The 118687-nt window shown below is 43.8% G+C and overlaps 2 protein-coding genes and 1 pseudogene across 7 annotated transcripts; 1 reads left to right on the forward strand and 2 right to left on the reverse strand.

The window, feature by feature from the left end:
- Nucleotides 1-1643: 1643 nt before the first annotated feature.
- il16 (interleukin 16) lies at nt 1644-96538 on the forward strand. Of its 6 annotated transcripts, XM_069910961.1 has the most exons (24): nt 1644-1889; nt 13711-13915; nt 14673-15095; nt 21292-21403; nt 24760-24902; nt 30484-30594; nt 32511-32625; nt 40205-40278; nt 40376-40586; nt 42951-43068; nt 44487-44619; nt 45631-45718; nt 54044-54495; nt 57015-57098; nt 61834-61975; nt 62503-63472; nt 77496-77697; nt 78489-78630; nt 79185-80601; nt 82899-83097; nt 84869-84970; nt 87107-87347; nt 89629-89754; nt 94888-96538. In XM_069910961.1, exons 3-24 carry the CDS (start codon nt 14790-14792, stop codon nt 95061-95063), a joined length of 5664 nt encoding a protein of 1887 aa, XP_069767062.1. In that variant the 5' UTR covers nt 1644-1889; nt 13711-13915; nt 14673-14789; the 3' UTR covers nt 95064-96538. The 6 variants fall into 6 exon arrangements, 4 of the variants coding, with proteins under 4 accessions (XP_069767062.1, XP_069767064.1, XP_069767063.1 ...); XM_069910963.1 differs by lacking the exon at nt 84869-84970; XM_069910962.1 differs by lacking the exon at nt 13711-13915.
- LOC138749901 (adenylyl cyclase-associated protein 2 pseudogene) lies at nt 28522-30179 on the reverse strand (annotated as a pseudogene).
- A 4521-nt stretch (nt 96539-101059) lies between the features above and the next one.
- Nucleotides 101060-116726, reverse strand: stard5 (StAR related lipid transfer domain containing 5). The gene is made up of 6 exons (XM_069910965.1): nt 116487-116726; nt 110348-110397; nt 107758-107890; nt 104085-104202; nt 103062-103155; nt 101060-101439 (listed from the first exon to the last, which is right to left on the reverse strand). The coding sequence occupies exons 1-6, from the start codon at nt 116703-116705 to the stop codon at nt 101292-101294; spliced, it is 762 nt and encodes a 253-aa protein (XP_069767066.1). The 5' UTR covers nt 116706-116726; the 3' UTR covers nt 101060-101291.
- Nucleotides 116727-118687: the final 1961 nt, after the last annotated feature.

The raw sequence follows: 118687 nt of genomic DNA on the forward strand, positions 1-118687 counted from the left end.
ACAAGTATAAAGCAACTACAACGTGAATATAAAAATACATTTAATTTTTATTTTTCAAATAATAATTCAGATATAAGATTCCAGAAGTTATGGGGGTTAGTTGCTGAACAGCAGAAAATTTCAGGAAAATTTTCTGCACCGCTGGCTGTGTAAAAATGTCGGGATAGAATTTTTTATGCCAATTCCATCCCGTAATTTTTCCACTCGTACCCCTACACAGTTTTATGGAGCAGCTGCAGTGTAAATTGACCGCAGCCACGCCATAAGAAACAGGCTTAATGAATATGACGTTTCCCCCCCCCCCCCCCACTTCTGACAAACTCTGCAACACAGGAAGGCTGTGTAGTAGAAGCGCCCCTGTGTAAACGACCACCTCGGGACACACTGGAGGTAAGTACGCTAATTTTTTTCAGAATAATTCCAAAGTTTCTGTGTGTAAAAAAAAAAATGCCCTAAGACTCACTATCTCACTTTATACTTTTACTCCAATGTAATTAAATCGGCTGGCATCTTTTCCACATTCTTTATATTAATTTTTTTAATTTTCATTTTTTCTTTTAATACCAGTCATTTATATGGCAATGCATTTAGGTGGGGGGGGGGGGGGGGTTGAATTTTTCTCCTCTACTATTTACTTTTTCCTTTTTTTAATATTATTAGTTGTTTTTCCCCAAAAAGTATATACTATTTAGAATATGAATATGATTTACAGTTTATGTATACTAATGATGTACACACTTATTTAGTTTATGTAACTGTCCATATGATCTCATTGAATTGCACTCTTTGTTTGAATAAGTTCTCTATTAAAACCAATAAAAATATTTTAAAAAGAAAAGAGCATTGTAAAGCCTGGCCAACTCTGAATACATTCCTATTCAAGCTGTGGAGTACACTGGTAAAGCCTATGGTTGAGGCTGGCAATGGGGCGGGATTTCATCTTGACTCGAATTGTTCATGAGCCCAGAATGAATCACAATGTTTTAAGCCACTTATGAGTTCAATTCGTTGTTGTGCCAAACTCCAATTGCACCCAGACTGCAGATTGATGAACACCAGCACAGCACAGGCCTCGATGTATATTCTTACCAAAAGAAAAGGAAAACACCCTTAATGTTTCAGCTTCCACCACCACTCATGGCAGGGCATTTCAGACCCACCCACAACTCTGTGTTTCAAAGAAAAACCTTACCCCTATCACAACACAGAGAATGAGATTGCATCAAGGGGATATGTTCACGTGATTGGGGTAAGTGTCTTAATCATTTCTGCCTTCTGTAAGCTAAATATGATGATGTTAATTTTGTAATTGATGAACAATTCCTGTCCAAGTTGTATTTTGTAGATGACATCATTTTCTTGTTTCTTTTCATTGTGTGATGGGTTTAATGTTGAGTGGGTGGGTGGAAAGAAGGGAGGGGGGAAAAATGACACTGTGTATATTCAAGAGGGAAATGTTTATGTGTACTTTGGTCAATATGGTTCATAGTGTGAAAATTTTTTAAAAAAGAATGGGTTTATCCTGGATGCATTGATATAAGGTGGTTTTGACCCTAATTCATATTAAATAGTTTTTAAAGTATGCAAAGAGAATACATTTTACCGGCTTCATTTGACTGCTTTTTCTTTTCCCCCAGCCTGGATACACGTTACCCTTCTGCATGCGGCCAGCGGACTGAATCACACCTCTGTGTGGGCTCTTGTTTGTTTTGGGCAACCCCCTTCTCCGCTGCGAGCAGGTCCACCGTCACACAAGGGCTGATTCAGAACCCTCTGCCCAGAAGTGCGCAGGCAAACGCAATGAAAGGCGTTATTTGCTTCTGTCAAGCCTGGAAGGTTGGGGTGTCTGAGAATCCCAGATGAATGACTCGCATTGATCCAGAAACGGGGTGAGTTACTGTTTAAAAAAACATAAACCACTTTTATTTTCACAGCAAGACCCGCTGGAGAGAAAAAAATGTCTTGACAAACTTTTCTCAACTTGACAACAGGACGCAGCCCAGTGAAAGTCCGAGGGTGGGGTGCCGGGGTCTCCCGCTCATTGTCTTGCAGTAGAAGAGTAAACTCAGCCAGTTAGATGGGGAGGGTGGAACAGCCCCCATCTAAATCAAACGGAACCTCTGACAAGCCTCAATGTCTATCCAGACATGAGACTGGCTTTCTGTGACCAATCAGTGTGAACCAGGACACGGGCCGTGACGGGGTATAAACAGAAGGTCTCCAGCCCAGGGGAGAGCAGGGCGCTGGTTAAATGTTGCTTCTTAATGTCCTTCTTGCTTGGGTATTCCCGCCGAACCCCGACTCTATCTTGAGACCCGGGCTCCTGGCTCGATCCCTTTCCCTGTTAGATTTGATTAACACTGGAGAACCAGGGGTCAGGGACTCGGCTGCTGCGATTCTGGGGACGAATGAGCTGCGATATTTGCTGGTGTCCAAATAAATGAGATTTGTAGAGTGCAACTACCAGAACTCTGAAATTAATCTAAATACCACTCAGAGGGTCAGGAGGCGACTGTGGAGAGAGAGAGACAGGTCTTTCTCAGTGTGTAATAATATGGTTGTATGTACAGGCTGGCCCGCCTCGACTCCTTCCTGGTGACCCAGGCCATAAAGGTGGAGTCCCCTCTTCCTCTCCTCATTTTCCCTAGCCTCAACCCGGGTGTGTAATAAAGCCTATCGTTCCCCTCAGTCTTTGCCTCTGTGATTATTGGGGCAACTGGTAGCACCCAACAATTTATTACACGAGATTTTTGAAGGTCTCCGGTAATGGAGAAGTTGCTGCACCCCCAAGTCCCAGATGTATCTGAACTCTTCGAACTGTTTCAATAATTTCCTTGACGCCGCCGCTGAAGAGGTCGATTCCGACGAGAAGAAGCTGAAGGTCCTACAGGCGCGAGTCGGCCAGAGGGCTTTCCAGGCCATCTGAAGCAGTGCGACCTTCGTTGAGGTGATGGCTGAACTACGGATGCTATACAAGCCAAAGGTGAACGGAGTCTATTCCCATTACTTGTTGGCGTCCAGAAAGCAACAGCCTGGTGAGTCCGCTGAAGAGTTCATTCGATTCTTGGTCACACTGGGAAAAGACTGCTTGGGGAACACCTCGGACACAATATTGTTGACCCAGAGCGTGGAAGATCAGGTCCGAGATGCCTGTATGTTGGGACTGAGGTTGGACTATATCGACAGCGACTACTCGAGTAGGATCAACCCCCGCTGAAAAGGGCGATCCGCCTGATCAGAACTCTAGATTCGGCCCAGCACCAGGCGGAGTTGATCACAGGCAGAAGCGGGCCTACCATGTTCATTCCACTACGAGGGCTGCCATCCTGGGACTCAGCATTAGGGGTTACTGACCTGAACACTGCTGCGGTGACGCCGACATCGTCAAGATGCAACTTCTGTGGGAAGGCTAAGTACTCGAGATGCCTCTGCCCCACGAAAGGAGCCACATGCTTGGGCTATGGGAAGAAGGGCCATTACCAGAAGATCTGTAGGTCCAGAACCCTGTCCAGGAGCAGCATGGCTTGTGTGCCCGAGGAATTTCTAGTACCAACCGTGTGTGTGGTAAGGGGGGGGGGGGGCGCCATCTTACCTGCTACCGCTCCCAACCTCTATGCCGTGGCCTACCACATCGATGACATCACTTCTGCTTGCCACGTCTCCACTTCCCCCTTCTCCGACGAGGGCAGCGTGGCCAATATGGAGGTCGCCATCTTGGGCAGGCCTCCCCACCAATGACGATGGAGAGATGCCTGTCCTGGCATCAATCACCCTGAATCAAGCCAGCCCTCACCCGTTCACGAACACCGTAATGCAGATCGAGGTGAATGGACACAAGACGAACTGCCTCTTTGACAGCAGCACTGAAAGTTTTGTCTATCCTGACGTGGTCCGCAGACTCTCCCTTCCCATCAGGCCGATTACTGGATTGGTATCGATGGCGGCGAAGGACCGACAAACTTGTATCCAGCTATGTCCGGTACTGTGTAGCATCTCTAATGGGGGGGGGGGGGGTAATGTTACAGTGATTTTGTATTGTTCATCATGCCCCAGCTCTGCGCACCGATCCTCCTGGACTTCAACTTCCAGAGTCAGTTCAGGAGTGTGACGATGGCGTTCGGGGGCCCCCGACCGATGCTGACCATTCACAACCCCCAGCTCTCGGACCCCACTCCCCAACCAAGCACTCCATCTCTGGCACTGTCCTGTAGTCTCACCACCCTGCGGGTGGCCCCTCCGTCATTATTCGCAAACCTCACCCCGGACTGTAAACCGATCGCCACCAAGAGTAGGCGCTATAGCACAGAGGATATGCAGTTCATCCGGGCTGAGGTTCAGTGACTCCTGGCAGAGGGATCATAGTCCCTAGCTCCAGTCACTGGAGGGCACAGGTCCTTGTGGTCAGAAGGGCGGGCAAGCCCCGGATGGTGATCGACTATAGTCAAACCATCAACCGCTTCACCCAATTGGACGCATACCCGCTACCCCGGATGGCCGACCTGGTCAATAAGATCACGCAATATATTTTATTGACCACTGACCTCAAGTCGGCTTACCATCAACTCTCCCTCCATCCAAGCGATTGAATCTACACGGGATTCGAGGCCGACGGAAAACTATTCCACTTACTGTGGGTGCCTTTTGGTGTGATTAATGGTGTCTCTGCTTTTCAGAGGGTTATGGATCAGATGGTGGAGGAGCACAAGCTGACAGGAATGTTCCCATATCTTGATAATGTCATCATCTGCGGCCATGACCAGCAGGACCACGACGCTAACCTCTCCAAGTTCTTACATACGGCCAAGTCCCTCAACTTGACGTACAACAAGGACAAGTGTGTGTTTAATACAGATCGCCTGGCTCTCCATGGATGAGTCATGGCGCATGGCGTCTCCTCATGGAGCTCCCTGTCCCAAACTCCCTGAAGGCGCTGAAGAGGTGCTTGGGGCTGTTTTCTTACTATGCACAATGGGTGCCCAATTACGCTGATAAAGCCCACCCCCTGATTAAGTCCTCAACCTTCCCATTTTCGGAGGAAGCACAGGCTGCATTTCCCCAGATCCGAGGAGACATCGTAAAGGCCATGATGCCTGCCGTGGTTGAATCCATTCCCTTCCAGGTGAAGAGCGATGCCTCTGACTTTGCACTGGCACCACATTAAACCAGGCAAGCAGGCCGGTAGCATTTTTCTCCCATACCCTGCATGGTCCCGAAGTACGACACTCCTCCATTGAGAAGTGGGCACAAGCGATCGTTGAGGCGGTGCGCCATTGGTGACATTACCTGACCAGTAAAAGGTTTACCCTGCTGACAGACCAGAGGGCTGTGGCCTTCATGTTCAATATAAAACAACGTGGTAAAATCAAAAATGACAAGATTCTTAGGTGGAGGATCGAGTTATCCACCTATAATTATGATATTTTGTACTGGCTGGGTAAAGTTAACGATCCCCCTGATGCCTTATCCCGGGGGACGTGCCCCAGCGCATATCTCAACGGTCTCCAGGCCCTTCACGATAATCTGTGCTACCCTGAAGTCATGAGGCTGTACCACTTCGTCAAGAATCGGAACCGCCCGTACTCCATAGAGGACGTCCGGTCCACGACCACACGCTGCCAGATCTACGCCAAGTGTAAGCCGCAGTTCTACTGGCCAGAAAAAGCACACCTCATTAAGGCCACACGCCCCTTTGAATGACTCAGTGTTGATTTCAAGGGCCCCCTCCCAACCTCCATAGGAACGCCTACTTTCTGACGGTGGTGGATGAATTCTCCAGGTTCCCCTTTGCTATTCCCTGCCCAGATATAACCTCGATGATGGTTATTAAGCCGCTGCGCAACATTTTCACCCTGACTATATTCATAGCGACCAGGGGTCCTCGTTCATGAGTGAGGAGCTGCGACAGTACTTCCAAGCCAGAGGCATAGCCACCAGCAGGACCACCAGCTATAACCCCAGGGGTAATGGCCAGGTGGAAGGGGAGAATGCCACTGTCTGGAAGGCAGTGCTCCTGGCCCTCAGGTCTAAGAACATGCCAGTGTCCCGCTGGCAGGACGTTTTGCCCGAGGCTCTCCACGCCATCGGGTAGTTGCTATGCACCGCTACTAGCACCACCCAGCATGAACACCACTTTGCTTTCCCTAGGAGATCAGCATATAGTTCATCCATCTCTCCTTGGTTGACAACCCCAGGGCCAGTCCTGCTACGGAAGCATGTCGGGCCATAAGATGGACCCACTGGTGGAAGCAGTGCACCTCATTCATGCCAACCCCCAGTACGTGTTCGTGAGGTATCCTGATGTCCACGAGGACACTGTGCCAATCTGAGACCTGGCAAGGGCTGGAGACCCCAAAACAGCCCTGCCGGCCACTGACCAGACTGCAGATCTGATCGCACTGCACAGGAGCACAAATTTGGAGTCTGAGCCGCATGTTTCTCTGCCAGACTTCCAGGAGTCTACCCACCATGAGGCATTGGACCACCCATTCCTCTGGGAGTCCCCTGCCAGCACCCCAACCTCAACGTGATGGCCTCCTCTCTGGAGGAGCTACTTACGGACACTTTGGCCCCTCGGTGGTCTGGTAGAAGAAGGAAGTCGGCCGTGCAACTAAACTTCTAGTCTGAGGGAGCATCCACCTTCCCGTCTGTTTCCCCCCCCACTTTTTTCTCTTCGTAGTGATTGTTCCCGGTGGTCTCTATTTTAAAAAGAGGGGGTGAATGTAATGATATGGCTTTATGTACAGGCTGGCCCTTCCTCCTGATGACATCCTCTCCTAGACTCCCCCCTGGAGATATGGTTGTATGTACAGGCTGGCCCGCCCTCCTGATGACATCCTCTCCTAGACTCCTCCCTGGACTCCTCCCCTTTGACTCAGGCCATAACGGTCGAGTCACCTCTTCCTTCCCTGCACTTCCCTAGCTTGGACCTGGGCCAGCAGTCTCGTGTGTAATAAGGCCTATCGTTCCCCTCAGTCTTTATCTCTATGATTATTGGGGCAACTGGTAGCGCCCAACACTGTGCTCAACACCCACCCACCTTTTTATTCAGCGCAGGCTCCCCCCCAAGGGGAATTGCCTTATTACTTCCTGTGGATGCTGCGTGACCAGAACTCTTGTGGACTGCCCACAGGAGTTTGTGTTTCAGGGGGAAGACTTTTCCTCCCTTCCAGCATTTTTCAGATTTTATTTCTGAATTTCATTTGCTCTGACTTCTGGTTTTCATGGGAACTCGTGCCAACCCACACTGAATGCAGCCTGGTAGGATTGTGACCATGACCTTGTATCTCAGCTCAGTCCTTTGATTGTTGGCGGTGCAGAGGGTCATTGCAGAATGCCAAACATGGCCTGGCTAGCCCGATGATGAAACCACTTTCTTGTCCAGGACCTTTCCTGGGACTCCTGGTCCTTCTCAGAGTGGGCTGGGGCATCCGAAGCCTTGATTATAAAAACCTCTCCTTCTTTTCAATCTGCTTGATTGGTGGCTTCATTGTTTTTCCCTGATCCATGGTGCATTGGCCTCTTGACCTCATGAGTAGCCGACCAAAGGAACCCTTCACACTAACCACTTGAGACTCACACATTTATGAAACAATATTTATTCGTTTAGATGAATGAGTCCTGCACGTGTGTTATGTCTGGTTGAATGTCTGCGTGTTTTGTACTGAAGAACGCTGTTTTGTCAGGTTGTCGTTGTACAATCAGATGAGAAAAAACAGTCTTGATGACATGAAGTAACTGGGATTTTCATGACCAAGGAGGCAGCTCCATTCACCTGTTAGATCCTGGCAGATCGCATTGATGGGGGGTGGTGGGGGGGAGAGGAAGACTCCGGTGATTCTCACTAATTCTCTCTCATTTCTCTGCAGTAACTGTGCCACACTGTTACCCAGGTTGCTCTCGATAGAACTCCTGTAGAAGGCTGATGTGATCGTGGCCAGCAGCCTTGCCTGCTTCAGTCATCTCAGGAAGTGGTCACTGTTGATGTTGTACATCCACGCTAGGTCACGAGTTTAGTTGTCTCCTCCTCGGAGTTATTGATGTGTAGGGGGCCTGGTCCTCCTTTTAGAAAAGTCAGCCCATGTTTGCCCAGCTTCTTCACATGGGCAAATACTGAAGCTACCTTCTTCTGCACTTTATCCAAAGTCTCAGCATCATTGAGAGGTGCTGCCGTTGATTTGTTCCTAGGCGCCCCGGTCGTGCTGGGGACCGTGGCCTCCACTGATGGACGTGGGACTCCCCGGGGACCGGCATTACCTGGTGGGCATCCGCTGAGGGTCTGGCGTCCTCGCCCTCTTCCCCGCGTCCTCGCCAGTCTCCACCAGGTTTGCGGTGGCTCGCACATGTCTCAACCATGAAGGGTTTGTCCCTCTCCTCGATCTCCTCCTCATGGTTGGGTGGGATCGCCCACATTTTATGTGAGTGGAATAAATTGTGGCAGGCTGCACCAAAGGAAAACTCAGACACAATACTGTTTGGGGCAACACAGCTTTATTCCACTCACATAAGGATAGCTGCTTGCAGCAGTGATCTCAGGGAGAGAGAGAGGGAGCACACGGCCGGGCCTCAGCTTTAGACTATGGGCCCTCTCGGCCCACCTGGTGGTTGGATGTCATTAGGCCAGGTTCCGTGTTTCTAGGTCACCTGGTGGCCGAGTGATGTACTGCAACGTTTCATCACAACTCCAAGCGGGATCTTAGACCTACTATGGAAGGGTTGGATGGGTAGACCTCCTCACCGGGTACTCCCGTTTCAGACGGCCACAATACAGCTGCACAAGAGCACAATGTGCGACTTTACAGTCGGGTATTGTGGCCATTTGAAAATGCCTTGTGGAAAGTCACTGACTGAAATGCTTGAAGAAGCAGCATTGATTCAATGGGCTGAATGGTCTGTCTTTTTTTTTAAACAAAGGGAAAATATATGGGAAGTAAATCTACTGATCTCACCCCTTCTGGAGTGTTAAGGACCTGAAAAATGGAAAGCCCTGAATAAAGTTGTTGTAACAGCCCAGGACATCAAAGGCAAACCACCCTCTTTCTTTCCCACCACCCCCCCCCACCACCCCCACCCCCCCCACAACCACCATCAAGAACATCTACAGCAGTGGTTCTCAACATTTTTCTTTCCACTCACATCCCACTTTAAGTAATCCCTATGCCACCGGTGCTCTGTGATTAGTAAGGGTTTGCTTAAGGTGGGATGTGGGTGGGAAGGGAATCACTGCTCTAGACCCAATTGTTACTGAAATATTTGGCTTGAGAAAAATTGTCCTTGGCCCATTTCCTTTGGAGTTATGGAATCGTGAACATGACGAGTCAATTAGGTACAATTAAAACAGAGAATTTCAAACTTTTTCTTTCCACCTTAAGTAATCCCTAACTAATCACAGAGCTCCTATGGCATAGGGAATACTTAAAGTGGTATGTGATTGGAAAGAAAAAGGTTGAGAACCACTGATCTACAGGGAACGCTGCCATTGGAGAGCAGAAGCAATCATCAAGGATCCACACCAGCCAGCACATGCTGCCATCAGGAAAGTGGTAGAGGTGCCACAAGACTCAGAAACAATTGATACCCCTCCACCATCATATTTCTCAACAACAAGCTCAATCAGCTTGGACTCTTATTTTTGCACTTCATAGAATTTTGTCCTCCCTGTATTGTTCACATTTCTTCATTTATTTACATTTTTTGTACTACCAATAAGTTGTATTTCTGCCTCGCCCACAGAAATAAGAATCTATTATGTGTGAGCAGAACTGCGCGCAATACTCCAAATGTGGCCCAATAAGGATTTATGCAGACACAACATGATTTCCCAACTTTTAAACTCAAAGAACTCAATGAAGCAATTCTCTTCTACTTTCTTACCCATCTATCTACTTGTATGGTCACTTTCAGGGAACTCTGAAATTGCAACCCAAGAAACCTCTGTACCTCAATGTCGGGAAGGGTCCTCCCATTAAATGTATTCTTTACCCTTACATTTGACCTCCCAAAGTGCAACTTGTCCAGATTAAACTCCATCTGCCACCTCATCCTTTGGGAACCTTCTTCACTATACAATCTGAAAGGAAAGAATTTTCAGGATGAGAATTTGGGGAGAGAGCCAGTACGGGTTGGATGTCGCCATTCTGCAGTGTGTGTTTCCTTAAATAAATTGAACTCAGCATTTTCAGGATATTTGTTTTCTGACGGAGACAAAGACTGTTACTAAGTCACAATGGGAACGTGGCCCAGATGAATCCTCAGTAGTTTTATGAGTTTCTGCTACAGTTGCTGTAAATTAATGGCTTCAAATTTCACACAGGGAAAAGATGCAAGATGTGAATATTTATGAATTGGTTGTTTTTTTCAGCATGTTGAAGACTGGAACTTGTGAACTTATAAAATAAGAAATTCTGTAGCATCTTTCACATGTCCAAAACCACCGCAGCAAATCAAATACATTTTGCACGCCAGAGCCTTGAGGTTCTAGTGCACACGGGGGAGGGGGCAGGAGACTGTGGTGACAAGGAGATAATGTCATTTCAGTTGTTTGAACTCCGCTTGGGATGTGGAAGAAGGGTGCTGACCGCCCACTCTATCTAAGCCCCTTATAATCCTTTATGAAGTCATCTCTTATCCTTTATTGCTCCAAAGGCAAAGTAGCTTGTGCCCATGACTTGAAACTGGAGAAAGAGTCAAACACAAGAACTCCAGGCCAACAAAAAAAAACAAGCTAGTGGAGGAACTCAATAGGTTGAGCAGCATCTGAGGATAGAAATAGTCAGTCAGCATTTTGGGACCATTTATCCGGACTAAAGGAACTGCAGATGTGGGAATCTGGAGTGAAAAAAAGGAGCTGGAGGGATTTGATGGTCAGGCAGCATCTGTGGAGAGACATGGTCAGTGTTTCCTTTCAGTATTGATGGAGGGCTCCGACCCAAAACATTGACTGACCATGTCTCTCCATGACTTGAGTCTCTGTACCCCCTTTTTGCTCACTCAGAGACAGTGTTTTGCAGTTAAATTTCCAGACTATTATGTAGGAAATGCAGCAACTAAATTTGTATAGCGCCATGTCACAAACAGCAGTGATTTTGTTTATAGTGTATAGTTACCAAATGGAAGTTTTTGCCTCTAACGTTGAATCTATTTTGTTAGTTAAGGTGTGGAAGTGTCTGCATGAATGAACAAGGGTCACTGACCCAGCAATAGGGGTTGTGCGAACTGCAATGCAAACAGTGCTGCCCACTAGTGTGAGGTTCATTCGAGAGTCTGATAACAGTAGGAAAGAATGTATCCTTCCAACTGGTACTGCATATTCTCACACTTGTACCTTCTTCCCAACAGTAAGATTTATCATTGCTGACTGCCTTAGCCTGCCAAGTTTTTCCACCACCTGATGAAGATGGGAAAAGGATCTTGTTTGCAACTGGGTTCTATAAGAGCACCCTGGGGCCATAGTCTGTAGCTACCTCAGCCACTAATAAAAATTACAGCTCAGTACAGGCCCTTCAGCCCATGATGTTGTGTTGACCTATATAAACCTGGGTGGCACGGTTAGTGTAGTGGTTAGCACAATGCCTTTACAGAGCCAATGGTCGGGACCGGGGTTTGAATCCCATGGTGGCTGTAAAGAGTTTGTATGTTCTCCCCGTGTCTGTGTGGGGTTTCCCCTGGGTTTCCTCCCACCATACGAAACATAACAGGAGACTAGGTTAATTGGGTGTAAATTGGGCAGCATGGATTTGTGGGCCAAGATGGCCTGTTACCATGCTATATTTTTAAAATAAAAATATACCTATTCCACAACAATCTAATTTTTCACTATCTCACACTCATAACCCTCTATTTTTTCTTGTATCCATGAGCCTAAGAGTCTCTTGAATGTCCCTATTGAACTAGCCTCCATCACCATCCCCAGCCTCCATCACCATCCCCAGCAATGCATTCCAGGTACCTACCACTCTGTGTGTCAAATTTAAAAAATCTGGTATTTACAATTGTAACCTAGAAAAAAGGTGCTGGCTGTCAACCTTCTCTCATAATCTTGTAGACCTTCCATGAAGTCACCTTTCATCCTACATTGCTCCAAAGAGAAATGCCCTAGTTCCAGGCCACATGACTCGTCTGTACCTAGATCTCCAGCTTTTCTACAATGAACTGAATGCAAGATTCCAAGTGTGGTTTAACCCAAGTTTCACAGAGCTGCTCTAACAATACCTCAACCCCCCCTCCCCCAACTAATGAAGGCTAGCACCCCACACGCCTTCTTCATCACCCTATCAACGTGTAGCAACCTCGAGGGATCTGTGGACATGGACCCCAAGGTCTCTCTATTCCTCCACACTTCCATTATCTACGTACTCCATTTTCAATTTTGATCTTCCAAAGAGCAACATCTGGATTGAATTCCATCTGGCTCTTCTCTGTCCAACTCTGTATCCTGTCCATATCCTGTTGTAACCTGTGACAACCTTCTACACTATCTCCAACACCTTGAACCTTTGTATCATCTGCAAGCTTACTGACCCACCCTGCCACTTCTTCATCCAAGTTAGGTTGATACCTCTTTGCTAGGTGTTCTGTAATATTGGAACATCTTATTTTCAGGCCACGAAAAATGAGGTGACTTGATAAAGGTCTACAACAGGGGTGTCAAACTCAAATTCACGGAGGGCCAAAATTAAAAACTTGGACTAAGACGAGGGCCGAACTAAATATTTATTGAAAATTTTCAACAACTTCTGCATGTTTTCTCTTCTTTCAACATATGTAATGTTAAACTTTAGGATATAACTTTAGGAGGATAATGTTACAGGTCAGGAGTAGGTAGCTCAAGTTCACCCTTTGCTTGACCTGAGGGAAACATATTTGGTCCCTGTGGAGATGTAGTCAGCATTCACAGGCTGTGTCCATTTGGCCTGCATCAGGACTCAGCATTTCCTGCTCACTCAGGCTCTAGGCCTCTATTCACCCTCGACCCACCATCCCTCTACCTGACCAGTCCTTTACCCAACCTCTACTCACCCCTCACTCCACTTGCTCTGCCTCTACCCACCCCATCCTATACACGCCTCTCTACTGCCTCTCCCCTCAACCTGTTCCTCCCTCTATCCGTCTCTCACCCTCTAATCACCCCTCCCCTACTCGCCCTGCCCCTCCCCTTTTACCTCTTCCCTATTGTAAGGTAAAACATCATGAGATGGGAATGTGTAAGGAGTTACCCTGTGCAGGGCTGTAACAAGATGTGAATGCATCCTTGTACTTACAAGATAAGAGAGACATTGATGGATTGAGAGGCAGGAAGCTAGCAGGGAAAGGATAGCAACAGTTTTAGTCATTGGACAAGTAATGATATGATGATGTTCTAAGCACGTATCCAAGGGTATAAAAAATCACCATTTTGCTGATAACGGCAGAATGCATTCTCCGACTAACATTGTTAGTTGCAAGTGTTACAATCTGGTAATAAAGAACAAAGAACCCTGATTTCGACTCAGTCTGGTGTTTGTCTCACTCATTCATGAACAAAGCAGACCTAACACTATCCACCCCTCCTTCTACTCATCCTTCCCTCTAACTGCCCCTCGCACCACCATAACTTCCCCTGCCCATTACTCCTCACCTACAACCTCTGCCCACCCCTGCTTACCCACCCACTCAGGCCCAGCGCGCTGCCGATCAGCCTTTGCGGACAGCCACCATCTCTCTCTTTACGTGCAGGGCCGAACCAGCCGTCCCTGGGGTCTGCGCGGGTGCAAGCGCTGAAGGCTGTGGCAACTGGGAGAAGTGAGCTCGCACTGTGGAAGGGCCGTCCGGTGCCAGTCGCCCGGGGCTCGCGCTGCCCGGGGGCTGTGTGCAGCCTGCCATGCCCGTCGTGCCGACAGGAAATCACAGGCGTTCGCCAATCCGCCGCACCGCTCGACAGGTGGGAGAAGTGACTGGTTGTGCAGGGAGCCTTCCAACTGGCTTGCCGGCTGATGACATCGACAGACTTCTCGTGTTACAATTTCTCATGTTACAATGGGAAGGATGTCCAATGAAGGGGGAGGATGGTGGGGGTGACATTACCAAAAAACAGCATCGGCGGGCCACCTCTAATACATTTTTGAAATGATCTTGCGGGCCAAATATAATTATATCGTGGGCCAAACTTGGCCCGCGGGCCAGAGTTTGACATGTGTGGTCTACAAGATTATGAGAGGCAAAAAGAAGGTAGACAATCAGCACCCAGGGTGGGTGTAGCAAACACCAGAGCACATCTGTATAAAGTGAAGGGAGGAAAGTTTAGGGGAGACATCAAGGGTCTGTTTATTTTACAGTGAAAGTTGTGAGTGCCTGGAATGCATTACTAGGGGTGGTGGTGGAGGATGGAATAATGGGGGCATTTAAGAGACACTTAGGCACATGAATGAAATAAAAATAGAGGGGTATGGAGTAGAGGGTTTTCATTTTGTTTGGTAAATATACAAGGGTCGGCACAACATTGTTCTATGTTCAAGACCTGGTGCTTTTCCCAGTGTATTCTGCTTTATTTCAGAGTTTTAGCATGTGCAGTTATTTGAGTTACCCAATCTTTAGTCCCTTCGTCACGGAGCCACCCATGTACTCTTAGAGGACAGAGACCATGTCTTATTTTTCTGTTTGAATCCTTCCCTTAATCATCAATTTCCTTCCACTTACAGAAACTGTGCATCGGCTGTTAAAAGCAATAAAGCTTTTTCTTCCTGCTGGCAAAAATAAATAAAAAGAATTCAAAAGAAATGCTGTATTCCTGTAGCAACAGATAGAAAATAAAGGACATGACCTCCTCCCAGAGGAGTCAGAAAAGCAACAAGAAGTCCAAAAGGTTTGGAGTTATTTCCAGAACATTCTTATTGTGTAATTCAAAGAGGAGTGAAGAGAGAACAAGCGCAGAGGAAAACGATTCTACATCAAGGGACAGCAGAGTGTCTGGAGGTCCCAGTGAATCATCTGAAAATGGCTCTGTGTCTCAAGTCATGTCACAAACCCAGAAGAAGGCCTTGATCTCCCACATTCAGAGTGAATTGAAACCGAGTGGAGTTTGTGAGCCTGGACATGAGACAGGGAAAGAACATCCTAGCAAGGTAAGAGCGCTGTAGAAAAAGAAGTTGAAATAGCAGCGACTGTAGAGAGGTTTGAATATGGTTGCCCTGTCACGTTGTAAGAGGGGAACCAACTTAGTGCACTTTTCCTGAATTTCTGATGTTGGTTCATCAACCTGAAACATTAACTTTTTTTATTATTTCCCTTGAACACGTTCTTTTGGACCTGTTATGAGTTTCTAGCATTATGTTTTAAAAAAAAGATTTTTAGCTTTGCTTTATAATTTCTCATTTATAAGTAGATAAGTCCATCTTCCGAAATTGCATGATCGAGATGCTCAGTGTCGAAGCTTTGAATATGTAGAAGCTTAGTTGATAAAATTGCACCTCATAGCAATATATAACAGGATAGGTCACAGTAGGAGATTTGCATGACCAGCTGAGTTTCTCCAGCTCTTTTGTGTATTGCACTACAATCCTGTCATCTGCAGACTCTCCTGTTTAATTCCAAGTAGAATTAGTTTCAACATCATTAGTTTCAACCTCAAACAACTTTTGCATTTGCTGAAGCACCGTGAAGTCTCTTCAAGGGATACCTATCCTTTTTTTTTAAATTTTTTATTTTTCACACCATAAATCACATTAGCCATGATATACACTATTTCTTTTTCACACATATACAGTGACTTTTTCTCTCCCCCCCACCCTTTCCTCCCAAACCACCCCCCACCCCCCCCCCCCCCCTCATCCATTTTAGGTATACAATCTAGGTTGCATTAAGCCAGTCAGACAATGTTGTCATTCAACAAAATTACACCAGAAATTCTACTGAGTCCATTCTTTTCTTTCCTTCTCCTTCCATCAACTTAGGTAATGTTTGTCCCCGGTAGGTTTTCGCTATTGCATTTAATGTAAGGCTCCTATACTTGTTCGAATATTTCAATATTATTTCTTAACCTATATGTTATTTTTTCTAATGGAATACATTTATTCATTTAAATTTAGTAGTTTCTTCCTTTTAATTTGGTTATGTATTCCATTAATATTTAAAGACATATAGTTCAGCGTAGCCCTTTTATATTTTGTTTATCTTCTCTTTCCGTTTTTCCATCATTACCTTTCCTCCTTTTCCATTTCTGTTTTCTTATTTTCAACTCTTTATAAGACAACATTCCTACAACATCCAACATTTTCCTTATTCTCCTATTTCTATCTTATTTATCCCCAATCTCCCCTTCACCTCCTGAGTTGTCCTTTATCCCTTGTCGGACAACCACATCTCCCCTCTCCATTTGGATTTGCGAATCCACTCGCAAGCGTCAAATGATTTTGCAGTGACCGCTATTTCCCCCCACCCTGCCTCCCCCAGAAAAGATTTCACTTTTCATATGTCACAAAGGTCACTCTTTTAATTCCCTCCTTATTCTCTCTATTCCATTACCTTCCCTTATTAATTCTTGTCTATACTATCTATATTTTCCTCTAAGTACAGATACATTCATGTATGCTCATTGTCTCTATTCACTCTTATACCTCTTTACCCGCATACATATCAATCGTGATCATTTTTACTCTCATTACCCGTCTTCATCCCTCAGTCTATTTTTGTCTTTACCCACATACATATCAATCATGATCATTTTAACTCTCATTACCCGTCTTCCTCCCTCAGTCTATTTTTGTAATTGTTCTGCAAATTTTCGTGCTTCTTCTGGATCCGAGAATAGTCTGTTTTGTTGTCCTGGAATAAATATTTTCAATACCGCTGGATGCTTTAGTATAAATTTATACCCTTTCTTCCATAAAATCGCCTTTGCTGTATTGAACTCTTTTCTCTTCTTTAGGAGTTCAAAACTTATATCTGGATAAATGAAGATTTTTTGCCCTTTATACTCCAGTGGTTTGTTGCCCTCTCTTACTTTTTCCATTGTCTTCTCCAGTACCTTTTCTCTTGTAGTATATCTTAGGAATTTTACTACAATAGATCTTGGTTTTTGTTGTGGTTGTGGTTTAGAGGCCAATACTCTATGTGCCCTTTCTATTTCCATTTCTTGCTGTAGTTCTGGACATCCTAGGGTCTTAGGGATCCACTCTTTTATAAACTCCCTCATATTCTTGCCTTCTTCATCTTCCTTAAGGCCCACTATCTTTATGTTATTTCTTCTGTTATAATTTTCCATTATATCTATTTTTTGAGCTAGTAGTTCTTGTGTCTCTTTAGTTTTTTTTATTAGATTCCTCCAATTTGTTTTTTAAGTCTTCTACCTCCATTTCTGCTGCTACTGCCCGCTCTTCCATCTTGTCCATTTTCTTTCCCATTTCTGTTAAGGTCATCTCTATTTTATTCATTTTCTCTTCTGTGTTGTTTATTCTTTTTCTTAAATCCTTAAATTCCTGTGTTTGCCATTCTTTAAATGACTCCATGTATCCTTTAATAAGAGAAAGTATATCCTTTATCTTGCCTTTCTTTTCTTCTTCTATTTCACTGTACTCTTCCTCTTCCTCTTCTTCTTCCTCTGGGTTGACCATCTGTTGTTTCTTTGTTGCCCTTTCCTTCTCTTCTTTCTTGTTTCTATTGTCTTCTGTGGTCTCTTCTTGCTGCAGGTGTTCTGCAGCTGTCGTTGCCGGCTGTGGAGATCGACTCCCCAGCTGGTCCCCCCTCCCGTCGGTGTGTTTTTTTTCATTCGCATCGCGCATGCGCACTTTTACTCGGCTCTGCGAGCCATTTTTGTAGTCCATTATTTACCGACCTGAGGGAGCGGGTTTCTCTCTCCGCAGCGGGCCTCTTCGGACAGGTAAGGCCTTCACCTTTTTCCTCCTTTGTCTTCTCTTCCTCTCTTCTTACCGTTGCTTTCGATTTTTCTTTTTTGTCGCCATCTTCTTTCCACCTTTATACTCACTTTTCTGTAACTTTTATTTCTGTGCCTTTGTGTTTTCCTTTGTTTTTCCCGACTTTTCTGGAGAGGGCTGGAGTTCACCATCCGGCCACTACTCCATCACGTGACTCCTCAAGGGATACCTATCCTGAAGAAGTTCTCTCTCCAAGGGGAGTTCTGTCAGTTTCTCTCACCACTCCCCATCTGCCACCCCTGCCGCCCCTCTCTCTATGACCATGTACGTGCCCAAACTTGCTTCCACAGTCACGCATCCTTCAGCCTAGGCCTGAAACCCTGGCTGTCCTTTACTTCTCACAGATGCTGAGTTTCTCCAGCACTTTTGTTTATGGCCCTCCAATCCCAATGTCTGCAGAATTTCCTGTTTAACTGTACAGCCAGAGATGTCAGCTGTGATTTAAAAGAGGAGAGTGAGAAGGAAGGAAGAGTTGTTGGATCGAAACGTTGAGTTGAAAGCGTGGCTGGCAATGAAAGTGGAGGCCACAACGGGAGGAACCCAAATGTATTATGGCGGCAGGACTAAAAGTGGTTACTGAGATCTGGGGCTACTGGGACATTGAAACAAAGGGCTCAGAGTTTTAAATTTGAGGGATAGTTGGATGAGCAGTGTAGAATGTTTATTTATTTTGTCACAGGGAACAGCGTATGTAGCTCACATCTATTACCCATCCTCATCTGCTCCTCAACCATAGGGTCAACTGCTAGACAACCCCATTGGGTCAGGAGGCACATGTGGGCCAGAGTAAGGAGCTAAAGGGAGAGGTTGAGGAGTGGGTTCCACATATCAATAATTCTTTTATGTTAAAAAAAAAACTTTACTTCAAATTCCCTTTTTAAAATTCCTTCCACTCTGCCCTCTTCTTTCTGTGACCCCTCCTCAGGGGTAAGAATTCGGTCCATCTGACCTATCTATGCCTCTACTAAATTAACATTTTTTATACGTACAGCATGGCCCTTTCAGCCCACAAGCCCGTGCCCTCCAATTAACCTACAACTCCCAGTATGTCTTGAACGGTGGGATGAAGCCAGAGCCCTCGGGGTAAACCCACGTAGACACTGGGAGAAAGTACAAACTTCTTATAGGCAGCGCGGGATTTGAACCTTGGTTCTGGTCACTGGTGCTGTAACAGTGTTGTGCTTCATGAACCTACAATCCCAACGTTTTTGTATGCTGCTATGTGCCTGTTTAGTGGGTGGGTTGTGAAATGGGCTGAATTTATGAATGACCCACTATAGGACAGGGTGGGTGTGTATTGATTGTTGTTTATACTTTGGGGAAGCACATTAGCCAGATAGACAGACAGCTTCTCTAGTGTAGGATCTGTGGTCAACCATCACATTCCTGACTTGCGCCATGTATGTGCACTGACTACCTGACACGAATTCCATTTTATTTTCCTAACATCCTATCAACTCCCCCTCAGATCCTACACACCACTACTAAATTTAACCAATCAATTCGTGAATTTAATGTGGGAAGAAACTCAAGCACCTGAAGGTAACCATGTGGTCAAAGGGAGAACTTGCAAACTCCACACAGACAGGACTGGGGGTCTGGGTAGCTCAGATTGTGAGACGATGTCTCTATTAACTGCATGCTTGTCAATTTAATATTGGAAACGCACTTTACTGCTCAAATATTTTCAAATTGCATTATGCAAAGGCTCATTGGTGAATCTTTTGACAGTCATGTGAAATTACTTCAACTGTCTTTAAAAGCCATGTGTTCTTTTGCCAGTGATGAATAGAATTTGGTCAAAGAACTGTAGTTCTTTGCACTAGTGATCATTAGTTTCAACCTCAAACAACTTTTGCATTTGCTGAGAATCTAATGGTTTACTCTCTGAAACTCGAGTGGCTCGGTTTATACTGAGTATTTCCGGCAGGTTGCACTTGCGTTAGGATGTTTAGTGGATGATGGCATTTATCTACTTGAGTGCACGTTGATAAGGATATATGTTAGGCCGGGTGTACATCAGGTGTGTACTGTATACTGGGTGCATTGGGGATTGTGGTATAATGGAAAATATGTACAGTAAAACCCCTGGTATCCGGCACCTATGGGGATTGATAGATGCTGGATAAATGTAGTTTCCAGTTACTTGAAACTTGCATTACAATGCCTAGCTAATACACCTGCATTAAGAATAAGCAATTTAAAAAACAAAAATACTATACTCTACTTACACTGAACAAACTTCGCTTGCAGTCAAATTTTTTGAAAATATTTAACCGTCGCTACATCTGCAGGTTCATCCCCCTTCATGGAGCTGCCCGAAAGACGAACAACCACTTTAAAGATAATTAATTCCCCTTCCCACCAAGTTTACAGGTAAAGCCTCTGACTGGAGAGACTCTTACTAAGCAGGGATAAGGAGACACTTTAAGAGAGTCATCCCAATGGCGAGTGGCATCCACCAGGTCTTCATCCTGGGCAACGCCATTGCTGTTTCACACAATTTTATTCAAACAGTTGCTATGATCAAAGCCCGATTTATTATCAGAGAACGTACATGACGAACATGACATCACACAACCTGAGATTCTCTTTCCTACGAGAGAGGCAGAAAATTACCACTTATTACTAGTGCAAAAAAAAACTGTACACAACGTACACATGTAAATAAATAAATAAATGTAAACAAATTGCAAATACAGGGAGAAAAAAAGAAAAACAATAGTGCAAAAGTAAGAGTCCCTGATTGAGTTTGACATTGAGGAGTCTGGTGGTGGAGGGGCAGCAGCTGTTCCTGAACCTGGTGGAGCAAGTCATTGGCACCGATACCTCTTTCCTGATGGTGGCAGCGAGAACAGAGCATGTGCTGGGCGGTGTGGGTCCTTAATGATCGCTGCTGCGCTCCGACGGCAGCGTTCCCTGTCGACGTTCTCGATGGTGGTTAGGGTTTTGCCTGTGATGTCCTGGGCCGTGCCCACTACCTCTTGCAGGGCTTTACACTCAATTACCTTACAGACAACATCAGATCCGAACCTGAGTCACTGGCATTGTCACACTGTTGCGCTCACCGTGCCGCCCACACAGATAGTCCAGAGAGGCCATGGATGCTTTGATTGATATGAGTACCAAATAAGTGGGCTCCTTTCTTCTGAACGTTGTTGTGCATTGGTGTCATTAGAGCTGCAATGATGCTGGCAAGTAGAGAATAGTTCGTTATACTCTTGGCTGATTTTGGAGTAATCAGTTGTGAAAGGCTTTGGCTACTCAAGCCACTTGGCACTGAATATCCAGTCTCTGGCTCTACAGTATATATGTAGCAGGTCCAATAAAACTTCTGTTCAGTCTATGGTTGATTGTTATTTCATGTTTTGCTTCTAATTTTCTGCAGGAATGCAATGGCAATGGAACCGTTGAAGCAGAGTTTGCAAAAGGAGACGTCCTTCAATCACTGGATGCACCGTCTGAATTTTCAGGCCAAAGGTCTCGCTGTAACTCCACAGGTAAATGACCACCATCTGCAGGAGCAGGAAACGCAGGTTGAAACAGCTTGGTGCACTTGCTCATCTCAGCATCTCAGTGTTGGGCTAACACTCTAAATTAAAACATGAACGCCTGCGGACACTGTGGTTGAAGTAAAAACACAATGTTGGAGAAACTCAACAGGTCAAACAGCGTGCTTTATGAGGCAAGGATAAAGATGCTGAGCCGTCCCTCCTCCCCTCGTTTGCTTCTGTTCCCCCTTCCCTTATCCACCTATTACTTCCTGCCTTTGGGACTGTGCTCCTCCTCCCACCCCCCCCCACCTATTTGTTCGGCCGCCTGCCGACACTTTGGCAGACCTTGATGAAAGGCTCAAGCCCAAAATATTGGTCATGTACCTTTATCTTTGCTACGTAAAGGACACTGTAAGACCTGCTGAGTTTCTCCAGCATTGTGCTTTTACGACACTCTAAACTGCTTGCAACTGTTCAGTAACAACTAAACGTTATGTCTTAATGAGAGAGAATGTATATGAATGCCTTCGAGATTTTTATAAATGTGTTCAGGAAGACAATGGGAGCAATTGATCACGACTGACATTTCAGTGGAACTATAGAGGCCACTCTTTCTGTTACAGCCAGGGGACAGATTTTAATAGCGTGAAACCAGCCGTGGGAACAGTGATCTACATCTCTCTGATTCTTATGTTCATTGAAGTCACAGGATTGTCGAATCACTGAAACATACTATTATGGAAGGAGGGCAAGCTGCCCTTTGTACCTTTGCCCCACACAAACATGCTGGAGAAACTCAGCAAGCCACGCAGCATCCGCAGGAAGATAAAGGCAAACAGTGTTGTGGGGGGGAGCCCATCGTCAGGAATCCGGAAAAACGGGGAGACGCCTGATTAGAAAGGGTTGGTAGTGTCTACATTTAACTACAACATTCTAGTGACCTAGCGGTGTAATTACATATCACCACAGGTAGGAGAAAATTGATAGAAGGGTAGAAGAGAAAGCGAAGTGATTGGGAGAGAGGGCAGAAGGCTGTGAAGGGTAGCTCTCTGATTGGAGAAGGAAGGGAAGGAGTGGGGAGATGGGAGGAGTAGGGAAAGAGAGAGGTCATGGGAGCAGGTTAATGGAAATTGGAGGTTGATATTAATGTTGTCTAGTTGGAGTCTGCAGAGACATTATATATGGTATTCCTCCGATTTGCAGATGGCCTTGTTAGCAGTACACGAGGCCGTGGAGACCTTTGCTGTCCATGTTTAATCCCATATATCCGCTATTCAAAATCCTGTACATTTCACATCCTCAAGCGTCTTCCCAGCTCTGTTTTGGCTTGTGTTGGTACATTCCCGATCCCAAACAGTGAGCGAGAGAAATTCTTCTCATCTCCCTCTGAATTTGTTCATAATGATTTAAAACTTGCAGCCTCCAGATGGTCACCAGGATGTGAAAGGAAATAATTATTCTTTAGTTCATCCACTGACAAGATCACTAACTGTTCTGAAAGAATATATCGGGATTTCTCTGCTGTTCCAAGAAAAATTATACTGACTCTGTGGCGGCGCACATCCTCATGGCGAACCGGCCCCGCTTGTATTGCCACATGATGGGGCAGCCATGGGGAAATGGCATCGTCAGAGGTTTCTCTCTGACTCCAGCATCCCATCCAGCGTGCGCCCTGGCCAGCGATTATGACGTCACCATGCACCAGGTGACTGAGCTCATGCTGCCCTTAAAGGGGTGCACTGAATTTGAATAAGAACAGTCGTTAACGACCCTCAACATGGTGGCTGTGTTTCTTCCACTGCTCACACCGCCACAACTCCGCCACGGTCCCTCTTGATTGAATGATGGTGCGGACTCAATAGGCCAAGGGGCCTACTTCTATACCTTTATCTTATGGTCTTTATACCTGGAAATCCTTCATCCGATGTAACATCCTAATAAAGAGCAAAAAAACAAACCACTAGAAAACAACTGCCCGTATGCAGGGTCTCCAATAGAAAGGCTATCCATCCCATTGCCTCCAAAGATACTCTGAGTTCCTCCAGCAGTTTGTCTTTAACTCCAGGTTCCAGCATCTACGGTCTCTAATGTCCCTAACAGCTAAATAAAGTTCCTCTGCACCCATCAGGTTTATTGTCATGTGTATCGGGGTACCACGGGAAAGTTTATTTGACAAGCTGTTCAGCTCATTATCCCCTACATAAATTTCAGATCAGATTTCAGATTTATTGTCAGAGTACATACATGACATCACATACAACCCTGAGATCCTTTTACCTGAGAGCGAGGCAGAATTACCACTTAATGGTAGTGCTAACAAAAACTGTACACGATGTACATGTAAACAAATAAAAAACTATAAACTGACGACGAATGTAAACTGACTGCAATACACAGAGCATAAAAACGGATCAAAGTGCAAAAATAAAGATTCAAATGAGTCTCTGATTGAATTTTTCATTGAGGAGTCTGATAGTGGAGGGGTAGCAGCTGTTCCTGATCTTGGTAGTGCAAGTCTTATGGCTCCTATACCTCTTTCCTGATAGTAGCAGCAAGAACAGAGTGTGTGCTGGGAGGTGTGGATCCTTGGTGATTGCTGCTGCCCTCCGACAGCAACGTTCCTCATAGATGTTCTCAGTTGTGGGAAGGGTTTGGCCTGTGACATCTTGGGCTGCACCCACTACCTTTTGGAGGGCTTTACACTCAGGGGTATTGGTACCTCCATTCTGGACTGTGATGCAGTCGGAAATTTGCCAGGGTTTAGAGTTGCAGGGAGCAATCCTGTTCAGAGGCCTTTGCATTTCACCTGATGGGCTCATAATTCCAGTTCAATTGTTTATAAAATAGCAGCAATAGTGGAAATGAAAACAGAGAGTGATGTTGAATCGACTGTGCCTGACTTGATGGGTGGCATGGTTAATGTAGAGGTTAGCTTGATACTATTACAGCAGCAGCGAATCGGGTTTGAATCTGGTATTGTCTGTACGTTCTCCTTGTGTCTGCATTGGTTTCCTCCGGTTTTACCCCCACCCTTCAAAACATACAGGGATTGTATGTCATTTGGGTGTAATTTGACGGCACGGGCTTGGGGGGCAGAAGGGCCTGTTACCATGCTGGATGTCTAAATTTGTTATTTTTCATTTCACACCATTATACTCAACTCTGTTGTGTTTTCTGTGTGTACTTAATGAGTAACTCAACTGCCAAAAGGCAATAGAATCTATAAATTCCATGTTATAAAAGATAATCTAATGGCCCATCACTCCAGATGCACTGGATCATGGGCTCAAAGGTCTCCACCTGTTATTAATTATCAGATCATTCACCACTTTCTAATGAATTGCAACTTGTATTTTTGGCAGGAGTGAATTCCTATTGGTTGGACAGAAATGTTGATACTTTGGCTGTCACGAAACAAGTTCTCTGTCGAAATCCTGCAACGTACACACTCTGTGGCAACAGGAAGTCTCTCTCACAGCAGCTGGAAACTTCAGAAAGTGTCCATGTAAGCTATTCCACAGGAAGCGTGTGAGCAGGAGTTGCACAACTCTTAAACTACGGATTGTGCCTGGTTAATAGAGAATATAGCACTCTTATTGTTTTATCCTGCGCGTGTTTTGTTATTTAGTTGCTGTCCAACTAATTCAGTTTATCAAGCTCATGAGGAAGGTTTTGGATCCATTGCCTATCCCAGTGTACTGAGCTCAAAATCCAGGTTATAGTGAAAGAACGTTTCCCTCGCAAAGGTCCCACTTTAAGACAGTTCAAGATTCCTTTATTCTTAAGTAATAATAGAGGACATGTAGTATTACATGAAATTGCCTTCTGTCTGCTGTAAGCCAGATAAAAAGAGTAATCATTACTGTTATCTAGTGCCCCTTACAGTAAGAGAAGCAAAAAAGTGTCCCTTTAGAGTCATTGGGAGTCCATGGATTCACCTCCAGCGCTCCTGCAGGCTCTTCAGCCATCCAGATTCCTTTTCGATCCATTGCAGCCTAAGCTCCAGATCCGAACCTCCGACACAGTCAGCACCTGAGGCCCTTTGGGAGCCCTCCTCGCCCTGAGCACCCTCTTGTATCTCTGGTTCCCATGAGGCAGTGTCCAGCAGCACGCAGCCTGTGTGGGCCCTCGCTTCATGGCCAAGTGCCTGACAGAAGCCCAATTGGGACAACTTCAAAGGATTGACGGGAGGAAACTCTCTGGGATGTTCTGCAGTTGTGGTGAGCGCTGTATAAATCCACCACCGCCTTAGCAAGTCCAACCAAGTCCTTTTAGAATCAGGATTATTGTCATGAACACATGTCACAAAATCTGCTGTTTTGAGGCGTAGAGGGGCAAAATTCCTAAATACAAGATATTAAAAAAAAAAATAATTTGTGCAAAAAAGAGAAAAGAAAGATCGCTTCAATAGGTTTATTGTCCATTCAGAAATCTGATGATGGAGGGGATCAGATTTCTGAATGGGGATGCTTTTGTAACATTGGGTTTGTGTCTTTAGGCTCCTATACCTCCTTGCTGATGGTAGCAGTGAGAAAAGTGCATGGTATGGGTGGTGGGGGTCCTTGATGATAGAGGACACTTTCTTGAGACACCGCTTCTTAAAGATGTCCTTAATGGAGTGAAGACTAATGCGCATGATGGTCCTGGCTGAGTTTACAACCCTCTGTAGCCTTTTTCTGTCATGTGCATTGGCAGCTCCATACCAGGTAGTAATGCAGCCAGTCAGAAAGCTCTCCACGGTAAGCCCATAGTCTCTGCAAGAGTCTTTGGTGACATCTCAAATCTCCTCACAAAATATAGCCACTGGTGTGCCTTCCACATGATCCCATCAACATAATGGTCCCAGGATTGGTCCTCATAGATGTTGACACCCAGGAACTTGAAGTTCTTTACCCTCTCACTGCTGACCCCTCGATGTGGACAGTCGGAGTCATTGGCAAATTTGTAGATGGTTTTTGAATTTCTTTACAAAACCATGCCAATTCATTCTCAATTCCTAATGAAAGTCTATCTTGCCTCCTTCAAACTATTCAACAAATCTGAAATTTAACAAACTGCCCTTTCAAGGCTTGCTTTATCCCTTTGTCTATTTTTTTTAAACAATGTTTTGAAAGATGACTTCCTTCTCTTCTATCAACCCACTTTTGCTCTAAATTCCTTTGCTAGCTGTGAACTTTTCTGGAGAACATGTCCCAGATGTTGAAAATATGTCTTCTTATTTCACTTTCAAAAGGCTACCACTTTGGAGGTCACAGTGGATTGAAAAATGATACTTGGAACTGTTTCCCCATTTTGCTTTTTATTAAACAGTTCTGGGATATAGTTCATCCAAGATGCCAAAAGCCCTTAATACTTCGTTTATCGTGCTTATATTCCACTCGCTTCCTCCTTGATGACAACACTGGCATCGTTCCCCTCTTTAGTGCAACGCATACAGCAAGAACCCTGTCTCGTCTTCTGCCTTCACACAGGTTATTTTTAACTCCCTGAGGAGCTTCTCTTTCCTCAGATCTTGCGCATTATGTACACATAAAAGATAATCCGATTTGTAAAAAAAAAATTTGCCAGTATTTATATATTTTTTTGGTTTCTTCATTTTCTTTTTCAATGTTCTTCTACTCTTTCTGCACTCTCCTGCGTGCTCTGCTGCTACATTAAACTCGGACCCAGGCTTCCTGTAACTCCACCTGACCAACAGGGAGAGTAGATTTGGGAGGTAAGAACCTTATTCAGACCCATCTGGCGATCTCTGTTCAGTTTTTGGCACGGTATCTCAGGAAGGATGCACCACATTTTGAAAGTGAAATAAGAAGACATGTTTTTGACATCTGGCACATGTTTCTCCAGACAGCTAACAAAGGAATTTAGAGTAAACGTGGGTCAATGGAACAGGGGGAAGTCCTCCCAATGCCCTCCTTGAAAGGAACTTGTCCAAATGGGGTCATTTAAAGTATTACAGTGCATGTCTTGAATGAATTGTTGTTGTTTGTCCCTTCAGCTACTAAGAACAAAGTCCCGGAACTTCTTTTCTTCCTTATCCTTCTCTCATCAGTTTTGGTTGCTTGTGACTTCATGTTTAGTAATTTTTTTGGTGAAGCATCTTGAGATGCTTGACTTCATTAAAGGAGCTGTAAAAATCAATCTTGTTGACCAATCTCTCTTTTTTTTTGGCAACACTTTCACCTTTATTTTCAGGACATCCTCTGTGTCACATGACAAGAAAGTCTTGAACCCATTTAGTGATATTATAAATTACAATAACTAATACCTAAATAACAAGATTAAAGGAACAAGTGCAATACTACATTGCAAACAGATTATTTCTTCTCTACATGAAGATAATGTCCAAGACATTAAACTCTGAACTTGTTGCTGTGAACACATTGTGGTCCTACTTAACATAGGATTAAGTAATTACATTGTAATATCACTGTGAGGACCCAACCACTGCATATATAAAACATTGAACAATACAGATCTACATCTTTGAACTATGCTCCAGCTGTCATAACAAATTTTGGCCTACAACCCCGTTATGTTTTGAAAATGGCAAGGATATTTCAAAGTAAAACTTGGAGAATGGAAAGGGAAAGATTCAATCTTAAAGGCAAATGTTAACTCTGTTATAGAAAGAGTCCTGCCTGATACAAATTGGCGTTTGCTATTGTTGGACAAACAACCAACCAATAGATGAAAGAACCAAAAATATTTAAAAAAAACACAATTTATGTCCAATTTTTTTTTAAAAAGGGGACATGTATCCTAACCAAGAAAATAAGGCAAACTATTATTGTAGTAATGGCACAATTTTACTCAAATGTAGACGAATAGAACTTTGTGTGATTGCTGTGCAACAGTTTAAGTCAGAGTTCTTGTTGATGTTGGAATAAACTTTGATTGAAATTTAAAAAAAAGAACAGAAGCAAATAAGATGCACAATTAGCTACCGGCCAAAACTAAAAATTGCAATGACTATTTCATAAAGAATTGAAATACTGCTATTAAAACTAATTAAAAGATTTTGTCAAATTATGCACAGTAAGTACAAAGGTGCCAATTATACCCAAAATATGTACATGTTGTAAATTTTAAGTTAAAGACACAGAGCCAGAAAGACTGCCAATCATTGCACCCGTACTTGTAAAGCAGTTACTGTGAGGTGTCTGACTACTGTGGTTTTGTATGCTAGGTAGGTTTGCACAAAGTGTAAAACTGCATTATGGTGAATTATAACTAGAATATGACTCTATATTGTGGAACATCTCACAAAATGAACAGTTAGCCAACATTCTCTGCTGCTTCGGTACACAGCTTTGTCCCATCCCATGTGGTCTTGAACTGTTCAGGAACTGGATGCTCTTTATAATCTTCGCCGTGGGGAATTAGGATGTTCATTTCAGAAGACTTGGCACTGATGATCTCACACCCTAATGACTCTACACTGAGGTATATATGGCAGCCCTCTGTTTTATTGATGGATACAGTCGGTACTTTGCCCATGACCTGAACTTCCACATTCCGCGAATTGATGATTTCAACTATTCCCACCACATTTTCGAACACGAGGCCAAGTTTTTTACAGGAATCAATTGTTATAGAATTGATTTTGCCCTGAATTTTCAGCATGGAATTGTTACACTTGTAGACATAGGTCACATGTTTCAATTCTGCCTCAGAAATGACTAGGTTTTTTTCATTCTCTTGATATTCCACTCTCCACTTCTTTCCTTCTAACTCCAGCACAGGTGTCTTTGGCTGCTGCGGAGGAGGAGACACGGGAGATGTCGGACTAGCCAAGTCTTTGCTGGTGAATTGACAGGCCCACTCTGTGAACGAAGATTTGGATTCTTGTGGGTCTTCTGGTCATCAGCAATGTGGCGAAGACCTTTAGTAATGCCTTCCCCCTGGTTAAGCTGGGCAAAGAGTTTTGAACGAGCTTCATCCTTTGGTGTTTCCGATGATAAGAAGGGAAGGGGTCCTGGTGGGGGCAGTGGGGGAGCCAGTGGACAAGCACCGGAAGATGACCCAGATATTGCAAGGCCAGCCTTATTCCATGAGAGCCCAGTGGTGTGATACTCCTTAATGTAGACCTGAAGTTCTGTCCAGATGCTGAGGAATGATTTGACCCATTCTACATGTTTCCTGTCAACATCCTTAAATTCCTTCAATACTCTGTTAGTGTAGAAGGTCGCAGCATCGTTCATCTCCTTAACAAAAGGACCAGGCTTAGGGGTCACTGCCACCCAGCCCAGAGCTGCGATGCTCTCACTAACAGCCGACAGGTGGTTGAACAGCCTGCTACCACGGTTCTTCTCCCGGAAGTTCTGAATCTCCTGCATTCTATCAGACATGGGCTTGAGCAGTGTACTCATCTCACTCTCCAGGGGCTGCTGGCGCTTACAGGCCATCAACAGGAAGTCTCTCTGGGCTTCGAAAGCTGCCTTAAACATCTCTGCATGCTTCTCCACATCTTCCCCAAGGATCTTGCTGTGCTTCATATAATCTGCAACCACCTTCATCAGCATCACATCGAAAGCTTCCATGTAGGGTGCCACATCTCCATTGTCTCCATTCATTGCATCAGTTCCCCAGTTCAGTGCAACTGGTACTTTTAAAGGCACCAATTCCAATCTTTCGACAGACTTCTCTAAACGCCCCACCAAATCCTCCAAATCTGCCATCATGGATATTCTGCAATGTGGTCCTCCTGCCCAAGCTCTCCCTCTCCCTCCGCAGCCGCAGCCCCGCTCGCGCTCCGGGCTCTGCGATTGAGAACGCGTGACGAAACAATCCTCGGAGAACGCTCTTTGTTGACCAGTCTCAATGTGGAAATAGCTTCACATGCACCTGGTGATGGATGAACCAGTGCCCTGAGCTCCATACAAGTGAATCATGCAACTGGGATGTGTACAGCAAGCTGGAAAGGAGGTAGATCTGCTTTGCTTTACTCCGAGTTCTTAAAGACTATATCCTTCTTCATTGAGAAACCAACAGGTTGAGGTTTTGGCAAGGATTTCGGGTCGGGGGGGGGGACGTGGAAAGAAAATGGGCTTTTCCTTTTCCAATCCATGTTTCCTTTCCTGCAGACAATCACCCGAGCTGCTCGATCCTTAAGTTCGGCTCAAATATTCCATGTGGGCTGCAGTGCACCACCCTCCGTCATTTCAAACATTATTTTGATGAAAGGCCAAGGGAAGGTAAGACATGGATTCTGTTCTGTTTCTACCCATGGGAGATGCAAAGCCTCTTTGTGGCTTGAAAGATGCTGAGTGGGCACATCCATGAAGGCTCAAACAGAGCTTGACATTAGCCACAATTCGCTTGTCCACCTCTGGACCTTTTGAGTTATTTCCATCACAGCTGAGTGTCAGAGAGAACATTAAACACAGCTGGAAGCTCCAGTGGCCAAGAGGTTAGGGAAGTCACTCACTCAATAGGAGCAGGAGTTGGCCATCTGGCCTGTCAAACCTGCTCCACCTTGGCTGAACTGATGTTTGGCTCATCTCCACCTACCTGTCTTTTCCCCATATCCCTTAATTCCCCTCCTATGTAATAATCTATCCAACCTTGTCTTAAATATGTTTACTGAGGTAGACTCCATTGCTTCAATGGGCAGCGAATTCCATAGATTCACCATCCTCTGGGGAAAAAACTGTCGACTTATAATAAATAAATCTACAGGAAAATCCCTGTTATCTGGAATTCAAGCAACCGGCCCCCTCAAGAAACTAGCAAAACAAATCGGAATATAACAAGGTAAAACAATACAAAACTTTTAAATTGGCGCCCCCTAGTGGTTAGTTCAGCAATCACATCATATGCAATGTCAAGCAACCGGCAAATATACTTATCCGGCATTTACCAATCCCCATACTGGAGGTTTTTACTATATTTACATGTTAAGGTGGAGGTTCACCTGTATCTGGGAAAGTCTGAGAGTAGGCCCAAATGCACTTCTTCCCTGTTCTCTCCAGTGTGGCTGAGTCGACAGCGCTCTTACCTCTGAAGTGGGACTCTCTCCAGCAACGTGAGCAGAAAAAGTTGCATAGCGTCACACAGTTAGTGCCATCATTTGGACGGGATGTTAAATCAAAGTCCCAGGGTGAACTGAAAAGATTCTGTGGTGCATTTCAGGGATGAGCAGGGGAATTGTTCTTCAGATTTTAGATTTAGAATTTAGTCATACAGCACAGTAACAGGCCATTTTGGCCCATGATTCCATGCCACCAAGTTTACACGCATTAACCTACACCCTTGCTACACTTCAAACAGTGGGAGGAAACCAAAGCCCCCGGGGAAAACCCACGCAAAGAACGTTCGAACTCCTTACAGACAGCGCCAGATTTGAATCCCGGTCCTGATCGCTTGCGCTCATCATTATTTCATCTATTCTCTGCTGATATTTCCCGCTCAATCATTTTTACTATAACAGATTATTTGATTATGATTGCAGTGCATTATGTGTAATCTTGCTTTGCATAAATGTGCTACCATTTTTTTAATATTAGAACTGCAGTGAAGTGCTTTGCTCTACTGTAATGAGGGTGATACAGGTACAAGACTTATTCTTTATCTCTGTTGTCACTCAGAAGCGTCAGCCCCTTGTTTGCAAGTGTGATTGATCTATTGCCTGTTTTAAGAGATCAAACTCATGCCTGTTTTCAGTAGTTAATTTTGTGTTGGATAATTTTCAGATATTCATGGGTGTAGGATATTGAAGCTTATAAATAGGCTCATTGAGAACCAATGACTTATTGAAGTCACTTATTGAATGACTTATTGAAGGTATTTATAACTTTCAATTTCTACAAATTGCCAATGCTTTGGATAAGGCAGGAATGCTACTTTATTGGATACAATTTCCAAGGGCCAAAGGTTTGATGAACCAATTTTGCTCCAGTAAACTGGACTCTTTGGGGTACACACCACAGACAATTCTGTATCACTCTTCCCTAGACAAATCCATTGCACCAAAATTCCCCATTAAGCATTTAAACCAAGGATTTTAACTTGCAGAATCTCTTGTTTTCCAGGTTGGCTTTGTTCGTGCTGATCGAGAGGTGGTGGTTGGGCTGCCTTTTAACTGAGGAATGTGAACATTTTTTTCTCACAGGGACTGGGTTTCAGTGTGGTGGGAGGAAGAGACAGTGTGCATGGACCCATGGGGATCTTTGTGAAGACAATATACCCAGAGGGAGCAGCTGCCTTGGATGGGCGACTGAGAGAAGGTGCGTTAACCTGGGTGTATTCTCATTGTTCACTTGCTTCTGCTGTAATGAGGAAAACCTTTGGAAGCCAATTAATTGAATTGATTTGTCTATTGTTGCATCTATTCTTCTTTGACTTGGCTTCGCGGACGAAGATTTATGGAGGGGGTAAATGTCCACGTCAGCTGCAGGCTCGTTTGTGGCTGACAAGTCCGATGCGGGACAGGCAGACACGGTTGCAGCGGTTGCAGGGGAAAATTTGTTGGTTGGGGTTGGGTGTTGGGTTTTTCCTCCTTTGTCTTTTGTCAGTGAGGTGGGCTCTGCGGTCTTCTTCAAAGGAGGTTGCTGCCCGCCGAACTGTGAGGCGCCAAGATGCACGGTTTGAGGCGAGATCAGCCCACTGGCGGTGGTCAATGTGGCAGGCACCAAGAGATTTCTTTAGGCAGTCCTTGTACCTCTTCTTTGGTGCACCTCTGAGACGATGGCCAGTGGAGAGCTCGCCATATAACACGATCTTGGGAAGGCGATGGTCCTCCATTATGGAGACGTGACCTACCCAGCGCAGTTGGATCTTCAACAGCGTGGATTCGATGCTGTCGGCCTCTGCCATCTCGAGTACTTCGATGTTAGGGATGAAGTCGCTCCAATGGATGTTGAGGATGGAGCGGAGACAACGCTGGTGGAAGCGTTCTAGGAGCCGTAGGTGATGCCGGTAGAGGACCCAAGATTCGGAGCCGAACAGGAGTGTGGGTATGACAACGGCTCTGTATACGCTTATCTTTGTGAGGTTTTTCAGTTGGTTGTTTTTCCAGACTCTTTTGTGTAGTCTTCCAAAGGCGCTATTTGCCTTGGCGAGTCTGTTGTCTATCTCGTTGTCGATCCTTGCATCTGATGAAATGGTGCAGCCGAGATAGGTAAACTGGTTGACCGTTTTGAGTTTTGTGTGCCCGATGGAGATGTTGGGGGGCTGGTAGTCATGGTGGGGAGCTGGCTGATGGAGGACCTCAGTTTTCTTCAGGCTGACTTCCAGGCCAAACATTTTGGCTTTTTCCGCAAAACAGGAAAGATACAGTAAAAAGCTTTGTTTTGCCTGCTGCCTAGGCAAGTCAACTCATTCTTAAATGCAGCAGATAGTGTGACCATGAGACAGAGGTGTTGTGTTTCTCAGTCCAAGTACAAGGTAGAGAGAACAGTTCAGTTCAACAGAGCAGAGTCGTTATCTTTCACCTTGATTCTGTTGAATTCTAGCATGTATAGTCCCAGGTAATTCAATATCTCCTCATAATCCCACACTATCTGTTTGTACATTCTCCGTGTCTGCGTGGGTTTTCCCCGGGAACTCCAGTTTCCCGCCACTGTTGTAAATTGGGTAGCACGGACACATGGGCTGAACTGGCCTGTACGTCGAAATTAAAAAAAAAATTTAAAGCAAGCCAACCCTACATCTCAATCAACTCAATCAACCAGAATCAACTAGGTGAATCTCCTTTGCACTCCCTCTAAAGCCAGTACAGTGGAATTCCCATTATCTGGAATTCAATTAACAAGAAACCCAAACAACTGGGACAAAAAAAAATCGAGCCAATAAATAAATAACATTTAAAATAAATCAGAATAAACAAAATTTTAAAATAAAAGTTTAAAATGGTAAAAGAAAATGTTCTCCGAAGCAACACACAACCCCTTGGTGAAGAAGGGAGCAAACCTTCAGCCAGTGGACCTCCCTGGCCACAGCAGCTGTTTGAACAAAGTTTCAATAAAGTTATATTTGAATAAAATGGCGGCACCCAGGATGAAGAGTCGTCTGATGCTGCTCGCCGTTGGGGTGACTCTTCCAAAGTGTCTCCCTATCCCTGCCTAGTAAAAGTCTTTATCTTTAGTCGTATTAAGAATATTAGTAAGGGTTTATCTGTAAACTTGGGGGAGGGGGCTAATTGTGATGGCAACATGGTTAGCATAGCGGCTACTGCAATGCTGTTACAGCATCTCAGACCGGGGTTCGAATTTAAATTTTTTTAAGTTACGGGAATTACCTGATTAAAGTGAACTTTAAAAAATACAATACTGATTTTTTTTTTTACAAATTACATTTTGCACTATCGTTTCTCTTTTAAACTGTGTATTCTTAATGCAGATGTATTAATTTGGCATTGTAAGAGAGAGTCTCAATCAACTAGAAAATTTACATGTGCGGCATCCACGATCCTCGTAGGTGCCAGATAGTGGGGATTCTACCACATATCCATCTCAAGTGAGGAGACCAGAACTGTACATTGTACTCCAGGTGTGGATTGTGGTATACTTTTCTGTGTTTAAACTTAAGATCAAGACTCTTATAACTGGGAATTAAAACATTTTAGAACTTTGAGAGAATGGATGTAGCAGGCCATCGTGGTGGGAGTCTTGTGATGTGGTGGCCAGAGTTCCTGTGTTGCCACCTCCAGTACATCGCTAATGATAAATGGCATCTGAAGCAGACTGCAAGGTTCCAGCTAGAGATGTATTCTATTGTGGAAGAGATAACAGACCGAGTAAATGATGATAAAGGGAGATGTTATTTATCTAGATTTTCAAAAAGTTTTGAAGATCAGAGAATGTGGAAATCTTGGTTCAAGTAGCAGATTAGATTGTTGTGGGTTTCAGGAGACAGCAGATCATGGAACTAAAGTGCTCTCAGATCCGGGAGAATCACTGCTTACACTTTGCAGAGATGTTTAGAACTTTATAGCACAGTACAAGGCCTTCAGCCCTCAACCTATACTGACCACAATCATCTAATCCAGTGGTTCTCAACCTGTTTTGTTCCACTCACATCCCACTCTAAGTAATCCCTATGCCATTGGGGCTCTGTGATTAGTAAGAGATTGCTAAAGGTGAATGAGTGGGAAGGGATGGATAAGAATCATTACTCTCGACCTAATTGTTACTGAAATATTTTGCTGGAGTAAAATTGTAATTGGCTCATTTCCTTTGGAGATATGAAACCGTGCATATACTGAGTCAATTAGGGACGATTAAAAACAGTGGCTTTCAAACTTTTTCTTTCCACCCACATACCACCTTCAGCAATCCCTTACTAATCACAGAACACCGATACCATAGGGATTACTTTAAATGGTATGTGAGTGGAAAGAAAAAGATTGAGAACCACTGGTCTACCTTAACCCATTTAGTTTGCATGTGGAGTAATGGGGATTGTCCTTAGCAGGGATCAACCTGCTAACGGGTTAATATTTGGCAATTGAGAAGTGTGAGGTTATGCTAGGATGAATGGGGAGATCACTCATTGGGATAAAGTAATGGAGGGATCTCAGAATACACACACCCCAATCACTGATAGTGTGCCACAGGTTAGCAAAGACCTAAATAAAGAAAACAATGCCCATGGATTGATTTCTGAAGAGGTAGAATTAAAAAGAATGGAAATAATGCATAACGTTCTTCAAATCATGAACTGTACTTGGAGCGTAGCACAAGGTCTAGTTTCCAGATTATAAAATAAATCTTAAGGATCCCATAGGTGCTCTGTGGTTAGTAAGGGACTATCGAATTTAATGTGGTATGTGAATGGAAAGAAAAAGGTTAAGAACCACTGGTTTATGAGGTTAATGGATGAAGGAGGTCCTTAAAATGGGGAAAGAAAGAGATTGTTTTAAACAGACTGAGCAATAACGTTCCCACTTATCAGCAGCGACCGTCGATGGTTACCAAGAAGTTCAAGTTAGAAGCATCTTCCTTACCCAAAGAGTGTGGAACTTGCTCATGCTTAAAGTGAATAATATTGATGAGTATTTAAGAGGAAGTTGAGCAAGCATCTAAGGGAAGAGGAAATGGCGAATAATTTTTGTGTCATGAACCTAACGCTATCTTCGGCATCCCTGTCCACAGCCATAGCTTTGTCTCTCCCTACTGGTCTCTGCTCCTTTAGGACACTATTTTCTTTAAAGCTTCCGAATTAAGCTGTGAGACATGAAAGAATGCAGACGTTGCAATTGTGGTAAAAGTGTTGAGATGCCGGAGTGACTCAGCAGGTCTTGCCATGTCCTTAGGAGGTAAAGGTGTATTGCCAATGTTTCGGGCCTGAGCCCTTCTTCAAGGTACAGAAAAAGCAGGCAGGCGTCTGAATAAAAGTGCTTTTTCCACACCTTGAAGAAGGGCCTGAAACGTCAGCGATATATCTTTACCTCCTATGGACATGGCGTGACCTGCTGAATTCCTCTAGTGTATGTGTTTTTGTTTCTTGATTAAGCTTACCTGGTAACTTTCGTGGTGAGCTGACGGTTTGGATCCTTTCACGTCACAAGTAGAGCAGCATCAAAGTCTGTGGTGTATGTATGGGTGAGATCAGGCCTCATGACCCAGAGTTGCCTGGAATTAGGTACAAAGTCATACCATCTGTGGCCAGTTAGATTGGCAAGTTGATAAGTATCCTCACATCATTGTTGACTTTTGGATTACGTTTCTTTGAAGCACTTTGGAACCCTTCTCTCTTTTAAAGGTATTTAGTATAGGTTGTGGAAAATTATTGTGATGTACCTGATCTCTATTGCTTCCTAGTCTTAGGACTAGGATTTATACATGAGGGTTAAACTGAAAACACACAGGAGATCACAGATGCTGGAATCTGAAGTTGAACGCAAAATGTTGAAAGAACTCATTGAGTCGAGTAGCATCAGTGGGATGTTGGCCATTCTCCTACCGCCCCCCCCCCACCGCTGATACTGTTGACCTGCTTGATTCCTTCAGCAAAGTGTGTTTAGCTGAAAGTCAAGTTCATTGTCATCTGATTGCACAAGTACAACCTGATGTAACAGAGTTCTCCAGTCCTCAATGCAAAACACACAGACACACAACCAGACATAACACACGTAGAGATAAACTGTTCATGCCAATAAAAGTTGTTTTGTAAATATGAGTATCTTGGAAAGGGTGTTGTCTGATTTATTTCAGGTTCTCTGTCTGAAATATGCACAAGATTAAATACATAATTTGGTGATGTCAAATGTACAATTATTATACTTCATAGAACATTACAGCATAGAAAACACACTCTTCGGCCCTTCTAGTCTAGGCAGAACTAAAATTCTGCCTACTTCCACTGACCTGCAACCAGTCCATAGGCATTCATACCTCTCCCATTCATGTACCAGTCCAAATTCTTCTTTAAAGTTAAAACTGAGCCTTCATTCACCACTTAAAATGGCAGCTTGTTCCACACTCCCACCGCTCTCCATGTTAAGAAATTTCCCCTGGATATTCCTCGTAAACTTCTCTCCTTTCACCCTTAACCCATATTCTCTGGTTTGCCTCTCACCTAACTTCAGTGCCCATCATAATTCTGTACACCTCTATCTAATCTCCCCTCATTCTTCTATGCTCCAGGGAATAGTTTTAATCTGTTTAATCTTTCCCTGAAACTTGGTTCCTCAAGTCCCACCAAATCTTCTCTGCATTCTTTCAATTTTAGTGATTTCTTTCCTGTAGTCAAGTGATCAAAACTGCACACAAAACTTGAAACTTGGCCTCACCAATGACCTCTATGACTTTACAATTTCATTGTATTTAGAGTCATAAAATTAAACAGCATAGAAACTGAGTTAAACACAGAAGTCTGCAGATGCTGGGGTCGAATGGAGAACAGAAATGTGTTGGAGAAACTCAGCAGGCCATGCAGCAGCCAAAGGAAGTAAAGGGTAACCAAAGTTTTGAGGCCCAGGATTGCCCATGTTTTCCTGTGGATGTTGGATGACCTGCTGTGTTTCTCCAGCACGATTGTGTATTGCAGCATGGAAATGGACCATTTGGCCCACCTGAGCAGTGATCACCCATCTAAATCATGTCATCCTCCAGCGCTTGGGTCCAGTGCCCCAGATGCTTTGTTAGAAGTACTTGTCCTGGAATTTCTTAAATGCTGTCAGTGACTCTCTTCCCCTGTGCTCTCAGGCAGTGCATTCCAGATATGGATTGGGATACAACTTTTGTAAAATGCAAAACAATAGTCAGAATATGTTGGCTAAAATGCTGCTGAACCATCTGATAACTGAATGGCCGAATCTCGCAGTCATGCTCCGCTGCAAATTCTGCATCATCAAAGTGGCAGATAGTGCCTTGCTGAATCTTGATGAATGCATCCCTAAAACTGCAAACCAATCTGGATTCAAGATTAGAGGAAGAAAGACATCTATGGGGGTCTGTGACTGCCTACACCTGTCTGCATTCCTGCCTGCCTACTGCAGGGGGCGACCCACTGTACCCGCAGGGAGGTAACCCGGCTCCACCTACTCCCTGCCAATTACCGGCCCCGTATAAAGGCCCACGCCGGCCCTTGTAGAGGAGGTAGTGTACATGGAGCTGGAAGAGATACTGAGCCTTGTGTGCCTGTTTTAAGCTAATTAAAGCCTGTAGTACAGGCTTTGTCATTTGAATTTGTTTGTGCTGCAGCGCATCACATTGGGGAAATAAATTATTGTCGTTTTTGCATAATTTTGGGTTGGTGGCATGTCTGTGATATCTCAACTGCTTTGGGTACTGCAGGGGCGGCCAACCTTTTAATTTTGAATTTAGACATACAGCACAGTAACAGGCCCATGAGGTGTTGGTTAAATGAGCGGTACAGACTCGTGGGCCAAAATGGCCTGCTACTGTGCTATGTCTAAATTAAAGTTGGTCACCCCTTTAACCTGTCCTCTTTCTTCAAGATCATTGGACAGGGAACAATGGTACTATTCCAGAACTTTACACTTTCAGTATCAATCATAGAAGATTTGTTGAAGCAGTCGATCGGCAGCTGCTTTGTAGATCAATAGATCTCTTATTGAGAGAGATCAGATTAAACAGAGCAGAAAGATTTGCACCAAGTTCTGGTGCTTGCGCTAACACCTCAACACCTGCTCCAACACCACAAAAAGGAGTGTCTCCCCTGTTGTAATCCCCACTTTTCCTTTCTTGCATGAAGGAAACTGTATATTTATTATCAATCTTTTATCTCTTTTTAATTTAATGCATACAATTGTAATTGCTTTATTAATGGTACGATAAAATCCCTATTATCTGGAATTTGAGTAAAGGCAGCCTCAAGCAACCGGCAAAAAAAATCTGGAAAAATAAATAGAAGAATTTGGACAGGTACATGGATGGGAGGGGTTATGGAAGTCTATGGACTGTGTGCAGGTCAGTGGGACTAGGCTGAAAAATAGTTCAGCACAGAATAGAAGGGCCTGTTTTCTGGTGGTGTAATGTTCTATGGAAGTTTAAAATTGGTGTCTCCCTTGCAATCAGCTCGCCATCCAGGCAACACCCAATCTCAAGTAACTAGAAAATTCCCTTATCCGGCATCTACCAATCTCCATAGATGCCAGATACCCAGGGTTTTATTGTACTTGCTTGGATTCAGCAGGTAAACATTTTGTTGCACACATACATTGTCCAATGGATACGACAATAAAGTCATGATAATTTTTCTCATGATACTGACAGTTTGAAATGTGTGTCTTGGTTTGATGTGTGTAACAATTAAATTGTAAGATTTTACATGTGAGTGAGATGCATGATGCTGTATAAATAGATGGAGCGTCCACGCTCTCAATCTTCCACTATGCAGGTGATGAAATACTCGAAGTGAATCGAACATCTATGAGTGAATTAACCCATGAAGAAGCTGTACAAATATTTAAGGTCAGTCTGTCGGTCGGAGAGTTGCCCATTTTAAGTTTCTTCGTTAAGACGTGTATGGAAGCAATTCCTCAATGTGCTTTTCTCTTGTTGAATGCAGCAAGTAAGGAAAGGAGTTCTCACACTCACGGTCAGGACATGTCTCACTCAGCGTCAATCGTCAGCGTACCTGAGCCGCTCGTGGTCAACCAGCTCGAATGCCCACGTCACCAGGGGAAGCTGTTCTAGCTTGGAGCTGGATAATGTGCTCTTCCTGAGAAAGGTATCGAATCCCGACGACCGAATAATTATGGAAGTCACTTTGTACAAAGGTAAGCAAACGATCATTCTCGAAGCAAATTCCCACCCTGGACTGAGTTTACCCTTAGTTTGGACTTGATAGTGGGTCAGTAACAATATGATCGCCACTAGCTCTGATGTTAATTCGGGAGAAGCACCAGAGTATTACCATGGGCATCCCATCAGGGGCACCAATGGCTTTTGTGGAAACCAGTCTGAATCTGAGCCACTCTGTTTTGTTCTGCGTGAGTTAAGACAAAGAGAGACTCTGATAGCTTAGTGGTTAGAGCACTGGCCTTATAAACCAGGGGTTGTGAGTTTGTTCCTCTCTGGGGCCTCATTTCTGTGAGGGGCGGTGGACAAAGTGGTGACTCTCTGTCTTCCTGTCAGTAGACAAAGTTAAAGAATTTCACGTACGTTACATTCTTCATGACAATAATGGAACCTTGACCTTTTACAAACGCAGTTCCCCAGATACACACCCCAGTTCTGTTGTCTCACAAGGCTCGATAAATGATTTGGACAAAGAGGTGCAGGTTAGCATCAAACAGTTTGCAGATGATATGAAGGTTGGAGGTGTTGTGGATAATGTAGAAGGTTGTCGTGAATTACAAGGGAATACAGACAGGATGTAGAGAAAGAGCAGATGGAGTTCATTCTGGATAAGTGTGAAGTGATGCACTTTGGAAGATTGAAATTGAAGATGGAGTATATGGTGAATGGCAGGATTTTTAACAATGTGAGAGATCTTGGGATCCAGGTCCATAGATCTGTCCAGGTTGCCTTGCACGTTGATAGAGTAGCTAAGAAGTCTAATGGTGTGCTAGCCTTTATTAGTCAGGGGATTGCGTTCAAAAGCCATGAGGAAACATTGCAGTTCTTTTCAACTCTGTTGACATTCGAGGGTCATAGATATGGTGGACAGCCAGCATAGCAACACCTTTGCAATAGCAAATACCAGAGGACGTCTGTTTAAGGTGTTAAAGTGAGTGGAGGAAAGTTTAGGGAGATGGCAGAAGAGAGGGGAGGGTGTCTGGAATGCATTGCCGGGAGTGTGGTGGAGGCTAGTGCAATAGGGACACTTAAAACATTCTTAGATAGGCAGAGGGATGTAAGAAAAATAACTTGTGGATGTAAGGTAGGGAAAGGTTAGATTATTGTGGAGTAGATTGGCACAACATTGTGGGCTGAAGGGCCTATACTGTGCTGGAATGTTCCATGTTTGAACTAAGAGAACATGTGCTTTGGTTTATTGGTCTCCTTGGCCTTGATTCTTATTCCAGAGGATTGAGCAGAAACCTCACTGCAGTCTCAGTGGGGTTACTATCATTCAGATAAATTGCTAAACTGTCCTCTGGGATAAAGGATTAAAGCACGGAAATCCGCAGACATGTGGTTGAAGTAGAAACACATTTGCTGGAGAAACTCAGGAGGTCAAACTGTGTACTTTATGTAGCAAAGATAAAGATCCATAACCAACATTTCGGGCTTGAGCCTTTGTCAAGGTATGAACAGAATGTAGGCGGGCGCCCGAACGAAATGGTGGTGGGGGGCAGGCAGAGGACCACAGAACAGGCAGTTCTGCCAGTGTGCTGGGCATCATCCCCTGCCACTTACTCCAACAGATGGCTTCATGTAGGAATTGACTGCTATTTCTACTACATTACGCACTAAACATACATAAGTGGCTGTGAAGCCGAATGGGGGGAGAGAAACACGATAGGGTGCAGACGCTGTGTTTGTAGTAAAAACACTGAAATGCTGGGGGAACTCAGCCGGTCTTTTCAGCATCCATAGGAGACAAAGATATATTGCTGACGTTTCGGGCCTGAGCCCTTCTGCAAGGAAATATCAGAAAGGGCAGAAGCAGGAAAGATCAGAGTGTCTCAGAATTCACTCAATGATGGAGGAATCCAGACCAACAAGAGGTGTTAATTGAATGTGATAAGGGACTAGGTAGAATTTATCATGTCTGTGCAAAAGGAGACAGGGAATGGAGAGACGATGGGGAAGAAGGGGGTGGGGTTTAATGAAATCCAGAGGTCGATATTAATGGCATCCGGTTGGAGGGTGACCAGTTGGAAGATGAGGTGTTGTTTCTCCAATTTACGGGTGGTCTCAGTCTGGCAATACATGAGACTGTGGACAGCTCAATGGAACAGCACCAAACCAAAAAGGGGGCTTTTGTCATAGGCCACAGACTAGGTGGAAAAGTAGTTGCTCAATCTGTAACGTATCACAGGAAAAGCTTGTGCAAGTCAGACTCTTGCTTCTTGTTAGCTGAAATCTGACCCTCTTCATGGGACAGAAACCAGAGGGCCTGGTGAACAAAGAGTCTCTAAAGTCACTTCTGTTTCCTTACACCCCCCCCCCCCCCCCCCACCTGCCCCCACCAGAAGAAGGTGTTGGTTTGGGAATTGGATTGTGCAGCATGCCCACATACCTGCAGGCATCCGTCATTTACATCTACACACTTTCTCCAGGATCAGTGGCTCATCTGGATGGAAGGCTCCGGTAAGAGTTTAATGTGGAGTAAGGTAGTATGTGAGCGGAAAGAAAAAGTTTTAATGCCACTGTTTTAATTGTACCTAATTGACTCGTTATGTGCACAGTTTGATAACTCCAAAGGAAATGGGGCAATGACAATTTTTCACAAGCCAAATATTTCAGTAACAATTGGGTCTAGAGCAGTGATTCTCAACCTTCCCTTCCCACGCACATCCCACCTTATGTAATCCCTTACTAATCACGGAGCAATAGGGAATAGGAATAGGCGGAACGCGAGTTTTTTAAAAAAGGTTGTCCCCGCACCCCACCCCCCCCCGGTCTAGGGTCCTCCCATCACTGGGCACTGAGGGGCTGAGACCTAGAGGAAGTCCCTCAAACAACAGGGGGAGGGGGAGAAGCGACAGGGTGCCTCAGGGGTGGTTAATAGTGTAAATAGAAATGAATGTTACAATGGGAATGTTTGGGTATAAATCTAAAGATGGGAACAGACTTTGAATGGTTTTCCTTTTGAAAATAATTTATTGGTTTAAAGAAAAGACAAGGTAAAATTTCCTGGCTCACAAATGCAATAGTGCACTTCCAAAGTTGAATCTGGGGTCCATCACCAGGTGGGATGTGGTCGTTCTCCAGCTCCTTCCAGAACTGAAGAGTCTCAACAGGACAAAGGCAGCACATTGTTCATGAAACGTATTCGGCCCCACACAAAAAAAAGATATTGGAGAATAGGGGTTTACAAATTGGATTGTAATTTGAGTTTAATCTGCTATGTAGCGTGGCCGCCTGGGTAGAAAATGACATTAGCGCTTGCGTGCAATGGCTGTCTTCCTTATCCATAATCCCCCACACTGCTGGAACACCATTGCTCCTGTCCCAAATCTGTTCCCCGCCGGCCCACTCCACTCCCCTGACAGCTCACTCTGCTCCCCGCTGACCCCGACAGCATTTCCCCCTCCCCCAGGCCTGACAGCAATTCCCCCCCCCCAACTCTACAATGTTCCGATTCCATGCTCGCCCTGGCCCCAACAGGGCCCCGCCCTCTCCCCACCCACTTACCTTTTGGAGGCCAAAACAGGGAACAGGGGATTCCCAGTGGGGCCTCCGGTGACGCAGTGAGTGCATGACATACCACTCACCATGTCACTGAAGGGGCGGGAGTGCCCTTAAATTGCCTGGTCGCCATTCAACCGGGCAATTTAGGGCCCAGTGAATAAGGGGCTGCTATACGGGTGGGATACACAGGTCCTGGACAGACCCTGTAATGATCAGGTTTCTCTCCCTCCCTCCCTTATCTCAATACCACCATCTACTGCTGCCTGCCACTGACTACTGATCTCTTGGATTCAGGGAGGTGTTGTGAAGCCTGGTGAATACACAAACGTCTAGTTCAGGAACAATTCTTCACTGTGTTTTCTTTTTTGCTGCAGGTGCGGTGACCGTCTTTTAAAAATTAATACCATGAACATCCACAACTTGACTTTGACAGAAGCTTATACTCTTCTCCAGCACTGCAGGTCCGGACCAAATGTTCTAGTGATTAGCCGGCATCCAGATCCCTTGGTAAGAAGGTCAGATGACGACAGATGGATGTAACTCACCAGTTGTGAATCTCGCAAAATTGGGAGCAATTTGGATTGAAATGACTTTCTTCTGCTTTCTACCCTTGACCAGGGGAGTGTGATTGTTGAGAGGCATGGACAGAGTAAATGTAGAAAAGTTGTTTCCCATGGTGGGAGACCCTAGGACAAGAGGGCTCAACTTCAGGAGATCCCTATGCCATAAGGGCGTCCACTTAGAATAGATGCAGAGGAATTTCTTCAACCAGAGTTGGTAAATCTGTGTGGCCACAGGCCAGGTCACTGGGTATATTAATGACAGAGATTGATAGGTTCTTGATTAGCCAGGGGATCAAAGGTTATGGGGAGAAGGCTGGGCAGTGGGGCTGAGTGGGGAAATGGATTGAATGGTGAGGCAGACTCGATGGGCTGGACAGCCTATTTCTGCTCCTGTGTCTTATGCTCGAAGTCAGGGGTGTGATTTTGAAACATTAACTAGCATTCCACTCAGTCTCATAGAATTTCTATTTGGTGATTTGGATTCAAGTTTAACTCCAAAAATTTTCTTGACCTCGTAACTTTCATTTGCCTGTGGCTTCAGGGTATCCAAATGTTGCGAGCTTTTTTTTTAACATGTAGGGAGGGAGTGGGGAAAATAAATGCTGAGCCAAGAGGGAAATATTCGGAAGTGAAGATTGGAATTGTGGGTTACAAACTGAGTTTGTGCCAATGCAATATTGGTGAAACTCAGCAGGTCACGCAGCGTCTATAGAAAGTACAAGGCAGTCGACATTTTGGTTAAAAACACATAGAAATGCTCGAGGAACTCAGCCAGCCTCTCATAGGAGATAAAGAGATATTACTGACATTTCTGGCTTGAGCCCTTCAATGTATAAGCAAAAAGCAGTAGGCATCTGAATTAAAGGCTAATCAACTGCACCCTCCGGATTTATCTGCACGTTCTTTGGCCCTCAGCATTGAAACAATAACCTTTTAGTTGGTTTTGTAATTACAGATCTCTGAGCAGCAGTTTAATGACGCAATTCTGCAAACAGTTGAAAATTCGAGGCTTAATAAGGACAGTTACCAGTGGAATGTTCAAGGTAAAGGTTTCTTGTTATTGGACAATCCTTAAAATCTCTGCAGTGGTTTACAGTGAACGTTAGGGCCTAGAAACTCTACTGCATCCAAATGGGTGTCGTGATTTGGGCATTGAAGTGGGGCAAGAAAATTAAACTTCATTTAATGGAGTGCAAGGGTGCCCAAGTCTCTGCACATCAACAGTTCCTAATCTTAAAAATACAACAATAGTACATAGAAATGAACAAGTATATTCCATTAGAAAAAAATACCTACAATCTAAAAGACAAATATGCTTTATTTGAACAAATTTGGAAACCATACATACTAGAAACCATCGATTTCAGACGTCCACCTCTTCAAATGATAAATGACAGGTCAGGAGTGTGGGTATGACAACGGCTCTGTATACGCTAATCTTTGTGAGGTTTTTCACATATACGAAAATATTTAAATATAGAATTTAAGATGACACAACTTTTTTCTTTTTCTTTTGTATTCTTTTTTTTAATTTTTCTTATTTTTCTTCTTTCTTTTACTTTTGCTTTATGTTATAGGGGTGGGGAGGGTGGGGGGGAAATGGGAAAAAATGTCACTGTCTATATCTTAATGATGAATGTTTGTATATGTTGTTATTGTAGTAGTTCACAGTGAAATATTAAACAACTAAAAAAAAGTTCCTAATCTGATGTTAGTTAATAATATATATGCCTCCTTTCCATTTTTACAATCATGTGAACAACTTCACATTTATCTATGTTATAACACATCTGCCAAAACTTTGCCTAATTCCTCCATCTAATTAACCCTGAAACCTCCCAATCTTCCGCTCACTATTCAGTTTAGTTCAAACACAGAAATAAATGCTGGAGGAACTCAGCAGATCTCGCAGTGTCCATAGGAGGTAAAGATACATAACCAACGTTTCGGACCTGAGCCCTTGTGAAGGTACAAGTGAAAAGTAGGCAGGCAGCTGAATGAAAAGGCTAGGGGGAAGGGAAGAAAGGGCAGGAGGAGGAGCACAGACAAAAGGTGATCATCGAACAAGGAGAGGAGGACAGGAGAGGAAAGGTGAGAATTGAGAGCAGCAGTAGATGTAGCACCTTGTGGGGGCCAAACTGGGAGGCCCGCAACTGGAGTAAGATGGCGGTGGCGGCAAGTAGCCAGGAAGGATATGTGGCTGTGGATGGGAGCACGTGGTTGCAGAGGTTGAAGAGAGGCAGGGAGTGCAGGCGCAGGGCAGTGAGCAAGGCTCTTGCCAAACTCCCTTCGAAGAGAGGAGGGGGAAAGGAGTCACGTGATGGAGTAGTGGCCGGACGGAGAACTCCAGCCCTCTCCAGAAAAGTCGGGAAAAACAAGAGAAAATACAAAGGCACAGAAATAAAAGTTAAAGAAAAGTGAGTATAAAGGTGGAAAGAAGATGGAGACAAAAAAAGAAAAATCAAAATCAACGGAAAGAAGAGAGGAAGAGAAGGCAACGGAGGAAAAAGGTGAAGGCCTTACCTGTCCGAAGAGGCCCGCTGTGGAGAGAGGAGCCCGCATCCTCAGGTCGGTAGAAAAAGAACTACAAAAATGGCTCGCAGAGCCGAGTAAAAGTGCGCAACCGCGATGCGCATGAAAAAAAACACACCGACGGGAGGGGGGACCAGCTGGGGAGTCGATCTCCACAGCCGGCAACGACAGCTGCAGAACACCTGCAGCAAGAAGAGACCACAGAAAACAATGAAAACAAGAAAGAAGAGAAGGAAAGGGCAACAAAGAAACAACAGATGGCCAACCCAGAGGAAGAAGAAGAGGAAGAGTACAGTGAAATAGAAGAAGGGAAAGGCAAGGTAAAGGATATACTTTCTCTTGTTAGAGGATACATGGAATCATTTAAAGAATGGCAAACACAGGAATTCAATGATTTAAGAAGAAGAATAAACAACACAGAAGAGAAAGTGAATAAAATAGATATGACCTTAACAGAAATGGGGAAAAAAATGGACAAGATGGAAGAGCGGGCAGTAGCAGCAGAAATGGAGGTAGAAGACTTAAAAAAGAAATTGGAGGAATCTAATAAAAAAACTAAAGAGACACAAGAACTACTAGCTCAAAAAATAGATATAATGAAAAATTATAACAGAAGAAATAACATAAAGATAGTGGGCCTTAAGGAAGATGAAGAAGGCAAGAATATGAGGGAGTTTATAAAAGAGTGGATCCCTAAGACCCTAGGATGTCCAGAACTACAGCAAGAAATGGAAATAGAAAGGGCACATAGAGCATTGGCCTCTAAACCACAAACACAACAAAAACCAAGATCTATTGTAGTAAAATTCCTAAGATATACTACAAGAGAAAAGGTACTGGAGAAGGCAATGGAAAAAGTAAGAGAGGGCAACAAACCACTGGAATATAAAGGGCAAAAAATCTTCATTTATCCAGATATAAGTTTTGAACTCCTAAAGAAGAGAAAGGAGTTCATTACAGCAAAGGTGATTTTATGGAAGAAAGGGTATAAATTTATACTGAAGCATCCTGCGGTATTGAAAATATTTATTCCAGGACAACAAAACAGACTATTCTCGGATCCAGAAGCACGAAAATTTGCAGAACAATTACAAAAATAGACTGAGGGATGAAGACGGGTAATGAGGGTAAAAATGACCAAGATTGATATGTATGCGGGTAAAGAGGTATAAGAGTGAATAGAGACAATGTGCATACGTGAATGTATCTGTAATTAGAGGAAAATATAGATAGTATAGACAAGAATTAATAAGGGAAGGTAATGGAATAGAGAGAATAAGGAGGGAATTAAAAGAGTGACCTTTGTGACATATGAAAAGTGAAATCTTTTCTGGGGGGGGCTGGGTGGGGGAAAATAGCGGTCACTGCAAAATCAGTTGACGCTTGCGAGTGGATTCGCAAATCCAAATGGAGAGGGGAGATTTGGTTGTCCGACAAGGGATAAAGGACAACTCAGGAGGGGAAGGGGAGATTGGGGATAAAGAAGATAGAAATAGGAGAATAAGGAAAATGTTGGATGTTGTAGAAATGTTGTCTTGTAAAGAGTTGAAAATAAGAAAACAGAAATGGAAAAGGAGGAAAGGTAATGATGGAAAAACGGAAAGAGAAGATAAACAAAATATAAAATGGCTACGCTGAACTATATGACTTTAAATATTAATGGAATACATAACCAAATTAAAAGGAAGAAACTACTAAATTTACTGAAAAAGGAAAAAATAGATATAGCATTTGTCCAAGAAACACACTTAACTGAATTGGAGCACAAGAAATTAAAGAGAGATTGGGTAGGACATGTAACAGCAGCATCGTATAATTCAAAAGCAAGAGGAGTGGCTATATTAATTAGCAAAAATGTGCCATTTAAAATAGAAGAGGAAATAATAGATCCAGCAGGGAGATATGTTATGATAAAATGTCAGATATATTCGGAGCATTGGAATCTACTTAATATATATTCACCTAACGAAGAAGATCAAAAGTTTATGCAAGATATCTTTTTGAAGGTAGCTAATACGCAAGGGAACATACTAATAGGAGGGGATTTCAATCTGAATTTGGATCCAAATATGGATAAAACGGGGAAAAAAATTAACAGGAAGAACAAAGTAACCAAATTTATAATTAAATCAATGCAAGAAATGAAACTTGTGGACATATGGAGGAAACAAAACCCAAAAGAAAAGGAATACTCATACTACTCGACTAGACATAAAACATACTCTAGAATAGACCTATTCTTGTTATCAGCTAGTATGCAGGATAGAGTAAGAAAAACAAAATATAAAGCGAGAATGCTATCGGACCATTCACCCTTAATACTGACAGTAAAGCTAGAGGACATCCCTCCAAGAATGTATAGATGGAGATTAAACCCCATGCTACTTAAAAGACAGGATTTTAGAGAATTTATTGAAAAACAATTAAAAATGTATTTTGAAGTAAATACGGAATCAATGGAAGATAAGTTTATACTATGGGACGCAATGAAAGCATTCATTAGAGGGCAAATAATAAGTTATGTAACCAAGATGAAGAAGGACTACAATCAGGAAACAGAGCAGTTGGAAAGGGAAATAGTAAACATAGAAAAAAAATGAGCAATGAAGGAAGATACAACTAAAAGAAGAGAATTGGCGGATAAAAAAATAAAATATGAAACATTACAAACATATAAGGTGGAGAAGAATATAATGAAGACAAAACAGAAATATTATGAACTAGGTGAAAAAACACACAAAATCTTAGCATGGCAGCTTAAGACAGAGCAAACTAAGAAAATGGTATTGGCAATAAGGAAAAAAGACAAACAAGTTACATATAATCCGAAAGAAATTAAGGAAAACTTCAGAGAATTCTATGAACAATTATACCGAACTGAAAACGAAGGGAAAGAAGGGAAAATAGATGAATTTTTGACTAAAATTGAACTACCAAAACTACAAATAGAGGAACAAAATAAATTAACAGAACCATTTGGAACAGTAGAAATACAAGAGATAATAAAAAAATTACCAAATAATAAGACACCAGGAGAGGATGGACTCCCAATAGAATTCTACAAAACATTTAAAGACCTATTAATACCGCCCCTCCTGGATGTAATCAACCAGATTGATGAGACACAAAACTTAACAGATTCATGTAAAACAGCAATAATTACAGTGATACTAAAACAAGGGAAAGATCCACTCTAACCAGCGTCATATAGACCAATATCTTTGCTAAACACAGATTATAAGATAATAGCTAAACTATTAGCAAACAGATTAGCAGAACAGGCACCGAAAATGGTAAATTTAGACCAAACTGGATTTATCAAAAAAAGACGCACAACAGACAATATTTGTAAATTTATTAACTTAATTCATGCAGTAGAAGGAAATAAAGCACCTGCAGTAGCAGTTGCTTTAGACGCAGAGAAGGCCTTCAACAGAGTAGAATGGAATTATTTGTTCAAAGTATTGCAAAAATTCAGTTTACCGGAGAAGTATATTAATTGGATTAAAGCATTATATAAGGGACCGTTAGCGAAAGTGACAGTAAATGGACATGTATCAAAGCAATTTAACTTAAGCAGGTCAACGCGGCAGGGATGCCCACTATCACCGTTATTGTTTGCGCTAGCTATAGAACCACTAGCAGAATTGATAAGAATAGATAATAATATAAAAGGAATAAAAATAAAAGACAGGGAATATAAAATCAGTCTATTTGCGGATGATGTGATAGTGTACTTAACAGAACCAGAATTATCAATAAAAGAATTATATAAGAAATTGAAGGAATATGGAGAAGTGTCGGGATACAAGATAAACGTAAATAAAAGTGAAGCAATGCCTATGAATAACGCGGATTTCTCAAAATTTAAAAAGGAATCCCCATTCAGATGGCAAATGCAGGCAATAAGATACCTAGGTGTACAAATAAACAAAAATCTAGGCCAATTATATAAACTCAATTACAATCCACTAATGAAAAAATTACAGGACGATTTAGAGCATGGGAAAGAGCTACCACTAACACTGATAGGAAGGATAAACTGTATTAAAATGAACATTTTTCCAAGGATACTATACTTATTTCAGGCATTGCCAATACAACTGACAGAAAAATTCTTCAGAGTTAAAGAAAATAATAAGGAAATTTTTATGGAGGGGGGGAAACCGAGGATAGCACTAGATAAATTAACAGAATTGTATAAACAAGGAGGCTTACAACTGCCAAACTTCAAAAATTATTATAGAGCCGCACAATTAAGATACCTATCAGATTTTTATCAAACAAGGGAAAAACCAGACTGGACGAGATTAGAATTAGATAAAATAGGGGAAAAGATACCTGAACACATATTATATAAATGGGACGAAAAATTGGTACAACATAGAACTTCTCCAGTATTACACCATCTCCTCAATATTTGGAAAAAGATTCATGTAGAAAGAAATAAAACAAATTATCAATTACCAAAACTAATATTGACGCAAAATAAGCTACTCCCTTTTACAATAGACAACCTTTCCTTTAGAAAATTGGAAAAAAAAGGGATTAAAAGAATAGAAAATTGTTTTTCAGGAAGTAGATTCTTATCCTTTGAACAAATGAGAGATAAGTACAATATAACTGGAGATACAGCGCTGGCATATTACCAACTGAGATCCTACTTGAAAGATAAATTAGGAAGCAATTTGAGTTTACCAGAGGGAAGTAACCTTGAATATGTGATTACAGATACAATGTTAATCAAAAGATTTATAACAAATATGTATATTAAACTGCAAGAAAAGGAGAATAAGGAAACAAATGGTAAAACTAAACAAAAATGGGAACAAGATTTAAATATAAAGATAAAAAAGGAAACATGGGAGAAATTATGTTCTGGAACGATGAGAAATACAATAAATACGAGGCTACGTATGATACAATATAATTGGTTACACAGACTATACATTACACCGCAAAAGTTAAATAAATGGGACCCAACAGTATCTGATAGATGTTTTCGATGTAAAAAAAGAAAGGGGAACAACAATTCATGCAATCTGGACATGTGAGAAAGTAGAAAAATTTTGGGATGATCTCAATCAGATATTAAATAAAATAACAGAAAACAATATACCAAAGAATCCAGAGATCTTTCTCCTAAGTAACATAAAAAATAAAGAATTTGGAATTGACTTGGAGGATGCACAAAAAAGATTTGTTAAGATAGCCCTAGCCGTAGCAAAAAAATGTATTATGTCAACCTGGAAATTGGAAGATAATTTGAAAATACAACAATGGTATATAGAAATGAATAAATGTATTCCATTAGAAAAAATAACATATAGTTTCAGAAATAATATTGAAATATTCGAACAAGTATGGGAGCCTTACATTAAATACAATAGCGAAAACCTACCGGGAACAAACATTACCTAAGTTGATGGAAGGAGAAGAGAAGAAAAGAATGGACTCAGTAGAATTTCTGGTGTATTTTTGTTGAATGGCAACATTGTCTGACTGGCTTAATGCAACCTAGATTGTATACCTAAAATGGATGAGAGGGGGTGGTGGGGGGGTGGCTTGGGAGGGCGGGGGGGGGAGAAAAAGTCACTGTATATGTGTGAAAAAGAAAAAGTGTATATCATGGCTAACGTGATTTATGGTGTGAAAAATAAAAAATTTTAAAAAAAAAAGAGAGGAGGGGAACTTCTTCAGGGCAGGCATCCCTTGAAGAGATTCCAGGGGAGCTCCACTGTGACTTCTCTTTGACGGATGCCTTCCCTGAAGAGTTCTTCCTCTCTCTTTGCTCACTTCCTTCAGTTTAGTTCAGTGGCATTGGCAAACATCAAGATATCACAGTTTATTCCCCATTTAAATCATTTATATATATATATCTATATAGATATATATAGATATATATATATATTTATATATTTAGAATAATTTAGGCCTATGTACTGATGCTTGAAGTATTACATTTATTCCAAATTTCTGTTTCTGTCAATCTATTCTACCAGTTTCAACCTCAAAAAAAGCACTCCAGGTTTGTTAAACATGATTTCACTTTGATTTATTATGGTGTCTAGCATTTAACATACAAAAGTCGAGACTCTTGGTCACATAAAAACTAGAGGACACAGGTTAAGGGTGAAAGCAGAAAAGTTTAAAGGGAACATTTGGAGGAACTTCCTAACGCAGAGAGTGGCAGGATTGTAGAATGAGCCACCAGGTGAATTGGTAAATCCAGGCTCAATTTTGACGTACAAGAAATATTTGGACAGGTACATGGATGGGAGGGGTAAGGAGGGATATGGTCTTGATGCAGGTCAGTGAAAATAGTTCGGCACAGACTAGAAGGGCTAAAGGTGCTGTTTCTGTGCTGTAACATTCTGGCCCCTGGTTCACTGATTTCTTTGGCTGACTTTTTAAAAATAATGTACTTACTTTTGCCGCCCTCCAATTTGCAAGGACGTTTTCCACAACCTGTAGGATTCTGGAAATAGGCCATCCATGCATCCACTATTTTCAAACCCACTTTCTTCAGTCCTCTGGCATGAAAGGTCAGGGCTTTCATGCCTGATGGGAAGTCAGGGCTTCACTAAGTTTCTAACTAGGACCATGCTCTTCTCCCCTCCCCTCGCCTCCCCCTTCTACTTTTATTCGGACGTCTGCCGACATTTTTCCATTCCTTGAGGGACGACTCAAGCCCGAAACGTCGATTCTGTATCTTTATCTTTGCTGCATAACGTATACACTGTTTGACCTGCTGAGTTTCTCCAGCATTGTGTTTTTACTTCAACCACAGTGCCTGTAGACTTTTGTACTTTACATCTAACTCTTTTCTTTGAAAGGCTTAAGGAAACCAGAAGCAAGCTGGCATGGAAAGAAAATGGGGGAAAGGTGCCACTCTAGGAAAGCCCTGAAGCCAATGACCCGCTCCAGCAGTGATAGCAGCTATTTTAACAGCGCAGCCGCTAATTCTGGCTCCCTGTTCTATGTCAACAAGGACTCTCAAGGTGACATACCTGCTTCTGATGGGCCACAGACGGACTCGGTTGGCTTGCCCTCCGAGAATGACCATGAGCAGCTCGGTGGTCTCCATAAGGAGTTGTATTTGGTCAAAGTTGCACCAGAAATGACCGACGGAGACAATAATGATTTGAAGAGGATTCGCTGGCCAACTCCACCACCAAAGGACACAAGCAGCAAGAGCTATCAGCAGAAAGATCACGTTATTGCCGAGGGATTTGGCAAGGCACGTGTGAGACGGCGAGACGGACACTCTCAAACGTCCCACTGTCAGGTGAGATGAGCTCCGAGCAGTTGCAGTATTGACTCGCGGACTGCACCTAGTGCTAGAGGTTGTCACACAGCTAGTCAGAAGGAAGCTTCCCCAATTTAGACGTGAGCATCCCGAAGTTTGTGGGAAAGACTTTGCGTAGCCAGCGAGGTAGACATACCTCTGGCCCATGAGCCCGTAGTGCCCAAATACCTCATTTAACCTACCACGTTTGTACATTATTGAAAGGTGGGAGGAAACTGGAGCATCCAGAGGAAACCCATGCAGACGCAGGGAGAACGTATAAACATCTTACAGACAGCGCGGGATTCAAACCCTGGCCGCTGGTGCTGTATCAGTGTTACACTGACTACTGTGCTAAGCACGCCACCCCTTTCCGCTGTCTCTAAATCAAAGGCAGGTAGCCTTACTTTCTAGACTAGTGGTTCTCAACCTTTTTCTTTCCACTCACATCCCACTTTAAGAAATCCCGATGCCATCGGGGCTCGGTGATTAGTCAGGGATTGCTTCAGCTGGGATGTGGGTGGGAAGGGAAGGTTGAGAATCACTGCTCTAGACCCAATTGTTACTGAAATATTTGGCTCGAGAAAAATTGACATTGGCCCATTTCCTTTGGAGTTCTGAAACCGTGCACATAATGAGTCAATAGGTACAATGGCATTAAAACTTTTTCTTTCCACCCACATACCACCTGAAGCAATCCCTTACTAATCACCAAGCACCTATGGCCTAGGGAATTCTTAAAGTGGGATGTGAGTAGAAAGATAAAGGTTGAGAACCACTGGTCTAGAGTATTATGTGATCCAATTTCAAGAAGAAATAAAATCTCATCTGATTTTCATTGCTTGATGGGTTATGCTGGACTAGGACACTGACGAAGGGCAGGCAACACATGTCAGCAAATGTTTTCCAAGATTTTCATTCTTTGAGGGAACAGTGCCCATCGTTGGAAGTTTGCTTCTACAGTAAGGGGTCAGCAAAAAAAATGCCTGATGCATACATCTGCATTGCCTAAAGGGTAGTTCCCCAAGAAGGTCGCATCCTGACATTGGAACCCTTTAAATGATTTATTTTCCAGCTCTACTTGTCGTCCCCGTCACCCACAATTCTCTTGGTCATACTGATCTCATACGGGCTCATAACCCTCCCCTGACCCAATTCCCCCCCCCCCCCACATTGATCGACATTTCAATCGGCAATCAAGCTACTCTCTTTATCAATCCCTTGGCCTGAGAGCAACTCAGTCTTCTCACGGCCCTTGCCATACAACCTCTTGATCTGCAGACCTCCGCCCCATCAGAAATATCCCTCCCCAGGAAGCGTCTAGACTTAAAAATACAATGCTGGTGTAGTGGTTAGTGCTGTGCCTTTACAGTGCCAGCAATCGGGACTGGGGTTCAAATCCCGCGCTGTCTATAAGGAGTTTGTATGTGTCTCTCTGTATCCGAGTAGGTTTTCTCCCCGGAGGCTCCGGCTTCCTGCCACCATTCAAAACATATCTGGGATGTAGGTTAATTGGCTGGCACGGACTCGAGGGCCGAAAGGGCCTGTTATCATGCTGTATGTCCAAATTTAAAGTCAAAAATTAAAATTTAAACTTAGCAGTTCAGTGTTCGTTAAATAGCAAAGATAAAGATACATAACCGACATTTCAAGGGATGTAGAAATGTTGACAGGAGTCTGAACAAATGGTAAGGGCAGGAGGGGTGGGGGGAGGGGCACAATCCCAAAGGCAAGAGGTAATAGATGGATAAGAGGGGGAGGGTACAACAGCAAACAGGGGAAGAGGGGTGGGTGGGTGAATCAAGAGGTAAGGGGGATGGAGATGGGGCAGGGTTGGGAAGAAAGGGAGAAAGGAGAGCAGGTGAGCAGAAACCGATGTTAATGTCATCCAGCTGGAGAGAGCCCAGATGGAAAATCAGACCGTGTTCCTCTAATTTATGGGTGGTCTTGGTGGGATGGTGCATGAAGCCATGTGAGTGTGATACAGAACTGAAATGGTTGGCAACTGGGAGGTCTCTGTGACTGGTGTGGAGAGAGTGAAGGTGCTCAGTGAAGCAATCTCCCAGTCTGCACCCAGATTCTCCAATGTAGAGAAGGCCACAGAGGAGAGCGCTGGATGCAGTAAATCAACCATGGTGTCTGCAGACTTTCATGTTTTACTTTCCCTTAAGCATCTAGACTTGTTCTTGGGATTTTGTTTTTGTTCTCTGCACTTGTACAGCTTGTGGAGCAAAGGCCTTATCATTGTTCAGTGAGAAAGTGTATCTTGGCCCTGGAATATGGCTAAACTTCTGAGTTAAACACAATCTGCTGGAGGAGCTCAGTGGTTCTTGATGAAGAGATTTAGCCTGAAATGTCGACCTTTCTTTTTCTCCCGCTGATACGGAGTTCTTCCAGCAGGTTGTGTTTTGCTTCAGATTCCAGCGTCTGTGGTCTCCTGGGTGCCTCTTGAATGTCCAAGTGACGGGTCAGAAAAATAGATGGAATTGAGCCACCCACTGTTTATTATGTCTTTGCAGGTGCTGAGCAAATGCACGACGTGGTTAGCGCAATGCTGTCACAGCGCCAGCAATCAGGACCAGAGTTCAAATCCCACACGGTTGGTAAGGAGTTTGTATGTTTCCCCGTTTCTGCGTGGTGCTCCAGTTTCCTCCAACCGTTCAAGATGTACCGGGGCTCGTAGGTTAATTGGGTGGAATTGGGCGGCACGGGTTTGTGGGCCGGAAGGGTCTGTTACCATGCTGTATGTCTAAATTTAAAAAAAATGTAGCCTTATGTTTTGTTCCGGTGCTTTGAATGGTTTGACAAGTTTAACCGGAGGGCTGTTCGGTAAACACTGCAGGGCTGAGTCTTGCAGTCACATACGGCAAGACCAAGATGCATTCTTATGACTACAAAAGTTTTGTGCTCAACCTTTATATTGGTGTTATTCCATTCAATAGATTTATTCTATTGGCTTCAGTGGTGAGTTTTAGATTGCTGTCTCAATTGTTGGTCTAGGACTTGACTTTATAAAACTGATAAAGGGTCCAGACCCAAACATTGACAGACCCTTTTGACCCATGAGTCCTGCTGAGTTCCTCCATTGTGATACCTCGCCCTCTTCAGAATAAAATCAACTCTGCGTCAAATAATAGTACATGCAACAGAGAATTACTTGCTGAATTTCTGACATGCCTTTCAAAGATACCGGATGATTTGCAGCACTAATTAAATAATAATAGGGCCTTGGCGCCAAAATAGTACTGCTGCACAAGTGTAGATATAATAATGAACGTGAACAAACCCTTGGTGTAAAGCTACTGGTTGATGTGGTTTGAGTGAAAGGTGTAGTGATTATAATGAGCTAGGATGTTCACATTTGGCAAGTTGTGTGACTTTGCCTTCAGCTACAAAATAAAAACATATTGGCTCTCCACTTTGCAAGTGAGGTGTGAATTATTTATTATAATCATTAATGAATATGTTTATGTAAAGGTCATGTGCCCTATCGTACTTCTGCCAGTCTTTAGATAAAGTCCCCTATTGGTCCCATTCTCATGGTCCTTACTAACAGTTAAGTGTTTCTAAGAATTTATCCAGTTTCCTTTTATTTCACTGTTCTTGAATCTGTTTTTAATACAGTGCAGTTGAGATAACAACAACTCAGTTTTGAATTAATTACATTATTTTTGTTTCTGATTCTGGTTTATTGGTGTTCAGGAAACTTTGGATTTAAGGACCTGAACTCTAGGATTTGCACTCAGTTTTTGTGCATAGGATAGGACATTACAGCACAGCAACAGGCCCTTTGGCCTGTTACAGAGTTCTGTGTTGTGTATTGACCTATGTGTTGTGTGGTTTTATGTTAAAAAGTGACAGTTTGCCTTAGAGAGCCAAGGTGAAGGTGGACTGCTGAGAGAGTGGGAGACGGACTGAACATGTGCAGAAAATGATCTAAAATTTTCTGGACTTGGACGATAAACCACCACTGGGTGGTGCTGTGGAGTGGAAGAAGGCCCAGAGCATGCGTCATGGTCTGGAGGACAGTTTAGAATATTGGGCATTTCATAAAGGGATGAACATTCAGAAGGCAGCCAGAAGGATCCAGACCAAGCCAGTGGTTCCTCTCTCTGCAAGCAACACAAGAAGACAACTTCGAATTTTGTGCTCTCTCTCTCTCTCTCTCTCAAAGATCTTTTGGCTTCAGTTTACCACACAAACTGAATTTTGTTTATGATCTTTGCTTCGGATGAGATTGAAGTTTTATGAGTCTTGTGTCTAAGTTTTTCTGTGGGCTGGTTGGAAATATAACTTAAGTCTTTAATTACATATGTTATATTTAGGATGGGGAATTTATTAGTATTACACTGTTATAGGAATTTGCATAGTAACCAGTGGGCATTGTTATAAAAGGGGGGATTTTGAATTAAAGTTTGAAGGTGAATTTTTTTGTTAATAAAGTAATTGTTCATCTTTACCCCTGTGTGATATACCTTCTTTGTGGTTGCTGGTTTGATCATGTAACAGGCCCATCTAGTCCGTGGCAAACTATTTACTCCAGCTGGTCTGCACCTGGACCTTGGCCCTCCTGCCCCTCTCATTCATGTACCTATTCCAATCTCCTTAATGCTGAAATCGACATCTCTGCTGGTGGCTCGTTCCACACACTCTCCACCCTCTGAGTGAAGAAGTTCCCTGTGGTGAAACTACTATTGTATGTATTTGTCATAGGTAAATTTCATGACCTTTCCTGGTTGACCCAGCTCTCACTGGCCAGCTCGTGACTCCTCCCCCTTTCTTCCCCATAAAGGCTGTCATGCCACAAGCCTGCCCCCAGTTCGAGTCCAGGCCAGTGTGAGCGACTGTTGTGAGTGAGGAAACAGGTTTGGTAGATCTCAAAGGCAAGGACTCTGAACACAGGATTTTATTTACAAAACTGATGCAGAACACACACACACACACACACATACATACACACACACATACATACACACACACACACACACACACACACACACACACACACACACACACACACACACACACACAATGAATGGGTACATACAATGATCAGGGAGAAATCACTATGATGTCTCACCCACCCCTCGACTCAGTGCAGGCATGGCTCGATGCTACAAGCGACCCTAATTAAACGCTCCCAACCCTTTTAACAGTGCACATCTTACCAACAGTTTCTCCAGCACCCTTCCACATTTCTAGGCCTGGAGTGAAGCAGGGTGGTCCCAAGCTGGCAAAAGAGGAAGAACAAAGAGCACATGGCACCTTTATAGGGCTGGAGGGACAAGCCCACATTGAGATCCAATAGCTCAGTGGCAGGGGGGTTAATTTAATTACAACAGCCAATGGCCCAAGGCCAAGTACGGCAGGCTGGAGAGTGCAGTCCAGGTAATTTACATATTACCAACAGCAAGGTGTGCACTAATGGCTGGGGCGGAACCAAACCTTGATTGGCAGCTGGTGTGTCCTCCAACTAGGTCGGGGGCAGTGCTGTCACATGACAGCCACAGCCCTTCCCAATACAGTGACCAACACAGGATGCTGTCCATCTCTTGTAAAATAAAGCCTTCAGTCTCGGCAACTTCACTCTTTGTGTAATTGATCGTGCTTCACACCCTTAACCCACGTCCTCTTGTTCTTGTCTCACCCAGCCTTGGTGGTGAAGGCCTGCTTGTATTTTGTCTATCCATACCCCTCATATTTCATTTTAGGAATCTTGGAAATTCCAGGGCATTGAATTTTGCATATAAATAGAACCATTCACAATCTTGGAACGTTCCATGGTTCCTTAAATCAATAGAGTATTTCTGAGGAGTGCAAAAGCTACTAATGCTGTGCAAATCTTGCTGGAGGAATTCGGCAGGTCAAAAGGCATCCATGGGTAGAAATGTTCAGTCAATGTTCCGAGTTTGAACCCTTCATCAAGACTAAAAGGGGAAAAAGGCTGGGAAAGGAGCCCAGACGTGATTGGGTGGATGACAGAAGTTGTGGGAGGTGGAGTGACGATGAAGGATAATTTAATCACGACTTGTCATTTCTATGGGAATTGTAACTAAAAGGATTGCGAAGTAAAGTTCTAACAGGCAGGCAGTCCTTGACATAGGTCTGAGTTTCGTTCTGACTGACCAGTCGGCTCTTGAAATGGGTATAAGTCGGACGTCATTAGATTTACTTGAATATCACGAGAACTGAGAGAGATGCTGTGATGTACAGAATGCCGAGATATTGTCTCTTTTTTTTCTGTCGCATGTACGGATGGTTGTAAGGCACATCAGTTGGGGAGAGGCTGCAAGTAAAATCCCCAGTATCCAGCATCTACAGGGATTGTGGATATCGGATATGGGAATTTTCTGGCGGCCTGAGACACATTAACTAATACACCTGCATTAAGAATAAACAGTTTAAATGGCATAAGGCAATGCAAAATGTAAAGTAACAACAAGCTCAAATGGGGCATTTGGACTCATTTAAGAGCTCTTTTGCACTTGATAAATTTGATTACTCTGTATTCCAGTCAGTTTGTTTACTTGCATACTTTGAATACAGTTTTTGTTTTCTGCATTACCCCCATAATTGGTAATTCTGCCTGTCCACAGGAAAAAGAATCTCAGGGTTGTATGTGATGCCAAGTATGTACTCTGAAATCTAAAACACATGAAATCACATACAACCCTGAGGTTCTTTTTCCTGCAGGGGTCAGGTAGAATTTTTACTTGTCGGGAGTGCCAAAAGCTGTACTCATGAAAAGGATACGTATACAAAAGAGAGAAATGTCAACAAGAAGAAAGTGCAAAGAAACCGTGCAGTATAGAAAATAAAAATTCAATAATGTATAAAGTGCAGTCAGAGTCCTTAAATGAGTCCCTGATTGAGTTTGTCGTTGAGGAGTCTGACGGTGATGGGGGGAGCAGCTGGTCCTGAACCTGGTGGTGCGAGTCTTGTGGCACCTGGACTTCTTTCTGATGGCAGCAGCATGTGCTGGGTGGGGTGGACCCTTGATGATTGTTGCTGCTCCACGCCCCCCACCCCCGATTGCAGTGTTCCCTGTAAATTTTCTTGATGGTGGGGAGGGTCCCTCCAGAATCAAGACCCACAGCTCATCAAGACTGGTTGATGCATTATGACTTTTAGTGTCCAACGAGGCAGACAATTGAGAAGTGTTTCATGATGAAGTTTGAAGGAATTTCTCAGTCTTAATGAAATTACCACCTGACTAACTTACATCAATATCTGCAGATGACAGTCTTGCGTCTATGTGGTGGATCAGTTGCAAATGAGATGAGCCAGGCGAATGGTCAACGCCACCTTTGAATTGACGATTTCCTGTTTGTTTCACAGGAAGTAAGAAACTTGCCATCGCAAGAATATAAAGCAATTTCCATCTCCTTGGATGCCTTCACCCAAAGACCTGGTGGAGACCAAAATCAACATTTGCCTTCACCCAATTCCTATCATTTTCACCTGGGTGGGATAAATCAAGGTACGCTTCATTTGTATTTTCAAGGGTCTTGGGTTAAAGGGGGCAGAATGACTACTTTTAATGCCTATATTTTAAGAACAAAATGGGAGATGAAAAAATGATCTGAACCTTTGCAGACTGCGAAAAGGTAGTTGTAAAAATAGTAATAAATGACGTACCATGCCCCAATGTCCTGGTTTGAAAGATTTGGAAAACTCTGCATTGTCAATTGTACATTACAAGGTTCTTTCAAGACACTTCATATTTCAAAAAATTTAAATGAATTTTAAACTACTTTTTAAATGGGAAGTGTTCTTGTTCATTTTCTGAACAGAAAGGCAGGCATAACTGCTACTTGTGGTTGTGTTTGAGAACCTGAATGCAAATGAACTTCGCCCCATGTGGATTTTGTAAATCAAGTGTTGTGGGGCGCTGAATTAGCAGGTAGGGCAGATTTGTTTTGGCTTGATTCTGAGCAAAGGGTCTTTGCAAATTGGCAAGATTTTCTTTCTAAGCATTTAGTATTAATTGATTGTTTTGCCACACAGAAAACTGCGTGGAGTCTGCGAGGCCTTTGTTGAGAAGGCAGACATATTTGGATTCTTGCTACAAGGGCAAGAAACAGGAAACCTGCGCTAGTGTGGCTGAGACTGCAGGAAGCCTGCAAACAGTAGTGGGTTCTGCTGCGATGGATGACCCCATGGGTGGAGCAGGCACCACAGAGCTTTGTTCCACTACAGAGTCACAGGAACCTTCCCCTCAGTCAGCACTCTCTCCACTAACTGGAAATCAAGAGGTGGTTGCGATCAATCAAATCAATGGACTTGCTTCTGTCGACAACCTGAACACTGTTCAGAAACACAAGGTGAAACGGGAGACGTTGCCATTGCCACAGGACTTGGAGAACCAAAGACTGCTTCTTGCTGACAGAGCGGTGGATGGAACAGCATCAAAACCCTCACCCTGTGCTCCCAGTTCTCAGCTAAAGGGCCCCACCGCTGATAAATTGGAGACATCCTCAATTGAAAATATAACAACGCAGCCAAAAGCAGACGCCTCTGTGATTGAGGCTAACAAGAACTCGGCAAGCCCCACAAGCCATCAGCAGCTGAAATCTGAGGGTGACGTGACTGTGTCAACAATTAGGAAGTTGGATGAAAAGATGCTGGGAAAGAAACAACCTCCTCCTAAGCCAGTGAGGTCCAAACTAAGCCTGAAAGGTTCAAAGATCAGGCTGGTGGCCAATGACACTGCCAAGCAAAGCAATAACGAGAGAGGTCTTGCTGCAACAGGGACGATCACTCCACGAGCCACATCCGTAAGAGACAAGATCAATTCCTTTGATACCTTCAGTAAACAGCTGTCACTTGCCTTTCCCCTGTCGCCGGTGTCTCTGAGCGAAAGCCTGTGGAACACATGCCCTGCCACTCCATCCACTGAGGACCTGTCCCTGGCTGAGAGGTCACCATTGTCTTCTCCAACAGTGAACAGTCAGTTGGAAAAAGGCTTCTCCCTCAGGTAAGATGAGATGCATTGTTCATTCCTTGGCAGAAGCCGAAAGCTGCCAGTTCACTGTCATGTCCACTTAAGTAGCAGATTTACACTTCTTCTCTGACACTCATTGGCAATGACTTCGCTTGACCTGTATCTCTTTCTGTCAACTGTGCACCACACCAAACCTGTCATAATCGCATTTCCAAATTGTACATTGTGATTCAAATACATTAAAACCCCTGGTAATCGGCACCTACAGGGATTGGTAAATGCCGGATCAGCGAGTTTTACAGTTGCTTGAGACTTACACTTACAACACCTAACATAACTGCATTAAAAATCAACAGTTTAAAAGACAAAAATACTTTACCGTACTTACTCTGAACAAACTTCACTCGCATGAATATATAACCTTAAAGAATTGTACTTTATATTCAGTCTCATTCTATGAAAACATTTAACCGTCATTGCATCACTACAGACCCTCCCAAAAGGTGAACAATAAGATTATAGATGATTAACCCCCCCCTCCCCCGTTTACCTATAAAGCCTTACCAATATACTAAGTAATATACAGTGCTAATAAAGATAAAGACTCTCTCTAAGCAGGGATAAGGAGATACTCTGAGAGAGTCACTCCAAACGCGAGCGACATCATCCAGCACTTCATCCTGGGTGAAGCCATTTTAATCAAACCCAATTTTTCCAACGCTTTGTTCAAAGAAGCATGACCCAGGCACTCCGCTGGCTGAATATTTGCTCCCATCTTCACCAAGGTTCATGTATTACTTCAGAAAACATTTACAATTTAAAATTTTCACCGCTTGGTTGAGGTTACCAATTGCTTGAATTCTAGATAACCATTTAACAATGACAGATCGGAAACAGGCTATCTCGACCCCTCTAGTCTGCACCGATTCAAGTGAACTCCACTAGTCCCACCTATCTGCCACCTGTCCATAATCCCCTCACATCCAACCTTCTCTTGTACAAGTACAAAATCAACAAAAATAGTATTTTTAAAGAGAACATTACAGCACTGTACAGGCCCTTCGGTCCACAATGTGGTGCTGACCTATATAACCTACTCCACAACAATCTAGTTTTTCCCTACCTCACACCTGTAACCCTATAATCTTGCCTATATCCATGCACTCGTCTTTTCTATATCTCTCTTGTACCAGCCTCCACCACCACCACTCCTAGCAATCCATTCGATACACCCACATTTTCTGTGTTTTAAAAAACACCTCCGACATCTCCCCTAAACTTTCCCCCACTATAAACAGATGTCCTCCGGTATTTGCTGTTGTCGATCTAGGGCAAAGGTACTGGTAGTCCATCCTAAGGCCTTCGGAATCTTAAAATACTTGTAGCTTACATACTTTTAACGTACAATCTTTAATTCCTTTTTACTTTATTAGATGATTGCCTTCAAAATTCTCATTGTAGGTTCATGACATCTAACCGAACGCTCGATTGCAGCAGTTAAGGGAGTTTGATAATGATAAGAGGTGGATTTAATGCAAAATGTTTTAGTCGTTCATGCCAAAACTATCCTCAAATTTGGGGAGGTTGTCTTTTTCAACAGAAGGGCGAGTTGGGGTGGTGCCAGTGTGCTTTAAAAAGTGAGCGTGGCTACACTGGGTCTTGGTTTAACATCTCAATCAAAAACTTTCTCTTATTAAATGCAACTGAGATCATGATCTCAATGCTGCATATGTGACTTGAATCCACATCCTTCGTTGAGAGACCCAAGTCTGGCACTGAAATAAATGGCATGTTCACTTCTGAAAGGTTTGATTGGATCATATGGTTACACAATAACACGCAAATTAAATGAAGCTTGTGAGTTTAATGTCACTGAAAGCATCTCTTTCTCCTGTCTTAATGGCATTCGGCTCAGGAAGTGCAAAGTTGCTGAATTTTTCCATTGCTGTTCTATCACTAAATAGTCATCCGGTGCTGTCTGTAAGGAGTTTGTGCGTTCTCCCTGCGTTGGCTTGAGTTTCGTTCCACCCTTTAAACAGGTATGGGGGTTGGTGTATTTGGGTCACAAGGACTCGTGGGCTGTAACTGTACTGCAAGTCTAAAATAAATTGAAACGAAAGGCCTGCATTTTTGGCCTATTCACTAAGTCAAGAAGCTTCTTTGAATTCCCTGCTTGATATCTTGGTGCCAATGTTCTACTCATCCCACATAGGAAAGGATTGTGCCTCCTCTGTTCAGAAGTTTCTGAATTTTACTGGTTCTCCTCTGCCTTTTCTTTCAGTCAGTAAAGAGATCAAGGCCTCTGTTCAGAAGTTTCTGAATTTTACTGGTTCTTCTCTGCCTTTTCTTTCAGTCAGTAAAGAGATCAAGGCCTCTGATCAGAAGTTTCTGAATTTTATTGGTTCTCCTCTGCCTTTTCTTTCAGTCAGTAAAGAGATCAAGGCCTCTGTTCAGAAGTTTCTGAATTTTACTGGTTCTCCTCTGCCTTTTCTTTCAGTCAGTAAAGAGATCAAGGCCTCTGTTCAGAAGTTTCTGAATTTTATTGGTTCTCCTCTGCCTTTTCTTTCAGTCTGTAAAGAGATCAAGGCCTCTGTTCAGAAGTTTCTGAATTTTACTGGTTCTCCTCTGCCTTTTCTTTCAGTCAGTAAAGAGATCAAGGCCACTCAACCTTTCCTGATGGGCCCAGCCTTACATTTCTGCTCTCATGCTTGCTCACATATTTGGACCTGTTGCATGGCAAACTTCACACAGAATGTAGAGTGGTCTAGCAAATACTTCAATGTAAAGTCTAGTTTGGAATTTGATCCCTGTGGAAATAAATACTGATTGACTGGTTTAAATTTAATTAAAAAAAAATGTTAGACATAATAGCGTGGTATCAGGCCATTTCAACCCACCAGCCTATGCCACGCAATTAACCTACAACTTTGGTACGTTTTGAAGGGTGGGAGGAAACCAGAGCAAGAGGAAACTGGCTTAATGACCTGCTTTCAATTTAGACGTTGTTTATGTGTACACTGGGGGCTTTATTGTTCCTGGGCTTTGGCTTGAAGTGAAGGTTGAGCTTGCAGCGAACCAGCCGGTGGTCAGTGTGGCATTCCGCGCTAGGCATGACCCTGGTGTGGAGCACATCTTGTTTGTCACTTTCTCGCACCAGGATGTAGTCCAGGAGGTGCCAGTGTTTGGATCGGGGATGCATCCAGGTGGTCTTAAGGCTGTCCCTCTGCTGAAAAAGGGTGTTTGTAATGACAAGCCGCTGTTCTGCGCAGAGCTCCAACAGGAGGCGCCCATTGTCGTTGCACTTGCCGACGCCATGCTTGCCCAGGATTCCTGGCCAGGTTTCTGAGTCTTTGCCGACACGAGCGTTGAAGTCGCCCAGGATGACAACCTTGTCGGCTGTAGGGGTACGTTGGATGAGGTTGCGCAGGTCGGTGTAGAACTTGTTCTTTTCTGCTGGTTCCGCCTGGAGGGTTGGAGCATAGACACTGATGAGGGTGATGTGACGCTTGTTTTGAAGTGGGAGTCGCATGGACATGATTCGGTCCGAGAGGCCTGTCGGAAGGTTTTCGAGTTTGGAGGCAATGAAGCTCTTGACCATGAAGCCTACACCAGATAGGCGTCGTTCATCCGAAGGCTTGCCAGACCAGTAGAGTGTGTAGCCCGCGCCGCGTTCTTGGAAGCTGCCTACATCTGCCAGGCGGACTTCACTGAGAGCGGCTATGTCGATGTCAAGTCTGAGGAGTTCATGTGCAATGAGGGCAGACCGACGTTCAGGTCGATGGCTGTCAGTCTTATCTAGCATGGTTCTGATGTTCCAGCATGCTAGCTTGAGTTTGTGAGCATCTTTTGAGGGGGAGGACGTGGAGGGGGAGGACGTGGAGGGGGAGGACGTGGAGGGGGAGGACGTGGAGGGGGAGGACGTGGAGGGGGAGGACGTGGACCTGTCCTCGGGCCTGCGCAAAGGAGCTTTTAGGTGGAGTGCAGTGCGCGCAGTACTGGCCCCACCCTTTACACCCATGGTTCGTGTGCCGTGGCCAAGCAAGCTGGGACGTGGCAGCGAGGTCCTTGGGTCGTAGGTTTTATAAGAGGTTCAATGTTGGAAAACTGCAGTCAGACGAAGCGAGAGGAAACTTCCAGGCAAACCTCAAAGCAAAGCTCGACGTTGCAACCCGCCTCACGGACCCGTCCCCTGAAACCCTCTGGGATCAGTTGAAGACTACCATACTGCAATCCACTGAAGAGGTACTGGGCTTCTCCTCCAGGAAAAACAAGGACTGGTTTGACGAAAACAGCCAGGAAATCCAGGAGCTGCTGGCAAAGAAGCGAGCTGCCCACCAGGCTCACCTTACAAAGCCGTCCTGTCCAGAGAAGAAACAAGCCTTCCGTCGCGCATGCAGCCATCTTCAGCGCAAACTCCGGGAGATCCAAAATGAGTGGTGGACTAGCCTCGCCAAACGAACACAGCTCAGCGCGGACATTGGCGACTTCAGGGGTTTCTACGAGGCTCTAAAGGCTGTGTACGGCCCCTCACCCCAAGTCCAAAGCCCGCTGCGCAGCTCAGATGGCAAAGTCCTCCTCAGCGACAAGATCTCCATCCTCAACCGATGGTCAGAACACTTCCAATCTCTTTTCAGTACCAACCGCTCAGTCCAAGATTCCGCCCTGCTCCAGCTCCCTCAACAGCCCCTAAGGCTAGAGCTGGATGAGGTTCCCACCCTGGATGAGACATATAAGGCAATCGAACAACTGAAAAGTGGCAAAGCAGCAGGTATGGATGGAATCCCCCCAGAAGTCTGGAAGGCTGGCGGCAAAACTCTGCATGCCAAACTGCATGAGTTTTTCAAGCTTTGTTGGGACCAAGGTAAACTGCCTCAGGATCTTCGTGATGCCACCATCATCACCCTGTACAAAAACAAAGGCGAGAAATCAGACTGCTCAAACTACAGGGGAATCACGTTGCTCTCCATTGCAGGCAAAATCTTCGCTAGGATTCTACTAAATAGAATAATACCTAGTGTCGCTGAGAATATTCTCCCAGAATCACAGTGCGGCTTTCGCGCTAACAGAGGAACCACTGACATGGTCTTTGCCCTCAGACAGCTCCAAGAAAAGTGTAGAGAACAAAACAAAGGACTCTACATCACCTTTGTTGACCTCACCAAAGCCTTCGACACCGTGAGCAGGAAAGGGCTTTGGCAAATACTAGAGCGCATCGGATGTCCCCCAAAGTTCCTCAACATGATTATCCAACTGCACGAAAACCAACAAGGTCGGGTCAGATACAGCAATGAGCTCTCTGAACCCTTCTCCATTAACAATGGCGTGAAGCAAGGCTGTGTTCTCGCACCAACCCTCTTTTCAATCTTCTTCAGCATGATGCTGAACCAAGCCATGAAAGACCCCAACAATGAAGACGCTGTTTACATCCGGTACCGCACGGATGGCAGTCTCTTCAATCTGAGGCGCCTGCAAGCTCACACCAAGACACAAGAGAAACTTGTCCGTGAACTACTCTTTGCAGATGATGCCGCTTTAGTTGCCCATTCAGAGCCAGCTCTTCAGCGCTTGACGTCCTGCTTTGCGGAAACTGCCAAAATGTTTGGCCTGGAAGTCAGCCTGAAGAAGACTGAGGTCCTCCATCAGCCAGCTCCCCACCATGACTACCAGCCCCCCCACATCTTCATCGGGCACACAAAACTCAAAACGGTCAACCAGTTTACCTATCTCGGCTGCACCATTTCATCAGATGCAAGGATCGACAATGAGATAGACAACAGACTCGCCAAGGCAAATAGCGCCTTTGGAAGACTACACAAAAGAGTCTGGAAAAACAACCAACTGAAAAACCTCACAAAGATAAGCGTATACAGAGCCGTTGTCATACCCACACTCCTGTTCGGCTCCGAATCATGGGTCCTCTACCGGCACCACCTACGGCTCCTAGAACGCTTCCACCAGCGTTGTCTCCGCTCCATCCTCAACATCCATTGGAGCGCTCACACCCCTAACGTCGAGGTACTCGAGATGGCAGAGGTCGACAGCATCGAGTCCACGCTGCTGAAGATCCAGCTGCGCTGGATGGGTCACGTCTCCAGAATGGAGGACCATCGCCTTCCCAAGATCGTATTATATGGCGAGCTCTCCACTGGCCACCGTGACAGAGGTGCACCAAAGAAAAGGTACAAGGACTGCCTAAAGAAATCTCTTGGTGCCTGCCACATTGACCACCGCCAGTGGGCTGATAACGCCTCAAACCGTGCATCTTGGCGCCTCACAGTTTGGCGGGCAGCAGCCTCCTTTGAAGAAGACCGCAGAGCCCACCTCACTGACAAAAGGCAAAGGAGGAAAAACCCAACACCCAACCCCAACCAACCAATTTTCCCTTGCAACCGCTGCAATCGTGTCTGCCTGTCCCGCATCGGACTGGTCAGCCACAAACGAGCCTGCAGCTGACGTGGACTTTTTACCCCCTCCATAAATCTTCGTCCGCGAAGCCAAGCCAAAGAAGAATGTGTACACTTCTAATTTTTTCAAAGTTTAGATGTACAGCATGGTAACAGGCCCTTCTGGCCCATGAGCCCGTGCCCTTCCTTACAGACAGCGTGGGATTCAAATGCGGTTCGCTGGCACTGTAATAGCCACTGCACTAACCCTGTCGCCTCTGGTACTCTTCAATCCTCTAACCATTTTAGATTCTCATTTTTCATGACCTTATTTTACATGCCAAGATGTAAGGATTTTCTTTTGATTAACCTTGTCAGGTGCTGGGAGTTGTGGTTGAGTAAAAGATTGTGGTCAATTTGTGGTCAACGTATCAAAATCCTATGGCAGTCATTTTTAAGATGTTAATTAAGAGATCATTGAGGAGGGATAGTTGTTGGGGCAAGGAATTGATCAACCACAAGGAGCTAATGAACACACCCCTATTCTTGTGTTCTTAACTATTGACCAGAGCAATATTAGAAATCCTTTGTTTGCTTTGCATAGTGCCGTGGCTTATTTTACCCAATGGAAAGGATAAATTAGGTCTAGGTTTAACTTCTCCTTTAAATGTTTGTTCTTATAAATGTTAACTGAGATTATGATCTCAAATCTGCATATGTGACTTGAATCCACATCCTTCTCACTCATTTAAGAGAATCGCCATTGACCCAGGTCTGGCACAGAAATAAATGGCAAGTTCACCTCTGAAAGGTTGATTGGATCGTATGCTTACATAATAGGGAATGCACACATTCGAAATCAGTGGTTTTCAACCTTTTTCTTTCCACTCACATACCACCTGAATTAATCAGGATGCCATAGGTGCTCTGTGATTAGTAAGGGATTTCTCGTGAGTGGAAAGAAAGTTTGAGAGCCACTGTTTTAATCGTACCTCATTGACTTGTTATGTGCATGGTTTCATAACTCCAAAGGAAATGGGCCAATGACAATTTTTCTTCAGCAAAATATTTCAATTGGGTCTAGAGCAGTGGTTCTCAACCATTTTTCCCCATTCACACACTGTCATGATAATGAATGTGTATGATATGTATTAACCTGACCGGAAGTCAGATGGTATGCACTGGAGGTAGGAGGGAGCGAAATGGTGGAATAATGGAAGCAGGAAAATAAAGACACGGAGATGTTCAACTGGTAAAGCATGCGGTGATGGTGTTATCAATTTCACATTTCGGGCCACAAATGTGACATTGGCGACGAGAATAAACATTTTGGATTTTAAATGTGATAAACATTTTGGATTTTGAATCGGTGGCTTTGAGCTGGAAGGTTTTCTTCATGGCAGTCACAGGAGCTGAATTTCTAGCACTTCGAGATGTTCCTCATTTTGACCCAACGGGTGATGCAAGCACTGTGAGTGTGAAGTGGAAGGCATGGCTGGAAGAATTTGAAGCCTACGCCGACAGTCGTGGCCTATTTCTCGATAGCAGTACGGAGGAACAGAAAGCGCAGCGGAGGGCGTTACTTCTCTTTACCGCAGGACCTGCAGTTCGGGAAACTTTTAAGACGCTTTTGAATACTGGAAGGAAGGAGGAATACCAGAAAGCCGTAGATGCATTGAATGCACACTATGTGGTGACATCGAATGCTACATTTCAACGCCATTTGTTTTGCAAAACAAAACAAGAAGATGGAGAAACGGTTGCCCAGTACGTGACGAGATTGCGACAACTGGCTGTTGGATGCAATTACGTGGCAGTTGATTTGGACAACCAGTTATTGGATCAAGTTGTGCAGCACTGCACATCAGACAAACTCAGAAGGCGACTGCTGGAAAAAGGGGGTGAGTTGAAACTTACCAATGCTTTAACAATGGCTGCTGCATTAGAGGCTGTTGAGTGGCAATTTCATACCATGAAACTGAAAGACAACTCAAGCCAGCCCAGTAAAGACAAAGTTGGTCAACAAGTAAATAGGCTCTCGCATAGCCATAGCCAGCCAAGAAATATGCCGACACATGACTTGGAGTGTTACAGATGTGGAAACAGAGGTCATTTTGGAAAAGACCCATGCTGCCCAGCAAAAGGCAAAGTTTGTAGAAAGTGTGGAGGTAAGGACCACTTTGCAAAGAAGTGCAAAAGTAAGTCAAATGCAAACCAGAATGGGAAGAGTACAGCTTCTAAGGGCAAAGCTTGGGGGAAAGGAAAGTATCCTGGAAAGAAAGGCAATATTCGCCATATAGAAGGTGACCCAGAAAGTGACGATGATGATGACAACCAGGATGGACCGAGATACTATCAGTTTACATTGAATGATGTACATCATGAGAAGGTCCCAGTGATAATTGGTGGTGTGACAGTTCCGGTCATTGTAGACTCAGGCAGTGAGTCTGTTGACCGACATTTATGGGAGAAATTGAAAAGAAAAAAGATAATTTGTACATCAAAGAAGTGTTCAAAGAAACTGTATCCATACACAGCAACCAAGCCATTGCAGACCATTGGATGTTTCACTGCGACTGTTGAAGCTGGTGACAAGTACACCGAAGCAGAGTTTGTTGTCATAGACGAGAGGGGAGAACCATTGCTGAGTAGAAGCATGGCGCAAGACCTGGCAATACTTCATATTGGAGCTCGTGTCAATTCAGTTCAGTCATACGAGGATATGAAGCAAGAATTCCCCACAGTTTTCCAGGGAGTAGGAAATCTGAAAGGTCGACAACTAAAGCTAGCAAAACGGTCAAACCCAAGGCGCAACCAGTGCGCAGAACTCCATTTGGACTTCGTGGGAAAGTCGAGGCCAAAATTAAAGAGTTGATCGAGCAAGACATTATTGAACCTGTAGAACATTCAACGCAATGGATCAGCCCAGTAGTGATCGTGCCCAAACCAAATGGTGACTTAAGACTGTGTGTTGATATGAGGATGGACAATGAAGCTATAATTCGAGAACGACACCCCATACCAACAGTGGAGGAAGTACTTCAGGAGTTAACTACCAGTCAGGTGTTCTCAAAAATTGATTTAAAATGGGGCTATCATCAATTAGAGCTGGACCCAGAATCCAGGGACGTGACAAGATTTGTGACTCACTGTGGATTGTACCGGTACAAGAGACTATCGTTCGGCATCAATGCAGCTTCTGAGATCTACCAGTACGAAATCCATCGAGTGATTCAAGGCATTCCTGGAGTTGCCAACATTTCTGATAACATCATAATCCATGCGGCTTCAAAGGAAGAGCATGACAGACGGTTGAGGTGTGTGCTATCCAGACTACAGGGTGCAGGCCTTACCGTGAATGGAGACAAGTGCCAGTTCGGTGTGTCAGAGATGGACTTCATGGGACACAGGCTTACACGGGAAGGACTGAACCCAGCTGATGCCAAGGTGAAAGCTGTTGCAGATGCACATGAACCCCAGAATGCAACGGAGGTGAGGAGTTTCTTGGGATTGGTTAATTATTGTGCAAAGTTCATCCCTAATTTTGCTACACTGGCAGAACCATTGAGGAAACTAACCAGGAAAGGTGTACCATTCCATTTTGGCTCTGAGCAAAAGGAAGCATTCACAGCTCTGAAACAAAGTCTGACGAATGCCGATACACTTGGGAATTATGATCCGGCTGCACCAACCAAAGTCATAGCGGATGCTAGTCCTGTTGCTTTAGGAGCCGTGTTGGTCCAGATGCGTGATGTGGGACCAAGAATCATTGCCTATGCCAGCAGATCTTTGACAGATGTGGAAAAGAGATATTCTCAGACAGAGAAAGAAGCACTCGGACTTGTATGGGCCTGCGAGAGATTCCATGCATATTTGTATGGCATTGAATTTGAACTCATCACGGACCATAAACCATTGGAGGTGATCTATGCCGCTAGGTCCAAACCGTGTGCCAGGATAGAACGATGGGTGCTCAGACTCCAACCGTACAAGTACAGAGTAGTTCACATTGCCGGGAAAGCAAACATTGCTGATCCGCTGTCCAGATTGTTGAAAGATGGATGCCCACAATCCAAGTCAGAATTGGGGACAGAAGCAGAGAGCTTTGTACGCTTCGTAGCTATTCAGTCGACACCGGAAGCTGTGACAACGAGGGAAGTCGAGAGAGAGTCCGAACATGACCCAGAACTCATGGAAGTTAGAGAATGTATCCAGAGTGGACAATGGGACAAGTGCATTCACAAGGCATATATTCCCATTAGAGACGAACTTTGTTGCATTGGGCAGTGTGTATTGAGGGGGTGTAGATTGGTGATACCACAGAGGTTGAGACCGAAGATCGTATCATTAGCTCATGAAGGACACCTAGGTATTGTTGGTACCAAGCAAAACCTCAGGAGTAAAGTATGGTGGCCAGGTTGTGATAAAGACGCGGATAAATTTGTCAAAACCTGCCATGGGTGTCAACTCACAAGTAGGAGTAATCCTCCAGAGCCGATCCGGAGTACGCAACTCCCGACAGGACCGTGGATCGATGTAGCTGTTGATTTTCTCGGACCTTTACCAACTGGTGAGTCAATCATGGTAGTGGTAGATTACTACAGCAGATACTATGAGTACGCTGTGATGAGGTCAACGACCACTGAAAAAACAATACAAGCGTTAGCAGAGATATTCGCGAGACATGAATTGCCTGTTACGCTATACTCTGACAATGGTCTACAGTTCATCTCAGAGACATTTGCTGAATATATGAGGACCACAGGTATCCACCATCATAAAGTAACTCCTAAATGGCCGCGCCAATGGGGAAGTTGAGAGACAAAATCAGTCCATCGAAAAACGATTACGGATTGCTCATGCAGAAGGACAGAACTGGAGAGAAGAATTGCTATCCTATGTAGCTGTCTATCGGGCAACGCCTCATGCAACCACAGGAAAAAGTCCTGCAGAAGTACTTTTCGGGAGGAAAATCTGCACAAAAATGCCTGAAATAAAGGAAATCAGGGACGACCAGGAGATGAGGGACCACAATGTTGAAAAGAAGGGAGCAGCAAAGCTGTACACAGATTCGAAACGTGGGGCCAGGTACTCAGACATCATGCCTGGAGATAATGTTCTGGTGAGGCAAGAGAGTGGTGGTAAGCTAGACACACCTTATTACCATCAACCCTACACTGTTGTATCCAGAAGCGGCAGTATGGTGACAGTCAGGTCTCCAGCTGGAGTCCTGTACAAAAGAAACGTGTCTGGTGTGAAAAAGTACCAATCCAGAGCGACACCGAGTGAAGTGGTTGGCAGTCCAATATGAAATGCTCAACCTGAGGGACCAGATGATGTTCCAGAGGTAGTTACCAGCATTCCTGATGAAATGGCCAGAGTACCAGAAACACCAGAGGCCACAGCGAGCAGTGTTTCCGGTGCTGAGGGTGAACAACCAAGTTGCGACAGTAGCATTGCAGGAAGGCCAAGACGGGACAGGAAACCACCTAAGCGATATGAAGATTTTGTGCCATATTTCTAATTGTGCCTGCATTATCACGAAAGTGAAAGTTTGTGATAGTTGGAATGAGTTTCAATGAAGCGCAGTAATGTTACTCACCAAGGAAGAGAAATGATAATGGGAACATTTGGACAGTGATTTGATCAATACATCATAAAGTACATGTATGAGTGCTGTATGAATTGCATTTTTGTTTAGTCGACTATTTGGTATTAAATGAAAAAAAACAAAAGTATTGGAATTTAAACATGGGAGGTGTATAAATTTAAATGTTTACATTTTACATATGAGGTGAGCATTGTATTAGTATAATTACAGAAGAACAGTTGAGCTATTATATTACATATGGTTATAACATGTTTATGTTACATTTTGTGAAGAGGGAATTTGAAGTTGTTTTTGTTTTGAATTTGAAGTTGTTTTGTTTGTTCAGAAGGCAGAAAAATGCTATTGATAGTGTTAAAGTGTTTACATTTAAACATAAAGATATAAAGTTTATTTCTGGTGAAGGGAGGGATGTCATGATAATGAATATGCATGATATGTATTAACCTGACCGGAAGTCAGATGGTATGCACTGGAGGTAGGAGGGCGCGAAATGGTGGAATAATGGAAGCAGGAAAATAAAGACACGGAGATGTTCAACTGGTAAAGCATGTGGTGATGGTGTTATTAATTTCACATTTCGGGCCACAAATGTGACACACACCACCTTAAGTAATCCCTTACTAACCACAGAGCACCTATGGCATAGGGATTACTTAGTGGTATCGAAAGAAAAAGGTCAAGAACCACTGCTTCATTGCCATGTAATGTCCACAAAATCTGTCAACATTTTCTTGCCATAAAGCACTCCAAGTTCAGCACCCCCAACAATAAGAAAAAGAAAAGAGACTTCCTTCGGAGACACAGAGTGTGGATTCGCCTCCTGCGCTCCCGCAACCTCTGCAGCCACACAGCCTCCTGTCCGTTCCACCAGTGATCCTGAGCTCCTGTGATACGATCAGGAAGTTGCCAAAACACCAGGCCCTCTTTGCCAGCGCCTCCCTCACGAATCCCAGTTCTGATACCTGGTTCCCCCGAGCTGGTCTCCCGCATCCTTCAGCCACTGATCCCCTCGCTGGTCTGCTACCATGACCACCTTCCCAGCTTCCTCTTAGCATGGGGGAGGGAGGGGGAAGAGAATGAATGGCTGAGGAACCTATAATATCAGTGAGTGAGTGCTGTGATGTGGGTAACTGGCTCTGTGTGGGACTGTGTGATTGGAATAATTAATAACCATTGTGTTCACAGACAGAAATGTGGATTATTGGTCTTCAGTCTAAATGAAGCTGTTAAATTGCATTTGTATGAAAGAAACACGAAGTGAACAAATGTGCTGCCCATTCACTTAATGTGCCCAAGACCACCCTATTTATTTTTTTTATGAATTTGTTTTAAAAAAATATACATAGTAACTTTTTAAAAATATTAAACTTTTTCTCGCAAACACTACAAACAAAAGCAGAATAGTCCCTCCCTCCCTCCCCCTTTCCAAACATACAGATTTGTTCACCATCAGAGCTTACGTATATTTTAAGTATATAGAGTACAGATGGGGGAAACTACATTTTTGTATGTTTAATAGTTTCTTTTATACCTTTTTTTTGTTCATTTTTATTACTATATCTGGGCCCCTATGGGGTCCAGGTACGGCTGCCAGACTTTACAAAAGTGTCACATTTATTCTTTAAGTTATATGTGATTTTTTTTTTCAATAGGTTCATTTCCGCAGTCCATTGTGCTATAAGTAGAGAGGAGTCGGACGTCCAAGTGATCAAGATACATTTTTTCGCTACTGCCAGTGTTATTTTTACAAATGAGATTTGATATTTGGTCAATTTGTCGCTTCTTTCCATGAAATTACCTAATAGATACAGCTCCGGGTCACCCGTGAATTAAATTTTTCTGCCAAAATGGCCTCACTTTTGCACACAACGACCTTCCTTTTTCTTGGGCCCATTTACAATGGTGGGCCCATTCTAACTACACTCTGGTAACACCTTCCCCCAATGGATGAACTGAAAATTAATGCCAACTTTATTTGGAGAGGAGTTGCTTCTTCACTGTATCATTGTTTTAATGCAGCCCCCAAACTTTCATGGGAATGAGAGTGCACATTCTGTTCTAGTCTTGCAGAGTTGAGAGTCTGCAGTATTAATCTGGCAGAGGAAGATCAGAAGGAAGATGATAGAAAAGAAGATGGTAAAAAGGAACGCACCTCGTCGCTTTCTTCCTCTGTTTCTGCGCAGTCTGTCGTGTCCCTGATTCCCACAGATGAACTGGAGAAACTTAGAGCAGAAGTAAAGTGTCTGGATGATGAAACTTTAAAGGTTGGAACATGAATAACATTGACCATATGTTACCATCACTTTAAGAATAAATATTAAAGAGTTAGGGTTGTATGTGATGCCAAGTATGTACTCTGAAATCTAAAACACATGACATCACATTCAACCCTGAGGTTCTTTTCCCTGCAGGACAGGTAGAATTTTTACTTGTTGGGAGTGGCAAAAGCTGTACTCACGAAAAGGATACGTATACAAAAGAGAGAAATGTCAACAAGAAGGAAGTGCAAAGAAACCGTGCAGTATAGAAAATAAATATTCAATAATGCATAAAGTGCAGTCAGAGTCCTTAAATGAGTCCCTGATCGAGTTTGTCGTTGACGAGTCTGACGGTGATGGGGGGAGCAGCTGGTCCTGAACCTGGTGGTGCGAGTCTTGTGGCACCTGGACTTCTTTCCTGATGGCAGCAGCGTGTGCTGAGTGGGGTGGACCCTTGATGATTGTTGCTGCTCTGCGCCCCCCACCCCCGATTGCAGTGTTCCCTGTAAATTTTCTTGATGGTGGGGAGGGTCCCTCCAGAATCAAGACCCACAGCTCATCAAGACTGGTTGATGCATTATGACTTTTAGTGTCCAACGAGGCAGACAATTGAGAAGTGTTTCATGATGAAGTTTGAAGGAATTTCTCAGTCTTAATGAAATTACCACCTGACTAACTTACATCAATATCTGTAGATGACAGTCTTGCGTCTGTGTGGTAGTTCAGTTGCAAATGAGATGAGCCAGGCGAATGGCCAACGCCACCTTTGAAATGACGATTTCCTGTTTGTTTCACAGGAAGTAAGAAACTTGCCATCGCAAGAAAATAAAGCAATTTCCATCTGCTCGGATGCCTTCACTCAAAGACCTGGTGGAGACCAAAATCAACATTTGCCTTCACCCAATTCCTATCATCTTCACCTGGGTGGGATAAATCAAGGTACGTTTCATTTGTATTTTCAAGGGTCTTGGGTTAAAGGGGGCAGAATGACTACTTTTAATGCCTACATTTTAAGAATGAAAAAATGATCTGATCCTTTGCAAGAACATAGCAATTTATCCGGAAAGACCTCAAAACATTTAAGTCTTGTAGCACACGGCAACTGTGAAAAGGTAGTTGTAAAAATAAGAAATAAATGACGTTCCATGCCCCAATTTCCTGGTTTGAAAGATTTGGAAATGTACATTACAAGGTTCTTTCAAGACACTTCATATTTCAAAAAAGTTAAATGAATTTTAAACTACCTTTTAAACGGGAAGTGTTCTTGTTCATTTTCTGAACGGAAAGGCAGGCATAACTGCTACTTGTGGTTGTGTTTGAGAACCTGAATGCAAATGAACTTCGCCCCATGTGGATTTTGCAAATCAAGTGTTGTGTGGCGCTGAATTAGCAGGTAGGGCAGATTTGTTTTGGCTTGATTCTGAGCAAAGGGTCTTTGCAAATTGGCAAGATTTTCTTTCTAAGCATTTACTATTAATTGTTTTGCCACACAGAGAACTGCCCAGAGTCTGCGAGGCCTTTGTTGAGAAGGCAGGCATGTTTGGATCCTTCCTGCGAGGGCAAGAAACAGGAAACCTGCGCTAGTGTGGCTGAGACTGCAGGAAGCCTGCAAACAGTAGTGGGCTCTGCTGCGATGGATGATCCCGTGGGTGGAGCAGGCACCACAGAGCTTTGTGCCACCACAGAGTCACAGGAACCTTCCCCTCAGTCAGCACTCTCTCCACTGACTGGAAATCAAGAGGTGGTTGTGATCAATCAAATCAATGGACTTGCTTCCGTCGACAACTTGAACACTGTTCAGAAACATGAGGTGAAAAGGGAGACGTTGCCATTGCCTCAGGACTTGGAAAACCAAAGACTGCTTCTTGCTGACAGAGCGGGGGATGGAACAGTGTCAGAACCCTCATCCTGTGCTTCCACTTCTCAGCTAAAGGGCCCCACCGCTGATAAATTGGAGACATCCTCAATTGAAAATATGACAACGCAGCCAAAAGCAGACGCCTCTGTGATTGAGGCTAACAAGAACTCGGCAAGCCCCACAAGCCATCAGCAGCTGAAACCCGAGGGTGACGTGACCGTGTCAACAATTAGGAAGTTGGATGAAAATACGTTGGGAAAGAAACAACCTCCTCCTAAGCCAGTGAGGTCCAAACTAAGCATGAAAGGTTCAAAGATCAGGCTGGCGGCCAATGACACTGCCAAGCAAAGCAATAACGAGAGAGGTCTTGCTGCCACAGGGACGATCACTCCACGAGCCACATCCGTAAGAGACAAGATCAATTCTTTTGAAACTTTCTTCAGTTCGGACATTCTAGACAAAGGAAAGAGAAACAGAGCCCACTCACGCCCAACTTTGGGGAAAGTCCTGGGAAGGACAGTCTCAGCCCCCAGTGGTGGACAGGACTCAAAAGTAAGGCCAGTATCTCCAGATACTTTGAATAATCCTCCTGAGGAGAATGTTGGGCCTGCATCTCAGGCACTGGAGAATGAGGTTAAATCAGTAGCCCAAGATACCAAGATTTCCTCTGGCCCCAGAAGTAATGACGTTAGCAGTGCATTGTCCACCTCACAGCCTAGTTCTCCTCAGCCACAGTTGGTGAAGTCACCTGGGTTGCGAACAAGGAGTTTTCCACTGGCCGCCAGTTCTCCATATGAACCTTGTGGGGTGAAGACTTTGAGAGAAGCCCAGCTCTCTGTCAGTAGCGTCAAGATACATACCTTCAGCAACCAGCTGTCACACGCCCTGATGAAAGGTATACTCGCCTTTCCCCTGTCGCCGGTGTCTCTGAGCGGAAGCCCGTGGAACAAACGCCCTGCCACTCCATCCACTGAGGACCTGCCCCTGGCTGAGAGGTCACCATTGTCTTCTCCAACAGTGAACAGTCAGTTGGAAAAAGGCTTCTCTCTCAGGTAAGATGAGATGCATTGTTTGTTCCTTGGCAGAAGCCGAAAGCTGCCAGTTCACTGTCATGTCCACATAGATTTACACTTCTTCTCTGACACAACTGTGCACCACACCAAACCTGTCACACTCACATTTGCAAATTGTAAATTGTTGTTCCAATGCAGTAAAACCCCTGGTATCCGGCACCTACAGGAATTGGTAAATGCCGGATCAGCGAGTTTTACGGTTGCTTGAGACTTACACTTACAACACCTAACACAACTGAATTAAAAATCAACAGTTTGAAAGACAAAAATACTATACCGTACTTACTGTGAACAAACTTCACTCGCATGAATATATAACCTTAAAGAATTGTACTTTATATTCAGTCTCATTCTATGAAAACATTTAACCTTCATTGCATCACTATATTTATCTATAAAGCCTTACCAATATACTAAATAGTATACAGTGCTAATAAAAATAAAGACTCTCTCTAAGCAGGGATAAGGAGATACTCTGAGAGAGTCACTCCAAACGCGAGCGACATCATCCAGCACTTCATCCTGGGTGAAGCCATTTTATTTAAACCCAACTTTATTCAAACAGTTGCTACGAGCAAAGCATGACCCAGGCACTCCGCTGGCTTAATATTTGCTCCCATCTTTACCAAGTGTTCATATATTAGAGAATATTTACTTTTACAATATAAGAATTTTGCTTTATTTCTTTCATTTATTTTCCTCGACTTGTTTTGCCGCTTGGTTGAGGTTACCAATTGCTTGAATTGTAGATAACCATATAACAATGACAGTACAGAAACAGGCTATCTCGACTCCTCTAGTCTGCACCGATTCAAGTGATCTCCACTAGTCCCACCTACCTGCCACCTGTCCATAACCCTCCAATCCCCTCACATCCAATCTTCTCTTGTACAAGTACAAAATCAACAAAAATAGTATTTTTAAAGAGAACATTACAGCTCTCTGCAGGCCCTTCAGTCCACAATTTGGTGCTGTCCTATGTAACCTACTCCACAACAATCTAGTTTTTCCCTACCTCACACCCGTAACCCTATAATCTTGCACTCATCTTTTCTATTTCTCTCTTGTACCAGCCTCCACCACCACCACCCCTAGCAATGCATTCGATACACCCACATTTTCTGTGTTTTAAAAAACACCTCCGACATCTCCCCTAAACTTTCCCCCACTCACTATAAACAGATGTCCTCTGGTATTTGCTGTTGTCGCTCTAGGGAAAAGGTACTGGTAGTCCACCCTAAGTCCTTCGGAATCTTAAAATACTTGTAGCTTATTCTTTTAACTTGTACAATCTTTCAGTCCTTTTTACTTTATTAGATGATTGCCTTCAAAATTCTCATTGTGGGTTCATGTCATCTAACCGAACGCTCGAGTGCAGCAGTTAAGGGAGTTTGATAATGGTAAGAGGTGGATTTAATGCAAAATGTTTTAGTCGTTCATGCCAAAACTATCCTCAAATTTGGGGAGGTTGTCTTTTTCAACAGAAGGGCGAGTTGGGGTGGTGCCAGTGTGCTTTAAAAAGTGAGCGTGGCTACACTGGGTCTTGATTTAACATCTCAATCAAAAACTTTCTCTTATTAATGCAACTGAGATCATGATCTCAATTCTGCATATGTGACTTGAATCCACATCCTTTGGACTCATTGAGAGAATCATAATTGACCCAAGTCTGGCACTGAAATAAATGGCATGTTCACCTTTGAAAGGTTTGTTTGGATCATATGCTTACACAATAACACGCAAATTAAATGAAGCTTGTGAGTTTAATGTCACTGAAAGCGTCTCTTTCTCCTGTCTTTTTTTTTCTTTCTCCTGTCTTTTTTTTTCTTTCTCCTGTCTTAATGGCATTCGGCTCAGGAAGTGCAAAGTTGCTGAATTTTTCCATTGCTGTTCTATCACTAAATAGTCATCCGGTGCTGTCTGTAAGGAGTTTGTGAGTTCTCCCTGCATTGGTGTGGGTTTCATTCCACCCTTTAAAAAGGTATGGGGATTGTAGGTTCATTGGTATATTTGTGTCCACTCCTGTTATCCTGGTTAATTTTTCTGCTATTCCTTGCCAAAATGGCCTCACTTTTGCACACAACGGCCTTCCTTTTTCTTGGGCCCATTTATAATGATGGCCCCATCCTAACTACACTGTGGTAACCCCTTTCTCCAATAGATGAACTGAAAATTAATGCCAACTCTATTTGGAGAGGAGTTGCTTCTTCAGTGTATCATTGTTTTAATGCAGCCCCCAAACTTTCATGGGAATGAGAGTGCACATTCTGTTCTAGTCTTGCAGAGTTGAGAGTCTGCAGCATTAATCTGGCAGAGGAAGATCAGAAGGATGATAAAAAAGAAGATGGTAAAAAGGAACGCACCTCGTCGCTTTCTTCCTCTGTTTCTGCGCAGTCTGTCGTGTCCCTGATTCCTGCAGATGAACTGGAGAAACTTATAGCAGAAGTAAAGTGTCTGGATGATGAAACTTTAAAGGTTGGAACATGAATAACATTGACCATCATTTTAAGAATAAATATTAAAGGGCTCTTGGCAACATATCTACAAATTCATGGTTTGATTTGGAAACTCCACAATTGAAGTTCTATATAAATTAGTGACGGTTCTTCTTGAATAACAATTAGTTTTGATTGGGGAGAAGTTGCCAGACCCTTCCCTTCTCCACATGGGATATCAGAATTTCACTGGCATTGCGAAATGTTAAAATTAATCTGTATGATGAGTTATATTCAATGTAAAAGGGTATTACGATTTACTGACCAATCTCCAGTCTGTGATTAAAGCACCAGTTTGCAGCGAGATTACATGCAGACTGTTAGAATGATTTCCCAAATGGCCTTGCCGTTTGACATGTGTGCAGTGAAACATCGGTATTATTTTATAGTCCATAATTTTGTTTTAGCATTTTGTCCTGAGGGTGAAGGACAGAATGTGTGGATTCTGCCATGCAGGGATTGAGTTAATCCTCTTCCACCATTCTCCGCTATTCTGTTAGCTTTGAGCATACCGGCACATATTTAATTCAATTAATATTTAATTTTAAAAAAATTAATTTAGACACATTAGCATAGTAACAGGCCATTTTGGCCCACAAGTCCACGCCGGCCAATTTACACCCCATTAACCCATACCCCCGGTACGTTCTGAATGGTGGGAGAAAACTGGAGACCCTGGAGAAAACCCTATCGGCAGAACGTAGAAACTCCTGACAGACAGCACGGGACTCAAACCCCAATGGCGCTGTAAAGATGATGCGCTAATCGCTACGCCATCAAGCTTAAATCATACTTGCCCACCTAATTCCCTGCTCAATATCTGGTGTGGAGTCTTCCAAATAATCAGCCCAAGGTGGTTTGAAGAAAAGTACTTTTGATTTTTATTTTCCTTTGCTGAGAACTAACTTGGTAAGTTTATGCCAAATTGCAAGCACGATGAGAGAAGCCACTATTTTACTTCCCTTGATGCAGCAGATAGATTGAACGAAGTGGCGCTGCACACATTTGAGGCCAATGGATTTGCAATGTAGTGACTTTAGTGGGGTCAACTTCCTGTGCAATGAGACTTGTCGCCACCTCTGGCTCATTTCCTCCACCTCATCAGTGCATATTTTGATCAAGGCTGTGTGCTCCCTTATTATAAGCAAGCTCCTAACCTGATTGTTGCACCCACTCCCGGACAGTCACTTCCCCTCATTCTAAAGATGATAGACCCTGACCTGCTCTTCACCTTGAGGTGGAGTCCAAATCTACAGATGTTCCCCTCTAAAGATTTCCTTTTACTTCTCTCTCACCTTTCCTAGCCTGACGGTTGCATCCTTGCCATTTGGACCCTTGGTCGTCTCCATTCAGCATTCTACGTTTGCCCATCACAAAAAGAGTGATTGCCAATGAGTGTTTGGACACCTCCTTCAAACTAAAAGAAGTTTCCCTCTTCTTATTTGCTTTACAGATATCCTCTTCACCCCAGTAGAAAGCTTTACACCCTCTGCAGACACTTCCCTAACACATTTGCTCCATTATTCCTCATTTACAGACTCATCCCTCAAACCACAGATGCCTTCCACTCTAGAGCCCCTCTTCTTCCTTAATCTCATTACTCCCCTCACTTCACAGATATCCCACTGCACACATGTCGACATCCTCCCCTCATTCCGTTCTGATCACTTATGGACACATCACCTTATCTCACCAAGCTAATCTTTGGTAAGTGCAATAGACTGAAATCTTTACACATTCTCATTTTGCAGCAATTAGAGGACATCCATGTGGTGGTCCTCCATAAAGATGAAGGCACTGGTTTGGGTTTCAGCATTGGGGGAGGCGTGGATCTTGAAAATAAAGTGACAACTGTGAGTACCACCAGTAACAGGGTAAATAAAGAAATTTGCAGATGCGGGGTGGGGGGGTCCTTGTGCAGTCCCCAAATGTGCCCGAGAAACTCAGCAGGTCATGCAGCATCCACAGAAAGCAAAAGGCAGTCCACGCTTTACGACTGAGCCTTTCTTCATTCCTGAAGAAGGGTTTAGAATGTCGACTGCCCATTGCTTGACCTGCCGAGTTTTTCCAGCACTGGGGTGCACTGCAGAAGTAAAAGGATTTTCTATGAGGTGAAATGCTCTGCGATGTTTGATTTCTGTTCATAGGGATCCACACTGAGAATTCTATCTAGGAGCCTGCCACCTGGCAGGGAAATCTGATGACTTTAGTTGCCTGTTCAATGAATCTAGACTGGAGGGCTCCATTCCTTGAATTGAGGGTTGGACTCGTTACGTGAGGTCTGGCACTAAGATACAGGATGGGCATTGTTTCCTCCCGTCTTTGAGTGAAGTTTTGTGAGCAAAATGTTCATTGGCCAAATAATCGGAGTGTTTCAAGCTCAGGTGCCTATGAAAAGTTCCCAAATCCCATCCCCAAAATACGTCAGGTCTTGTCGCACATGCCAATCTGTCCAGATAAACTGTTGGAGGAACTCAGTGGGTCAGGGAGCATCGATGGAGGATAATAGCTGGTCCGTGTTTCAAGCTGTAACCCTTCATCAGGAATTGAGATGGAAAGCCATTGATTTTTATTAAATGAAAGGATGTATGGGAGGGAGCACAGATCTGTTGAGATCTTTGCAAATGAAGAAGCAGGGATAAGGAATTGAATGATTCACTGGTTTCTGCCTTCAACAATTTTTCTGAATTGCAGTCATTATTAAAAGGACCTTCTCTCATGATTAGTGCCAGATTTACACCACCTCAAGGGCAATTAGCGATGATGGTTTTACCATTCACACCCAGAAACAAAATGAAAATATAGAGATCAGCTCTATCATGGCACCCACTTAAAGTCATATGTGTTGAATTTGAGAGATTTTGTTTAAATAGCACATATCAATGGGAGGACATCTTACAGAACTGCTAATATGCAATGCAGGTGATACATCCTGCTATTGCATTTGACAAAGCATTTCAAACCTTGAGGATAAATTTGTTTGGAAGTGAAATTAAACAGAATACGTGTGGGGAGAAGGTCCTTGCCACGATTCATCCCCAGTGACAGAGGACTCTCTGAACGACAGGCTGTTCCCGGGGACACACACAGAATCAGACATTGAGAACTGCTGGAAGACCATCAACTCGGTGTAAGACGCACTTTGGTCTGTCCAAAACCAGTTGGTCTTTCAGCTCACGACTGGCACATTCCAGGCTGCAGGAGTACGTGCCAAGCCTTGGTGCTGCCAACATACGGGCACTGGGGAATGACCACAGTCTAGAGCCCTCCCATCACTGGGCACTGAGACCGAGGGGAAGTCCCTCAAACAAGAAATGGTGGAAATAGAATCAAATGTAATAATGGACAGTGACGGGAATGTATGGATATGGGCGGGAACAGACACCATTTTCCTTTTGTAAATATGTTGTGAATAAAGTCTATTTTAAATAAACCTCATCAGGCCCAGGGACAGCAAGTAGCTTCCAATGAGGACCAGAGCAATCCAGATTCTCTGTCATGACTCCAAGACCAGGAATTATAATTGCCTTCCACTTCACCAGATCTCTTTCACTTCCATAAATCTAAGTAGGGGACTCTTCTCCACCAAATCCAGAAATACAGGTGAATTAAGTTTTCTCCAGCTATCCAGTAACACATTTTAATCATAAAATAATTTTTTCATTTAAGATTCAACATTAGAGTATGCAACTGGCATTAAAATTAACCCTTGATTCTTGAATAGAATTCCGCCCCAACTTTGTGCATTCACTCCAGGGTCTATCCTTGGACTTGGAGCTCAGATTGAATGGTGTACCTTCAACAAGGTCAAAAAACAAATGTTCATGTACCACATGCCTATGTTGCACTGCCAAGAGGGTGGCACCATTGTGGGTTTATGGACTGGAAGAGTCGATTTGTAGAAGCAAAGGCCCCATGTTAACCAAAGATAGCAACTGGGCACGAAGCAGCTGGTTTGTTAAACCTTTTCTACTTTCCTGCAACAACAGGTCCACAGGGTGTTTCCGAATGGGCTGGCGATCCAGGAAGGCACCATTCAAAAAGGGGATGAGATCTTGTCAATCAATGGACAGTCGTTGAAAGGTGCGACTCACTCCGAGGCGCTGGCTATTTTGCGCCAAGCTCGACTGCCAAAGCAAGCGGTGGTTGTGATACACAAGGGCAAGGAATGTGAAAGCAAGTTCGGCACTTCAACGGAATGCTTGTCAGCTGAGAGCTCTGCAAGCTCAGGTACAGGAATTTAACATGAATTTTTACAAATAGAGGAATGTAGCTCTACAAATAACTGGACAAGTTTTATTTACTGTAAAAAACAAAACACACAACGCTGGAGAAACCCAGTAGATCAAGCAGTATACTTTAGCAAAGATACCTTCATCAAGGTATGAGCAAAATGTTGGCAGAAGCCAAAACAAAATGGTTGGAAGGAAGGGGCAGGGCTCTCCTTCTTCCCTTCATATCCTTTCCTCCAGCTTCTCCCTTGTAGGCAGTGTGCTATGCAACGAATGAAAGGAAAAAAAAACCACAGAGGCTGTGAGTTGAACCAACTCTCCTAGAGCTTATCAGCAAGACTCCCATGATCCTTTGCGACCACTCACCAGGACCATTGTGATGTCAGCCCAGTGCGAGCCTGTACCTCCATGACCCGGTTTGCTTGTGGATCAGTGCAGCCTGCTGCACCCTCTCCATTCACAAAGCCATCCCTCCTCCCCCTGTTTGTTGCCGTGCCCTCCCCTCCCTTCCTATTACCTCCTGCATGTGTGGGACCATGCTCCTCTCCCTGTCCTTCACTCCCCACCATTTTGTTCAGGTGCAGACTACATTTTGCCCATACCTGGATGAAAGACTCAAGCCTGAAATGTTTTGGTATCTTTATAAATAGATTCTTATCTTTGCCAAATAAAGTCCGTTTGACCTACTGAGTTTCTCATGCATCATGTTTTTATTTCAATCATAGTGTGCAGTTTAGGTAATGAGACTTGATAAATGGCACCAAGATTGGGAGGAGTTTTCATTGTTAATTGAGACTAATGTTGCCAGGAACAAATCTCTGCATCTTAAATACTGTAAAAGTTCTTTGCACAACTCAGAAATTATGCAAACAGTCTGAAATACAGATGAATTTACGAAACGGTTGTGATGCTAGAAAATATTTTCAGATTTTATAAAATGGGGAGGCTGGGTGAAATGCACCATGGGCATTTTGATGCAACATTCAGTGTACCCCTATATCACAGAGGGGGTTATGGAAAACCATTGTAAAGGTTAAAACCTTGTGTTTTTGATTCTTAGTTAATTTTGTGCCTGTCTCTTTAAGAGAACTATTGTTTGTAGTGTTACCATGATGTAATATCCACCCAGGCTAATTGCTTGCTCTCATTCTACAAGATGTGAAGGAAATGTGAGCACGAGAATGTTTTCTTTAAAATTTGTATCTCTATATCTTTGTGTTTAGCTATTGCTTTTGTTATGACAACTTTTCAGTAATTCGAGTCTAAAGGACTATCTTTATAGAGTAAATGCTTTGTTATTCATAGTTATAAAAGTCTTGTTGAGAAGCTATACAAAATGTTTATTTGTTCTATCAACAACTACATAAAGTAACAGCCACAGAGTTTGATTTGTTGGATTAAAGAGATCAAAATTTGGGATATCACAGCTCATGCTTATGGAAGATGACACTTTGAAATTAGGATATATTAGAATAAGGAAAGTGTTGTCTACAACCATCTGTATTGTTATTTTCCATGAACTGAACATCTTCCCCCTTCCCCACCTTTCTCTCGAAACAACTAAATTCTGATTCTAATGTACTCTTATTAATGTTCACTTTAATGAATAGGACTCCCTCATTTCCACATAGAAACCAGTGTTATACTGGTTTTGATAACGAAAATTTCCCCCTTGCAGAATTCATACATTACTATCAAAAAGTGTTTCCCCCGCCCCCCCCCCCCCTTGTAGGTCTGAGGTTTGTAGGGAATTCTGACATGAGGAGAAGTTTGCTTTTCTAATTAACTAGAAATGGACCGTGCATTGGTCACTGTTGTATCCTTGTACAAGTATCTAGTGATTGCCTTGTCAGTTTCAAAGCACTGAATACCGTACATATTGTTTGCTTTTCCACACAAATTCCACAAGAGCTCATTTTATTCCGTATTTCCAACTTTTTGAAATTAGTCTTGTGGCAGCATCAAACCACCGTACAAAACAGTACAAGAAAAAGTTAAAGTGAGGCACTGTCTGTGGTTCATTGATCATTCAGAAAATGGATGGTAAGAGGGGAAGTTACCCTTGCGCTGCTGATTGCACGTCTTCAGGCTCCTGTACCTCTCCCCCCCGGTGGTACCAGAGCATAAGGGGGATATCTGTACATCTAGCACCCATCATTATGTCAAAAGCGAGGGCCATTCTATTTTTCTATGTTGTGATCGGATCAAGGATAGCTGATAGGTTGAGAATCTGCTTAGTAGACCCATTAACTGGACATTACTGTTACTATTTACAACAGAAGATAAACTGAACACTTTCACTGTAACACTGGAGAAGAACACTGCAGGAGTTGGCTTTAGTTTGGAAGGAGGAAAGGGCTCCATCCATGGAGATAAACCGCTGATTATCAACCGGATTTTTAAAGGTAAGCAGACTTTTTTTTCCCAAATTCAGACACAAATAATGTTTGCTGATCTCAGAAAGATTGGGAGAAACAGGTGACTGAACTTTCAAGGGGTTATTTTGGAGTGCACAAAATGCTTTCACTGCATCTGTTGCTCCCGTATGGCCTCCCCTACGTCAGAGAGATGGGACACAGATTGGGATTTCACTTTGCTGAGCAACTTTGCTCTATCCGCAGCAATGGCATGGATCTCCCAGTGGCCAACCATTTAAATTCTGTGGCCTTGTGCGCAGCCAAACCAAGGCCCCTCCCCATTAAACTGGAGGAGCCACACCCAACATTCCGTCAGGCACTCTCCAACCGGATGGCACGAACGTCAGCTTCTCTGCTCCTCACTATGCCGCTGTCCCCACTTTATTTTGCTCATACCTTAAAGGGCACAGGCCTAAAACGTTGGTTATGTATCTTTATCTTTGTGGCCTGACTTGCAGAGCTCATAACCATATAACAATTTACAGTATGGAAACAGGCCATATCTGCCCTTCTAGTCCACACCGATTTACATGAAAATCCACTAGTTCCACCTACCCACTCCCATGCCCATAACCCTCCAACCCCCTCACATCCATGCACTTATCTGGCCTCCTCTTAAATGATGGAATTGACCCTGCCACAACTACTTTTTCCGGTAGATCATTTCACTCAGCCACCACTCTGAGTGAAGAAGTGTTCTCTTATATTACTCCTAAAGTTTTTCCCCCTAACCCTTAACTTATGACCCCTTGTACCAATCCCCCTCCCCCCCCCCCATCCTCAGGGGAAAGAGCCTATTCACATCTACTCTTATCTATCCTCCTCATAATTTTAAATACCTCTATCAAATCCCCTTTCAACCTTCTACACTCCAATGAATAAAGTCTCAGTCTACTCAATCTTTCTCCATATTCTAGATACTGCAATCCAGGAAGTGTTTTAGTAAACCTTTGCACCTTCTCTACCTTAATTATATCCTTCCTATAATTTGGAGGCCAGAATTGCACACAATATTCCAAACTTAGCCTCACCAAAGCCTTCAACAGTCAAAAATTCACCTCCCAGCTCCTATATTCTACGCTATGATTTATAAAGGCCAGCATACCAAAAGCCTTCTTCACCATCCTATCTACATGGGAATCTACCTTTAAGGAATGCTGAACTGTTATTCCACAATCCCTCTGTTCTTCAGCATTCCTCAATGCTCTTTCCTTTACTGCATTCATCCTATTTTGGTTATTCTTCCCCAAAATGAAGCACCTCACACTTATCTACATTAAACTCCACCTGTTACTTTTCCAAACAGTCCAAATCCTTCTGTAGTCCATGAAAACCCTCTTCACTTTACACAACTCCCTCCTTTTTTGTAATTTTGTGTAAAATGCACAACCAAAAGTTGGAAGAGATGCCGCCCCCCCCCCACCCATCACCCAAAATTGGGCCTTATTTTTAAGGGCAGCAAAATGTACTGGGCAACCAACGTGCCTTGGATCGGCTGCAGAAAACCTGAGATGATCGAGTTTGGGAGGGAAGGAATGTACAGAAAGAGGGGCTGATGGATCAAGTGCTTTTTTCTGGTCAGCGGAACATTCCTTGACCTTTAACTGTAGCTCTGACATTATGTTTTATTTGGGCATTCAGCTCAGAAGTGGGCACTTATTGCAACCATTTTTCAGGCAGGAAGAGTGGCTTTGATGAGAACCAATTCTTTACAAATCTTTCTACCATTCTGGGCTTTCTTGTCTGAGTCCATTGTGGATTAGTTCTGAGATGGATTCTGTATAATCTATGACTTGTTCGTGTCATGACATACTGAGATGGCAGGAGGCCAGTGAGATTGCTGTGGTCTACGGTGACTCCCATCTCTTTACTTTGTTGAGATTTTTGTTCAAGGACTAAAACTCCAGGGTCATTTTCTCATATTGGAGAGAAGTGATCATGAAATCACTCATGTCCAGCTTGTGAACACCACTCGTTGTGGAGTTGCATGATCATATCATTTCTGCACCTCAACCAGCAAGGAGAATCCTTTTGGGAAGCCGTGCTTTCTCTGGGGTGGAGGGAAGGCAGAGTTTGAATGAGCTCAAATAATTAGTGATTTCTAATAGCAATAATAATCTATGTCATTACCTACTCAGAGGAGACAGTGGGGGAGGGGAATAGTCCCAACAATCTGGCTTCTGCTATTGGGATAATGAGGGAATATTTACACTTTGTCCTGTAGTCAATGGAGTATTTTTGAGGTCCCCTGTTGTTCATAATCTATATTAATGATTTGGATGATGGGGTGATTAACTGGGTAAGTAAATATGCAGGCAATACGAAAATAGGGGGTGTGGTGGATAGCGAGGAAGGTTTCCAGGGATTACAGAGGGATTTAATTGGGCTGAAAGAAGGCAGATGGAATTTAATGTTGAGAAGTGTGAGGTGCTTCATTTTGGAAAAAATAATCAAATTAGGAGATATGTAGTAAAGGAGAGGACATGAGGTAATGCACAAGAACAAAGAAATCTCGGAGTTACGGTGCAGCATTCCACAAAGGTGGATTTCCATGTTGACAGGGTTGTTAAGAAGGCATTTGGTATGTTATATAGGAGCTGGAAAGTGATGCTGCGACTGTTTAAGGCGTTGGTGAGGCCATGTTTGGAGTATGTGTTCAGTTCTGGTCTCCAAATTATAGGAAAGATTATAGATAAGGTGGAGAGGGTGCAGAGAAGATTTACTAGGATGTTGCCTGGCTTAAAATACCTAGAGTACAGAGAAAGATTGAAGAGGTTAAGACTTTATTCATTGGAATGTAGATGGTTGAGAGATTTGATATAGGTGTTTAAAATTATGAAGGGAATAGATAGATTAGATACAAGTAGACTCTTCACCCTGAGAGCAGAGGAGGTTGAAACAAGAGGACACAATTTGAGGGTAAGGGGCCAAAATTTTAGGGGAAACATTAGAGGATGCTTCTTCACTCAGAGAGGGGTGGCTGAATGGAATAATCTTCCAGAGGAAATAGTTGAGGCAGAGTCAATTCTTTCATTTAAGAGGAGGCTGGATATATACATGGATAGGAGGGGGTTGGGGGGGGGGGTTATGAACGGAGAATAGGCGGGGGGATCTAGTGGAGTGGTTTGAGTGAACTGGTGTGAGCTTGAAGGGCCAAGATGGCCTGTTTCCATGCCATAAACTGTTATATGGTTATGGAGATAGTCACTGTTGTAAAGAGGGGATACTAACTTAAACAGCTGATGGTAATTTAGGTCCTATCTACACAACAGATTCAATCATCCTGGCCACTTCCTCTGTTGCTCCACTGTTTGCCACCTGTGCACACAACGCTGGACCCAAACCAATTGCAGCTCTGCGCACCTCCAATAACACTCCCCTTCCTGAATCTCTCAGTTTCCATCTTGGAGACAAGCATTCCACTGACATATACTACAAACCCCAGACTACACTTCCTCACACCCTGACCTCTGGTAGGATTCCATCTTTGTCTCCGCTGCATTTGTTCACAAGATGAGATCTTCTATCCAGAACTTCTGAAATGTCTGCCTTCTTCCACAAACGTGGCTTCCCCTCCACCACCAATTCAGCCCTCACCCGCATCTCTTCCATTTCCCACCCATCTGCCCTGACCCCCCTCTTCCCCCAGAAGCCACAAATATAGAATCCCCCTTATCCTCACCTACCACCCCACCAGTCTCTGCATCCAACACATCAGCCACCAGAATTTCTGGCACTTATTACAGGATCCCACCACCAGATATATTTTTTGCTCTTGGTCTTCTGTAGAGAAGGCTCCCTTCCCACCCATCATACCTCTGGCACCTTCCCCTGTGCCCTCATCATGGTCTGGGGCCCCAAACAGGCCTTTCACATGAAGCAACACTTCACTTGTACATCCAGAGGACTTATTTGCTGCATCCAGTGCACCCTCGGTTGCATTCTCTACATCTGAGAGACTAGTCACACACTTCGCTCAGCATCATCTCTCCATTATCAACCACACCAACCATTTCAATTCCGGGTCACACTCCCACGCTCACTTCTGTCCATGGCCTTATGTACTGTCCCACCCTGTCCACTTGCAAATTGTAGGAACAACTCATTTTCTGTCTGGACACCCTCCAACCAGATGACATGAACATTGACTTTACGGCTTTCCATTAGACTTTTTCTTCCCCCTCCCCTGTATTTCCAGTTCTTTAACCCTCCCTGCCATTCCCCTCCCCCTCATTGCTGCTGTCCCCTTCCTTTTTTCTCTGCTTATCATTTCCCACCTTGCCACTCCCCTTCACCCCTCCTCCTTTGTTTAGGTCTATGCTGGCACTTTCTCGTTCTTTGATGAAGGGCTCCAGTCCGAAACATCGGTTCTGTATCTTTCTTTGCTGCGTAAAAGACACTGTTTGACCGGCTGAGTTCCTCCAGCATTTTGTCTTTTTACTTCAGCCACGGTGTCTACAGAATTCTGCGTTTTACTTAAGTTATGCTTTTCAAGTGTTCTCCTCCTCCCCTCGAGAAATGGTTGACAGAGGCCTACTTTCCAAATGACCACAATCAACTTCCCCGTAACTTTGTTTGTTATCCACAACTCAGCTGCATTTGAGTTCTTCCTTTTTGAAGTTCATCCTATAATGAAGATGTAGCCTCTCTTCTGCTTGGAAGGCTGGCCTATAGAGTAGACCAACCTGACAGAATTTTGTGTTGAGCCTGGGGCTCCAGTATTTGGAACAGTCCCGACCTACATTTGGTTTTCCTCAGGCTTCCTGTGTCTTGCATGAGAGCAGACTGGCTGTCTGTGTGCAGAGGCACAGTTCCCTACTCTGGACATTTGCAACTTGCTGTCCTATTAAATATTGATAAAGTAGTTCCTTAAAAATCTAGAGTTTCACATCAAATTTTCAGACTAGTACAGTAAAACCTGTTAGCTGAAACTCAAGCCACTGGCAAAAAAATTGCAGAAATAGGTTTAAAATTAGCTTGCTAGTCCATGTAACATGTAATCTCAAGCAACCGAAAAATTTACTTATATGGCATCCACCAATCCCCATTTGTGGTACATACCTGGGGTTTTACGGTATTTAACATTTGACAATGATAATTTCCTTATTTCATTCTTCACAGGAGGAGCAGTTGAGCAGAACAACATTATCCAGCCTGGAGACGAACTATTACAACTAAACGCCACCAGCCTCCAGGATCTTAGCCGTTTTGAGGCTTGGAGCATCATCAAATCCCTGCCAGATGGCCCATGCACAGCAGTCATTAGGAGGAAGGCACAGAGATATCACCAGATATAGAACAAAGCTGCAAATGATCAACAAAGGACCTACTAAATTCACAGCGATGCCACCTCTCGCATAATCCAGTTAAACATGAATGTGAACCATCTCGTGATACTCACTGGGAGGCCCTGCGACAGAAGGCTGTTAACCTCTTTATTGACTTTTCCTGTAAATAGTTGAAATTTTCTCTCTCAAGCCATTGCATTCGTCAGTAGTTACCAATAGAGCAATGCAATATTCCAAATCTCAGTCCAATCACAAATAAAAACGGAAGATGATGGTGATACCCAGCAGGTCCACAAGGAGAAAGTTAACATTCTGAACGGATGACAGAAGTTGGATGAACTCCACGCCAACCTTGTTCTGCATTTATACTTGAGTGCTCCACTCAATGGTAAATTGATTCTGTGACCAAATAAAGTCCCCGTCTCTGCTTTTGTGCATAACCCATTGAAAAGTTCATGGTTTTCGGCTCAGAATGTATTGACTTTTAAAGTGATGCTCAGTGACTTCAACTCCATCTTAATTCTGTCTTCCCTTGATCTTCTTTATAAATCTCGCAACCCATGTTACAGCCACTCCTACAATCAATGGCCTCACATCTGCGAAATAATCTCTTGCAACCGAACTCTGTTGCTGGGCGGGGGAAAAAAAATCTTAACTCAATCTAAAGATCTTTTCAGCAACTTCTTGCTTCAATACTCTGATCCCTAATGAAACTGTTGCTCCCTCAGTTGAGTCATACCAAACCTGGCTGCTTCTATTGATATTCTCATCTCTGGTCCCTCAAGTCCATGGGTTTGAACAATCCTATCCATATCCCCTGCCCTGAGACCACCAAAAGCCTTCACCTCATCTTTGAAGTCCTCGGATTCCAAGATCAACATGGTGGCAATATGAACTGAACTCCTGGAACTTCTCTCATTCTTTCCTTTATTGAAAACACATTCTCGAGTCTTCTCCAATCCATCCCAATCTCCAACTCAATGGGTCCTCTTCCTTTAGCCTTGTTCCCACTCCTCAAGTACTGGTTCCCCAATTGCCTGTCATGGCCTTCAGTGATTAGTCACTCTTCATTATGCCCTCATGTGCAAATGTGGCTGCAACTTTGTACTCAAACCCATTCGCAAGTAACCCTTCAATCTTCCTGTCCGAAGTACCTGTATGTTTTGCATCATCCAAACCTGTGTCATCTTTCCCAGGGCTCCTTCCTTACAGCACTACCAATGGCAGCTAGAAGCGGGGGCCAGCAACACAATGGCTGAAGAATTAGGTGACGATGTGTGGTTAAATAGCGAGCTCCATCTCATTCCATGATACTCTGACATTCCCAAAATATACTGGATCTGAAACAAAATGCTGGTGAATGACATGTATATAAAAGTTATTTGTTGACCTTGCTTCAGAGGTAATCTGACAAATTATGTATTCCATCATCTTTGGTTTTGTACCTATTGTTTAGTTTTGATGCATTAAAGATTTGACTGTGATTGGTGGTGGGCTCTGTATTGGGATTGTTTATGCAGTTTATGTAATCTTACTCTAGGCATTGGAGCCGTTCCTTCAGTGGGGCTTTCAAAAGTGGTTCACAGTCTGATTTCCATGGAGAATTTATCTTTTGAATCCCAATGTTGCACCAGTACTGGATTAAAAGTCTCACTTAATCAGCATTTTGCACAACCCAAGGACAGGCCAAGGCACTTAACAACCAACTCAATCCTTTCAAAAGTTGACCCACTGCTACAACATAGGAAACATAGCAGCTAATTTGTATTCAGTTTTCAAACACAAAATGTGGTTCTAAATACTGCCCTTGGGATCTTTTACCTTACAGAGCAGATGGCATCTCCATTTAATGCCAAACCCAGCACTAAAATGGACTGACGGTCTAGATTATGTGCTGAAATCTCCAGCGAGTGAAACCTTCTGGCTCAGAGCTGCACGTGCTACTGCTGAGCCAAGGTTGTTCTTTGCTGAATGCAAAGACTGGCAGCACTTTTCCTCCCCCTGCAGCTTCAATGAGGGTTAGTCTATTAACTCTGAGAAAATGCAGGCAAATAACAAATTAAAAAAGGGCAAGAAAGTTGCTAAAAGCCCAAGGTGGAAAGAAAACTTAGGAAGTATTCATGGAAAAGGAAAAAAAACCCATCTTTTGTCATCTATTCTCATTTAAGAGCCCCAGAACTCCGCACCACAGATGGTAGTCAAGTCGAGTCAAGGTTACAAGAGTGAAGTAGTCATAGAACTTGGATCTTTGCCAAAAGAGTGAAATTGCATTCTCTGGGTGAATGAAAAAAAAACAATTGCAAACTCTGATTGTTCACTCATACAAATAGTAAAAATCTAACCAGAAACGGTAGAAATTGTGACTAATCCAAATCATCATTTAACTTACAAATTCTATCACCCATTTAAGTTTTAAAATTTAGAAATAAAGCATGGTTACAGGCCTCCTCGACCCACGAGCCAGTGCTGCCTAACTGACCTACAGACCCATACGATTTGAATGGTGGGAGGAGGCCGGAGCACCCGAAGACACAGGGAGAACGCACAAACTCCTTACAGGCAGCTTCACATTCCAATACCCATTCTTGACATCTAGCTTACTGAAGATTTTGGATCCTGCTAGTTCAGAAATGATGTCTTCCAGCATTGGTATTGGATAGTGCCCTCTTTTGATTGCTTGGTTTAGGTCTTTGGGGTCCAGACATATTCTTAGGCGGCCATTTGGTTTTTCTTTCACTAGTCTGGAACTTACCCCGTCAGTTGGCTCCACTACTTTTGTTATTACTCGTTTTTCTTCCAGCTCCTGCTTTAGCTTTGGTTTCAGTTCTTCCGTGGAGCATGGATTATTGGTTTGTATTTTGGGTCTATAGTAATGTGGTATTCAAAGTTCCCAAAGCACCCAACTGTGTCATCAAAGCATTCAGGGTACACGTCCATGAGCTTGGCCTTATTTGTGATCGGAGGCCGTGTCTTGGATGTCTGTGACTTTCTCTGCGTGCCCTTTATGGCATCGACCCTTCTATCTCCGTGTTGGCCTGCACGGAGAGGGTTTGCATTTGCCTCCTAGGGGCCTAGAAGGCCCTGGCTGTGTCTACGGCATCTGTTCGTTTCAAGCAGTCTTTCCCTAGGAGAGCTTTCTGTCCTTCAGGATGAGCCCTTCCCCAGATTAGTCGGTCGACTCTTCTCTATTTCTCTGAACTTGCATTTTGTTGCAATGTCCTTTAGCCTTGTGAGGAAATTATCAGGCTCTTGTTTTAATCCCTGGAACTTGTCTCACTTTATTCTATGATTGGATTTCGGTTCCAGATGAGAGGAAAATTTTTCTAATATCCTTTCTGGGTTATTTTCTTCCTCTTCAGCCAGCTCCCAGCTATTAAATAGGTCTAGTCCTCGCTCCCCCGTCCAAAGAAGGATGTAACTAACCTTTTCCTCTAGTGTGATACCCTTGAGGAGACTTTTGAATGCCAGGTTGCACTTCTGCTTGAACTTTTTTAAAGCCTCAATGACGTCGTCAGCTTCCCCGTCCATGATCGGGTGTAACGCTGCTACTGCTGCAGTGGCCGTTTTCTTCTCCCGCACTGGTCGTCAGGTAATGCTGCTTTGTCTTTGTTTCCTTCTCTTTGTGTTTATAGGGATTTTTTTCCCCTATATGATGTGGGTTTCTGTCAATCCCACTGCTGCCACCATGGTTATGTCCTCGGCTGTATCATCGGAGGTTTTAATGAACACTCAGGGAAGGTTGTAAGTTTACAGCACAAATCTTCACTACATTTCAGGTGGCTGGTCACTGTTGCACTCAGTCTGATGTGGGTCTCACTGAGCATGCTCTCCACTCAAATGTGATGCGGCTCTTACAGCCTTGCAGTGTTCATGCTCCGGCATAAAATAGACCCAAGTTTCCACTGTATAAAACACCAGGTATCAGGTCAGATGTTTTTTTGAGGCACAGCTTACCTTCATCCAGTTACAGTTTTTAATAAAAAGTAATTTTACCAAAACTTTCTTCTACCCCCTCTGCAGGTTTCAAAATGGAAGATTAATTGAAAGACTTTTCTTGTGAGCATATCACAAAGAGATTTTGAAACTGCAGTTGAATCACAGTCAGTCAGTCTGCAAATAGGTGAGATCCAAATTTTTAAATGCAGGAATTTCCAAGTACACCAGCAACTTTTAGTACGCGGAGAACCATTTCGTTAATTTAAGAAGGTATAAAAGATAATTCCAAATAAATAAGTGATTCACCCGTAATGAAATCTAAAATTATATCCCATTTAAAAAGTGCAATTTTTTTTAATATACAAATAGTGCCACATCACTGGCCTTATGCTTGCAGAAGTAAAACTGTGCAAATTAAATTACCTTTCAGCAAAACACTTTGAATATTCAAGTTTATGCTTGAATAAACATTCATTCATAGAACTGAGATTCCCCTCCTTGGAGCACTCTGACCAATATTAAATGCAACATTTACATTTAAGAGAGCAATTAACGGGAACATGCTGCTTGAAGGAATGTACCCCTTGATATGACGAGAGCTATATTTCAACTCCGAGTCCTCATGGTGCACTCTAAAGCTAGGCACCAGGAAAGTACTGATTGAACAGCAAGCTTGTATTTGAGCCTCTGCTGCCAGAACTTGCAAATATATCCAAACTTAATTCCACTATTTTACAACAGCAATTGGACTACAGGCATATGGTTGTGTCACACAGACACTGTCCCTCACATGTGCCTGCACAGACACATTGTGCAACGTGCACACAAGAAAATTTACGTGCATACTAAAGGCTAGTTACCCAAAATAATGTGGTAATAATTATACTTATTGACCATGATCTCTTTAGCTGTTTCTATATTTTACTAAAACATGCCAGTGCAGTTTTATTAGCCATGAGAGATAGGCTGTGCCAAAGTGATCTTGAATCAATTTCAAGTTTACATTTGCCCAAGCATTCAGTGCGCACATACTTTAGCCACAGGAAAGAAATGGCCACAACATAAGATTTTTGTGCAGAATGACGACTAAAAATTAGAGGGAACATTGAACACTGGTATTTTCCATTGCAGGGAGCCAATGTCCAAGAGCTTTGGAAGATGGCAGTCAAAGCATCAATTTCTGCATTGATTTCCTTTAATACTGGGGTAAAAACACTCTGAAGATATTTTCCCCATATCTTCTCCTTCTCACTTTCAGATTAAAACCCCCTCAGCGCGATTTCCTCCCCCCTCCCTGTCCTCATTGACCATTGAAAACTGGTTTCGGTTTTATTGTACAGCCAACCAGAAATAAATGCACCTTTTATTGGCAGGGATACTGTGGACTGCTTTCTATACTGTAAATTTCAAATGTTTGAAAAGTTAATTTTATCACATGGGTCTTAAAATCAAAATTCAGATCAGCCGGTGTGTGCATGCTGCATCTGCTTCAAGTACAAATACAGGTTATGGTCATCCAATTCCAGCTACAGTTAATATCGCTCTACGACACTATTTGCTCTGTTGTTCAAGTTCTACTCCAGGATAACATCTTGGAAATTTGCAAGGGTGCAGATATTCACAAGAATATTCTTGTAATGCCCCCCCTCCTTTCTCCACCTCTTGCCTTTACCACCCCCCACATCTTTTGTTCAGATGCCTGCCGGCATACTCTCATGCCTTGATGAAGGGCTCAACCCCGAAAAGTCGGTTATGTATTTTGACCTTCGCTACATAAAGGACACAGTTTGACCTGCTGAATTTCTCCAGCATTTTGTGTTTTTACTTGTGGTGCCAGAACTCTGAACAACGTGTCCCAATAGAGCACGTTTTGCAGAAATCTATCTATCATTTTACAAACAGGTCATCTAACCCACATTTAGATACAGGGGGCTATTTGGTGAAACACCTCCTGTGCTTGTGTATTAGAAAAATTAAAATGTATGTTATTTATTGCTGGGTAAGTTAATAACTTTAGTCTACAATGAATAGGCATTAAAAATCTTTACAAATCTCCATTAGATACCCAATTGATGGAAAATTTAATCCTCCTGTTTTTATTTATCAAGTGTCCACACATTTAGCTCAATGACTTATCGTCCTCATTACGTGAAACTCACTCGCTATTCTAAAATTCTGAATTGCTTTCCCTCTTCAAAAAGATGAAAGAAATTGGTCCAAATATACTGTAAAAATCAAAATTGATCTTCAGTTCAGCAAAAGTAAATCGGAGTGTTGGTTGGGGTAGGGTGCAGACACTCATCAAGCTTTGAGAGCCTTTACTGCTTTTGACAGATTGCTGTAAAACTCAGCCATATTAGATGGAAAGAAGGAGTCCACCACTGATTGTGGAAGATACCCACCCAGGTCAGTCTGAAAGAATGTGGTCAAGTGGGTCTTTTGAGGCCACCTAAGGATGGAAACAGAAAAAGTCAAATGAGCCTCTTGTACCTGCACAATATCACAAATGATCTCTTAGCCCAGCCAAGAAAAACACAATCCCTCATCCACTCTGTCAAGTCCCTTAAATATTTTGTATATTTCAGCAAAATCACCTAAATGCTCAAAAGTAGGGAACTGATTTGCTTCATTGCTTTGAATGCCACAATTCATTCCCGCCACTCCCCTCCCCCCACCGATGGATCATTCTGGTTAAGCTTTCCTGCATTCATCTTGGAGAGGTGAAAACAGAAACAAGGCATTATTTCAGGTGGTCTCACAAGAGCCCTATATAAATTACAATTAAGTGTCGTGTAGACCAAGACCTAGCTTTGTCCAAACAGCAAATAGCTGACGGGTGAATTGCACCGTTAGAACAAGAATTCAAGCATCATTCACACCTTGGAACTGAAATGGAATCAAGTTATCTAGGATGATGAGGGACTGCACATGAAGTACTCAGACATAATGCCCAATTTCAAGATGCTAATTTTTGCAAATTGCTTTTTGAAAAAGGAGATGCTTAAAAGGAGTTATTGATATTTTGAAATTCATCAACATGCAAATTAAAATTCCTTCAATGTTGCAAACTAGTTACATGTATCATCATTTCTTGTTGGATGCTATCTCTTACCAGAGCCTGGAGCGACGTTTCAGGCACAGAAACCCAAGAGTTTCTTTATCTTGATTTTTTGAACCATTATCCTTCCTTTTTTTTAAAATTCAAATTTCAACACCAATACATCTTGTTTTCTGATTAAACCCGTGTGATAGTACAGATTCTATCACCAATGTGTATATGTACAGATTGTAGTGTAGGATGACTGTGATTGGCTGAGAGCGTAGCCACACCTACTGGCAGGTCTTCAAGGATTGCTCCTAGCCAGACCAGGTCATTCTGGACTGGTCGACCTACTTGTAAAATGCTCCAGTCTTTTAGTTAATAAAAGCCTTGGTTTGGATCAACAAGCCTTTGATTCTTTCGACGCGCTCTACATCCCAGCCTTCCTAAATATTGAATTGCATCAGGTATTCAGTTTTGACCTGTATTTCGCTGTAAAAGTGTATCCATTTGCATTACTAATTTATCTTATTAAGAATGTTCCGTGCATTCAGATTCAGCACTTTTATATTTGTCTTTTTAATATTTTTAGTCAGCATTCTTTTCACTATGGCCCTATTTATTTCTTGACTGTGTGTGTCTGTCTTCGTGTATGCTCAGCTCCTTTACGATCCTCACTCATTCACTTTCCTGCACGTTTTCCATAATTTTTAAAAAATTTCCCCTTTTAACATTATAGATCTTTCTCTGCCAGGATACTCTCCACTTGTTTAGCTTAAAGCACGTGCTAAGGAAACTTTGTCCTGGGCTCTCACTTCTGGATAATGATCCTCTTTATCATTAGCCAAATCCTAAAATTTCACTTTGTACAAAAGCAAGGCTGGATTTACAGTGGTACAGTTTATGACGTCCCACAGCAGAAACTGGGGTGATATATCCTGCTCAACAAAATGAAAAAAAATCTGATTTTCTGTGGAAAGAAAGGACAATTTTCAATGACATGAGGATTGATAAAAGTTAAGAAGCCTTACCCTGGAACGGGAGCACAGAAACAGCCACAAGGATGATTGGATCCTCTCACGTAATGAGGCTTAGGAGGACAGCCAGGGTGCTCCACATTAGTAGCTGAGAAGAAAAGAGGCTATCTGTCACTTCAAATAATGATGACATAAAACACTGAAACAATACAGGAGCACAGTGTGGAATGACGTTTACTTTGCAAAGTGGTTCAGTATTGTACGAACAAAATTATTATCCAAGCGCCTCTGCTTCCTGAGGAGTTTGCGGAAGTTTGGCAATGATGTCGGAAACTTTCTAGATGTGTGTTGAAAAGTGTGGTGACTGGCTGCATCACGGACCAATATGGGGGTACCAACACCCCTGAGCGGAAAGCAAAAGGTAATGTGACCCTCCCCACTTTCGAGAACATTTACAGGGAACACTGCCATTGGAGAGCAGCAGCAATCTTCAAAGATCCACAGCGCCCACTGTTCTTGCTGCTGCCATCAGGAAAGAGGTATCGGTGCCACAAGACTCGGACCACCAGGTTTAGGAATAGCTGCTCACCCTCCACCATCAGACTCCTCAAGGACAAACTCCATCAGAGACTCATTAAAGGACTCTTGAACTTCACTGACTTTTCCCCTACTCTGTTTTTCACAGTTTGTTTACTTTTCTTTTCTTTACATCTATACATCTCTGGTTGAGTACAGTTTTTTTTTGCACTACCAATAATGCCTCACCTGCAGCAAAAAGAATCTCAGGGTTGTACGTGATGTCATGCATACTGACAATAAATCTGAACTTAAATAAATTCAAACTAGTATTCAGCCACAATGGTTATCAATGACAAAAAGGCCTTAGTTACCGCCCATTTGTTACTTCCATTGAAGCAAGCAACTCTATGCGGGTCCTTTCAATTGCTCCGAGTTTGTGGGAACCTTCTGGAATCCCATGTTAAATATTCATGACACGATTAACAAGGCGCTTGAGAATTTTTTTCTGCATTGAAACATTTCTGCGGTTTCGACAAGCAGGTTGCCCGTTAAGTTTACCATTTGAGGATATTGTTCCATCTTCATATTGCTTGATTAAAATGACATCAACAAAGTCTCTTGGTGAGATGAGGCCCACAGCTGCTGCTGGTGTCACAGTCCTGCACACAGACATGGTCTGGAAGGATACAGTACACACAATAGTCAAGATGGGCAGAACAGGCGGTGTGGCGGTTAGCCCAATGCCTTCCCAGGCGGTTAGCCCAATGCCTTCCCAGGCGGTTAGCCCAATGCCTTCCCAGGCGGTTAGCCCAATGCCTTCCCAGGCGGTTAGCCCAATGCCTTCCCAGGCGGTTAGCCCAATGCCTTCCCAGGCGGTTAGCCCAATGCCTTCCCAGGCGGTTAGCCCAATGCCTTCCCAGGCGGTTAGCCCAATGCCTTCCCAGGCGGTTAGCCCAATGCCTTCCCAGGCGGTTAGCCCAATGCCTTCCCAGGCGGTTAGCCCAATGCCTTCCCAGGCGGTTAGCCCAATGCCTTTACAGCACCAGCGATCGGGACCAGGGTTCGACTCCCATGCTTCCTGTAAAAGAAGCTTGTATATCCTCCCTGTGTCTGCAGGGGTTTTCCTGGGGGGGGGGGGGGGGCTCCAGTTTCTTCCCACTATTAAAAATATACTGGGGGGTGGGGGGGTGTATAGGTTAATTGGGTGCAAATTAGCAGTTTACCATCATTTGCATTTTGTAAAAGTTTTAAAGCCCTGCTGCTTTCTAAGCATTACCTTTTACAAAATGCTTGATATTCACTAACAGACATCAAATGACCCTCACTGCTCAGTGGTGTTACATGGATCCAATGGTGACAAATGACATGGCTCAGTGGTGTTACATGGATCCGATGGTGACAAATGACACGGCAGTGGTGTTACATGGATCCGATGGTGACAAATGACACGGCAGTGGTGTTACATAGATCTGATGGTGACAAATGACACGGCTCAGTGGTGTTACATGGATCTGATGGTGACAAATGACATGGCTCAGTGGTGTTACATGGATCTGATGGTGACAAATGACACGGCTCAGTGGTGTTACATGGATCTGATGGTGACAAATGACACTGATTAATGGTATTACATGGATCTGATGGTGACAAATGACACTGCTCAGTGGTGTTACATGGATCCAATGGTGACAAATGACATGGCTCAGTGGTGTTACATGGATCCAATGGTGACAAATGACATGGCTCAGTGGTATTACATGGATCTGATGGTGACAAATGACACGGCTCAGTGGTGTTACATGGATCCAATGGTGACAAATGACATGGGTCAGTGGTGTTACATGGATCCGATGGTGACAAATGACACGGCAGTGGTGTTACATGGATCTGATGGTGACAAATGACACGGCTCAGTGGTGTTACATGGATCTGATGGTGACAAATGACACTGCTCAATGGTGTTACATGGATCTGATGGTGACAAATGACACGGCAGTGGTGTTACATGGATCTGATGGTGACAAATGACACTGCTCAATGGTGTTACATGGATCTGATGGTGACAAATGACACTGATTAATGGTGTTACATGGATCTGATGGTGAGGTTTAGTTACTAACTGCTGGACACTTTTGGATCAGTAAGAGATTAATGCAAATTTTAAACAGATTGATCTACATCAGAGACCAAGTATGATCTCCATGTCAAACAAAATTACAAGTAGTAAACAGGATAGATGATTCAATTCAAATTGGCGAAGGACCCAGGAGGAGCTACTCTGGAAGGTCCTGCTGGCTGGTCTTTATATTTGATGTCCCAATATAAATTGCCTGTAGATTTTCACCACCCCTCCAACCTTGGGAGGCCTGTGCCCAAGACAGCAGTGCCCTTGCTTGGCGAGAACTGTGGATTCTGGAGCACCAGTAAACCAGCGCAAGGGCTCCCGCATGAGAGAATACTCCATATCTTCTGAGGAGAAGAGTGGGAGAAGACCTTGTGTGGTAGGAGACCAGGAAGGGGCTCAGTGGATGAAGGCCTAACACTGCTGAAGACTGACTTGTGAGCACCAGGTATCTGGGAGGGTGATGATGTCATGCTAACAGCTTCCTAATTGTATCAGGGTTTTAAAAGCAAAACAGGGGTCAAAGGCTTGGATGTCTAGAGCTTGGATTCACTGCTGGAAAGGACAAGAAGCCTTGTGGCTACAGAGAATATGGGAGGTGGCAGATCCACAGACATGTCTTCGAAGGGACTCCCTTGCTTCTCTTACTCTTCTCGGTCAGGGTGCTGGACTAGTGGCGCCACTTACAGGCAATAAAAAAGGACAAATTTTTTGTACCTGACAATAAAGGGACATGAAGATACAACTGAACTACTCTTGGAAGCACTGAGCACAATTTCAAAGCTTGCAGATAACACTAAGAAAAAGGAGAGTGGACAGGGTGGACATTTGTCAGCTATCTATTTGAGAGAGAATCATAAAAGTTCTGCAAACTTTGTACTCTATAGATTAAGGGCAATAGATTACAAAGGGCTCACAATCAATGAGCAAAAAGCATTGGGTTATTTTGCAGTCCAAATCAAAAAGAATGTCCACCAAAATAGAAAGCCCTTTACAATAACCAAGTCTTCATACTATGTTTGAATGTGGATTTCCATGAAGGGGGCAACAGAAAAATCACAAAGGCCTCCTAAAGAGAAAAAAAGATGAACCAGTAAATCTTGGGAAACATTAATAATGGAAACAGACCAGTGGACATTCCCTGTGCTGAGGGTATATAGCTGATCTTGGACCACATGTGGCGGCTTAAGCTGATCTAGTGAAACCATTTCTTGTCTTCTGCTAATGTTTATAACAAATGTGGAGCCGTCATTCTGTACCAACTTGAAAGGACCTTCATATGAGGAGGAAAGATTAAAACAAGAGGACATGAGTTAAGAATTAAGGGGCAGAGGTTTAGAGGTAACATGAGGGGGAACTTCTTTACTCAGAGAGTGGTAGCCGTGTGGAATGATCTTCCGGGAGAAATAGTGGCGGCGGAGTCAATTGTATTATTTAAGAAAAGGTTGGACAGGTCTATGGATGAGAAGAAGACGGAGGGTTATGGGCATTGTGCAGGGAGGTGGGACTAGAGAGGGGTGTTTGGTTCGGTGCGGACTAGAAGGGCCTAATGGCCTGTTTCCGTGCTGTAATTGTTATGTTATGTTAAAAGATGATTCCTTCCTGTGGTCTTGCTGTTATCTTAGTCTCAGCACGTTTAAAGCACAAAGAAATTTATCAGAGCATCAGAATTAAATGGTCATTTTTACTGATTTATTCAGGTAATTTTACTTCTTTATTCAAAATAGTTCCTGCAGGCAGATATAGTGACGTCATCAGAATTTATCGCCATGAACACGTCACGAAATCCGTCGTTTATCAGCTGCAATCATATTCATATAAAACCACCTGACAAAATAAATTTAAAAATAGTGCAAAAAAGAGTGAAAGGCAGTGCCTGGGATTCAATGATATGGGCCGATCAATGCTAAACATATTAATGTTATGAAGAATCAGACATTTAGACGTGGCTGTAGGTTAAAGTAACATTAACTGATGTCTTGGAAGCTCACTTCATGGACATCAACTCAATAACCAATCCTTGCCATTCAATTGCCTGGGGGGGTGACAAAACCATCAACATCAAAATTCTTCTTGCAACTTATATTAATTATGAGCAATAAAACTTACATCGTCAATCATCTCAATCAGCTCAAACACTTTCACATTTTTGTCCCACTTCACTCTTAGTCCATCAGGTACTGGTTTCAGACACTCCCAAACATCTTGTGGAGCTGCTTTAATAATCCCTTCACCTTTGTACCTGAATTAAGGGCCGCACAAAAAAAAAGTAGCTTTAATTTTTTTTAAAACTTGGAAATAAGTAACCTTTCAAATTGTTAAAGCATTGAAGTGGGAGGAAGAGGATTTCTTGCAGTTACAGATAAAATCTTGGTCCAGAGCCCAACTCTGCATTCGACCACAGCGACCACATTTTGGTCCTAAGGACCAAAATTCTTGGACTGCAACTACCTGGTGCTTTACATGGTAATGAATATGGAGACAATTTCACAGGGCTATCCAACATTTCCAATGTATAATTTCTCTCCTGCTGCATGCAGATGGCCTCATCAGCAATGAGTCACACTACAGAGAAAAGGTGTGATCTGATGCAAGAGGAACAACCCGAGTCTCAACGTGGACAAGGCAAAGATGTCCGTGGACTTCAGGAGGACCAGGAACGATCACCCTCCACAACACATCAACAACCCGAGTCTCAACGTGGACATGGTAAAGGAGATGACTGTGGACTTCAGGAGGACCAGGAACGACCACCCTCCACTCCACATCAACAACCCGAGTCTCAACATGGACAAGGCAAAGTCCGTGGACTTCAGGAGGACCAGGAACGACCACCCTCCACTACACATCAACAGCTCTGCAGTGGAGAGCACACGTTTCTTGGAGCCCACTTAACCAGTGACCTTTTGTGGGCTCCAAGAAACGTGTGCTCTCCACTGCAGAGTTGTTGATGTGCAGTGGAGGGTGGTCGCTCCTGGTCTCTCACTTTTCAGCAAAGCGCATCAGAGAGTGCACTTCCTGAGAAGACTGAAGCAGGCAAGGCTACCGGCTTCTGTGGTACAGTTGCTGCAGAGAAATGGAACGGAGGTCAATCCATAGAACCATAAGAGGCACAGAGAGGATCACTGGAGCCTCTCCCCTCCACCATCAATGTGATCTACTGGGATCGTTGTCCGAAGAGAGCGTGCAAAAATCATCGAGGACCCCTTCCACCCTGAGCAAAGCAGTAGGAATGCTGAAAGACCAAAGGAATTGTTCATACTAACCATCTAAGACTCACAATATTTATTTATTTGTTTACATAGATGAAATACTTGTCCTGCATATGTATGTGTTATTTCTGGTTGCATATCTGCTGTTTCATCGAGTTGCACTTGTGCAATCAGATGACAATAAGCTCAACTTGACTTGAGATTCCTTCTTGATTCCAATCCCAACCTCTCCACTTTATCGTTGCAAATGGATTCCCACCTTCATCACCCCATTCTCTCGACCTCCCTCTCCTCTTCATCTCAGCAAAAGGTACAAAATTCTCTCAGGAGAGAATTATTTTCTCGACTCTCTTGAATGGTTATCAATTGGGTCAGTCATTTGAGGCAGAAATGAGAATATATACACCATTCAATAGTAGAGCAGGCATGCCAGGGCGAAACGGCCTTCTTTGCTTCTATTTCCCATTCTTACTCTATTCCAAAACCCACTTTTTGACAAACTGAAGGCAACATTTCCCATCTGCTCTTTGCTTAAAGCCTCCTTCCACAATTACATCTCCCAAATTCAGTGCAGGTAGTACATTAATCCCAACCTCGTATCCATACTGAAAACACTGCAATAGACAGACTCCAGGAGATTTGGAATTTTTTTTTCTAATCCACACTTGTCGGAACCAGCTAAATATATTAGGGTAGAAGAAGAAAAACAAATCTCACAAGGATGCCAGTCCTAAGACTAGAGATTATCACAAAATTGGCAGGGGTGATATACAAAAATCCCCCAAATAAATTGAACACACTTCTGGATTAATTCAATAAATCATGCAAACAGGACTGTTCTCTTTCTGAACAATTCCATTTGGCTCCCCCCCCCCCCCCACCCCATCTTTTGAGGAAAGAATTTCAGATTTCTATTATCCTTGATCCCAAAAGATAATTCCTGGTACTTTAAAAAAAAAAATCGATTCCTGTGAAATAGGCAAGGCTGGCGATTTATAATCTGTCCCAGATTGACCGCTTTAGGAAATTCCTGGAGACAGTTCAGTAATAACCATTTAGTGGCATTGGAGCAAATAATCCAGATGTTAGGGAGGCCAGGACTCCTCTCTCAAAGAATATTAGTGAACATGGGTTTTCAAAGCGACAAACCATAATTTCAGTCACTGTCGCAATTCATTATTTGAAGTTAAGTTTCCCAGGTAATGATGGGATTCTCCTGATTAAGAGCAAAAAAAAATCTTTGGAAAAATACAGTACCTCAGACAATGCAAATTGCTGTACTTATTTATGACCCTTCCAACATCTGGATGCAGAAAAAATTAAACTGCAGTAATAATTAATTCAATACTTGACATTCACACAATGCCCAGCAACTAAACTCCAAGTCAGCTGAAAAAAGGTTGTAAGACAATGTACAAATAATTTAATCAGAACTACTTTCATGGATGGATGAGTTCGTGAATAAATACACACATCTCCACACTCACAAGTTTCCAGAATATTCTGACGATGGTCTCCAGGATACACAAGTGTCATTCTATCAAGAGAAACAAACGTCAATAGTTACATTTTATTCTGAAAAGACAAATACAGGCGTTGCAAAGGCATGCATTTTTTTTGACCAACAGCATGACAATGAGAATATCTAAAATACTATTTTAGGCTCAAAGTGATTTGCTTCATAGGACGACCTGGTGCTCTGTGGATAGTAAGGGATTAGTTCAAATGGTATGCAAATAGGGGGGGGGGAGAGGGGAAATAGGCTTTAATCCCAAGCCCTTCAATATCCAGAGATTTATCAACCACAGTCCTCTTGGGTGGAGAAAACCAAAGATGCAGCAAAGTCCGGGCAAATAAATTTCTCCTTTCAGACTACTTGAGACTCATCTCTAGCTCCAGAACATTTATTTGGTCAAAACCTCTTAAGTATTCTGTTTCACTCCAGTCATCTTTAATTGTTGCAGACACGAGGCAATAGAGACTGAGCCTACTCAATCTCACCCTATGACAGATGTGGATCAAGTCTGGTGAATCTTTGCTGCACGCCTTTAATGGAAGATCAAAAATTAAATCCAATATTTAAGCACGATCTTAAGAAGACAGTATGATAAATGAAGTAAGACATATTTACTCTCACATTCAAGTACTCTTTCAATAAAGTTGTACCTGCTATTTTCGAACTGCATTCGTATGTTACATTTCAATAATATGAGCCGGGTATCCCTTTCAATATCAAGATATTCTAGTTTTAAAAAAATTTAATTAAAGATGTAAAGCACGTTAACATAAGCCCATGCCGCCCAATTTACACCCAATTAATCTACATCCCCGGTACGTTTCGAATGGTGGGAGGAAAGCGGAGCCCCCGGAGGAAACTCACTCAGACATGACAAGGATGTAGAAGCTTCTTACAGACAGCGCAGGATTCAAACCCTTGTCCTGATCGCTGGTGCTCTTAACAACGTTGTGCTGACCGCTAACACCAACTGTGGCACCAAGTCTATCATTTAAAAAGTATACAGCATTTCTGTTTCTCCTTGCATCATTCATTACTTAAAATTCACACTTACCTCCAGGTCATCAGTATATTTAAAAATAGTTCTTGAGGTGCTGACAATCAAATCATCGATACAAATAGTGAATGGCTGGAGCCCATGCACAAGTTCCTGGATTCACCAATCTAGCAGGGATCCATGCATTCATAATTAAAAACAAAAATCCATCAACTCACTCCCCATCCATACAAGTATAGCACACAAAATGTGCTGAAAAAACTCAGCAGGGCACACAGCGATAGGAAATAAAAGGCAGTCAATGTTTCGGGCCGAAGCCCTTCGGCAGCTATAGCTGTTAGCTCAACACTGTTACAATGCCAGCCACCCGGGTTAAAATCTGGCACTATCTGCAAGGAGTTTGTACATTCTCCCTGTGTCTGTATGGGTTTCCTCTGAGTGCTCTAGTTTCCGCCTAACTTTCAAAAGTTACGGGGATTGTAGGTTAATTAGGTGTTCCCCCATGATTAGTTTTACATATTTTAATTATCTAATTTCCTTATTCACTTCAAGGTCCTGTAAACAAATCCCACTTGCTTTCTGCTGCTTCCAAGTTCCAGCCAAAACAATTATAATTCTATATAACGATCTTTAACAATGATTATTAACAGCTCTACCCCAGCTACATCACGTCTTTCTGGAATATGCAGTCTTCACCTTTAGAACATGAACATTGCAGGCCCTTTGGCTCACCATGTTGTGCCGACCAAAATCAACCTACTCAACAATCTAAACTTTCCCTACCTCACATCCACAACTCTCATTTTTCTTGCATTCGTATGCCTGTTGAAGAGTCTTTTAAATGTCCCCATTCACCAGCCTCCACCATCATCCCTGGCAATACAGTCCAGGCACCCACCACTCTGTATTCTCTGTGTACTTTGGGCACATTGCAGTCAGGTTTCCGCGATAGTAATTAGATCACAGCCATTCGATTAGTATTAAATTCAGCCACCTTCTTGCAGGGAAACTGACTGCAATAAATGTCAGATTTCTTTGAATAATAAATTGCTTTACTCTACATCATGGATCTGATGTTATTGATTTTAATTTTGTGATACATCATTTTGTGGATTGTTGAATATACATTAAAAAACAAGTCATATCTTACTTTCAATTTGTACTCTTCCCACAAATAAAACATTACATGTAGCACATCAGAAAAGCATGCACACTGTAATTGGTGACAATTTCAAATCTTATTCCGTCTTCTAGTACACCTTCAAGTGAGTCACACTGCAGTTTTGCTGCAGGAATATACCTGCAACAGAGAGTTACTTGGGGCTGCAAATAAACAGATTGGAGGGTAACAAAGGGTTTACGGCCCAAAATGTAAACTGTTTTTGCGGACAATTCCCGGATCAGCTGAGTGTATCCAGCACCTTGTTTAATTCAGGAAGCTTGATAGTGGCTTGGGAAGCCAAATGGATATTTACTCACCTATACGAGTTCAGACCTGTCTGAGGTGAAACACAAAAGTCTGCAGGCTCTGTGACTGCAGTGAAAAAGACGAAGTGCTGTAGGAGCTCAGCAGGTCACACAGTGACCATAGGAGGTTGATATATTGCTGACATTTCGAGCCTGAGCCCTTCCTCAAGGTCCGAATAAAAAAAAATAGGTGCCTATATTGAAAGGTCCACAGTTAAAAGGTGTTAATTGGATATGTTAAGAAGACATGAGAGAGGAGACAGAATTGATTAGGGGATGGAGGTTAATAAGGGATATCATTGTTACCTGATGGTTAGAAAAAGGAGACAGAAGTGAGGAGGGGGGGGGGGGTTGGGGAGAAGGACCTAGTGAAAGATGGGAGGTGGGGGACTGTCTAACAGAAACCGGAGAGGTCGATGTTAATGCCATTCAGTTTGAGGGTGCCCAGACGGAATATGGGGTGTTGTTCCTCCAATATGCAGGTGGTTTCAGCTTGGCAGTGTACAAGACCATAGACAGAACCACTCATATTGGTGAGGAGTTCAGATAGGACAAGGGCGAGACAAAATGCAAACAAGGAGCAAGTTAGCAGCCTCATCTTCTACAAGAAGGAAGAAGATATTGCAGGTACACAGCAGTCACCATATGCAAAGGGGGAAAAAAAATCATTTGGCTGCAGTTGATGCAGCAAACATTTCCCACCTGTCACAGGGAGTCATAACAAGGGAGCAGTGAAATTTGCCTCCATCTGATGTACACTACATAAAGACATACAAGCAGTGACCCGAAACACATTCTCAGTGACACGTCCACAATCTCGCTGCAGACTGATGTCACACCAATATACTTAGTCAGAGTTGGACAGCATGGAATGCGATCCTTTGGCCCTAAAGTGTCCAATGGTGACAAAGTTGCCTACCTGAGCTTGTCATCTCTGGCCCATGTTTCTATTTTAAATTTAGACATATAGCACAGCATAGAGGCCCTAATGGCCCAAGCGCCTGTGCCACCCAATTGACCATCAACCCCGGTAGATTCTCCAAAACTTTCTCTTTATGTACCTTTCCAAATATCTTTCAAATGTCATAACTATACAGCTTTCTTCAGCATCTCATTCAATACAAGCACCACCCTTTGGGTGACAAAGTTTAAATTCTTCACCTCAAACCGATGCCATCAAGATTCAGACTCTTCCATCACGGGAGAAAGATTGTGACAATTCCCTCATGACATTTTACCTCTATAAAGTTCCCCTATTGAACTTCAGGAATAAAGATTCTAGCCTATCCAGTCCTCATTATAACTCCAATCTCAGTCACATCCTTGTGTATCTTTCTTTGCTTAATTCAGGTGCCTTTTTTTTTGTTTGACAAAAGGCTCAGGCCCAAAATGTTGGATACCCTTTGCTTTCTACAGATGCTGTGTGACCTGCAGTTTCTCCAGAACTGCAGTCACAATGTCTGCAAACTTTCCTGTTTAACTCCAGCCTAATTATATCCTTCGGATACTAAACCACCAAAAAAACTGCACATAATTTATCAAAGTGTTCATGACAATATTGTTCCTCACCTCCAGTACACTTAGAGGTGGATTAGAACCAGTTAACAGGACAAATGGAATTGTCCACAGTGCCTTCCTTTAAAACCTAACTCACACTCCAACCTCAGTTAGTGAGCTACATATTATTGATGGTCCTTGCTTAACGCACGCATTTTGATACCATTCTCCAAGTCATCATTAGTTTGCTCTCTGAAATGATTAAGAGAGTAAACTTTAAGCTGATCTGCAAACAGCACCAAATGTTCCATGACCAGGTCTGTGGAAATTGTTGATTACTTTTCATACTTCTAGAAATACCTTTCAATTAAAGCCAACGTTGATGAAACCTACCCTCAACTTCAGTGGGCCACAGTGCCAGCCCAACCTTTGGCCACTGAAAGAGGAGTGTTTTAAAATCAAGCCCTCAAAGCAGCTCTTTCTGATGTCTGGCATCAGTTTCCTCCTTCTCCTCTCTCTCTCTCTCTCTTATTCTCCCCCCACCCCAGGACACCCCATTCTCTCCCATCCCAGGACTCCTGCTTCCCCCCTCTTCTCCCTCTCCCCCCAGGACACCTCCTTCTCCCTCTCCCCCCAGGACACCTCCTTCTCCCTCTCCCCCCAGGACACCTCCTTCTCCCTCTCCCCCCAGGACACCTCCTGCTCCCTCTCCCCCCAGGACACCTCCTGCTCCCTCTCCCCCCAGCGCCAGTTTCCTTCCTCTTGACAAGCCCCTCCATCTAGACGGCGCCTTCCTTCTCCCACAAAACCCACTCCACCCAGTACAACTCTGCCCTCAGCCTCACAACACCCCTTCCACAAAGTACAACTCTGCCCTCGGCCTCACAACACCACATCTACCCAGCACATCCCCCTCCACCTCACAACCCCTCCTCTCCTTCCCTTTTATCAACCCCTCATAACCCTCCCCTCTACCAGATACACCCAGTATATCCCCTCCCTCCGTCTCCCTGAGTACACCCTCTCCTATCATTCCACCCTCCCACACCACCCAGGACACCTCCTTCCCTCCTCTCCCCCCCCAGGACACCTCCTCTCCCCCTCTACTCTCCCCCCCACGACTCCTCCTTCCCCCTCTCTTCTCCTCCCCAGGAGTCCTCCACCCCCCTCTCTTCTCCCCTCCAGGACTCATCCCCCTCTCTTCTACCCCCCAGACTCCTCCTTCCCCCCTCTCTTCTACCCCCCAGGACTCCTCCTCCCCCCCCTCTCTTCTCCCCCCAGGTCTCCCCCCAGGACTCCTCCTCCCCCCTCTCTTCTCCCCCCAGGACCCCTCTCTTCTCCCCCCAGGACCCCTCCTCTCCCCCACCAGGACCCCTCCTCTCCCCCCCAGGACCCCTCCTCTCCCCCCACAGGACCCCTCCTCTCCCCCCCCGGACCCCTCCTCTCCCCCCCAGGACCCCTCCTTCTCCCTCTCCCCCCAGGACCCCTCCTTCTCCCTCTCCCCCCAGGACCCCTCCTTCTCCCTCTCCCCCCAGGATCTCTCTCTCTCATTCCCCCCCCCCTCCATGACACCCCATTCTCTCCCATCCCAGGACTCCTCCTTCCCCCCTCTTCTCCCCCCCAGGACCCCTCCTTCTCCCTCTCTACCCCCCAGGACCCCTCCTTCTCCCTCTCTACCCCCCAGGGCCCCTCCTTCTCCCTCTCTACTCCCCAGGGCCCCTCCTTCTCCCTCTCTACCCCCCAGGACCCCTCCTTCTCCCTCTCTACCCCCCAGGACCCCTCCTTCTCCCTCTCCCCCCAGGATCTCTCTCTCTCATTCCCCCCCCCCTCCATGACACCCCATTCTCTCCCATCCCAGGACCCCTCCTTCCCCCCTCTTCTCCCCCCCAGGACCCCTCCTTCTCCCTCTCCCCCAGGATCTCTCTCTCTCATTCCCCCCCCCCCCTCCATGACACCCCATTCTCTCCCCCCCAGGACCCCTCCTTCTCCCTCTCCCCCCAGGATCTCTCTCTCTCATTCCCCCCCCCCCCTCCATGACACCCCATTCTCTCCCATCCCAGGACCCCTCCTTCCCCCCTCTTCTCCCCCCCAGGACCCCTCCTTCTCCCTCTCTACCCCCAGGACACCCCCTCCCCCGGCTGTACCTCACCGTCCTCCTGCAGACCCTACACCCGCCGTCGTCCCGGCTGTATCCCAGCATCTTCTCGGCCACCGAGTCCGCCACCGCCCTGTAGTCCATGCCGCCTCCACGCCGCTCAGCTTTGAGGGGGGGGTGGGGGAAAACGACCCGTCGAACAGCCGGGGATGGGACCTTCGCCCGCACCCTCCTGGCCAGCCACCCGGCGCCTCCAGCGCTCTGCCCGCCCATCGCCGCGCTGCACTCTGGGAATTGACGTCCGTTCGCTGCCCTCTCATCAACACCTTTTTCCTGCAGCCAATCACGCATAGACTACAAAGCCCGGCAGGCCTCGCGGCAGAACGCACGACCCCGCCAGGAGTGGCATGCGAGGCGCCCAATGGATGAGCGGAGCGGTGGCTGCGTCAGGCTGAGCTCGTTGTTACCTGAGAAGCAGGGCCCTCCCCACTCAGTGCCTACTCATGGCTCAACCCTGAGGCAGTGGTGATGGGGCCACTTCTCCTCAGCCAGTCAGGAGCCACTGCGCCTCTCCTCAAAGAACCTGTCACCTCCTGGCCACCCACTCCACTCCCTTGCTGACATGTCTGTCCATGCTCTCATGCCCTGCCAGTCTGAGGCCACCTCATCTGCCGCCTGGGCACCATCCAACTGGATGGCATTAACATAGACTTCACCGGTGTCCGTTGAACCCATCTTCGTCCCCCACGTCTCCATTCCTGTAGCTTTTTTTTCATTTCCAGCACGTTTCGGTCCACAAGTCCGTGCCACCCAATTTACACCCAATGAACCCCGGTCATTTCGAATGGTGGGAGCCCCCAGGGAAAACCCCACGCAGACACAGAGAGCACGTACAAACTCCTTGCAGACAGCGTGGGATTTGAACCCCGGTCCCGATCACTGGCACTGTAAAGGCGTTGCACTAACCAGCCATTCCGCCCTGTCTACCGCTCTCTTTCCTTTTCCTTGCCTTCTTTCACAAAGACAAAATCAATTCTCACCTCTTATCCAATTAACCCCTTTTGTCTGCATCTGTACTCCTCTCCCTCCCAGACTTTAATTCAGATGCCTACCTACTTTTTGCTTATACTTTGAAGAAGGTCTCAGGCCCGAAATGCTGGTCATTTATCTTTATCTCCAATGGACACTGTGAGTCCAGTTGAGTTCCTCCAGCATTTCTGTACATTTTTACCATTCTTGCTGGAGCGCCGTAGGGATCTGTTCTGGGGACCCTGATCTTGGCGATTTTCATAAATGACCTCTGGATGAAGAGGCGGAAGGATGCGTCAGTAAGATTGCGGGTGACCCAAAGGTTGGGGGAGTTGTGGATGGAGATGGGGGTTGTTGAAGGTTACAAGGCGATATCAACAGGATGCAGAGTTGGGCAGAAAAGTGGCAGATGGATTTCAATCCAGATAAGTGTGAGGTGATTCATTTTGGAAGGACAAACCAAAAGGCTGAGTACAGGGTTAATTGTCTGTTACTTAAGAGTGTGGATGAACAGAGGAACCTTGGTGTCCAAATCCATGCATCCCTCAAGGTCGCTGCACAGGTTGATAGGATAATTAAGAAGGCCGATGGGGAATGAATTCAGGAGTACTGAGGTTATGTTACAACTCTCCCAATCTTCTAATGGTCAGAAGAGTGGTCTCATGTTCCAATTTTCATTATTCTTTTTGTCCTTTTTTCTTACTGCTGTTTTAATCCAGGGACTATTGGTTTTGTCTGAGAGACTATCCGCAAATATGTGCCAGCAACAATGCTTCTGAGAAGAGTTTCACTTCTCTTTTATTTGATGCAGTCGTGTTCCTGACACCCACTGTAAGGTGACCAAATGAAGAAATGTCAGCTTTTGGTCTTGCCTTCTGAAAGTGGAGCAAAAGCAACCGGATGGTATCAGAATCAGATTTTTTTTGTCACAAACATGTCATGAAAAATTGCTGTATTGCTGCAGCATTGCAGGTACAAGAATGGTGATAAATTACATTTCAAAAAAAGTAAATTAGTGCAAAAGAAGAGAAAAAATAAGGCAGTGTCTTTGGCTCATTGACCATTCTGATGGCAGAGGGAAAGAAGCTGCTTTTGTACTGTTGAGTGTGTGTTTTGAGGCTCCTGAACCTCCGTCCTGATGTGGAGATCTGAGTGGTGAGGGATCTTGAGGACAGAGGCAGCTTTCTTGAGACACTGGGTCTTGTAGATGTTTTCAATGGAGTGCA

The sequence above is a fragment of the Narcine bancroftii genome, chromosome 14, assembly GCF_036971445.1.
Source record: "Narcine bancroftii isolate sNarBan1 chromosome 14, sNarBan1.hap1, whole genome shotgun sequence".
NCBI classification, from domain to species: Eukaryota; Metazoa; Chordata; class Chondrichthyes; order Torpediniformes; family Narcinidae; genus Narcine; species Narcine bancroftii.

Coding starts and splice junctions, on each gene's coding strand:
- il16 (XM_069910961.1), top strand. CDS start 14,790: ATGACCTCCTCCCAGAGGAGTCAGAAAAGCAACAAGAAGTCCAAAAGG. Junction 15,096..21,291: donor GGAAAGAACATCCTAGCAAG/GTAAGAGCGCTG, acceptor AATTTTCTGCAG/GAATGCAATGGCAATGGAAC. Junction 61,976..62,502: donor CCTGGGTGGGATAAATCAAG/GTACGCTTCATT, acceptor TTTGCCACACAG/AAAACTGCGTGGAGTCTGCG.
- stard5 (XM_069910965.1), bottom strand. CDS start 116,705: ATGGGCGGGCAGAGCGCTGGAGGCGCCGGGTGGCTGGCCAGGAGGGTG. Junction 107,891..110,347: donor TCAGAATATTCTGGAAACTT/GTGAGTGTGGAG, acceptor CCCTTAATTCAG/GTACAAAGGTGAAGGGATTA. Junction 104,203..107,757: donor TGATTGAGATGATTGACGAT/GTAAGTTTTATT, acceptor GTATCCTTCCAG/ACCATGTCTGTGTGCAGGAC.